General features: G+C 37.1%; 2 protein-coding genes across 2 annotated transcripts; one reads left to right on the top strand and one right to left on the bottom strand.

Annotated features, from left to right (window-relative positions):
- Positions 1-9,504: 9,504 nt before the first annotated feature.
- On the bottom strand, positions 9,505-25,736 carry LOC149799048 (uncharacterized). Its single transcript, XM_089958022.1, has 5 exons — positions 25,633-25,736; positions 24,936-25,047; positions 21,725-21,792; positions 20,275-20,391; positions 9,505-9,571 (listed from the first exon to the last, which is right to left on the bottom strand). Exons 1-5 carry the CDS (start codon positions 25,633-25,635, stop codon positions 9,551-9,553), a joined length of 321 nt encoding a protein of 106 aa, XP_089814148.1. The 5' UTR covers positions 25,636-25,736; the 3' UTR covers positions 9,505-9,550.
- Positions 25,727-84,918, top strand: LOC149799049 (acetyl-CoA acetyltransferase, cytosolic-like). The gene is made up of 9 exons (XM_089958021.1): positions 25,727-25,830; positions 28,964-29,098; positions 29,834-30,015; positions 60,806-60,923; positions 65,722-65,865; positions 66,978-67,100; positions 70,627-70,781; positions 75,996-76,106; positions 83,774-84,918. The coding sequence occupies exons 1-9, from the start codon at positions 25,785-25,787 to the stop codon at positions 83,942-83,944; spliced, it is 1,185 nt and encodes a 394-aa protein (XP_089814147.1). The 5' UTR covers positions 25,727-25,784; the 3' UTR covers positions 83,945-84,918.
- Positions 84,919-134,874: the final 49,956 nt, after the last annotated feature.

The raw sequence follows: 134,874 nt of genomic DNA on the forward strand, positions 1-134,874 counted from the left end.
GAACGCACTAGAAGTTATTTTAAGATGCTTCATCGAGTTGTCAACTGTTGCTGACCAATTACATAACTGACCATGAAACATTTCGCTTGTTAATGCTACAGTTACTGAAGACATCAATGATTTATACGCCGAACACACCGATCTGAAGCATTTTCTATTGAAACACTTTCTTTTTTATACAAAATAAATGTCGCGATGCAAGGTGTTGCTGTAAATACAGCACCGGGCGATACCTCTATAACACCATAATTTTATGTAACGTTTTCTACGCCAATCACTGTGGGGGAATCACAAACACTCGAAAGCACATTGGCATGGTTGCGAGTTTATTACAGTTGACCTAATATCCGATCAATACCTTTTTGTGGTCTTTCCGCAAATACCTCACGGGTGTTTTTGGCAGTCAGTTGCGCCATCTGGAATAATAATGAAATTTCCGTGGGCGCTAAATATGCGAAATCGATCGATGAAGAGACCAGACGACAATGTCGTTGGTGACCGGCAAAGACTAATTTTTTTCGAGAACATTAGCCCACGATCAACTCTATTTTCTCGATCGAATCTCACAGTACGAGGCAGACATTATACGGTCGTCAATAACAAGAATTTAAGAACAAATTTAGATTCGCTCGAAGATATGGATGAAATCCTTGTGACAAACGATTCTCCGCGTGGGATACCACATCGCGACAGACATTGCTAGGATTATTTCAACAAGTCAAATCAATTAACATTTGATGCCATCATTGACAGTTACAAAGCTTCAGCCACGGAAACGCAAGCGTCGCAGGGTTATATGCTGTTTGGGTTTTCACCAATTGTGGAGCCGGGTGATTTGATATCAAATATTCCTGCTGAACCTGTGTATCTTCCATGACACAACCCCCGTTAACGCATAATTGTTTTACTCCTGTGGACCAGGACGGGTACAAGTTGTTCGACATGTACATGTCGACATAATATTTAATATAATAACAATAGTTGGAATCTTCGCTTCTTGTGGTGTGCGGATGGGTTGAATAATTATGGATTTCGAGAGGTTCAGTCGATTTGAGATCTATTACGATAACTGGTGACTCTAGCACCATCAAAAGCAGTTGAACCATAAGTAGTTGTACTTCTATCGACATTGACAATGCCCGCACCGGCCAGTAAAATCACGAGTGAAGTCGCTCAACAACCTCTAGCTGATTCAATGCCTGCAAATGTGATAATGGGAAGCGGACTAGAAGTGGGAGGTAAAGCCAAAACAAACTCATAATAAAGGTATTAGAGGAAATTGATAATATATAACTGAAAACTAATAGTTTTATAAAGACGGGACATGAAGAAGTATCCGATGCAACGTTTGAGATGGACTGCCTTTAATGATAGATCAAAGATTGTCAGTATCAATCATACTCAGCTAAGGAAAGTAATCAACGTAGTCGAATATAATTGCAGGTGCATGACACGTCTCGATATCTTCTTTCGTGTAAAGCTTTCTTAAACGGATGGAAAACTTTGACAAAATGACGTCGCCGGTATTAATTGATATTTAACAAGGACACAAACGATAATGCCGACCATATCGAGTACTTCCGGCATCAACTTACACAGGCTTCTTTGGCGGACCCATAACCCGCTGGTATGCTTGACAGACTTTGTGTTGGCGTCGTCGCTGTACAAAGTAGAAACTTATTCTATAATCTTGGATTCGCACCGCATCGACGGCAACATAAGGGACATTCACTGTCATGTTCGTGTGTGATTCCTCTCATATATTTGTGTTTTGCAGAAATACTCGCAAGGATATTTTTGGAGCCAAAACACAGTCGTATTATACTGAGAGCCTGGCTGAGAGTAATGATGAAATTCGGCGAGCTGATGGTATTGATGATGGTAAATCTGTGTTGTCGAAATTGACAGTGTATATGCATGTGATAATCACTTCTATAGCTGTAAAAACGCGTTTGTTATCGTGTACGAGTTCTGGAGGCACGCCAGCTTCATTTCACCATATATACTCGATAAATAGCAATGTTGATCAGTTTCCATGGTGTTACGTGTTTAGGCTCGAATAAACAGCAACACGAGAAAGAGTGAAAACAACAAGCTTGGAAAAAAATTTAACAAATAATTAATTTCCCTGGAAAAATACTGCATAAATTAAAAAAATAAGAACTTACGGTTTTAAGAATCAAATCCAAAAATAATCCACGAATAAAATTTTAGAAGTCCTAATAGGTGGCGCTATACAGTTTCGCATTTTGCATAGGTTAGGATTTTAAAGAAAAAGAATTTCCCCGGCTTTCCTCACTGGTTATACTGGCTATTTAAAAAAGACCATGTATATCTTAGGTATAATGCAAAGAACCTTTAATTCCCTTTATTTTGGTGTATGATTGATGGGTGTACTATGGGTTATAGAGTATACAGCTTGGCCTTACTTCAAATGTGAACCTTTCAAAAAAGTGCTAGCTCTACTTGGTCATTTGCACTTCCTGAACTTCAGAGGTAAATTGTATAAAAAAGAGCCGATAACTTTTTTTACATTTTATATATTTGGTAATTCATTCATTGCACTTTCAGAAACTGGTATTGTCTAGTCTGGCAAAATTCATTTTCCCTGTTTTAATAGCTGTCATGCATAGTGTACTTTAGACTAATTCAGACTGATTTTTTAACACAAGGGAGCAGTCATTTTAGTTAGCAGTGTGCTTAAACCATGTAAAATTTCCAAAAGTACAATATCCAAAAGAAATATCATCCACATTACATTTATGTAGCATAGAGGTATGCAAACATTCTCTCCAATGTGTATGTTTTAAATGCAAACTACTTCACCTTACATACGTCACTCTCTCAAAAGTACATGCTATCTGGTGAGCGCCACCATATTGAAATGTTCTAATGATTTCAAGTTCGAGGCCCGACGAAGAATCCAAGATGGAAGGTGATGACGTATGCTTATCATGTACTGTGTTGAAGTTTACAGTTCCTTGTAGAAACACAAAAAAATAACACTCCGGTTTTGGAAATCCGAGTACAATTTTAAGAAGTGTCTTTGTTCAAGAATTCTGCATGGGCACTACAAAAATTTCCATAGAAACGAATTAATCTTTTTGAATCCAAGTATTTCGAATAAACATTAAAATGTAATTCCCAAAATGACACAATAAAATAAACACCTTTACATCCCAGTGTTTAGAAGCCAAATGAAATCTCTCTATATAAGCCACGATTTAAAACTTGAATAAGGGTCACGTGAACATGTTTACATCACGTACTCTCAACATGGCTCTGACAAGAACCAATCATTTTACTCAAAACATAAAATAAAAAAATAAAAAAAGTTGTTTACTTCACTATAATCTATTTACAAGTCGAGGATCACGTATCCAACACAGCCTCGATCTCAACTTTATTATTCCCACAATAAAAATAAATATAAAAATACTTGTTGACGTGACTGTTACTAATTTTGAATTAAGGTCGGGAACCAGGTCAGTCTCAAGTGTTTACAAAAATGAACAGTCAAGGTCAAACTATTTTCTGGGAAAAGTATCGAGTTCCTAGAAAACAGAACTACATTATTTTGACATATAAAGAAATTAAAAAATAAAAATTTAAATCTTACAAACAATTAAATCAGATATAAATTAAATCAAATATACATAACAATGATAAATAAATACCCAACAAAAGCATCAGGACTAATAACATTTGAAGCTTCGAGGCGTGTAAATGGTGGGCAACTACGTAAAAGAATTATATTTGACAATTTAGGAGTATCTGACCAAATCTCTGCGGTCATCAGAATTTACCCACAGAAGAAATCGTGCGTGACTTCGAAAACAATCATGTTGCATGTGCATACGGCATGCTGTTATCCAAGGACGTCATTTCAACTTTTTTCGGGGATGGGGGCAAAACTTGATTCGAGAAATAGTAATAGCAGGGACGTCAATTCAATTTGGGGGGGGGGGGCAAAACTTGACGGGCTTGTTAATTTTTGTATATAGGCTACAGCAATTTTGCAGCACATGTTAATTGTCAACCACAACAATTCAAGTTGAGGCTACGACATCGTAGCTAGTGTGTCTACTGATAATGTACGTAGGCATAGGAAACGGGGGTGGGTGAAACCTCGATAATAATTTGTCTAATACGTAACCTGTTCGACTGGATTCGGTCGGCATTTGAATTTTAGCGGACACTAGACAAACATTTTAAAGTTACGCAGCTTATTTCTTTGATGCAGCCAGACATTCAACGTCGGTGAGCTATCTGTTTTATTAAACACGTTAATATTATTAATCCTCGATCGTTTCTGCGTGGATTAAATATAGGCCGTTCTATAGAATTCTGGGTGGGTGGGGTGGGAGTGCGTCAAACTTACGTACGCAGGTGGGGGTGGGTGAAAAAAGTACGCATGTGTACAGGGAGGGGTCAGGCTTTGCTGGAATTTTGCGTACGTACTAAATGGATGGCCCTTATCCTGACATGTTTTCAACAAAGGCCGCTGATCCACCGTCAGCCATGACCACCATTACTAAAGTAAAAAATAAAAAATATACATAACTGGCTTCTACACACACACACACACACACACACACACAATTTTACTAAATTTGATAACATAGATGGCTCTAAATTTTATACAGATGATGCCAATCTACATTCAAATATGGGCAGTTGCTAAAAATTTAAAAAGCATTCAAGTGAATTAAGAAAACCTAATAAGCAGAAATTGTCCAAACTTAATAGTCAGTATTCTGGAAAAAAGAGCTTCAAATTTTAACAAATTTTACTGATTCACTAGTATTACAAGTGATAATCCTTCTAAAACAAACCACTCCGTAGAATTTGACCAAATTGTACAGTATGCATTCTGGCATGAAGGGTTTCTAAGTTTGAACAAATTAAGCCAATCTGTCATCGAATGATCCCGTTGTTACTAAAAAAAATGTAAACAAAACATTAAAAAGATCTACACAAAATCGTTAGGTAGTTCGATCAAATTTGACACTAAGTGTCCTGGCTTGAATGCCTTTTAGATTGATAAAATATATGCTGATGTATGGCTGTCATTATTCAAGTAGAAAAAAAGTTTACACTGCATTTTCTATATAAAAAAGACCATCTGAATACAATTTGGCCAGCTCTGACACAGAACGTTTTGGCATAGTAACCTTTAAGTACTGGACAAAATATTCTGCTGTGCAATCAAATATGATTAAAAAAAAAAAAAAAAGCTAAAGAATCCCCGAAACAATTGTCTCATAACATGGCGTAAACAGCATTAAGACATTTCGACAGAAAGCATCCTACTGAGTCAGATTTCTTGGCCAACTGTCAGGCATGCAAATGATCTTGGACCCACTTGGGCTTCTTGTTTAATATTGTGAACATTGTTCATTAATAAAATATTTGTCATCAAACTTTTTGCTGTTATGGTTTCCTCAGATTTGTAAGTTGTATAATCATATAATTTACTGACCCAAGGTTTTTACGTCACATGATAACATTTTGGTTGACACACGAAGACAGCAACGCTTGCCGAATTGGGGATTTGTTAAGAAAAAGAATACTACACATTGCATGAATCTTGCTTATGAGATAACTTTTTAAAACTTAATTTTGGTGCAGCTGTATGCATGTTCACGTCATCATTACACGTATCATGTATATACAATAATACAAGAGGCCCAAGTAGGCCTGATATTGCTTAACTTCCTACTTAACTTGACTATTTCACTAAGCATGCCCAAGTATTTAAAAAACGTTACCTTTAAATCACGTGAGTGTGACCTATTTACTATAGTCTAAAGATGGCTCCAAAGATACAAGCATAACTAATATGTAGCTCTCTTAAATAATCGAGCAATATACACTTATTTTTACCATGTTTTATTGAAAACTGAATGAGAAATATAGTCTCTAGAGAGGTAACAATTTCAGTTAATCAGATGCTAGATCTCCTAATTAACATCTATAGATATCACTCGCTAAGGAAACTAAAAATATGATAATATTAGCCTATATATCAAGTTTAATCAAAATCCAATATATAAAAAATACAGCTTCTATAGCAATACAAACTCAGCCAATTGAAGGCACTATCACCCTTGAGCGGTACAAACTTAAACAATCAAATGCCCTATCACTCATAAGTCCCACTCATAAAAACGAAAGAATTCAAGATCTTGATAATCTTAGTCTATTTGCAAGATTCGTCAAAATCAGGTAGAACACTCAGTCTCGAGAGTGGCAATATACACAGCCAATCAGAAGCAAGGACACGTCATAAAAGGGAAGATTAAGCTATGGTATATTATATGTACTCAGTCGAAATAATTCATTTTATTTATGTTGTTGTTGTTGGGTTTAACGCCATTTTTCAGTACACAATAGGCTATACATGGCAGCCAGTATTAAAGGTGGAGGAAGAACCCGGGAAAACTCCGGAAAGAACCACCGACCTACGAGAAGCTACTGGCAAGCTTTCTCACATACCCACATTGGCCGAATCTGAGACTCGAACCCACGCAGACAGAGGTGAGATGGAAGTGACCTGTAATGGAAAGCGCTTTAGACCACTCAGCGCCCCTCATTTTATTTATTATATCTGTAACATGTAACCAATATAGGCTTTACAGTTCAGGAGAAACCTGCCTTTAATTTCTCTATTTTCTGACATACAAGGTTTGGCAGTAGAGGACTGTGCATTTGCGATGTGTAAACGGCACTTTTGGTTAATACTGTATTGGTTCAGTCAGATCTATTGAACTCAAACTGATCATCATGTGTGTATATGCGTCTGTGTGTGCGCGTGCAGGCGACAAAGTAAGATAAGGTTTATACTAGTATTGCATGTGCGAGTAATCGAGTTCGCTACATTTTCAGTCGCAAGTGATCAAATAAGTGGTTTTTATATACAATGACAAACAAGTTGCAAAGAATGAACAACTGTTATCTCACGTTTCATGCAATTTATAATGCCTACAGTCAATAAAAACTAATGCTGTCATTTGCTGTGAAGGACGTACGAGATAAGCTAATTCTGAACAAGCTGCTTACAAGGTTTGTGAAATGCAATTCAACCATTTTAGTCTGTATGCCAACTCATTCGCGACATTAATAATGTTTATATATGTTTTCATTTATAAAATAACTGGTGTATTTCCATTTTATTTATTAAATCAGGATTTCAGTCAGAGAAAGTGCATATTGCATGGACTTTGCATAGGTAATATGTGGAGAATTCTTTTGCAGGTTGTTTTGTTTAATATTGATCTTAGTAAATACAAAAATGCAATCTGAAGAATGGAGACTCATACAGAAGTATGTAAATCCCAACCATTATTGCCAGCCAGATGTTTCAGTGTGACATCACCCAAAAAGCTGAGGAGTTAATTCAGTTTGTCTCGGAGTACCTGGATTGAACTTTGGTATTATAGCTTATATCTGAATGATTAATAGAGCGATACAAGCTGGATTTTCAAATTTAATATGTTTACATCTCGCTCAAATAAAACTTATCGGGCACAACAAAACTGTGTACCCAATTTAATTAGGATCATATTAAACATGGTCTCTACACAGGTAACAAAAATCACCCATTTAGATGCACGTAAACCTCATTAATATTCATTAACCTTATATAATCAAACTGAACCGATTCAAAAACTAATATCGGCATTCTAAATTTTATCAAAGTCGGACCAGAAATGTGTCCTTGGGAGATGATACAAGCTTAGCCAATCGTAATCCTTGCGAGATGTTACAAGCTCAGCCAATCACATACAAGATTTCATCACTAATATAAATGGATCCGATTCATCCATGCCATAATCTCTATAAGCTATTATTCCAAACCTAACCAAAAGCGGACAAGAAAAATAGCCTCCTGTGTGATAACAAATTCAGTGAATCAGATGCAATATTGCCTAATATATCTGGGTCTCACTCTTTATCAAACTTAATGTCATGACCAAATATTCCAAACTTGACTCCAATCCAGCAATTAAGACACAAAATCGCCTCATCAGTATACATGGATCTCACTTGTCATTATGTACGTTTGAGATTTTTTTAAGTTTTACCAAAATTGGATGAAAAATGTCGTCCAGCATAGTAAAGAGCTAAGCCAGTCACATGCAAGGTTACCCTTTTAATATGGGTGCTTCTCGCTCAGTATCAAACTCATCTGAGATTCGGATACAGTAGTATCAGTATAATTATACTGTACGTTTGATACACATCTGAGATCTTGACACAGTATTATCAGTATAATTATACTGTACGTCTGATACACATCTGAGATCTTGACGCAGTATTATCAGTATAATTATACTGTACGTTTGATACACATCTGATAAGAAATCTGCTCCTCTGAGTGGTTGCAAACTCAGTATATGTAGCAACGGTGGCCATATTTGATATACGATCAATGTAAATTAGGTCTCACAAACTTTAAAGCTCGCCATGCCTGTGTGCTGTTAAGCTCCGTTTTAAAATACCCCAAACATTTTAAAAGTTTTTTGTGTGATTGTGGCCATATTTAATTGCAGATCAGTATCATTTGTACCAATTATAAAGCTCCTTACACTCGAGTGCTTTCTGTCCAATTTGACATAAGTATGATGGCATCGGGCTTTCTAGTTGTGTATACATTATGCAGATTCACCAGCAACTAGACAGCAATAATATATGTTACGTATATTTAATGTATTTTGCTTGACCATTGGCCATGATTTAAGGTAGAATTTTAACCTATTTGACTCATGCCATTTTTAATAAGTTTTTTTGGACTTGTGATGGAACATTCAGGATTATCTGGGAATTATTTGCAATACTAGAAGCTCCTTTTAGATTTACACTTTGCATTCTATGGTAACAATTGTTGAATTATACAAAACTTGTTGCTTTTGCTTATATCTGTTAGTTTAAGACAATAGAGTCATGACAGTTACAAAAAATAAAATTCAAAATGACTTCTCAAAAAATAAACACTAAAGAATTTCATAAAAATTGCCTTGGCATAATGGACTTTCAAATTTGTAAACTATCTGCCTTCAAATTTGGCAAGCAGCCTAAAAATAAATTCTCATTTCATGTTTTACAACTGGAAGGTTTTATCTTCCAAAAGTTGTGTGCATTTCTTCATTGTTACATTATTAGAATCTTGCCTTTTACTAACACCATCGTCACAATTGTGCTGACGTGTTTTTAAAGCCCAATACATATGTACATATCTCAGAAACTGTTCAAAACTGGACTAAGCCTTCTAGCTTGAAGGCCATTCAAATTTCCAGAACTATCAACTATAAAGATATAAAAACTACAGCAATGCAATGGAAATTTCTTATTCTAATCACTGGAAGGTAACACTTTCATAATGGATAATCCCTATGAAGATTAAACCTTCCACTGCTACAACTGCCTCTCAATCAAGTTTGTCAAAAATAAAACCTATGTCCCCACATTAATGATGGTTGAGATGTAACACAAGTGCACATGTACTCTTGTTTTTCTTTATTTACAGCCAATGGTTTGACAAGAGACTTTAGAACATGATCATCTGGCCCTGAAAAAAAAGATGAAGAAAACAGTTAAGCATGGAAAAATCTGTCTTGTATACTTAAACAACAGTTACAGCAAGAAAAGATAATTTTGTTTTGGTGTTACAAACAAAAGCAGACATTGTGATCAGAATCCGATAATTATGGTCAACAAAATACACAAATTTAGACGAAATGATCAACAAGAATGTTACACCAAAAAGCAACCCATGATATCACGAGGCACAAGTCATAACCATGTAGCCACATCAGAGGGAGCAATCTTACCAGAAAAAAAATGAAATACATGTAAAATCCTATGACTAGGCCTCCAACCATGTCCTATCCAGATTACAGAATGGCAGATATGCAGAAAGGTCTAGTTATCTTCATACAACACTAAAGAAAAACCAGACTTTTGGAATCTAAACTCCTAGAAGCATTTAAATATGGCTGTTTAGAAATCCAGACATCAGAGGTTGGAAGATCCCTTCTTAAATACCCCTATTACTTGTAGCAGAAAATGCCAACATTTGAAACTATTTTATAAATAACCCATCCAATTCCTTTCCAGAATGTTCTTCTGGAATATCCTCAAGTACTAATGATAAGAAAGGCAAGGGACTGCAAGGAGGAAAGATATAGCTTAATATTTTAGATGGAAAACAGTGTATATTGTACATGGAGATATCATATTGAATCAAAAGACTGCAACTACAATTTCCTTAATGCTAAGACATTTAAAGCAAGTAAACCATATTAAACAGGATTTTGACGACTTGGGATATTTACAAGACAAGTCATTTATATATGCAAGCTGTATATATAAATCAGGCAGAAAGTTTTTGATTATCCATTCAGGCAGAGTAGCAATTAGATCTTCAAGATGGTCATGATAGCAGCCATAAATGATGCAACACCATTTGCATTTAAGACCAACAAGATAGCTATGAAACCTTTTGGTGAAATGATCAACCATACAGGAAAAGCAGCAACTAGATTTTCAAGATGGCCACCATGGTTGTCACAGGGGATGTCAGATGCATCGTTTTCATTCATGACCAACCAGACTTCACATCAAGTCTTCTGGCCAAAACCTTGTGTTGATATGACTTTCCCTTTAATTGTAGCGATAACAAGATTTTCAAGAATGGCTATAATGGCAGCCATATTGGATATCAAATCAACAGAACTGTCATTCAAGACATCACATCTTTTAGTAAAAACCTTATATCAGTATGACTATCCATCCAGATGAAAATGCAATAGCAAACATTTCAAAATATGACTGCCTTGGTGGCCCACAAAGAAAGCTAGATTGGTAACCATTTCATTTTAGACCCACAAATCTCCTTCCCTTGCACTACAGGATGTGGAGTGGGGTGGAATTTTGTCAAATAAAAACCGAAAATACACCAGATATTTGCACCAGTCATTTGACTTGGGTCATTAAATTGCCATGACATTTAACATAAGTGAAGAAAAACTGCCAACTGGACGCAGTGGTTTAAAAGATTTTACTAGAAGAAGAAGCACTGTAGCAGTGATAGTTTACAACAAAAACAGGAAGACTGGAAAATAAATTTCTGAATGAAGTTTCTCAACATTAACAGATTAGTGAATGCACAGGTCTGCGATGGCTACATTGCTTTGCACATTCATCAGCATCTCTAAAACACATCCAGTCTTTAATGGCCAAGAAGCGTCGACTCCCTAGATGGACTGGGCCACTGGATGTTGAAAACTTAATTTAATATTTTGCATTAGCTACGTATCCATTTAAAGTGAACATAGTGCAAACACACTACATCATTTAACACATCATTACCTCATATTGTTGTTGTTGTTGTGGGGTTTAATGCCATTTTTCAGCACACGATAGGCTATATATGGCGGCCAGTATTAATGGTGGAGGAAGAACCCGGGAAAACCCCAGAAAGAACCACCGACCCACGAGAAGCTACTGGCATGCTTTCTCACATACCTACATCGGCTGAATCTGAGACTCGAACTGGCGCAGACAGAGGTGAGATGGCAGTGATCCGTAACGGAGAACGCTTTAGACCACTCGGGGCCCCCCATTACCTCATATAGTCAACTTCCTACTTTGACTCTATGATGTGAAAGAGTTAGCTTCTATCATGATAAATAGCCACGGTTCAACAACGATCTCTAACACGTGTCATTATGTAAGAGAGGATATGGGAAAATAGTGTTATAAAGATTTTACTAACAACTCCTCCAATGTTGATAATTTATAACAGAATTGGACAGCCATGAAATTTGAGATAAACAGAAACAGCTCAATGTATACTGCCTTAATTTTACATTAAGTTGAACATTTATTTTATGAAACTTGAAAGCAGTTTAGAGGCATATTCTTTTTCTAATTTTCCTAGTGCATAAATCAACTGTGATTCTCTGAATGAAATGGGTTGGGTTGCTGTGCACACAAATCAGTATCTCTGCAACATACATTATTTTTAATTAGGAAGAATAAATGTAGACTCCCTAGATGGACTGGATCATCGGACATTAGGAAAGAGATCCCACCTCAGCCCTGACGTAGGAGTATGCAATTTAATCTCCTTCCCTTGCACAACCAACACTGTCCCTGTCTGGGCCCCAGCTACCGACCTGCAACCAGGGCCAATCCAGACTACAGAGTGGCACAGATGTGCAGGAAGGTTATTATGAAAATTAACAGTATCTAACTTTTCAGAAATGTAAACTGCCACATGGTACAAGTTTTCATTAAATGTACTAATGTATGATGAAACGTTAAGAAGTTCTATTTAATGTAGTCAACAAAATGCCACCACAACATATACTCCAATCTTTATCAAAATCAAGTGTAATACAAAAGTTGTGATGAACAAATGAACATGACATGATGGACCTGGTCAACCCTATATTCCTGCATGTGGGGTGGGGTAGGAATTTGTAAAATAAAAACTGATAATACACCAAAAATTTCCACCAGTCATTTGATTGGGTTATTAAATTGCCATAAATGACATTTAACGTTAAGTGAAGAAAAACTGCCAACTGGATGCAGTGGTTTAAAAGATGTTACTAGAAGAAGATGCAATGTAGCAGTGATAGCTTACAACAAAAACAGGAGAACTGGAAAATAAATTTCTGAATGAACTTTCTCAACATTAACAGATCAGTGAATGTACAGGTCTGCAAAGGCTTTTATCTCCTTCCCTTGCACAACCAACATTGTCCCTGTCTGAGCCCCAGCTATCGAACTGCATCCAGGGCCTATCCAGGTTAGTGAGTGGCACAGATGTGCAGGAAGGTTTAACTGATCACAAAGTCATAAAATCCTCAACTTAATTTACTATTTTGCATCAGCTACATACCCATTTAAAGTGAACATAGTGCAAATGCACTGCATCACTGAATGCATCATTAGAAAATCATATAGCCAACTTCCTAATTTGACTCTATGAAGAGAAAGAGTTAGCTCCTATCATGACAAATAGCTACAGTTCAACGATGATCTCTAACACCAATGCTCATAATTTATAACAGAATAGGAGAGCCAAGAAATTTGAGATATACAGAAACAGCTCAATGTATACTGCCTTAATTTTACATGAACATTTATTTTATGAAACTTGTAAGCAGTTTAGAGGCATACTTTTACAAATTTTCCTAGTTCATAAATCAACTGTGATTCTCTGAATGAAAAGGGTTCGGTTGCTGTGCACACAAATCGGTATCTCTACAACATACATTATTTTTAACTAGGAAGAATAAAATGTAGACTCCCTAGATGGACTGGATCATTGGACATTAGGAAAGAGGTCCCACCTCAGCTCTGACGTAGGAGTATGCAATTTAATCTCCTTCCCTTGCACAACCAACACTGTCCCTGTCTGGGCCCCAGCTACCGACCTGCAACCAGGGCCAATCCAGACTACAGAGTGGCACAGATGTGCAGGAAGGTTATGAAAATTAACAGTATCCAACTTTTCAGAAATGTAAAATGCCACATGGTGTAAGTTTTCATTCTTATTTCATGTAGTCAACAAAATGCCACCACAACATATACTCCAATCTTTTTCAAAATTAAGTGGAATACAAAAGTTGTCACAGACAAATGAACACGACATAATGGACCTGGTCAACCCTATATTCCAGGATGTGGGGTGGGGTAGGATTTTGTAAAATAAAAACTGACAATACACCAAATATCTGTACCAGTCATTTGACTTGGGTCATTCAATTGCCATGACATTTAACATAAGTAAAGAAAAACTGCCAACTGGATGCAGTGGTTTAAAAGATTTTACTAGAAGAAGAAGCACCGTAGCAGTGATAGTTTACAACAAAAACAGGAAGACTGGAAAATAAATTTCTGAATGAAGTTTCTCAACATTAACAGATTAGTGAATGCACAGGTCTGCGATGGCTACATTGCTTTGCACATTCATCAGCGTCTCTAAAACACATCCAGTCTTTAATGGCCAAGAAGCGTTGACTCCCTAGAAGGACTGGGCCACTGGACGTTGAGAACTTAATTTACTATTTTGCATCAGCTACATATCCAATTAATGTGAACATAGTGCAAACACACTACATCACTTAACACATCATTACCTCATATAGCCAACTTCTACTTTGACTATGATGTGAAAGAGTTAGCTTCTGTCATGGATGAGAAACAGTTAGCTTCTATCATGGATGAGAAACAGCTTTTATCATGATAAATCACTACAGTTCAACCACGATCTCTAACATTTGTCATTATGTAAGAGAGGATATTGGACAATAGTGTTATACATTTTACTAACAACTCCAATGTCGATAATTTTATAACAGAATTGGACAGCCATGAAATTTGAGATATACAGAAACAGCTCAGTGTATACTGCCTTAATTTTACACAAACATTTATTTTATGAAACCTGTAAGCAGTTTAGAGGCATATTGTTTCTAATTTTCCTAGTTCATAAATCAACTGTGATTCTCTGAATGAAAAGGGTTGGGTTGCTGTGCACACAAATCAGTATCTCTACAACATACATTATTTTTAATCAGGAAGAATAAATGTAGACTCCCTAGATGGACTGGATCATTGGACATTAGGAAAGAGGTCCCACCTCAGCCCTGATGTAGGAGTATGCAATTTAATCTCCTTCCCTTGCACAACCAACACTGTCCCTGTCTGGGCCCCAGCTACCGACCTGCAACCAGGGCCAATCCAGACTACAGAGTGGCACAGATGTGCAGGAAGGTTATTATGAAAATTAACAGTATCAAACTTTTCAGAAATGTATGCTGCCACATGGTATTAAGTTTTCATTCTTATTTAATGTAGTCAACACAATGCGGCCACAACATATATTCCGATCTTTTTCAAAATTAAGTGTAATACAAAAGTTGTGATGAACAAATGAACACGACATGATGGACCTGGTCAACCCTATATTCCAGGATGTGGGGTGGGGTAGGATTTTGTCAAATAAAAACTGACAATACACCAAATATCTGCACCAGTCAAGTGAAAAAAAAATGCCAACTGGATGCAGTGGCACAGATGTGCAGGAAGGTTTAACTGATCACAAGGTCATAAAATCCTCAACTTAATTTACTCTTCTGCATCAGCTACATATCCAATTAAAGTGAACATAGTGCAAACACACTGCACCGCTGAATGCATCATTACCTCATATAGCCAACTTCCTAATTTGACTTTATGACAAAAAAGAGTTGCTATCATGATAAATAGCTACAGTTCAACCACGATCTCTAACACGTGTTGTCATGTAAGAAAGGATATTGGACAATAGTGTTATAAAGATTTTACTAACAACTCTTCCAATGTTGATAATTTATAACAGAATTGGAGAGCCATGAAATTTGAGATATACAGAAACAGCTCAATGTATGCTGCCTTAATTTTACATGAACATTTATTTTATGAAACTTGTAAGCAGTTTAGAGGCATACTTTTACAAATTTTCCTAGTTCATAAATCAACTGTGATTCTCTGAATGAAAAGGGTTGGGTTGCTGTGCACACAAATCGGTATCTCTACAACATACATTATTTTTAATCAGGAAGAATAAAATGTAGACTCCCTAGATGGACTGGATCATTGGACATTAGGAAAGAGGTCCCACCTCAGCCCTGACGTAGGAGTATGCAATTTAATCTCCTTCCCTTGCACAACCAACACTGTCCCTGTCTGGGCCCCAGCTACCCACCTGCAACCAGGGCCAATCCAGACTACAGAGTGGCACAGATGTGCAGGAAGGTTATTATGAAAATTAACAGGATCCAGCTTTTCAGAAATGTAAACTGCCACATGGTACTAGTTTTCATTAAATGTACTAAAGTATGGAGAAACTTTAAGACATTTTTTACAATGTGGTATTCTTCAAAGTTCTCATTTAATGTAGTCAACAAAATGCCACCACAACATATACTCCAATCTTTATCAAAATCAAGTGTAATACAAAAGATGGACAAATGAACACGACATGATGGACCTGGTCAACCCTATATTCCAGGATGTGGGGTTGGGTAGGATTTTGTAAATTAAAAAATGACAATACACCAAAAATTTCCACCAGTCATTTGATTGGGTCATTAAATTGTCATAAATGACATTTAACATAAGTGAAGAAAAACTGCCAACTGGATGCAGTGGTTTAAAAGACGTTACTTGAAGAAGATGCAGTGATAGTTTACAACAAAAACAGGAGGACTGGAAAATAAATTTCAGAATGAAGTTTCTCAACATTAACAGATCAGTGAATGTACAGGACTGCAAAGGCTATGCTGCTATGCACATTCATCAGCGTCTTTAAAACACATCCAGTCTTTAATGGCTAAGAAGTGTCGACTCACTAGATGGAATGGGCCACTGGAAATTGAAAAAGAGGTCATACCTCAGCCCTAATTAAGGAAGTTTCAACTTTTTATTTCCTTCCCTTGCACAATCAACACTCTCCCTGTGTGAGTTCCAGCTAGCGACCTGCAACCAGGGCCTATCCAGACTACAGAGTGGCACAGATGTGCAGGAAGGTTTAACTGATCACAAGGTCATAAAATCCTCAACTTAATTTGCTATTCTGCATCAGCTACATATCCATTTAAAGCAAACAGTACAAGCACACTGCACCAATGAATGGATCATTACCTCATATAGCCAAGTTCCCACTTTGGCTTTATGACGATAAAGAGTTAGCTCCTATCTAATCATAAATCGCTACAGTTCAACCATGATCACTAACATGTGTCATTATGTAAGAGAGGATATTAAACAATAGTGTTATAAAGATTTTACTAACAACTCCAATGTTGATAATTCATAACAGAATTGGACAGCCAAGAAATCAGAAACTGCTCAGTGTATACTAACTTATATTTACATGAACATTTATGAAACTTGTAAGCAGATTAGACGTATATTTTTGTCTAATTTTCCTAGAACACAAATCAACTGTGATTCTCTTAATGAAAAGGGTTGGGTTGCTGTGCACACAAATCAGTATCTCTACAACATACATTATTTTTAACTAGGAAGAATAAATGTAGACTCCCTAGATGGACTGGATCATTGGACATTTGGAAAGAGGTCCCACCTCAGCCCTGACGTAGGAGTATGCAATTTAATCTCCTTCCCTTGCACAACCAACACTGTCCATGTCTGGGCCCCAGCTACCGACCTGCAACCAAGGCCAATCCAGACTACAGAGTGGCACAGATGTGCAGGAAGGTTATGAAAATTAACAGTATCCAACTTTTCAGAAATGTAAAATGCCACATGGTATAAGTTTTCATTCTTTTTTAATGTAGTCAATAAAATGCCACCACAACATGTACTCCAATCTTTTTCAAAATTAAGTGGAATACAAAAGTTATCACAGACAAAAGAACACGACATAATGGACCTGGTCAACCCTATATTCCAGGATGTGGAGTGGGGTGGTATTTTGTAAAATAAAAACTGAAATACACCAAATATCTGCACCAGTCATTTGACTTGGGTTATTAAATTGCCATGACATTTAACATAAGTGAAGAAAAACTGCCAACTGGATGCAGTGGTTTAAAAGATTTTACTAGAAGAAGCACTGTAGCAGTGACAGTTTACAACAAAAACAGAGGACTGGAAAATAAATTTCTGAATGAAGTTTCTCAACATTAACAGATTAGTGAATGCACAGATCTGCGACGGCTACGCTGCTATGCACATTCATCAGCATCTCTAAAACACATCCAGTCTTTAATGGCCAAGAAGTGTAGACTCCCTAGATGGACTGGGCGACTGGACATTGAGAAAGAGGTCCTACCTCAGTCCCAATTAAGGAAGTCTCAACTTTTATCTCCTTCCCTTGCACAACCAACATTGTCCCTGTCTGAGCCCCAGCAGCCAACTTTGAACTTTGGCTTTATGACGAGAAAGAGTTAGTTCCTATCTCATCATAAATTGCTACAGTTCAACCAAGATCTCTAACATGTGTCATTATGTAAGAGAGGATATTGGAAAATAGTGTTATAAAGATTTTACTAACAACTCTTCCAATGTTGATAATTCATAACAGAATTGGAGAGCCATGAAATCTGAGATATACAGAAACAGCTCAATGTATACTGCCTTAATTTTACATGAACATTTATTTTATGAAACTTGTAAGCAGTTTAGAGGCATATTTTTTTCAAATTTTCCAAGTTCATAAATCAACTGTGATTCTCTGAATGAAAAGGGTTGGGTTGCTGTGCACACAAATCAGTATCTCTACAACATACATTATTTTTAACTAGGAAGAATAAATGTAGACTCCCTAGATGGACTGGATCATTGGACATTAGGAAAGAGGTCCCACCTCAGCCCCGACGTAGGAGTATGCAATTTAATCTCCTTCCCTTGCACAACCAACACTGTCCCTGTCTGGGCCCCAGCTACCGACCTGCAACCAGGGCCAATCCAGACTACAGAGTGGCACAGATGTGCAGGAAGGTTATTATGAAAATGAACAGAATCCAACTTTTCAGAAATGTAAATGCCCCATTCCAGATTTTATAAGTTTTCATTAAAAGTTACAGATTAATGCATGATGAAACTGCAAGGCACTTCATACATGTTATTCTTGAAAAAATTTATTTAGTGTAGCAAAAAATGCCACAACAATACATACTCCGATCTTTTTTAATATTATGCACAATATATTTGGCTTTAATCCAAGAAAACCAGTAAAATTTATTCAGTTGAAACCATGGGTATGATGAACAAATGAAAATGACATGATGGACATAGCCAACCCCATGTTCCAGGGGGGTGGAGTGGGGTTTAAAAACATAACTGACAACACACACAATATTTGCACCAGCCATCTGACTCGGGTCATTAAACTGCCTTAAATTTCATATGTGGAGAAAAACTATCACTTGGGTGCAATGATTTAAAAGATTTTATTAGAAGACACTTTTTTTTAGCAGTGATAGTTTCCAACAAAAACAGAAGGACTGGAAAATAAATTTGTGTGCGTCTCAGCATTAACACATCAGTGAATGCAAAGTCTGCAATGGTTATGCTGCTATGCATTTATCAGCATCTCTAAAACATGTGCCGTCATTAATAGCTAAGAATTGTTGACTTCCTAGACGGACTGGGCCACTGGACATTGAGAAAGAGCTCCTACCTCAGCCCTAAGTGAGGAAGTCTCAACTTTTATCTCCTTCCCTTGCACAACAAACACTGTCCCTGTCTGGGCCCCAGCTACCAACCTGCAACCAGGCCAATCCAGACTACAGAGTGGCACAGATGTGCAGGAAGGTTTAACTGAATACTCTTCTTGTTCACAGGATCATGCAATTTTTAAATGAAATTGCCATTCTGTGTCAGCTACATATCCATTTAAAAGTGCCTATTTTTTTTCTCTCTCCTCAAGTCACAGAAAGAATGAATGAAAAGGAAACCTGCCAACATAAACAATTCAAAAGAAAGCAATTTAAAAATCAAAAAGATATTTCTTACAGATGACTTAACTAAATGTAAATGTTTGGTGAGTGATGTGTTGTGATGTGATGTGATTTGGACTTTTAACGTAGCTTTAACAATTTTTCAGTCATATTGCTACGATGTCTGCAATGTGGCAGTTTATAGTGATGTCTAGCACTGGGGCATCATACCACAGCCATGTAGCATGATGTCCCCCACAGTCACATTATCCTGACACCGGGCCGTCCAGTCCTAACACTAACCTCTTAATGCTGAACGCCAAGCGAGGCAGCTGTTAGTACCATTTTTGTAAGTCTTTGTTATGACTCGGCCAAGGATCGAACCCATGACCTCCCGCATCTGAGGCGGATGCTCTTACCAATAGGCCATTGGAGTGGTCTAAACGTTTGGTGAGAGGGTCCAACTAAAATTGTACATTTGTGAAGATATGGATATTTGATACCTGGAATTATTATAAAGACCATCATAACATATAGCAAATGAATACTTTGCAGACAAATTCTATAAATGCAAGAATGTTCCATGTCTACAGTTTGTTTGGTAGTTAAAGCAAGGTCTATCCATGGGAGTGAAGCTTGACTGGTCAAAAAGAATTTCCAGGAATCCAAGATAACTAGATTTCTCCTATTTAGCTGCACATTATCAAAACAATATCATATTCACAAGACACTGTATGTGCAGTAAATGATTCTTTATTGTGGTCTTGATCCTGAAAAAGACAGACAAAATGACTTTAATACAAACCTTCCTCTTCTTGTCACCACCCAGCTCAAAGTGCTTGCACCTCTTTATAGCCAACTGTTTCCTGTATTTGCATACCGAACATTCCATACGCAGCACAATCTTCCTTGTTGTTTTAGCCTGTATGTAAAATGTAAATCAAAACTACAGCAACTGCAATGGCTTGTCATCACAAATTGAAACATTTCTATTGTATATTCCATCCAACCCCCCAACTGCATAGTGACCTAAATGTCCTGATGCAGGATCTGTCATGTATACAGCCCCGACATATATACGACTCCATAATACACTTGAAATACATTTCAAATGCACTTGTTTTGCAACAGCATTACAATTCATCAACCGATCCAGTTTAAATTGTGAAGTCTGCCTTGAAAATGCATTTGCAAACCTTTTAGAGGCCTTACAATGGAATGATCTCCATCACAATAGTATATTTTCATTAAAACAAATTCTAACCAATTTATACCTGAGTGATACAAAATATCACTTTAAACATCAAGTTAACACATTTTGAGGGATTATTTTTTTTTATCCTTCAAATTTTGGTGACATACAACTGACTTTAATAAATGATACAATAATTTTTTCAGTTTGATTTAACAAGTAACAGACTTCCACAAAAAAATGATTATTAGAAAAATGGAAAACTGAAGTACAATATTTAGTCACAACAAATAATTTCTTAGACTTCAGTTCAGGAGGGCTTTCAAAGGTTAAAATACAAAAGGGTAGGGTTGCATTTAGGAATCAGAAAATCTGGGCAGTCTCCCTTAAAGCTGAAAAGGAGGACATCAATCTGGTCATAGTTTGGGTCTCAAAAGAAAATTAAAAAAAAGTAAATAAAACTGAATGCAGAACAGGAGTATTATAACGTAACCTTTTTTTAAAATGTGTTAAAATATGAAAATGAAGATCCAGATTCTCTCCTTAGCTAGTGTTTTAAAGTTAGTTTTTTCAACACTTGCCAGTAAAAAATTTCTGCCAACTGTGATTCTCATACTTAGAAACAACAATTTCCACATTACTTATTTGTTTTCAGCCTCGGATTGAACCCATGACCTCCCGCATCTGAGGCGGATGCTCTAACCACTAGGTCACTGCAGCAGTGTCAGTTTAGATAACTAGCTCTCGACCTGGAAGTCAGAAAAATTTTCAGGCCCTGACAAACTTATATAATAATCTCAAATGGCTCCAGAGTTATACAGCAGAATCGTACAAGTGATAGAATACTGAGCTGTGACCTTGACAATGAAGAAAGGAATGCCAATGTGCTACATAACACATCTTCCAACGATGATATACAAATACACCAAGCTTTATCCCTTAATCTCAAATCACTTTAAGAATTCAAAGTTATAGAGCTGAAGGGAAAGTGTGATGAAAACTATAAATACAGAGTAATGGCCTTCACCTTGAAGACTGGATTCTTAATTGGGATTAAAATTACCTTCTTGTGAAATATAGGTTTTGTCTGCCCACCATATCCACACTGTTTTCTGTCGTAACGTCTCTTACCTGAAATGAGTAGTTTTGGAAATATTTGCAAAAATCAGTAACAGATGAATTTTTTACATGCACATCTTTTTCTAAAAGGAGTTTGTATGTAAAGATTAACTGTTCAAGTATATTGAAATTTGCACACACAAAAGAAAAACCAATAAAAGAGTTCCTTGAACAGAATGACACCCTACTGGGAGAATTTCCAGGAATTCAATACAAGACCATTTCTTTTTAATCGGGTGTTCATACACGATATGCTTAGTTAATAGCAAAACATTCAAATCAGCTGCTGTGGAGGACATATTTGATGTCAGAGTAGTACCATTTTATAAGGTGAAAATACCATTAGGATATGACCATTTACACCTTCCTCGATAAAATCAGGGTAAAAAAAACATAGACCACATTATTATGCGAGGGCCTGAGTTAATGAGGGGCCTCCAAATAATCCGCTATACATCCAGAGAACTGCAGGGTCTGGGGGAGGGGAGAACTGGGCTGTTTAATGACTGAATCCTCGTTTTATAATTGCATCAAGAATAATTGTCAATAAAGCACTTTCTCCGAATGAAGTTAGTCATGATTCTGTATAAATCATATTTATTTTCAAAATGTCCAACATCTGAATGATCAAAAACATGATTGCAACTGGTTTCAACAACCAATACTGTACATGAAAACATTTGTGTATTAAGTCATAGCTTTTGTTTTGTCGATTAGTCTGGTTCCTGGAGTGGTGTATATAGTATTTTGCGAAACAAGGAGTCAGTGAAGCAGGGAACCAGACTAACTGCTCATACACTACCAAACAAGATTTCTTTATGTATGAAAAACCACTACATTTCATGAGACAATTGTCGTCGAAACTAAATTTTTGAATTGTTCAATTAGTGAAATATTGATGCTGTGATTTAAGTGCAAGTAACAGTGAACTTATCATCCTCTAGGATATCTCTATGTGTGAATTCAGAAATTCTCTTAAACTAGTTTCCCCCACAATGGTCGGGATCTGTGAAACAAAAGTCTTTATTTTATAAAGTACTTCTACTCATCCAAAGTTCCTTTAACTCCATTCCCGCCCTTTAAACGACTACACAACTTTGGCACTCGGAGTGCAGCCTAGAGTTTCCAACTTCCGTATGTCATGCTCTCATCAATGTCCAAACATGCACCGATTCTTTCACAATGAATGTAACAGAATAATGTCTGGCTGCGTGAAAAACCTGCCCCAGAATTTGACTATCTTAGTTCTGATTGGATACCGGTGGTCTCTTTGAAAACTGTCAGGATCGTAGCACTGACATGTTATAATGTCGACTTTCCGACCTAAACCGACTGGTGACATCACTGCTGATTGCAAAAAAAAAAGTTTCTCATCACCGTGGCAAGGTTCTATTTCAAGTAACCACGAATTTGACTGCAACACAATGGCTAAGGTACGGACAGGAAAATTTGTTTCAGAATCGGTCTAAAGTCGTAATATTATATAACATGTATTGACATTACCCAAAGTACTTTGAATTATGAATTCTATCAGAAGACACATATAATATGAAGGAGGAATTGCTAGCAAATTTTCTCACACACTGTCTCATTGCAGTCTTCAAAGTAGTTCAGGAGAAGTAACAAACTTGTGCTAATGGAAAGACAGATGGACTACAGACAGACAAAAGATCATAAGTTCTTCTCGTTAAGACCAGCAGAGCTAAAAATTGAAAATGAAAAATTAATGCATTGAGATTGTTCATGAAGATAATCATTTAAAACAAAAAGTCTGGAAAGATCTTGTCCTAGATGTAAGACCTCAACGCTGATATTTATGTTTTGGGTGTCTAGGTCTTACTGCCCAAAAAACAGCGATGTGTAGTGTGTTTTGATGTCGACCAACATCGTAATGAAATTCAAAATTTTACAAAATATATCATACAACTAGCAGCCAATAATGATGTGATGTGATGTGATTTTTGATTTTTAACATAGCTTTAACAATTTTTCAGTCATATCGCTACGATGTCTGCAATGTGGCAGTTTATAGTGATGTCTAGCACTGGGGCATCATGCCGCAGACATGTAGCATGATGTCCCACCCAGTCACATTATCCTGACACCAGGCCGACCAGTCCTAACACTAACCTCTTAATGCTGAGCGCCAAGCGAGGCAGCTGTTAGTACCATTTTTTAAGTCTCTGGTATGACTCGGCCGGGGATCGAACCCACGACCTCCCGCATCCGAGGCGGACGCTCTAACCACTAGGCCACCGGAGCGGTCGCCAATAATGATGCTTTTCTACAAAGTAAAGTCATGTTTTAGTTGGACTTTACTTACTCTTAAGTCTTGTCTAATAGTTCAAATTCTCACAAAAGAAATGGACCCATTTTCAAGTTTTGCTGGCCTACATTTCAGTTGGCTGGAATGCAATGGAAGCCAGGAATGCCAAAATCGGGTTAAGTTGAAGTATACTTCTTTAATGAAACGAATAAATATGAATAAATACATTAAAACTGAAGAAAGTATTTAGCTTTGTTTCGTTCAAGATTCTTAACAGATTTCGGTATTCCCTGCTTCCATCACATTCCAGCCATTGGAACTTGAAAACATGCCCATCTGCTTGTGTGGGAATTTGGAGAAAAAATACTCAGAGTAAGTCAAGTCTGACTAGAACATTATAACTTTAATTTGTAGAAAAGTGCCAATATGGGCTGCCAAATGTGTGAGATATTCCTGAAAATTTTACTTGTTGTTCCGATGTTAAATGACATCAGAACACGCTATACAGTGCCATTATTTGTACAGTAAGACCAGGAAAGTTCATGCAGACTATCAAAGTATTTCTATTCTTCTCAACAGAAATTGGCATTGAGTTGATTCCTAATTAAAGAATAGATGGTGAAATTAATCTTTCTGATAACAATGGCTCTTATATCTGGAATATAAGAGCCATTGTTATCAGAAAGATTAAATTCACCATCTATTCTTTTGATGGTGAATTTAATCCTATTATATCTGGAAACATTCTCAACTGATGCTAGCTTTAAGCATAATCAGCTATTTCAAATGTATCACCACTTTTCACCTATTCACTGCATCTCTTGCCTTCCTGATGCCTAATCTGGATCTTCCAAACATCTTAAATCTCAAACCACCGATTTATTCTTACCTTGGGCATAAAGCGAGGCCTTTCCTGCCTTGTACTGAGTTACTTTGTGCATAGTGTGCTTTTTGCAATTTTTGCCTTTGCAAAAGGTCTTCCTTTGTTTTGGTATGTTCACCTGAAGTTGAAAATAAAAATCTATATAAAAGTGCAAAAACAAAATTGATTATGACTGTCAGTAGTTGGAAATTACGACAGAGTAGCAGGATTTTAACTTCCAAGGGGCATGGACTCACGTCTTCCCTTGTATTATACTGTTACAAGTTGGATCCCTAGTCCTCAATTAAATGACAGATACTCCTAATTTTATTTGTAACGAGCCCTTTTGGTCATTCCTGGGACTTATTTAGGTCAACATACTTGAACTTTCAAAAAGAGGTAACTCCGGAGAGTAGGGTGTATCTGTAAAGGGATTTAATGACCTAAAAAGGAGGACGTGTGGGATAAAGATGACGTTTGTCATCCCTACATCTATTATCAGCCCCAGAAACTTAATTCGTATCTATAGGAATTCTCAACAGACAATAAATACTGCTAGGGGACCCAGTTAGTACTATATTATTTCAAATAAACAATGACTTTTTTCATTAAATCTATTTCTCCTTATAAACAAACAAAACTGAGTTATTATTTAGATCGATCAAAATGATTCTTATATCATTTAAAGAGTAGATGATAAACGATATTTATTTAGCATTACTACCATGTTAGAGATTTTTCCGGAAAAGGAAGTACAATAGTATGTAGATCGGTTTGCAATTATTTGACTTCTCTCTGATAGAAACTGATTACAGCAGGATCAAAACCAGTCCATTCAAGCGGTTTTGATCGAAGTCGACCAAACGATTGATCATAATGGCTGAAGAAGTGGTTGTTGTCTCTGCCGTCCGAACTGCAGTTGGTGTGTTGCTTATTTACTATCTAAAATCACTTTAATAATAGTTATCTGAAACTATTTAAATAGATACCAATTAAACTTTAATGCACTGTCTGACTAAATATATATTTGATGCCTATAATACTGCATCATGCAGTGCATGGAAAGCAGCAGACGAATTTCACCCTTTTCTTTCTTTTTCTCTTTCTTGCTCTCTTGTAGCATAAAAACTAGCCTTTGATAACCGGAGATTATTAGGAATGTGGATAATTATCATTTGAAACAAAGATAAAAGTAATGTATCTACATAAAAAAGTTGTGAACTAAATTTTCAGGTAGTTCCGTACCAGACACAGTCCTTTCAAGGATTTCAATTAGTCCTACATTGTAGGCTACAATTTAAGACGCCTCCCACGATATTTGTCCTTTTAGGTCGCCGTCTTACTGCCTAAATAACTGCATTGTGTAGCATGTTCCTAGGTCGACTAACATTGGAGCGAGAAGTAAAATTTTCAGGAATATCTCACACTTGGCGGCCCATATTGATGCTGTTTTAGTCTCATTTCACTTAATCCGATGTATTTTTTCTAATAAATTCAAATTCTGACAGAAGCCCAAAAAATGAAGAATGTTTTCAAGTTCCGTTAGCCTACAGCTCAGTTGTATGGAATGTGTTTGAAGCTGGGAATGCCAAAATCAGTTAAAGGGATGATATGTATCTTAAACTAGATTAACCTATAGAACACAGTATTCTGTATTAGTTTATTTTTATTCATCTCATTAAAGAAACATTCTTCAGCATAATTTAATTTCCTGGCAACAAAATTATACACATTAAGATTTATAACAAATGATTTTATTTAAATTATTTATTTTAAATTATAAAATAGCAATAGAACAAAGAAACGCCCACAGTTGGTAAAATATTAATAATATAAATTATAATTATATTTATCAGACTAGTTTATGAATTATAGATAATTAGAAACTTTACTAAGGAATTAGGCATTGTGGGAATTTATTAATGTTTAAGTATAACCCCATTTCTGAACAACTTATAAACATCTCCAATGCACATCAGTTATTTGTTTTAGATATAAGAATTGACATACTTAATTATGTGCAAGAAAAATATTTTTCTTTAAGAAGAACATTTTCTTGTGAAAACCACATTCAGGCTTATACATTTATTTGGAGAAACTAAACACTGACCACAGTTACAATTGCTGATTATTTTTAACCAAGTTTGATATTTTTGGTTAAATAAAGTTTCATAGTTTCTAATATGGACACATTAAAATGCCAGAAACATTTGTCATTTATGTTATCACATCTTGTTTTCAGGCACTGTATATATACAGTGACATTACTCAAAATTTATTTTAAATAGAAATTTAGTATTTTTAACTTTTAATAATTGAAACAAAATATGTGTTCTGCCTGAACACTTCCAAATTTAATTACTAATTTCCTTTTAAAAAACCCAAACCACTTGACAAATTCAGTCATTGATCCAGTCTGATCAGAAGGTGGGAATCAAACCTCTAGCATTCTGGTCACAAGTCCAACACCTTAACTACTAAGTTATTGCAGCTTCCTTGTCTGGGGATGTTAGTGGTTTCCAGGTTAAGATTCCATGGGGTTAAGGATATACCCATGAATCCACTATGACTGCATAGATTAACTCCCCTTATAATGCCAAGTAAATATGTACTCTTTAAAGGCTAAACAGTTTATAAGTTATAAATCATAGTGTCAAGCAGCTTTGACCAAGAATAGCTCATGGTATGCTTGGTTATACGGTTCTGTTTAATAAATGTTCTAACTATGACTGAGAATACTCATTCAACATGCACAACACATCCAGAACTGATCGCATCACATAATTTTTATTTATTGAATGTGCCTTAATTAAATATTGACTATCCTTTAAGCAGGATAAATATGCTGATGAAATTGGATTAAATGCTTAAAATTAAACTTTTTTGTAAACTTTATATTTTTAAAAATTCTTTTTCATTTTGGCATAAAATATGCAGATACTCTTTATTAAAAGCTTTGATTTTCCAAAATAAATAGATCAGTGGGAGGAACCTTTTCTCAAGAGTAAATTGCTAAACATTGGAAGTCAGCCTCACTTGGACATATTTTCATTGGAGCTGTGGCCCCATTATTATTACACAAAGACTCCATGCCCAAAAACAACCCCTGTGCACATCCATCAAGAGACAATGATTAGACACTGATTTTGTGCAGAAAATCAGTTATGTGGATAATTATTTTTTACCAACTGGCAATTTAAATTTAATTACTGACATGGTCAGTGTCCTTACATGTAAACACACCATATAATCATAGCTCAAGTGGGTGTTGTGCTACATTTTACCTGTCTCCAGAAATTTAAGTCTGATTCAAAAAGATTGGTGAAGGTTCTGTGACTATGGAACAATTTAAATTAATGGTTTGAAAATCTGTAAGCTTTGGAAGAATAAATCACTTTGACTCAGTTTTTTCTGCCTTCCATACTGAACACATTATATGAAAACCAGTTGATTCAGTGAAAGAGGCTAAAGTTTACTGGATGAATAATACAGTTATGCATTGAAGTTTCTATTTAAACAGCTGTTAAAGTATTGCAATAATAATAAATATATTTTATCTTTATTTTGAAGAGAAGTTATTGGGTCTGAATGCTCTCCACCCCTTATAAAAATAAATCCCTTTATGTTATCATAAAGACATGCACTTGATTGAGCAGGTAGAGTTGGCAGGTGCCCTTCTATATATCAGCATTGCAATGTCCCTAATCAGGAACTGTAATTGGTCTAACCATAATTGTCTAATTTCGTCATCACTGGCATTGGAGATATCCGTAAGAAATTTCATTTTGATTATTCAATAAGATTCTTCTTGAGTCTGATTGGTTTAAACCAAATGTTTCCATTTACAAGATAGCAACTGTGTTATAAGTATTTCTCTCATCTGTATTTAAAATTCATGGAATTTGAATGACTTGATTAGTTATATGTGACTTTTTCATAAACAAAAATACTTTATTATTAGTCATTAATATCTCTGTATGATTTAAATAAATGAAGAGAACAGCATTTTATAAAAAAAATTACTAAATAATTCTTGTGACTGATTTTTGTTACAGGTAACCTAAATGGGTCTTTGTCAAGTTTTCCAGCTCATGATTTGGGCTCAACATGTATTAAAGAAGCACTAAACAGATCAAAAGTGAGACCAGATATGGTGTCTGAGGTTATTTTAGGTCAAGTTCTAACAGCAGGTAATTACCAGCTTGAAATTTGATTAGCTAGTGAGTATGGTTAAATATTACATGATTGTGTTCTTGAAAGTTTCATGTTTAGCCAAAGCTTATTATTCCCATTTACTTTTTGATTTCGTCTTATATATTATGTTTCACATTGAGACTTGCAATAATAATAATAATGATGACAATGATAATAAATGCTTCACATATAAGTAATTTTTTCCATGAAATACATAATACATGTAGTAAATGCTTTATACAAAGCAAAAGGATCTTTTGAAGGGTTAAAACATTAACTAAGTGTAATCCACACATTTTCACCTGTGCAGTGTTTTCTTATTTCCATTACAGCTCTGTACACATATTCTTTATTTCCACTAATTTGTTTGTGTCACTTGTTTTCTAGACTGTACATATCTTATCTTGTGTTCATTTTCTTGAAAACAGTACAGGGGTAAATGGGAACGACACCTTATGTGCATAGTTTTTTTTGTGTGTGCACTCAAGCTGTTATATATAAATAGCAGTTTTAGGTTTTCAAAGCTTAAGAAAATAATAGAGAAATAAACATTTTATCACTAAAGGAAATGCTTTAGATATTGGCTGTAAATAGTTGGTGTTGTAGTTCTTTGCATTGACTTCTGAATACTTGATTCAGTTTTAGCATCAGTGGCCTTTTTTTATCTTACTGGTTAGATCTGCAGATTTTTTTACCATTTATTTGCTTTAGCTGAAGACATTTTATTTCAGGTGAAGGTCAGAATCCAGCCCGACAGGCCAGTATCAATGCAGGTATCCCCATCACAGTTCCAGCCGCTAGTGTTAACATGTTGTGTGGGTCAGGCCTGAGAGCTGTGGCTATGGGGTACCAAGCAATCAAGTCTGGGGACTCAAGAATTGTAGTTGCTGGTGGCCAGGAGAGCATGAGCAGGGTAGATCAGTTCTCAGGTTGCATGATTATATCATTGCATTAATCAGTTTCTCCCTATCCTGATACAAAAGAATGTAGCATTCTCCTATCATGAAACACACCACTTCCTAAATTACATCCTATCCTGACAATTCTGAAATGTTTGCTGCTTGTGCTGATAATACCTTCATGTTTACGCCATCAGTTTAATAAAAAATTGTGCTTGTTTGAATAATTGCACATAATTACATATGCTGAAGATGTTTGGTTATGGCTTTCTCATCTCATATGTACTGCCTTGGCTTAGATGCATGTTGGTGCAGTAATTTACAGAAATACTATTAATTTTCCTCACTGGAAATTTCTCCTTTGAATATGTTCCCCAATCACATTATGTTAGGAATATTAGCCTGTTACCTTGCAAATACAGCCCTACTAAAAGACAAAAATCATCTTTTTGTGTCGCTTTAAACAAAGGGCAATAACTCTTATCTGTTTTCTTTCCTTGGCTCTGCTAGGTGTCTGTAGTTTTCAGCTTCGCTGCTGTACTAGATAACATTGTACTGTTTATCCTCAGAAAATCCAACCCATTTTTGTGTTCTAACTGACTCGTGGAATTTTCCTTTTGGATTTATTGTGTGGATTACTCCTTCTGCTGCAGGTTGTATTCATTATTTTTTTTTTTACAATTTCAGCCAGATTTGAGTGATTTTGTCACCTTTATGTACTTTTTCCTTTTAGGATGTCTTACCACGCTATTGTTGACCTCTGCAAGGTCATAACAAGTTAGCATAACCTTGACTTTTTTGCTTGATCCATTTGTAACAGAGTTGATTTTAGCAAGCTTTTTACACGCTGCATTTTTAATTTATGCTTTGTTTTGCTCTTATGTAGTTTCAGTAGAATGGTTAATTAAATGCTATATATGCAGCTTTCCAGCATGAAAGTCTACCATGACTGTTTTACTAAGTATACACCATCTGTGATATGCAGTGTCTGCAATAAGTGGTCAGAGGAAGTCTTGGCTACCACATAGCTGCCAACCCTCACGAATTTGGTGTGAATTTCACGACTTTTTCAGCGATTCACAGATTCACGCCGTAAGACAAAAATTCATGAACTTTCCGATCCTCAATTATTTTAAATCTTTAATAAAATAACTGATTTCCCGTTAAGCGCTAGTCGTGATATTCGCAGTTGCCGAAACGGTCCGGTACTGCTGGTCACGATATTAGTAGATCTACAGCAGATTAGTACAGTTGGCCCGGTCGCAAGCATTTTAGCCTATTTTAATCTATATGTATAAGAGTAGTTTTACAAATGCTTTTGAGAGAAACTGGGGCCTAACCAGATATTTGCTCCGCGCATGCGTCAAAACACTGATTCGAGTTACCGTTCAGCATCGCATGTAAGATTTTGAAAATGTCTTCACCACCAAGGAAAAAGAAATGTATTACTCAAAAAGTGAAGTTTAATTTGGAATATATCAAAAATGGCCATGCATTCTGCCATTAAACATTGATATTCATTCATGCTTTTTGCACTCAGTGTGCCATCGCAGAGACGATGTGAGGAAGAATGTCGGTTGCAAAAAACACATAGAAGTTGGGAAAATTAAGAATTTGCAGGTTTCAGCTCTGGAATATTTTAAACCATTGGCGGAAGACCCACAGGCTACCAACATTAAGCATTATTTGTGAGTTTTCTTGTGTTGAATACAATATACCTTTATCAGCTGGAGACCATGCTAAACATTTGTTCTGACATATGTTCCCGGACTAGAAAATCGCTTCCAAATTTTCCTGTGGAAGAACCAAAAATGCTGCAGCTCCTGTGCATTCATCACAGCAACAGTGACAGCGAAAGAGTATTTTCTTTAGTGAGGAAAAATAAGACAGACTTTAGGGCATCCTTAGCTGCAGAAAATTTGTCAGCAATTTTAGTCCCCAAGATCAACCAGCAGGCAAGAAGTCGGAACTGTTTAGAAAACAAATTTACAATCAAGCAGTTGAGGAAGTTCAAGTCTGCCACAGTATCATGTCTTGATAAATAAATATTTCTGCATATATGTAGTGTTTTATATTTATTTTGCGAACTTGATATAACGTAGTATTGACGGTCGGAGTAGTCAGAGTGGATGGAGTTATCGTCATGGTATTTTTCACGAATTCATGTCCAAATTCACGACTTTTTATCCCTATTTTCACTAATTGTGAGCCTGGAAGGTTGGCAGCTATGCTACCATATTATCTAGTTAGTCATACATTGATTTGCTAGTGTATGCTTTTAGCTAGTTAGTCACATGCTGATTTGCTAATCTGCTTTGTTTTCTCTTCTTGTGTCCTTTCAGGAGAAATGCTGACTCAATGCACGAAGTGCATGTTCAAAGCAATAGTCTATTTGACATTGAAGGAAAGGAAAGACAGAATAAGTCAAGGAAGACAGTAGTAAAGGGGGTCGGATTAGCGACAATGGGAATTAGCATTAAAAACACCCTTGGGTCCGATTAGCGACAAGGGAAATTTAACATGGAGAAAAATCGTGGGTCCGATTAGTGACAAGGGAAATTAACATGGAGAAAAATATCAAGGGTCTGTCTAGCGACAAGGGAAATTTAACATGGAGAAAAAAAAAAATCGTGGGTCCGATTAGCGACAAGGGAAATTAACATGGAGAAAAAATCTTGGGTCTGATTAGCGTCAAGGGAAATTAACATGGGATTTTTTTTTTTTTTTTTTAAAAAAGGGGTAGGCAATGGAAAGGCTATCTCTTTTCGAGATATATGGCTGGCCCTGAAAAGGGCCTTTGGGTTTTTCTTCTTTTAACTTCTTAACTTCTTCCACCATCCTCTTATTTTGTCCATCATTCCTTTCTTCTTTTTCTTTTCTGTTTCCGGCAGCCAGTCCGGGTGGCCCATGGCCCGGAACTTCTCTTGGATTTTCATCCAGTTTGTGTTCAGTTTTTCGAATTCATCCCTTTTTTTTCTATTTTCTTCTTCTTTTCTTTCATTGGACCACTTTTCTTTGATCTTCTTGACCTCTTTGGTCAGCACATTCCTCATTAGTTCTTCAGCTTTCTTAAGTTTTTCTAACCCCCACTTCGCGAAACACCAATCTGTCCATTCTACAATGTCTTCTAGAAAGAACCTTGCACTCGTCACATGATCTATCGCTTCTTTTAACTTACCCACTTTGACATACGGTGGGTTAATTAAACCTCTGATTCTCTTCTCCTCATCCTCTATCATTTCTTTTACAATATTTACGGATAAGTGGAGGCTGGTTACTTGTCTTGAGACGAAGTCTTTTGTCACTGCATACCTCCATTCCTGTTCAACCCTTTCTACTACACTCAATCCATCCACCATCCAATACCAACTTCCCATAAGATCGTTGTATAAAGCTGAAGCTGCTGGCATCTTCTTGTTTGCTTATTCCGTAGAATGGGTTCCAATGGCCAACACTGTTAGTTTTATACTGAAAGCGCGTACGTGATGGAAAACATCCCCTAAAAACATAATATTGATCTTACCTAGATCATGACCTAACAACGCGCGGACGTGAAGGAAAACATCCCCCTACTTTTTCATTTCATATAATATAACCCCAACTATACTCTTCACATACGCTAAGAAACCCATAATCTACTATTCACACAAACATACCTGAGCTCTTACAAACACAAACACACAATCACACAAACACATACCCTCACATTTTTTAAAAAAAGAGTTAGTGTTTATATTCACACTACTCTACCTACACACATTGGCAAATTAATAGTTATTTCTTTTCTAGAGCATTGGGTAGCCCTGAAAAGGGCTGTTTTTTTGAACTCCTGATGCACCTATCTAATGGTTGCACCTTCCTGGCCTGGCGCCACACACGCATCTTCTTCCCCAATCTTCTTTCACCTTTCTTCTGGGGAGCGCAGAGGGAGGATGATTCGCTTCAACACCCCAATCCTCTGTCTCGGGAATATTGAACGACATCCTCTCTTCTCTTTTCTTTTCCTCTTCTTCCCTCTCTCTTCTCTCCTCCTCTTCCTTCTTTACTCTTGCTTCTTCTACTATAGCCTCCGCTGATAGTTCGTTTACTATGCGCCTGGCATATTCCAGGTGCATCTGGAGTTCTAACAGTTTCGCTATTCTGCTATTCATTCTTCTGGCTGTGTTGATCAATCAACAAGGGTAGCTAGACTGCCCAGCGAGTTTCAATTTATAGTGAAAGCGCGGACGTGATGGAAAACATCCCCCTAATAACATAAAATTGATCTTACCTAGATCATGACCAAAAAACAACAACGCGGACCTAAAAGAAACACTCACTCACTTTTTATGCTACCCATCACTATTGTAAAATTTTTTATAAATCACTTCAATAGACTATCCACATAAGCAAAGCAATCCAATCTGACCCCAAATATACACCTCAAACACCAAAAAGACATAATTTTAATTTACTATCCACACCAACCTACTTTATCACTTACAAACACACAAACACACAATCCTATACACAAACACATACCCTCACATTTTTTGAAAAAGAGTTAGTGTTTATTTTCACACTACTCTACCTAAACACATTGGCAAATTGATGGTTATTTCTTTTCTAGAGTATTGGGTAGCCCTGAAAAGGGCTGTTTTTTTTGTTTGCTATGGCATTCTTTTTTTAGTTTCTAAGAATGCGATGTCCTCTGAGGATAGACTTTCTGGCGATAGGTCTGCTTCTTCGGAAAGAGAAGAAGAACTCTTTGGTGTCGATACGACAATCGACAAAGCCTCTGTCAGCTTCAGGTTGTTGCTGCTGCTGTTGCTGTTGTTGCTGTTGCTGCTGTCTCTGAAGTCTGTACTTCTCTGTCCATTCTTCTTTTTCCCTGTTCATTTCTTCTCTGAAGAGCTCTTCTATCAGGTCTTCAGTGATTTTTAACATTCTCACATTCTCTATTTCTTCTGGCTTCGGTGTCAGACTGTGTCTGACCCTATGCAAATTCACGTAGGCTTCGTTGAGCTTAGCTAGTTTGGAGCACATCTTCGTAGGAGGATGAGTCGACAATGGATGGTTAGACTGGAAACAACCCCGGTTCTTAAAATCAAAGCGCGGACGTGAAGGAAAACATCCCCCACACGGTTTTCGAGTCGCAACGTTCAGTGAGTGTCATGAGAGGGATAGTAAGAAATGACAGTGCATCAATCCAACATTCTTATAGCTAAACAAACCACAAAGGCATTTTTTTTCAAAACACAACATTTTTTATTCAAAAATCACTTAACACTTAACAACAACAACTCTAACATTTTTAACAATAATCCAACACTATAACATCAAACAATTTTTTTTCAAATCACAAACATTTTTTCTCAATGGATAATCTGTTTTAAACAGGGCTGACAACGTTGTGAATGAAATTGTGATTTCCACTGTTGGAAATCATTAGGCCATTGATGGACACTACGTTTCCTAGCTTGAGACAAAAGATAAGCATAATGGTCACAAAACCATCGATCTACTTTCACATCGTTTCTAGCAGAAGAACGAGGATCAAAATGAGTCACTAAATGTTCTAAGGAATAGCCCAGGCTGCGATGATGCAGAAAATACACACAGTACTGTCCACACACCAAGGAATCTGTGCCTTGTAATTTCACATTATTGAATCGGGTGGTTTGAGCATTTCTTCTCATAAAGTCGATGATATCATCTTCCAAAGGGGGCAATCCGTACGAATCGAAATATTCCACACATCCTTCTTGAGGAAAGTAGACGGCTACCCAATGGGTTCCTGGGAGATGACTGTCGTCCGTGTTGATCACGTAAGCTTGATGGTCTTGAGGTTTGCGATGAGGGAGTTCATCTTTAGCACAGACGACAGGATTCCAAGAAGCTGTATACGAACTGTGGTTCAAAAGGTAATAAAGTTCCCAGGTATCCATGTTTTTTTCTTCTTCACAGGTAATAATAAGTCGTCAATTCGATCCTGACTTTTTGCTTGAAAATGTCTGACGAATAAACGGTTATTCGTTCTGTTTCCTCACTCTGATTCAGGAGAGCTTCGATACGATGGATCTCTTGAGTGGTTAATGGTGGACAAGAATGTTCACGCAAGTCTTTATACCACTGGTGCAACACGTCTTTGTTTGAGATGAGACTCCAAGCTTCGTCCAGATACTCGTCCAATTTTTCTTCTTGACTCAGCATCAGGCATTTATCGTGTTGAATTTGACTGGGATGATCGTTTTGACATCCATAACAATTTTTCTTGATCAATTCCGTCATTTTGTCGACCAAGTGTTTGGCAAAACAGGAGACTAAATGGGCTTCTTGTTCTGGCCATCTCGACTTCATCATGACAACTTCTTCGTCTTTGTCTTGAGATTCTTCTCCTTCCACGGTCTCCTCACATTCCATGTCCAAAGTTTCTCCACAAGGTAAAGAGGGATAACAGTCTTCCATGGCTTCTAATAATCTAGAATGACTTCTCTCAAACTGTTGATTTCTATGGTATTATCGAATTCGGCATACAGGATGACGTTCACTGTCGCTGGTAGTTCTTTTGCAAACTGAAGTTCCACATGAATCTGGCCAGATTTTATAGGGTGGAAATGTCCCTCGTCGCTGCCTTGGTCTGGAGTGAAATCGAAAGCCCACAAAGCATAGCCTCCGTCATAATCGTCGTACTCAATGCCGTGACTGGTGTTGGTTGCTAACTGGCCGGTGGCTTCGTACAGGGACAAGTACGATCTCAAGTAATTTTTGTTGGCAAAGTCAGGTTCGAAAGGTCGGGTACACAAGGTCTTGCCATCGCGACTGACTTCGATTTTCTTCACGTCGAAGTGTTGAAAGTTGAAAGGATTTTCTTTGAAGACTCCGTTGAAGGCTGAATTCAGGACCATACCAAGGATTAAACGCTTGGGTAGCTGTCCTTGAAACAGATGATCTTCGATCATAGAATGCTGTCCCTTGGGAATGGTGAACGTTTTCACTTCCACACGTCGTATGGGATACTTGGCGGTCGTTCTGCTCAACGTTTGACTGATGTCGTTACCCACTTTGGGTAACACTTCCACTCGTCGTACGTAGAGTTTGGCCTCATGGATTATGCTTTTAGGACCCTTAGTAAAATCAGCAGCCTGCAAATGGAAAGCGGCACTGCTGCGATTCAGTCTCAAGCGGACATTGACCCCGTTCAGCAAATATTTCTCTTGCAACCACATGTCCAAATGCAAACGATCCATCAGTTCTAAACTCTTTTTACCTAGGATTTTCTCTTCTCTTGCCTCAAAGCCGGAATTGCTTGGATCTATTTCGTCGAACTTGGTCGCTGTGTCAGGTTCCCACAGCACACAGGCATTGAGATGACTATCCTTGGCATCTGTTCCGTACGTCAAGAGATTTTCCAGGTAGGCACGGTAAGAGTAAGTATCCATGCTGCTGCTGACCAGTTTGTTATTCAAGTACAAATCCACTGAGCTGAACAAGGAATGCATGAAATTGTTGACGGGAGCTATATTATCATCGTCTTCTACTCCTTTATCATCTTTTTTTAGAACTTGGACTTTCAAGTACAAGTAACTGCTATTCAGATCGATGTAATCTTCGGGCTGTCCTTTGATTTCAAACTCGATGGGAGCGGAATCGGTCAATGAGGAGATGGGGTTAAATTCCACCCATTGGGATTCTTGCATCGTCATCATGGTGGGGGGCATGGCAAACAGATCCAGTTCTGTCTTGGAACAAGCGCAAGACTCTCGGTGCATCATTTTTTTTCTCTTTCTCAATAATCGAAAACGTCTAAGTCTCGAACGGTTCTTTTTTTCTTGGCCTTTCTGGCTTGAAGTCTGGTGAAAGGGTGTTTTCTTCTTCGTCGTCTCTTTCTGCCTTGTCCTTGCTGAATGCCTGACTCGGTAGTGTGCAGGGCATTTATAGGTATGTCTCGTCGGCCTAAAATGTCTTTGCCCGTTTGTAACAAGACATTTTTGCCTGCCCTCATGAAGGCTTCTTTAGGGTTTTGTTTGTCGATGATGACATTTTGGAGAAATTCTTTGCCTTGCGTCAGTGCCGCATCTTTCAAGGCGTGCAATCCGCGTGTCACCATCGGTTTCAACACCGGGGCCACCGAACGAAAGGCCGATTTTTAACATGTCTCCTAAACCGTGTCCTCACTGTCGTGCAACCCCTCGGTACACTGGATACATGACTTACTTACTTACGAGTCGTAAGAGAACCGTTTTCGAAAATGGAGTTTCACCGTGACTTTTCCTTTGGTGAATGGAATATCTTGTCCCAAATCTCCTTTTATAGTAATGTTGACCGTGTCCAAATACGACTTGCTGACGGGCAAATAGTGAGGATGGACAAATTCGCGGTGGACGTGGTAAGTGTTTCCACCTTCTTCGTCAGCGTTCGTGGCAGAATCCACTTTGAAAGGAATGACACGCAGTAACGGCACGGAGGTGTGTCCCACTACGTTGTATTCCACTACATCGGAGTACACAAAGATCAAATTCAGTCCTTGGTTCAGATCTACCGGGGTACGAAAATACTTGACAAAAGAATCGTTGTCGAAAATGCCTGATGATTCGGGTGGTGTTTTTTGTTCTACTTGCTTCCTCATCTCCATGTCACCGCCCAACATGTCAAACAATCCAGGACAAAATACAATGGTTACGATTTTAGGCCGTTCAAATTTCATCAAGAAGCGACGAGCTACTTTGTGGTACTCCATGGTGACACTTTTATTCTTGACATTGACATTGGAACTCTTAAAAGCTTCCCCAAACACACCATTAAACTTGGTAGCTATGGTGTTGACCAAATGTTGACCACTGAAATAATAGCCTGCGGGAATCACCACGTTGTAGGTCCACGTTTTAGTTTTCTCATTATAGGTTTTATTGGTATATGTGCTACTAGTCTTATCCAACTCTTGTTGCAAATGTGAGTCATGAACTTCCACCGTAAAATAATTTTGATGGGTAAGGACATTGAGGACTTGGGTCGGGTGAATCATTTCTACCAAAGCCACTTCCCAATGGGCTTCGTGATCTAAGGGGATGGCTTGAGGTAATTTGGCCGTGTAACAGCACAACGTGTTGTTGGGAAACACCTCCATGGAACTGTCACTGGGTAAGGTTAAGTAAAATTGGTTTTGGTGACTCATAATTCCAGAGTTCTGTGGTTGTCCGAGGGGTTATTACTGGACGTCAGAGGCGTGTCTCCGCCCGAAATGGGGTTCTGATTGTTGTTGGAGTGGTAACTGGCACTGGCACTGGACACAAGGTTCCTGTTCGAGGAGAATTTCAGGGAGGGATTGGGAAGCAGGTAACCGATGCAACTGCTCAATAAAATGGTCCACAATTGTTTGTCTCCTTGTTGCAAACTCAAATTGGCAATGGCTGCCCCGATGACACAATACACCACGAAGATTTGGCAGAAAAAGACGATTTGCGTTTTAGGCACACATTCTCCACACCACACCCACAAGGGTTGTTTTTGTAAATCTTGCACAGAAGAACTAGGGGAAGAAGGACTGGTCGACGTAGCTGCGTCTGCTGTGTGAAAGGGCATGATGGTCACTTCTTCTTTTTATAGTCGATGACTTGCGAAGCGTCGATCCAAGAATCGAAACTGGGTGGATATCCTTTCCAACGTACTTTGACTTATTTGACACGTCGTTTGCCCACTTTACGGGTTCTGCGTTCGAGAATGCTTTCGATGTCGTACACGTCATCTTCTTTTTTGGTGACACGTTGTAACTCGGGCAAATAAAACGTTCCTTTGAGCACTTCTCCGTTCATGTCTTCCAATTTATAGACGGCAGGATGACGGCCATGCACTCGTCCAGTGACGCGAAACAATTTGGTCGTCCAGTTAGGTAAGTAACCTTTGTCGAAAGTGCGTTTGGTTTTGCCAATGCGCACCCAATCTCCTACGGCCAACTCTCCACTTTTCTTGGGGACAGCCCTCGTCGGGGACGTACCGAACAGGCGCTCGAACACCAGCACTTCGTTGTCGGGAGTCACGTCTTGCGGGGCACGTCCAATGCTTCGATGGTAAGATTGGTTGTATGCTTGCACCAGGTGCGGTAAGATGTCGATGTACTTCAGAGTGTGATGATGCGTAAAATATTTCCACATGCGTTCTTTCAAAGTGCGTTGAAAACGTTCCACGATGCTGGCTTTGGTTTCGGGATTCTCGGTGGTAAAAAAATGAATGTCACATTTCCTTAATTCTTTTTGGAAAGCTTGGTTCAGAAATTCGGTGCCTTTGTCCGTTTGCCATCGAAGAGGGTGACGACCGCTTTGTTTCAACACTCGTTGCAGGGCTCGCACTAACTCACTGCTCGATTTGGAAGTCAAGGGTACGACCCAGGCAAATTTGGAAAAGACGTCGATGACACAAAACAAATATTTGTAGCCACGATTGTAGCTGGCCAAATGAGAGACATCGGCTAAATCGGCTTGCCATTGATGATCGATGCCTTCCACTCGGGTGCGACTTCTGGCAAACTTGTGTCGAATGGGTTTGTGTAAAGTGTAGGTAGCTTGTTCTTGTAACCATCGTTGTACTTGAGGTAAACGGAGACTTTTCAGTCGCGTTTTGGCAGCATGATACAATTTTTGAACTCCTGCGTAACCTGCAGGATGGGAGGGATCGTAGTAAATGCTGGCTAAGACTTTTTCCATTTTTTTGTGTTGGTTGGTGTCTTAATAAGACACCCACTCTTGGAAGAGGCTACTCTTTTTCTCTTGGGGTATTTTCTTGGATTGCAAGGCTTTGCATGTGCGACCGGCAATAGGTGTCGAAGAGGAGGAGGAGGATGTCTGAGCAGGGGATATCGGTTCTTGTTTCACTTCTGTCTTCACTTCTGTCTTCACTTTCTTTTTCTCTTGTGAGGAAGAAGGGGTGGCCATCATCTTTTTAATCCATCCAATTCTGGAGGTAGGTGGTGTTGTTAACTTGCGTACTTTTTCTGGTGGAGTTTGAAACCCTTCCTCTTCTCCTTTTTCTGTCTTGGTCACGGGTACTGGTGGTACTGGTACTGGTACTGGTGATGGTGCTGGACTTTTCATCAAGGTCTTAAAATCTTTCAAAGTGGGTAGAGCTGTTTCGTCTCAAGCTTTCTGGTGAAAGAGTTGCAGTCGTTGCAAGAGTTGATCGTACTTTTGCGATTTTTCTGTTTCGGACAAATCTTGGCGATCCATCAAGGACTGCAATTCGTGTTGTAACTGGGACATCTCACTCAAATTGGGAGGTAAATGCGGGGTGTGTTGTTCTTGCCACCGATGGTATTCGATCCATCGTTTGTAAGGCACTAAAGCTAGTTTTCGTCCTTCCGTGGTGTTGTCAGGGGTCGATTCTGAGATCTTGGAACTTCCGAAGGCCTTTTTATCTTGCTCCCACCAGTCCTCCCAACATGGTTCCCAAGACTCCTTTCAGTATGGGGCCTAACAAGAGAGGTAAAATGCCTCCACGTTGGACCAACATCTTCTTTTTTTGACGAATGGGAATTTTCTTTTGAACCATTTTCCGAAGAACGTGACGATGTTTGCCTAAGCATTGTTTCTGGTGTTTGGACAAAGGGATCGTGCCTTTCAAAACATTCAAACAACATTTGCACACGGTATCGATGACCTCTTTTTTCGTAGGGGTGGAGAAGCTTTGGACAGGACAGATAACAGGTCCCCATGTTTGGCTAAACGTGGTGGCAGTCCTTTCCTTTTCTTTCCTTGGGGTTTTCTGGAGGGTGACATCTTTGAGTCTTTAGGAGCACCTAAAAAACACTGATACCCTACTCGGTCACAGGCCTTTTTTATACTGGAACGCGTCGCCATTGATTGTCTTTACGTCGTATTAGTTTGAGGACAGGCATGACACGTCGTGCAGGGGTACGTAACGGACTAAATCGAGCCAGTTCTTGCTTGGACAAATCCAGTAAACTTTGTAACATGCCCGATCTTTCATGGACTTTGATTTTGGGAGAAGGTACTTTGTGAGCAGCAGCCACTGCCGCTAAATTGGAGGGTCCTGCCACTGGGGAAGTTCTTTTTGGGGGTCATCAACGGAGAAGTTCTTGGTGTGATCAACGTCTCCAAGTACTCTTCAGTTCCTGGTGACATCAACAGAGAAGTGGATAAACGTGAGGCTGCCGGAGACGCAGTCACCGCTGTGGCAGGTCGTGGTTTGTGAGTGTAAGGTTGCGTCCTGGCCGCAGTGCCTCTCTTGCGACTAGTTTTCTTCTGTAGACTTTTCTTTTTCTTGGGGCTTCTTTTCTTTCTCCGGGGTGGTGTCTGGTAAGAGGAGGGTCCTGCCACTGGAGAAGTTCTCCTCTTTGGGGACTTGGTCTTTTTCTTTTTCTTCTTGGGGCTTCGTTGGACTTTTTTCTTGGGGAGAAGTTTGGGGGCATTAGGATCCCATCTTAAGAGTGAGCGAATGATGACCCCTCCTAGAGTACCGCTCCCTCCAGGTTTCAAAATGATTTGTTTTTTGGTTTGAGTGTCGATGCGGGGATCGGCCAGTTGGACCAAAGCGACTTTGTTTCGATCAAAAAAGCGTTTGGTTTGATGAGGAATCTGAATGATTCCTTGGAGTAATTGACGTGCCGTCACCGTGAACCATCGTAAGACTTCTTTGAGACTAGCTTCTAAGACACGAGCTCGTATTTGTGGATTTTTTTCTCGACTGATGCTATACAAGGCACGAATCAATTTGACGGGAAGATGCGACTGAAGGGACGTCATGTTGACGCTGTGTGAGACAGACGAAAAGTGTCTGAGGTTTTTATAGATTTTTTTTTTGTGGAGTGAAATTAAGTCGAGGACGGAGACGTGTACAGGACAGGCCCTCCATCCTGGCACTAGTGGTGAAACAAGTGGGTACGGAATCGCAAATCATCGGGGGTCGTAGGTTTCGAATCGACGAGTAAATTGGCGTGTGGAGTTTGAGTGGCATCGTCGTACGCCTGAGTCAGCCAAGGCGTTCCTAACTGTTTGGCTAAGACTTGCACTTGCGATTTATCTCGAGGGCTTTTAAAGAAGACCACGTAATGCGCATTGAGACTGATGGTGCCATGGGCTTTACTTTGTTGAAACAAATTTTGGGTGATGTAAACGACACTGGCATGACGGTGATGCCCTTTGCGCGTGAACCACAATTTAATTTCTTCTTCGTCTTCTCCTAACATGTCGTCGAAAATGACCAAATGGGTTTAACGGGAGTCAGAGACGATGCCGTCGTCTTCTTTAGGAATGCCTTCCACAAACACGATGGAATCGCCTTGACTTTCTTGCAAGAGGCTGTACGCCGATTGCCACTCTTTGTAACACCACACGATCCGTTGAGGGGGTCGATCGATCAAATGATGTTTATGTTCGATCAAACGTTTGACGAATTCGGTTTTGCCTGAACCGCTAGGTCCAGCAATGAGCATGTTAAAGGGATGGCGAAGATACAAAGCCTCCCAACTGGCACGATCTAAGTGTTCGTCGATGACTTTGACAGTAGAGGAAGAGGGAGCAGAGACAGCAGAGGTAGCCATGGTGTGAGAAATGTCACTTGTGACACGAAAAACAAACAAGATAAGAGTTTATGTACTTTTTTCAGAACACGTTTATTGAATGTTTTTTTTCAAACATGAATACGAAAGACAAAAATACATAAAAACCAAAGACTTAAGTACAAGGATAAAAGGCACATGATAACTATGAACGTGGAATAAACACAAGTGTCTGTACAACATGTTTTGGGTAATGTTCTAACCAGTTCTATAGTAGGGGGTAAGGTCACACAAGTGTCCTCCCGAAAGGGTCTTTCAGGTCTGTCCACGACAGTCCTGTCCTGGGTGACGGGTTCTTCTGGCACGGGTTGAAAAGTAACTTTTTTCCTTGAACAACTCTCGTGCATACTGGGCCACTTCTTGGGTCCAAGCCTCAAAACCCCATTCTTTCCAGGTACGGACATCTGTCCAATGGGGATGTAAGTCACAAGCTACACACACATCATCATACACGTCTTGGGTAGCTAAAAGTAGACGAATCTTTTTTTCCTGTTGAGGTCGAGAAGTATCCAGATGAAAACGCAAGGCTTTGAGCAAAAGGAGTTTTTCGTGACCATTTAAGGCCATTGAGGTGGTAAGTACTGATCGTAAAGAGTCCACGAAGAATCGGCTGGTAAACGAAATCCCAGAAAACAAGTCACTAAGACACACACCACTTGTCGTCCCAAATTGAATGGATACAGTTCTTGTAATAATCGATGGTAATGATCCACAGTTTGAATATGGTCATTGAGTTCCTTCCACGGAATCTGTTGGATGACATACGACATAAGTCGTGGCATAGCAGCCTGTTTTTATAGTCTCTTTGTTTCGAAAAGAATACACATACTTTCTAGCCAGAGATCTTCGTTCTCCAGTTGGGAATGTAAATCTTGCATACTGTAACCGAAACGTCAGAGTTTGATTAGAAGTTTCCTCTTCCGCTAAGTAGATTCCACGTAACAAATGTTGGTAATCCTTTACCTTGTCTTCCTCAATGGGTTGCTCTAGGTGAATCTCGAAGTAACCAAAATGATCAACACGTGAATCATCGGGGGCTTGGAAGTATTGAACAAGGTCTGACCACTGAAACAATTTCTGACGAATCAGTTCTCTTATACCATTCAGGTACCAGTGGTTAAAGATCTGGTGACGTAACGGATGCAGTTGTTCTTTACGTTTCACTTGTATTTTCACCAGCTCTCGGTAAATGCGTTCTCTCAACTCCACAGGCAAAGCACGAATGTTCTCTAGCAAAGTATCCATGAATAGGTCATACTAAATCCTCTTTGGTCTGACACAAGAAATGTACTCTTTGCACAAACATGGTTTCACTTCAGTGTCGAATTTAAATCGTTGAGTCACTAATCTACACATTACAATTCGTTCAGAAGTTTCCTCTTTCACTAAGTTGACATTGTGTTCAAGATGTTGGTAATTCGTTAACTCTTCCTCTGGAATTCGATGCAGTACGTTTACAATGATGTAGGTAGAATCGTCCATACCAAACCAATCCTTTTTAAAACTAGAGGATCGTTGATCAATGTCTGTCCGATGGAACACTTTCAATTGAATCAATCCTTGTATAGCCTTCAGGTACCAGTGGTTCAAACACCGGTGACGTAACGGATGCAATTGTTCTTTACGTTTCACTTGTATTTTGACCAGCTCTCGGTAAATGCGTTCTCTCAACTCCACAGGCAAAGCACGAATGTTCTCTTGTAAAGTATCCATGAACAGATTATTATGGTAAGAAGTTACTTCAATGTCTCGGTCCCACTAAGGGTAAGTAATGACAATTCAGTGACCATCGAGCATGTTCTACGTAGGCCGAATCTTGCGGTTCCCAGTGGTGAAGTGACACACCGCAACTGAAGCACTTGACTTTATCTCCTTCGCCCAAGTAGAAAAATCCGGCTCTGGCTAATTCTTCGGGGGTCGGTCCTCCCAGATATTTTGGCCATTTTCCTTTGAACGATTGAAGACGATTTTCAAAGTCGCAGTATTCCGACAAACGCACAGGGAACAAATATTCGTCTTTCACAGGTTCGTTACGATGAGGGTTGAGTGACATGGGCAGGAGTTTGCTCAGGGCTGGATGACATCCGTAGGGGGGTAGACGTGAAGGTGAAAATTCCCCTTTAAAACGAAACCCAGTAAAATGTCCAAGAGGACGAGCGGCATCACTTTCGCATCCCACAGGTTTGACACACACAGCATCCCTTTCCATGATAGGGGTAGGGACACTAAAGTTCCCATGATGCTTTACGGCATCGCTCAGATCACAACGTACAGCATCGTACCCATCGCAAGGCTCACAAACGCATTCCACTTCCGAAGCCTCACACTTGAATTGTGCCCTTCTAAACAACTTGTTCTGTGTTTCTCTTAAAGTACTCATCTTGTTCGTTCGGTCTTGGTAGTCACAATGAACTATCGATCTTGACCATAGTCCCCTTTTTATACTAGTCGCAATGCAGTCTCCAGCTTGTACATCTTTCCTTTTTTACGTTTTTTATGTCCTGTTCTAGAAGGTACCGTCTCTAAGGTACCGTCAACATTGTACCGTAGTGTGATGGGTGGAAAGGCCATAGAAAGGTAAGGGCAGTGCGGAGACCATCGAGTATGTTCCAGAATAGCTGAATCTTTTTAGATACATAGATCCATTCGTAACTTCAGTCCGCAAGCGAAACACTGTACCTCGTATCCCAATCCTGACTCAGGTCCCAAGTAGACAAATCCTGTTCTAGCTAAAACATGCGAAGAAGGTAATCCTTCCCTATCCGTAGGCCATTTCTGAAACATATCCAATCGACGGGCACAATCACAATAGTCAGGTAAGAAGACTGGAAAATGGTAGGGTTTGAACTTGGAGTTCTCATCGGGTTTCTCACTCGATTCTTGCTGTGGCGAAGTCATCTTTCTGGTGGGTGACTATCCTCTTACAACCAATGTTTTATACCAACATGTCCATACGGTAAGGTAAAATGATTGGGAAGTCGAACTCGCTTCTGGTACACGATTTGATAAACTTTTTCCAAAGGTCGACTGACGATGTGGTGAGTGGGTAAACGTACAATCTTGTTCGGTTGGTGAGTGGTCACTTTAAAGTTTCCATCCTCTCCCGATTGCAAGGCTTCTTTCAATACGTCAAAGTTGACCACACAACTGGTACGATGATTCAAAGTCAGTCCTTTCACTTTGCACGTCGTGTGCACTTCTCCTTGTTTGTCCCGGTATTCGTAGCCGTAATTTTTGGGACCGCCACTGACGAAACTTAGAATCTTGTCGTCGGGATGCTCGTCTGTCCAGGCTCCTAAACGGTCTCCTTCGATGTCAGGGTGATGTTGAATCGGGTGATGGATGTAAATGCAACTGTCCGTGTCAAAGTACAGGACGCGTTCCCCTAACAGTTCTAAAGCTTCGTACAATTTTAAGCGAGCATGAGCTGTCACGTAAGCTGCAATGATGACATTTCCAAAAGGGTCGTCTTGTACAAAGTCCAGATCTTCTTCGTAATTGACCAAGATTAAATTCTCTCGAACGACGTCCACGTGTTTGATGTATTTGGTTTTGTCGTGAATCATCTGGAAGTAGCGGGAAGGTTCTGTCAAATATTCCGTCTTGGGTAAACACGGTCGTTGTGCCATTTTACCCCACAAGCAGTTTAACATCACTTTGGCAAACGATCGCCTGCCTTCGTTTTTCTCGATGTGGTCTAAAGTGATGCCTTCTTGTTCCCGGTATTTCTCTTTGAATTGTATTTGGTCTTCGGGAGTGTGACACCAGGAAGGATAGCCGCTGGCTTCTTGTTTCAGTTTCAAAAAGGCATCCACGTAGTCGGCGAAAATGCCTTTCTGAGTAGGGTCACTTTTGCGGTATTGTTGTGTCTTGGGAAAGTGGCAAATTTCGTACACTTCTAACAGTTGGTATCCCATGTCCAGAGCTTTGAACAATTCTACGCTGACCCAGGTTCCCGTCAAGGCCCGTTCTTCCTGGCTGTGATGGCAAGGTTGGTCCTGGTTGCACGTTTCGGCACAAGTACGGCACAAGGGAAACATCAGTTTGCCTTGACAATGGTGAGGTAAGACGGGATGGTATAGGTTCGTGGGAGGCAAAACTTTGCACTTGATCAAGCCTACGTATTGTCGAATGTTTTTCAGGTCGATGTGTTCCGTCAGCAATTGCGGGTGCCCTACAGGAAAGCGACAATATTTGCACACGTAGGGATACAGCGAACACACGTCCAAGTATTTGATTTCTTCTCCTTTCTCTTCGTCGGCTTGGTACAGCAAACAGGTGGCATTGGTCCTTCCTCCATACAAACTATCCCTCGGGTTTAGGGGGTCCATCAGCTTGTAACTTTCCACGGCACGTTTAAACTTGGGATCGGTTTTCATGCGGTGATCATATTCGTGTTCCCACATTTCCACCACTTGGTATCCTTGCTGTTCTAACTTCAAGCGTCGTTGACAAGTGTCCTGGTACAAGTCTTCCATGGTCCGTTGTAAAAACTGATTTTTAGTGTCACGGTCAGGGTAACAGACGGGACATCCGTGAAATAAGCAACCGTTAAACTCGTACACGATCTTGGGGTTTTCTAAGTCCCAGCCATCGACCGAATACATTCCGATGGTCTTTTCGCCCCCTCCGTTGCGGGCATGCTGAATCCACTTGTCTTCCTTGTCGCACAAGTAATGTAACCAACATAGGGCTTTGACCGAGTATTGACGTTTGACATAGTGAGTCGTTTGAGGACTGATGACAGCCACGGTCTTTTCAGGCATGAATCGTTGGCGGTACACTAAGGAACACGCTTTGGCAATGGTGCAAGCTTCTTTCAAAGGATCGACCCCTCCGTGTTCCATGAACAGTTCTCGAAATTTTCCACAGCAATGCCGTAAAATGTCCACGTCGGAACGACAATACTTTAGCATTTCTTCCTGAAAGTCGAAGGGGTCAGAGGCGTGAGCCTGGTACCAAGCGTAGAAAGCTTCTCGTTGTTCGGTACGCATGTTGTCGGGGTCGTAATAGTGAGCCTCTGGTAAATGGGGTAGAACGGCATGTTGGTTGGCTTCCGTATTGAAAAAGTGTGGAAAGTACCCTTTAGCCATTTCTGTCATTCCAAACGTTTTAGGCATTCGACTCAAAGGCATGGCCAAGTAACTCATCGAATCTTTAAACTGTACTTGTCCCACTTGCATGAAAATGATTTTGGCTCCGTTCAAAGTCACTTTAGGACGCTTGGTGCCTTGTTCCGTATAGTACCTCAAAAGAAACTGTCCATCGTATCCGGAGAAATTGTGAGCCATCACCGTGGCATGACGATGACAATCTCCGTAACGTTCGATGTCCTCTTGGCTCCACGTCTTGTCGATGGGGTCTAAGACCCATCGAGCGAAATCAGCTAGCGTGTTCGGTCCCCGAAAGATTTTTTCACGTCCTCCAGGAATCTTGCTGCAGTGAGGGCAATGACTGAAGATAGGTTCTTGAATGCACTTCTCGCACGCTTGATGAGCCACACAGAAATTAGGAATGTGAATGCCAGTCTCTTGCATGCATTCGAAATCGAAAAAGATGAAATTGCCTTTTTTATTCTTGTGACCGTCCTCTTTCTCTGGTGGGGGTTGGTATTTTTGCATGTAACATTGGTGTTCCAAGTCCACGATGTGGTGACAAATGTGACATTTTTTCTTTCCTGAACATATGTGTGCCTTGGTATTATTGGTACATATGACTTGTTCACACGTAGGGCACAATCTCAGGAGTTGACAAGCACATTTCTGCTGTGAACCTTGCGTTTTCAGATGTTGTTGGTAACAGGTAGGGCTGACAAACGTGCGCAGACAAGTTGAACAAGGCACTGGTTCTTCGCTCAGACAGGGTGAAGAGGCCAAACATCCTGAGCATTTCGATCCACAATGTTTGTGTTGCTCTCGATTATTATAACCATAGTCACATTTCTCACAATAATAAACATATCCCAGGAATCCAGTGATACTGGTAATGGTATCGAAATGTTCATCGTGATAATAGACATGAATGTATTTTCCATCCTTAAAGTCTTGGCCTCGAAACAACAGAGGTCCGCGCATTTCTTGAGGGTGCACTTTCAAGGTGTAGCGTGGAGCTAGGACATCTTGCAATTTTTGCATCTCAGGAATGCCACAGGGTGTGTCTTTGGACAGTCCGGCTTGTTGTAACAGGAGTTCTGCTTTGTTTCGTTGCTTGGCTCAATCGGATCGTTGAATAGTTTTCCAGGTTCTTTTCCATTCTACCGTGTCGTTCTTGTTGGCATAGGTTCGTCCCACCACGATGGCACGGGCTAAACACATCTGGTCATGAGGGTTGTGAATTTGGACGAGGCTCTTTTTGGTACTTTGAAGTTCGTTCACCAATAACACCTTATTGCGTTGTCCAGTCCCTTGAGGAAGAGAGACGTGAGCCATTTTCAGTGTGGCTTTACCATCGGTGATGTCAAACTGATCATTAGATTGTTGTACGTGTTGAATCTTGTCCATGATTTTGGAAGGGGTTAGTTCTGCGGGTCTGCTAAACTCGATCCAAACAGGGGATTTCAAACCATCGTGATCTATGGATAGTGTCAAGCGATCGTCTTCTTTGGGTTGACATTGTCGCTTGAGTGAAGTGAGCAAAGAATCCCACATCTCGGTGATGAACCCTTCTGCTTTCTCCAATGGTACATCGGACTTGAAATCTTTAAACTTCACCGTGTAGGTGTAAGCCGTGGTTCTAAATTTTCTAGAGGAGCGCTTTTCCGTCTCTCAAATGGAATAGTATTTTTCAGGGTTAAGTAAGGGTGACGAACTTGGTTTAGAGGGTTCGGATTCTGGTTCACTCATGTCCTCTTCAAAATCACTGGCATGAATTTGTGCCAAGATTTCAGCCCTGGTACGAGGCGATAGATCACGTTTCTGCCTCTTACTTTCTTTTTCTTTCCTCTCAAATGAATGGGATCGTTTCATCTTGAGTGAAAAACGTCAAATGACTCAAGTTCAAACACCATAGACTAATTTATAGTCATGGCAGACCAGCGTATATAAAAGGGTGTGTGTCTTGTTCTTTCACTATTCATTTCACTCAAGTTCAAACACCATAGACTAATTTATAGTCATGGCAGACCAGCGTATATAAAAGGGTGTGTGTCTTGTTCTTTCACTATTCATTTCACTCTCAAGCTGAGCACAACGATGGAAGAGACTAACCAAATCGAACGTTTCGTCAGAGCTTTGCGAGGGGTCATTAGAAAATTCTCTTCAGACCAGCCTACGGACTACTCTCCTTCCTTTCGAGATAAAAGTCAGGATACTTGCTATATCTGTCAGAAGAAAGGGCATTGGTCTTCAGAATGTCCAAACCGTCAAAAAAGAAAAAAAACAGGGGATAAAAAAGACAAAAGTCAAGATACCTGTTATTATTGTAAAGAAAAAGGACATTGGTCTCCAGATTGCCCAAAAAAGAAACAAGAGGAGTCAGAAGAAAAGAGCAATTCTTCAGAAGAAGAGAAGGATTCTTCAAAGGAAGAGAGGGATTCTTCTGAGGAAGAAAGAAGACAGGTGAAGAAAAAGAAACAGGAGAAAAAAAGAAGAAGGGAAGAAAGCGAGGAGGAGGAAGAAGAGGAAAAGAGTGTGACGGTGAAAAAATTCAAAAAACAGAGAGGCTAAACAAGGGGAAAAGAAGAAGACAATGAACTTTTAATTAAAGTGTTGTGTTATGAATTGTGAATTGAATTGTAACAATGGAGAAAAGAATAAATGAATGATACAAGGTAAGTGTCTTTGAGTTTTGATTTTAAAATAAGAACGTACACTCACGCACTCATACACAAACACGTACTATAAGGGTAAAATGGGCTGTTGAATATTTTTTTGAGTTATTGGCAATTTGAAATTGTATATCTTTTCGAGAAATGTGGCTGGCCCTGAAAAGGGCCTTTTATTATTTTGGTGCAGGGGTGAGTTTAACCAATCAACTTTAACTGCCTTATGCCTTTGCCACGGCCAAGGCCTACTTCTGAACTGCGTAATGTTGATGATTGGGTTGAAATCACTAAGGGTGGTACGGTAGGCTTAGTCACAGGGTTAACGTGTTTAGCTCGGGAAGGTCGTATTCTCTTCGGTCGTGATAAAGAAGTCTGATACATTTGTTTCAGACTTCTTAGCTCCGCTAAAATGTCCAACAGTACCGTGACCGTTTGATTTTCACCCTCTTGTTTCTTTGTTGCTACTTCTTCTTGCTGTTGCTGCTGTTGTTTTTTTCTTACCTCTTCTTCTTGCTGCTGTTGCTGTAGGAGAAAAACTTGTTCGGCTTCCTTTTGTCGTTGTATAAATTTCTCCAATTCTTCTTTCTGTCTCTGTCTAAAATTTTCCACTTGCGGTAATGAAGAAGGTAACACAGGTTCCGGAACAAATTCTTGCGAGGAGAGAAAATCCACAAAATCCCAATTCACCTCTTCTGAAAGTAAGTCCGGGTTCCCTTGGGCGGTCTCCCCTGCTGGTGCACCCCATTGGATCGTTTTCTGAGTTTCCGTCATGTTGAATCACTGTCGCATAGATTGACTGCACACAAGCGCTAGCGAATCTGTATTGACTACGTGATGTCACAGACTGCTCTCTTCAGATTGGATGCGGGCTGACTGAATTCTGTAACGCGTGTTCGGATTGGTGAATGAACTCAATCCGTTTCAATCCTTTCTGTCCCTTTAAATAAGCGCAGTTCACTGCATTGATTCACCTATTCTCGGAGCCTCAACATGTGGACCGACGTTGAATCTTCAACCCTTGTGTCAACAATGATGTTCAGGACGGACATGCTCATGTATGTCCGATCCAAGTGGACCGTTGTCCACAGGACCAGCAGCAGCCTGTGGATAAGAAGAGTCTATATAGAGAGACAAGGTTGCCTCAAGAGGACTCTGATGTATGGCCCTGCTGTAAGACGAAGTTTGAGGACAAGAAGATGTTGCAAATGCCCTTTATGTTAAGGGCATATTAACATAAACCAAAGGCCCTTTTCAGGGCCAGCCATATATCTCGAAAAGAGATAGCCTTTCCATTGCCTACCCCTTTTTTTAAAAAAAAAAAAAAAAATCCCATGTTAATTTCCCTTGACGCTAATCAGACCCAAGATTTTTTCTCCATGTTAATTTCCCTTGTCGCTAATCGGACCCACGATTTTTTTTTTTCTCCATGTTAAATTTCCCTTGTCGCTAGACAGACCCACGATATTTTTCTCCATGTTAATTTCCCTTGTCGCTAATCGGACCCACGATTTTTTTCCATGTTAAATTTCCCTTGTCGCTAATCGGACCCAAGGGTGTTTTTAATGCTAATTCCCATTGTCGCTAATCCGACCCCCTTTACTACTGAAGACAACCTATGTTTTGTTGGCAGTACTGACTCATTGGGCAGTATTCCCCAAATTTAGATAGTCCAGTGAGTAAGTCCCATGACATGTTCGAGCATGGCCTTTAGGCCTGCAAATCAGGGCACATGAGGTTCGTATTGGATCAAGTGCATCCACCTCTTCATACTACTGTACAATTACCGGCCATCTAGCCTTCACCATCCATCCAGACGGGAGACATGAGAAGACGGCCAAGCAACTAGTTCATTGCTTGCATTTTAGTGGGCATAAGGCCCCCTGCATGACTGAGCTTGGTCTCCAGGCCTATAAATCAGGATGCATGGTGTTTGTACTGGATCGATTAGATCAAATGCATAATAAAACTGCACCATTTTCACTGGCCATCCAGCCATTCTAACATGGGGACCTATTTATTGAATCAGTCCAGCCATCTATGATTTATGAGGATTTTAGTGACAGATCCTTCTGTCTAATCATGCCATTGGCAATAACTGCTTGCTATGGCAGAAATTTCAGTGAGAAATCTATCCTGTCCAGCCAGGCCCTTGGTGCAGCTAGTACTGGTGATAGTATGTATTCCAAGCTGCCATAGCTGACCAGGTCAATGGACTGCCAGCCGGGCAAAAGTCAAAATTGTGCACATTTCGAACAAGAAATTTTATGTCATCACTGTTCATAAAATCACTAAATATATGCATTTGTCACATTTGTCTTCTATCATTTTATGCATAAATCTTTGTGTTTTTCTTTTCTTTTCATATTTAAAAATGTTTGAGGTATGTACAGGGCATAATTTGTGCAGCGGCAGCTCATCCGAACATCAAAATTTTACATGTTTATTGTAAGGCTTGGGATTATGGGTGGTATTTCCCATGTAACTTTATTTAGCACGATTGTAAAGCAGAGAGAATGACCTACATTTTGATATCTTAACTGTGTAAATTGGTTTTGTTCTTGCTTCAAATTTTACACAATGAAAACTTAAAATTGACAATTTTTCAGCAAAATCTCAATTTTAAAATACAAATTTGATATCATTATAAAGTGTGTTCATTGTTCTTTTTTCTGTATAAACAGCGGAATTTTCCATGACATCAAGCAAGATCACCATGCTTTTTAAAGTATGCTGTGAATAAGCCATAAGCAATGGCTGGCCAAACACTTATGCAACATGACTCGATGTAAATCCAAGACATATTATGGCCTCCGATATTCCATCCATTGATTTTTTTATTGCTAGTTTAGTAAGTAAAATGGTTCGTTTTTAATGTTTATCTTTATTTTTGCCTTTATATCTGTATTTTGAGTACTTGAAGTCATTAATTGGAGGTCCTATTCTTTGGTTCAAGAAAAACCTTTTGAGTCCAATTTCCTCAGCTATGTCATTTTTACACTTGAAATAATCATGCAAAAATGGCCTCAGATGAAGCTTGGCATGTTATTTTATGTATTTAAAGTAAATTTGTTGACATAATTTTTTTTTCTTCTTGTATGTGACAGAGCAAGTAATAATTAATCCATTGAATTGGATAGCGATAAAATTGTGACCTTTGACCTTTCTGTTTGTAAACACGATCCACCAAAAGGAAAATGGGCTCTGTTACCCTTCTTTATTTCTTTCACTTTGTTTCTTTTGGTTTTTAATTTTGAGCAAGGTCCAAAATTTAGGGTAAGTGTTTATTAACAATGAAAGGGCATTGCAAACCTAGCCAGCTATAGACTGGCATTTTAGTATGTTAAAACTATGAGACCAATCCCCAGTTTCCAAGTTTTATATACAGTGCAACCCTGCCGTAATTTGCCTCATGATAATGTGAATTCGGATATAATGTGGTCATATTGTGGCTCCCAAAATTTTGTATATTCATTCGCACATAAAAAAATATTTTTTTGTTCAAAGTATGTGAAATAGTGTATAATGAATATATTATAATTTTGGCGAAGAGATCACATATGAATTCAAATATAATACAAATTTAACAATTTCACCAGGTTCTTGAAGTGTTATGCCAAAATAAACATTATTGGAAATGTTACTTATTACTGATCCATGAGTAAAGCCAGTAAGTCGTCTTTGTGATTGTCTTCAATTAATTCTGTATACAATCGTTGCTCAGTCAATAGCCAACATGTGTTTCTTCTTTAACTGCATATACAGCCAATCAGCAGACAGTGCGGTGGTTGATAAAAGATTCTCACAATTTAATAAACATAAAAGAAAAGCTGCCAACATGTTTGCTGAGCTTGGTGGTGTTATTAGACACAATCAGGTAATCAGTTGACCAGTAAATAATGTCTGCTTTATTAGCTGGAAATTGAAAGGGTATGATATTGTACATGTGTTCAGCTTAAATTATTTTATAAAAGTGATTTGTGACTATTGCAGTCCTACTGCACTTAGTTCTCGGGTTTTACATGTCTGTGGTAGTTTGCTTATCAACTCATTATTAATTTCCTATTCTTTATAAAAAGTATTTTACCATTATGGAAAAGCAAGTTTTATAAACGCAAGTCATTCTCTGCACTTTGCGCAATGATTAGTATAGTAGTTTTCACACGTTTCTTTTGATATTCCCAAAATCTGAAGTAAAAGTTATATGCACTGCTGAAAGCTTGTGTTGATTGTTAATTATTCTTCTTATAGTCATTCAAACGAATAGGTGTACAAGCGTAAATTATTGGAAACTTACAATGGATAAATGTACACGGAAACGCATATGAGATAATTTTAGCAGTATGAAATTTGAACAGACACAGTTCATAAACACTAGAACAAAATGAACTGTACACATGCTTTGTCTTTCTTAACCTAAATTTGCTGTTAATTTTTCCCATTTAATTCAGGCACATAATTATCTCTGACAAAATTATTGTTGTTGTTGTTGTTGTGGGGTTTAACGCCATTTTTCAGCACACAATAGGCTATACATGGCGGCCAGTATTAATGGTGGAGGAAGAACCCGGAAAACTCCGGAAAGAACCACCGACCCACGAGAAGCTACTGGCAGGCTTTCTCACATGCCCACATTGGCTGAATCTTAGACTCGAACCACCGCAGACAGAGGTGAGATGGCAGTGATCCGTAACGAAGAGCGCTTTAGACCACTCGGCCACTCGGGGCCCCTGACAAAATTATTGATCAGTTTATATATGTATGCAATTTTTTCAATGGTATTGCATGTATTAGGGATTAATTGCATGCCCCGATGGTACTTTGTCAAACAGCAAGTAAACGGTGTTAATACTTTGTTCATGCTATATATTAGACGTTGAATTCAGACAATGATCTGGGACAAAATTATTGAATATTTTAAATCTGTGTGCAGTTTTTCAATGGAATTACATGCATTATGGATGAACTGCATGCCACGATGGCACGATAGTAAACGGTGTTGATACCCTATTCATCATGTACATTAGCATGAATACACATATATGTGCCAGTGAGTTGTTCTCTGAAAAAGTAAAATACTGTAAAACCCCACATTAATGCGACCCCTCTGTTAATGCGATCCAATTGTTTGGACCCCATTTATCATGTTATAGCGGGGTTCCACTGTATCTACATGGCATTTCTAATTTTCCCAGCAGTCTGTAACAACTTGGTAAATTTTCAAGTCATCATTATTAAATGTAGCTAAAAGTACCTAATTCGTTTTAAATACTTCGTGTGAAATGAATTAATTTGGCCTCATTTAGGAAATCAAAGAGCAAGGAGTGGTCGACAACTACAAAACAGGACCAATTTTAAAAACAAAAAATTTGTTTGGGCTGAACAAATTATCTACACAAATTTATTTAAATTCTTTCACTTCTTAATATTTTTTCTTTTGCTTTGTTGCATTCATCAGTTCAGATATATTTGTCTTAACTTTTTCTAACCTTACACATTTCGGGTTTATGAGTGGATTAAGAAACTGTCCTGAGACATCCTATCCTCACACTGCTTCATGTAGGTAGTTGTATATTACGATGACCAATATTACTTTGGACAAGTGTTGGAAGTACACTAACCTGATCAGGCACTCATACGGTTTTTATGCTAGATGAAAACCAAAACCGATTGTTTCAAATGGCCAGCCATTGATGACATTGCCGAGGTTAAGTTGTGTTTTGTGTTTGATTGGAACTTTAATGTACAACCAGTTTCAAGTGATGGCGGAACTTGGAATGTTGAAAATATTGGACACATTGACCAGACAAATCCAGCAGAATAAAATTCTCAAGCTAGAACTTTGTTAAAGCTGTTACTTTTCTGATTATTTTAAACAAAGCAGTCCTTTATGACATTTACAATTGTATCTACAGTCTGAAGTGTACATTATCTTCAAAACATTAGTTGTAGTGAAAGATTTTGATACTTTGTCAGTGGTTCTTGCTTTGTAACATATCAGTGCTTAATCATAATTATATTTGCTTTATTAGTATGTAAGGCTAAAATTTGCTCCATTTTGGTGCAAAAGCTATCAAAATCATTTACTAATTGATGAATTTGTAAACTTTTGAAAATTGCTGTTTTTGCCATTTTTGCTTAGTTTCAGATATTGCTTTTGGTTTAAAACCTACCTTCACACTGAAGTTGACACTCTTTGTATATTGCATGAATTCTTCATACAATACCCTGCATTTTGGTACAAGAAGTATTAAAATCTGTTAATAAATAAAAATGTTGTGACCATTTGAAAATTGTTCTTTTTGCATTTTTTGGGACATTCAGATTTGTGCTCTTTTTCCCGATTTCTATGATCTGGCATGGCAAAAGTTTCATACCCATTGGCCCAGAAAAAATTGGGCTTTGTTTTCAGAAGGTTTTCTCACAGGAACATACTTTAATTTGCATTTAAATGTCATAGTCTTGATATAGCAAGTTTGCAAAGTCATGGAAAAGCACAATTTCTGGCTTTTCAGTAAGGCCACCCTCAGTAGTTTTACTCTTTTAGAGTGAACCTAATAAAAAGGATTCTTTTTGTATGATTGTAGTGTTTGCATGTCTTGAATAACAAGGAGCTTGTCTAGCTTTGCAGTAAATGCCACTGTTGTATAGCTTAAAATTATTGTTTTTACTCATCCGAAGTTGATAGTAATTGCATTAACTTTGAAAGGTCATATCTTCACAAGTATTTAACTGATTTACCTGATTTTTTCCCACATTTTATGTTCATATTAAGTTCTTAAGGGTAGTAACAACAGCTTAGTGTTTTTTATTGTATTTGCTGATATCCTAAAAATGCTTGGAATACCTAGTGATAGCCAGACCGTTTTCTATATTGCCAGTGTCCAGGCTAGCCATTTGCTGGGTAAACCAGCCAGCAGTTCAGGACATCCGTATGTTCACTGCTTGTCCACAAGGGAGAGCTAGTGAATCGACTGTCCTTCACACCATTCTCAGATCTGACCATGGAATGGAATGAAATTTAGCTGTCTAATGACTGTTTAGAACATTTATAACGTGTTGGCTACTTCAGAATGCCCTCCACCCTCTACGAGAATTGGTAGATCTCGATGAGGAGGAAGAGGCTTCAGGTTTTGTTCATCAACAATCCCTACCCCCTCCTCTCCACTCTTCATGGATGCACGATCAGACCAAGAGAAGGATGCGTTTCTACAACAGGAGATACAGTTGCTCATCCAAAAAAGGAAAATACTTTTAAGCTTGTGCAAAGGCCACAATCCATGGGGTTTTATGCAAGGGTGTTTCTCTTTCAGAAAGCAAACAGAAAATTGAGACCCATCATCGACAGTGAGTTAAATCTGACTCCTGTTTGATGTGACGAGTATGCAGTCTTGATCAGACCAACGCATATTTTCATATCCCTATCCACCCAATGTCCTGAACATTTGCACCGTTTTGCATACCACAACACATTTTATCAGTTGAAAGTTTTCCCTTTTACCTCAACATTGGCCCTTGAGCTTTTACCAAGATTATGGATTATATCATCACCCTGTTCCGATTGACGTCATCTACAACAATGGCAGTGTACCTAGACAACATTCTCCAAAAAATATGGTAAGTTCTATTCTGACCCAAGGCAGGAACAATCTCCTCTCTATTTTAGATCATCCAGGCTTTCTAGTGAACTGGGAAAAGTAAGACCTCCATCCATCCCAGAACTTTTTCCATCTGGACAATCATGGAATTTTACCAACTGGAATCTGGTGCAACTTCCTACTGTTCGTGTAATCAAATTCATCAAGCTTGTCGAGTCCATTTCCAAAAGGACTTAAATGTCAGTTCTTGTATCTCATCGGTTTACTCAATGGGACTACCCTTTTTATGCAGACATTACAAGCACCATTCAAATGCCCATGATGAAACAGTCAAGATATAACCCAAGGTTCGATCACTTTTGCATCAGTGGTTCAACCCAGGTTGGCTGACCATGGGAATCCCACTGGAGAAGCCCCAAGTGGAAATAACGGGTAGGTACCAATGCCTGTGTGCACAGTTGTGGTGCCCAACTGTTGCTGGCCTTTATTACTGTCAGTGACATGTGGGAGCCAGGGGAACGGCCTTTGCACATCCACATCCTAGAAATGAAGTCTGTCATCTTCTTTCACTTCTGAAAAGATTGACTCGGATGAATAAATGGTCCTCATAAGGTGTGACAACTCTTTGGTGGTGACCTATCTACTCAAAAAGGGAGGCACCAAATCACCTGACCTGCGTGTTCTGATTTGGCAGTTTATGTTTGTGCGACAAACTCCATATCAGTGTACAGATCAGACACTTTCCCAGCAGACTCGATGTTTTGGCTGTCACTTACCCAGAAGAGGTCAAGTCCTTCACACGGAATGGTCTCTCCATCAATCGGTCTTCACTTGAATTTACACACTTAGAAGCACATTTCCAGTTTTACAGCTGTTTTCATTATAATTACTGTATAAAATGTTAGTATTCTGAATTATGCAAGAATGTTGATTAAAACTGCTGTCCAAAGACTGTTACTCATATACAACTCTCTTCTGCATGGGTTCTAAATAAACTCAGATCGATGGGTATAGTTTCATTATTTAACAAATGAACTGCCTGAATCATATGGCAGTTACATATAAATGTATATGTTACCCAGCAGTTACATGTGTATGTGCATGTGTGGTTTTGTATTTTTTTTCTTGAGTGTTCCAAGTGGCTTGTAATAAATGTATGCAAAATCAGAAATTATACCTATGGCTGAGATTCCTTAGTTTGAATGTGTTCTCCACAGGAACTATGACCTCTGTGAGGTCATACCATTATGTGGCCTTTTGACCTTCTAACATCAGTCAGAAGTGACCTATCAAAAGTGGCATTTTTTGTGACTTATTTGCAGCATCTTGACTCACACTTCAGCCAAACAGTTTTATTATCTTATTGATTCATTAGCCTGTTTGTCTGTTCTAAATATACCTTGCCGAAAACTTGAATGTATTTTAAAAAGTTTGGCAGCAGAATTTGTTTATTTTGTCATTAAAGCAGTGAACACAAGCAATCAGAAAACAATAACTAAAGAACAACCTATAGCTTTGTGATTATCATGTTGATTTTTTTGTGTCATATTTTTTATGGAATTTAGTTTCAAGACTGAAGAATGTAAATGAAATTCATTTGTGTATATAATAATGTTTTGTCAAATTATTTCAACAGAATTATGGAAAATTTTCTCAGCATATAGATCTTGACATTCTTCAGCATAAAGCAGATTTGGGTGGCAAGATAGTGTCCATGACAAAGATTGTGGAACAGACAACTTAGGAAGTCAGCAGTAATAGGGAAAAGGAATGAATACTTAATGAAAGATTTCATGATCAAACAAGCAGGTGGTTTATGTATCACCTTGATACAATAAAATTTTACAAGTTTTGTCGTCAATGATGAATGGTTGGCAAATCTTTTCTGTCCTTTTCAGGCACCTCATTCTGTTCACATGAGAGCAGGTGTCAAGTTTGGAGACTCCACATTGAAGGACACAATGATGAAAGATGGTTTGATTGATGCTTTCAATAACTACCACATGGGAATTACAGGTATGATTTTCTTTCACAAATCCAAACTCAGTAACATAATGACGTGATGTGTGTTTGAAGGATGCAGTGGGTGAACCCATTGTGCTAATTTGCATAGGTAGGATCAGGAAGTGGAACAACCCATTATAGGTAAATCAGAGCTGCTAGATGTGTGTACAAGAACAAATATTACATGTTATTGCTTTGAATGAGAATGTTTAAGTCATATATTTATTATATTTTTGACAAGGTTGTGAACAGCAACATTTCTTTGAAGTCTGATTTTACTGCATATACAGAATGCAAAACATGATCATTTATCGGAATAGTTTTCTAGTGTAATTCATTTATGAAGCTGATTTAGGAAGCAATTACTCTCAGAAAAGCCCAACAAAGATAAATATCAGAACTCTTGGTTGATGGAGTTTTACTTTGTGAAGCACACCAGCCAAAAAAAAGATAAGGGAGGGGTACTATTAATTCTTTGCACATAATGCAAACAAAAAACTGATATACATCAACTCGGTTCTGACCAGGATTTACTTAGAGAATCCATCACAGAAGTTTGAACACCAAGATCATTCAGTCCCCAGTGAGTTTAGTGATGAACACTAATGACACTTGCATTACCTTCAGACGCCTTTGAACCCTATTGAATTTATATTCAAATTGTAGCTATAGCAATGTTGTGTGACAGTATTAAAAAAGGAAATTTTGGGCATGTGGAAATTAGAGTCAGAGCTTGTGGAATTTTTCAGTCATGGCTTGCAAGTTAATTTAAGTCAGTGGTCCTGGGCCAGTGTCTAAAAATATTTTTCTTTGAGCACTGAATTAAAAAATGTCTAGTCATTAGAAGAGAAAGATTAAAATTTATATTAATCAGGGAATCACTCTTATGAATGTAAATTTCAAAACAGATTATTTTGGCCAATAAGATTTTAAAAGTAGTATGTAAAGATTTGGAAAATTGAAAAGAAAAAGCTTATAGAAAACATCGAGGCATGATCCAGATAATTAGAATGCCTGAAAAAGATCAAAACTGGAAAAAAATCTCTGTTTAGGGTTAAGAAGTGCACCAAAGATACAAATTTAATTTGACTTTCAGTTTAAATAGATACACAGAAATACTGTAACAAGTTTTAAAAATAATAATTTCATTGATGATAATACAGGTACTTTTTTTAAACAAGAATTCAAAAGTATGGAACACTTATAAAGATTTGTGTAAATCCTGTATTGTGTGGGTTAGAAATTATGTACCAAATATTATGATTTCCAAAAGTGATGTCTTTCTTGGAAATCATAAGTTGATATAATTAATTCTTCATTCTGATCACAAAATAACAAATTTATAGATCACTCTCAGCTTACCCTCACCCATTTTACAAGTTACAAAAGCTGTTTTATCCTACAATGAAATGGAAAAATATTTAGCAAAGTTGTTTCATAAAACGTTTACCTTCTATAAATAAGTGGATCTTTTGCTAAATGTGAACATCTTGTCTCATACTTCAGTTAAACATGTATCTACTGTTGAGTAAGTAATTTTATGTATCACTTCCCAGTCTGAGTAACACCTTAGTTTTCTTTATGCATGTTAAGACTTGTGTATATTCTTCAAATGTGTTGGACTGTTTGAATGTGTGAGAGAGTCTGAGTTTGTACAAAGGTTTTATTTGTATTTATATACTTATATTTATTAATATAGAATGTTTGAATGAAGAGTAAGGACTGCTCAGTAATTATGCATAACTCCTTTAACACTTTGTCTGATGGTTTAAAAGGAAATAGTAAAATCTTGACAGTCAAGTGTCAATAACAACAAAATATTAAAAACTTTAAAAAAAATATAAAATGTTTAAAAATGTAGGGTTGAAATATGCTCTGTAAACTTTATTCTCTCAATGTGTCCAAGATCTTCATGGATGTACAAAATCAGAACTGACATCATAGGTATAGGGAAATACTAGTCTATGGATGTATAAATTCATAGAACTGACATCGTATGTATTGGGAAATACTAGTCCATAGATGTACAAAATCATAGAACTGACATCATAGGTATAGGGAAATACTAGTCCATAGATGTACAAAATCATAGAACTGACATCGTAGGTACAGGGAATACTAGTCCATTGATGTACAAAATCATAGAACTGACATCATAGGTATAGGGCAGTACTAGTCCATGGATGAACAAAATCATAGAACAGACATCGTAGGTATAGAGAAATACTAGTCCATAGATGTACAAAATCATAGAACTGACATCATAGGTATAGGGCAGTACTAGTCCATTGATGTACAAAATCATAGAACTGACATCATAGGTATAGGGAAATACTAGTCTATGGATGTATAAATTCATAGAACTGACATCGTAGGTATTGGGAAATACTAGTCCATAGATGTACAAAATCATAGAACTGACATCATAGGTACAGGGAATACTAGTCCATTGATGTACAAAATTATAGAACTGACATCATAGGTATAGGGCAGTACTAGTCCATGGATGTTACAAAATAATAGAACTGACATCATAGGTATAGGGCAGTACTAGTCCATGGATGTACAAAATCATAGAACTCACATCATAGGTATATGGCAGTACTAGTCCATGGGATCCATGACTGTGAATAATGTATTACATCTTGCTTGAGTATGCATTCTGTATTTAATGAGATATCAGTCTTGATGTGAAAATTGTATGCTATTTTCCAATGTTAATTCAAACCCAGGACCCAAAATGAACCAAATCTCTAATATGTATTTGCAGTCCACTGTGTCACTCATTCAGGAATTGTGTTCAGTTTGCAATTTACCTATACAAATACAATATATTGTAATTGATGTGTTTTTTTTTCTTTCACAAACAGTTCCAAAATAACCAGTGCCTTGACAGTACTGACTGGCACAAACAGTGCCTAAATAACCAATACCTTTATACCTTAACAGCACTGACTGTACAAACAATCCCTAAATAACTTGTACCTTGCTAGCAATGATTGACATAAACAATGCCTAAATAGTACCTTGACAGCACTGACTGATACAAATAGTGCCTAAATAATTAGTACCTTAACAGAAATGACTGACACAAACAATGCCTAAATAATTAATACTTTAACAGTAATAATTGACACAGCGCCTAAATAACTAGTACCTTGATAGCAATAATTGACACAAACAGTACCTAAATAATTAGTACCTTGACATCAATGACTGACACAATACCTAAATAACTAGTACCTTGACAGCACTGACACAAAGAATACCGAAATAACTAGTACCTTGACAGCACTGACTGTACAACCATTGTGTAAATAATTAGTACCTTGCCAGCAATGATTGACATAAACAATGAATAAATAGTACCTAGACAGCACTGAGTGACACAAATAGTGCCTAAATAATTAGTACCTTGATTGAAATGTCTGACACAGACAATGCCTAAATAATTAATACTTTGACAGTAATAATTGACACAAACAGTGCCAAAATAACTAGTAACCTGACAGCAATGATTGACACAAACAGTACCTAAATAACTAGTACCTTGACATCAATGACTGACACAATACCTAAATAACTAGTACCTTGACAGCACTGACTGACAAACAATACCTAAATAACTAGTACCTTGACAGCAGTGACTGACAAACAATACCTAAATAACTAGCACCTTGACAGCACTGACTGACACAAATAACACATAAATAACTAGTACCTTGACAGCACTGACAAAACAGTACCTAAATAACTAGTACCTTGACAGCAATGAATCACTAATTAACAAGTGGTTTTGTGATACTTGTGTTAATAAAACCACAGTAACCTGCATTCAGCAATTTTTCATTTTACTGCTTATCAATGTCTTCGCTTGGGAATCAGACCCTACTGATACGTTTATATCTGCAGATGACACAGCTGCTTAAGCTATTGAGTGTTAATGCTTTATGAAATTGAAACTAAGCTAAATTCTGACATGTTAAGCCTCTCAACTTTGCATAGCAACCAGGGTATGTGCATAAGTTATCCAGAATCCAAGGTTTTATAAATTAGCAATTTTCAGAAGAAAAGGAGAAAGAATACACAGGATCTTTCGGTATACTGCAGAGATGACAACCTTGAATGTGCCACTCATGAAGAACATTTATGAGACTCAGTTGATGACAATCTATCAAGGAATAAAAAATCAACTCTGCATGTAGTATAACATCCTTCAAATTATTTGATTTGAAAAGAATTCATAATTTTTAATGACAATGAAGAATTACTTTTTACAGTTGCCTTTTTTGATACAGTTTTCAGGTTTATTATGATAATGAGACATAAGATTGCAACATAGCAAAGTATGAAATCCATTTACTACTTGTGTCTCCCTCATGTCATGCACGTTGGGTTAGAAATAAAACATTGTACTAAAAATGAACCTCATTACAGCTTATGTAATGATTTATGTATCACAACATTTTTATACCCACACTTTTTGACGAAAAGTTGCGAATTATGTTATTCTGTCTGCTCAGATGCAAGTGAATGAATGAATGAGTTCATGCAAATCCCAAACTATTTATGACAATGACATTATGTTTTAGGATATGATTGGGATGGTCTGTAGATGTGTACAACAATTACATATTTTGACCCATCCCTTTGCAGGAAACCTTGGGAGCTTGGAGTGTAAAGATAAGTCTTCATTTATAATCAGTGGCCGAGATGAGTGGACGGGTATAAAAACTGAAGAAAAAAGCATAAGGATGATGCTCTTTTACTGCTGCTTTCATGCTTTATATCACATGTCATGTCTTTTCAGCTGAAAATGTAGCTAAGCAGTGGAATGTCTCACGTGAAGACCAGGATCAGTTTGCCATGAAATCACAACTTAAATGTGCTGCAGCCCTTCAAGCAGGTCACTTCAGTAGTGAAATTGTCCCGGTTGTAGTACAGACCAGAGCAGGTAACTTGATAATGATGGCAGTAGGGAAATTACCCCAGTTCTAATACAGTCCTTAGCAGGTAACTCGATAAAGATGGCAGTGTAGAAATTACCCCTGTTTTAATACAGACCAGAGCAGGTAGGCTATATTGTTAGCAGTGAGGAAGTTTATTTAGCTCTAGTACAAACCAGGAGAGGTAGCTTGATAATAATGGCGGTGGGGAAATTATCCCTATTTTAATACACAGAAGAATAGATAACTTGATATTGAAGATGGTGATATAGTCAAATCTGTCACTAGCAGCTAGTCATGGGAAAAGGCAAAACTGGCTGTTGCACACAGGTTCATATTTTTAATTTTTTTATTTTAAACAAATACTATGCACTGATTGTTCTCATCATTATTATAGTTCATATTTTTATTTTTATGACTTTGTCAAGATAATTTTATGTGCACTGTACAGTAAAATCATCATTATTGGTAAATGTTGTTCTCTTCCATATTTAGGGGTCCCAGGTGGCTGAGTGGCTTAAAGTGCTTGCCTTAACCAATCACTGTCATTTCAGTGCACTGCATACAAATAAATATATATATATACAGCATATTCCACTGTCCTTTCTTTGTACCATCTATTACTCATCCACACCAAAAGACAGTGACCCAGGTGTTATAATGCATAATTCTTCTCATATATTGGTATGAAACAGCTTCCTACTGTGACTTCATATGTAAAATTTGATGAAACGGAGTTCAAAAGTCATTGTAATTGAAATAATTGTGCATCTGTTTTTTTGACTCACTCCCAGAAGTCAAGGTGACACTGATCTTGTAATGGATTACTCCAAGGGCACCATGACAAAGTCAGTGAACAGTTCAGGATGACATGTGGTAGTGGACAGATGGATAGACAAGGTATCACAGTATCCCCAGATAAAGTGGAGACAACAAGAACAAGAACAACAATACTACTACTACTACTAATAATAATACTTTTTTATCATCTCTGCCTTAGAAGGATGTATGATTCATTAACTTCTAAAGTTGTTTAGTGGTTTAAAAGCAACATATCAAGAATTCTGCACACTTCAAAATATTTTCTTTATAAATTAATTATTTGTCTGGATTTTCAAAGGCAAACAAGAAGTCAGACAAGACGAGTTTCCACGACCTGATTCAACAATTGAAGGTTTGCGAAAACTTCAGCCGGCATTTATCAAGGATGGATCAGGAACTGTGACAGCTGGAAATGCATCAGGTAGTGCAACACAGTTAAACACATATAAACATTAAAATAAGTGATTTTTGTTTCATTTCATGTTTGTATAAGCTTTCCACAAGTTGGAGGATATTTATGATGATGTTATCCATCTGTTGCCAATTTCATTTCTGCACAATAACTTGAATTCTCCATCTAAAGTTACCAATCGATGTACTTAGAGTAAAGAAGAACCCTTATATTTTAAGGTCATGAGGTCAAATATCAGGGTCATCAATTGAATGAGGAAAATAGTTTCCATGTTATTAATTGAGTTTTCCATAATCTACAGTTATGAGACTTTGTAGATGGCTTGCACTTGAAGTAATGAAGAAGCTTATTGATTTGGAGTTGATGGATAAAGTCGCTGTGACAGAAAGAAGAAAAATAGATTTTGCACAGTAGCTCAAGTTCTCCACCATACGCAGTTACCAAGTTTGTGAATGACTTGCAGTTGGAGTAAGAATAAATACTATTGATTTTGGGGTCAAATGTCTAGGTAATTGGAAAATGCATTCTACATAAAAACTCCAGTTCTGCACAATGTACAGTTAACAAATTTTATGGATGGCTTGCTCATAGGTTAATAAAGAAGCTTATTGATTTTGGGATCAAAAGGTCAGAGGTAAAGGCCACTGACTGAAAGAAGAAAAGTAGTTTTTTTATGCATTCTTTGCCATATACAGTTACCAAACTTGCGAATAGCTTGAACTTGGGATAAAGATTTCAGGGTCAAAATGATTAAGGTCATGGTCACTGTTGCTAAAAGAAGCAATTTATTTCCATACAGTACCAATATTCTTCACATATACAGTTACCAATCTTTGTGTACAGTTTGAACGTGCAGTAAGGAAGAACAAATGGTCCAAGGTCAGTTCACTGACTGAAAGGAGAAAATGGTTTCCACACAATAATTCAGTTGCTTCACAATCTACAGTTACCAAACATAATGGATAACTTGTACATGGTATTAGAAAGAAGCATGTAGTTATTGCAGTCAAAGGGGTCAGGATCAAGGTCACTGATTAAAAGAAGATACATGGTTTCTGCTTCCAATAGATCTATATCACACTCCTGGATAAAACATTGTGGATAACTTGCATGGGGGAGGGGGCAGGGAAGAGACCATTTGATTGAGGAGGGGGTCAAACAGTCACATGTTAAGGATATTGTAGCTAAAAGAAAAATTAGTCTTGCTGAATAACTTTTGTTCTCAAGTAACTAATTTTGTGGATTATTTGCACTTAGGGTAATAAAACAGTCTATCCTGGGACCTATAGGTCAGAGGTTACAGTCATGGTAAGTCTGATTAGAAAATAATGGTTTCAGCGCATTCAATTTAGTTCTAGACTGCATACCTTGACCAGAAGTTGTGGTCATAGAAACCTATTGATCAGGCACCAGAGAGACATATTCACTACATGTGCCTACATATAGGACTATCAAACATGGGACAAGCACATAATGAATCCTTAATGTGCCCTTCAAGTTACTTTTTTTAAGAAATGTTTTCACAGTTATAAAGAATGATTGTTTAAAAAAAAAAAGAGAAGATAAAAATATTGTCATCCACACACAGCTTCATGGGCTAGTAGCTCACTTTCTTATTTGAAGCTATGCCAAATTTTGATTTTGAACATTTTAGGAACAAAATTTCTTTAAAAGCAAGATATTTGCCATTTTGTATACATGAGCCCAGTTCAAAATTTAATTCAGTTTAACTGTATCTTTCATTTTCTCCAAATCTCTTCCAACTTATGGATTAATGTTGACTATCTGTCTGTCTTTCCACTCATCTGTCTGGCATCAACACTCAGGTTATGTTTTGTTGGCTTGTGTTTAGGTCATTTTCTCTGACACTGGCACTTGTAAACTCATATGTTCTTGTTTATATGTATCACATAGAGTACTGGACCATTCATTGAAATGTATGTCACTGAGCTATATTTTATCATCAATTGATTTGGGTAACCTCTGGCATATAGCTTATATTTTCAAACATCATTTACAATCTGGACATACCACCTTTGGCCATTTTTGGGGGTATACAATTTGACAGTTTTGAATCTTTTATGGATATTGGTGAACAAAATTTTTATTTTTCTTTTCCTTCATTTTACTTTGACCAGGATCACCTCACATGTGAAATTTTTACACATACATTATGTTTTTTTTTTTTTATACAGCATATATGATAATTGTTTGTACTTATATAAAAAGCTTATCTTTATACTATGTCGTCTCTGAAAAACTGCAAACCACTTTCATTTTTGTTGAATTGCTTTCAAATGTTAATGATTTTTCTTATTGTAGTTCTTTTTTATGGTAATTTTTTGTTTATCTAATAAATAGGCAGCATAGTATTTTAAAGCCATTTGCCCATTGGGCAAATGGGATACAGACTTGCCTAAATGCAAGTTGTCATTGACAGTCATGCAACTTGTAGCATCCAACCATGAGATAAGAAACTTTTAAAATCCAGTATTCACTGGTAGATTATTACAGTCTGTAGAATTGTACCATTCTGACAGACTGAGAAAGCATATTTGCACAATGTATATTGTATTACATATAATCAATGTGTTGTGCAATAAAAACTAAATTCAGGGTTAGGAGGTTGGATGTGATTGAGATGAGTTTATCACAGGCCCCATTATCTTGACAAACTGTTGCTGAGAGGAGTCAGATACAGACCCTGTTCAAGAAGCATTCACAGTATTCCGATGGACTTTGGTAAAAAACATTGTTGCTTATATCTAACTGTGCATTTTATTGGTTTTGTTTCACTTGCACCATTTTAGAGTTCTAGTTCTTATCGATCATCTTAATTTCTTTTCATGGAATGTTGCATGTAATCAGGATAGTTGTAGAACCATTTAATGCGTTCTGTTGGATTTTGATGTGAAAATTCTTTCTTTGACCTAAATGTGCCTTTTTGGGGTTTTTGTTTTGACTACTCCAATTTGGTCAAAATTATGGACCTTTTTGATCAGCTTCTTATCTTAACACTGGCAATTACTTATGTTGATGATACCTTAAAAGAGCTGGATTCAAGTATTCTACATTATTATTTAGAGGAATCACAGCTTCTGAATGCCTATTTTCTAAAAAATTTGGTTTTCCTTGATTTATTCTTTTCTTTATGGCCCTAGTGAGCCAGTTGTTGTGAATAGATCATATGGAATGCACCCATGGCTAAGAACTCTAGTTTATCAACCTTGTCACCTTTAAAAAATATTATGCAAGTATTCCCATTACAGAAATGATTCAGCACAGTTTACATTTGATACATTCATTCTTAAAATGAATTGTTATGTCATGAATATGGGTACTGTACTTGATTTGTGAAAATTTAATTGTGCAATAAAATTATGATTTAAAAAAGTGTCTTAAATTATCAACTGATGTTACTTTTTCGGTTTTTGCCCATACAGTGATATAAAATTAAACATAATCTGCCTTTTGTATTTCATTCTTCCTATTATATAGTCCGTACCAAATTTTGCCACCCCTTTTCTCTCCCTAGGGATAAATGATGGTGCAGCAGTGGTGGTGTTGATGAGCAGAGATGATGCAGAACAAAATGGGATCACTCCCTTAGCCAGAATTGTTTCCTGGGCCCAGGCAGGAGTTGACCCATCAGTCATGGGGACAGGGCCAATACCTGCTACTAAAAGAGCTGTAAGAATCTTGTCTTACATTCATACTTTGAAGTATGAAATTGAGAAATTGGTCAAAACACTAGCATGAAATATCTCCAACAACCAATGATAATTGGATGAAATGTTAAGGTCTAGATACTATTCTCCTATAGAATAGTCCTGAAAAAATTGAAAGTTTTTGCTTGCATGGAGTTAGGATTTCTAACTTTTGAGTTTTGAGTAAAATTCTGAGTCTTTTAATTGAAAAATATATGGAATCCCATGATTCTAATATTTTATGCATATAGGTTAATGTCTACTTTGTCTACTGATGGTTGTTGTACATGGAGTATATGTATATTGTTGAAATTTCTTATCATGATGAAGGAGCCAAAGTTAAAAGAATCCTGACTGTTCAAGTCAAAGTTACAGAAGATACAAAAGTTTTGGATGTTTAGCTTAAGATTTATTTTTGTTTGCTCAAAATGTTTTGAATATACTGGGCCAGAACTTTGCATGGTTTGTTTTATGACCAAGAATGTATGACTCCCTCCTGGATTGATGACAGAAACCAGTTCATTGTAAGTTCACCCATAATAAAGCACCTCAGTATACTGCTGCCCTTCTTATAACATAGTTAATAGATTTCATTAAATTGGTTAAATTCCTTTCTTTTTAATGTCATTGTAGCAAAGAGTGGTGACTAATAAAGCTCTTCAATTTGTTTTAATATCAGAAAATATAATTTAAAATAACCGATAGTTTGAAAAGTTGGAGTAATTGAAATTTTATATATCAAGTATGACAAAAATTGATCCAACCTGCAGTATGAAATGACATACCATGTTATCTGGCTACATTAAAAATAGCACATGAAAATATGAACTATTAGCAAAAGTTAACCAGCATCATTGGTCTCTAAGTTACAGATGAAATTCTTTCCTTTCATTTAATTTTAGTCTTATCTCTTCCCCAGAAACCAAAATTGCCCAGATTTGATGAAATGCAGAATTATAGTTTTGGCATTATTCCTGATTAGAGTCACTATATATCTTACATTTTAGTCGTTTTTATAGGATTCTTAATCACATGTTGTCCACATTAGGTAACATTTACATAACTAACTCAGTTGATAGTCCTGCATTGACTTTAGGTAATTATATAAAGGATAAGGAGATCAGAAGTAAGGTTGGATGACTTGTCAGAAAGGTCTTTTGTTGACCAAACAGGTTCAGTGTGACACTAATCTTATAATGAGTATCATAAATATGGTAGTGTATTGGAGGCTTAGCACCTCTGGTGGGGGAACATTTGTGCCCCTTCAGGGGTAGCCTATCCACTTTTGGTCTCCACATGTACCCAGTTCTCACATGTGGCTCCAAGAAGCTGTAACATGCAAAGTGGCCACACCCTGATAAACAGCTTTGACTGGTGGACTAAACCAGGTGAGGGTAGCCGATGAGACTTAAAACCCTCGCTTAGTTAGGGCTTGTCTACCCAAGCATGTGATGACTGGATTTGGCGGACTATGCAGAGGAAACTGAGGGCTTGTTCAGTGGGCAGGAAGGCAGTTCCCAGCAATGCTTTGTGAAGCGCATAGAGCATGACAAGGCATATAAGTAGTCTTGGGTCATCTGCGACATCCGATTCCATCTCAAGCCATCTTGACCTTATCTTGCCACTGGATCCACATGGTCTTGGATGAAAGAGAGTGAGGTTGATGACAAGCAAAGTCATTGTGGAAGTCACTTTCGTCATCCTTCTCCTCAAAGTCTTGTGGCAACAATTAAGCAATGTGGGTACACTGGCAGCTGTAGCCGCAAACTGCACACAGGTGGCTCTAGGCCATATGGTCATTCTTCACTGGCACTTAGCAGCAGTAGAGTTTAGTAGCTCCCTGAGTAACTGAGCAGCCCTTTTTAGTATTTGCACTGCTCACCTATGTGGCATGAGGAAGGGGCTAGACAAGATGCCAATAAAATTGCCTGCTCCATATTTCCCGAGGCAGCTAACATTAGCAGTAAAAACACAACAAAAAAGAAAAGATGAATATCATTCCTCTTACCCTCAACACATGGAACGTCTGCACACTTTTGGACAGAAATGATGTTGACAGATCTAAGAGGAGAACTGCCCTGATTGGCAGAGAGCTAGCCAGATACAACATTGACATTGCAGCCTTGAGTGAAACCTGCCTTGTGGGAGAGGGTGAACTTTGTGAAGGGGTGCTGGCTACATCTTCTTCTGGAGTGGAAGAGGAAGTGAGGAGCAACATGAGGCTGGAGTCGGCTTTGCAGTGAAGTTAGCAAGCTATCTGGACTTCCAAAGGGTGTAAATGACAGCTTATGACCATGAAACTCCCCCAGTTGAATGGAACGTGTGCACACTTTTGGACAGAAATGATGCTGACAGACCTCAGAGGAGAACTGTCCTGATTGGCAGAGAGTTACCCAGATACAACATTGACATTGCAGCCTTGAGTGAAACCTGCCTTGTGGGAGAGGGTGAACTTTGTGAAATTGGTTCTGGAGTGGATGAGGAATTGAGGAGCCACATGAGCCTCGAGTTGGCTTTGCCATGAAGTTAGTGTTTGTTAGCAAGCTAGCTGGACTCCCAAAGACTGTGGACAAGAGGCTTATGATCATGAAATATCTCCCTGTTGAATGGAAGAAGGCATATCGTGATTGTCAGTGCATACTCTCCAATCAGGATCAGTCCAGAAAAAGTAAAGGACAAATTTTATGAAGAACTACACTCTATCATAATCTCTGTACAAGCTTATCATCCTTGGTGACCTGATCCCAAGAGTTGGCTCTGACAACATCTCTTGGGAAGGGGTCTTTGGAAAGTATGGCATTGGCTACTAAAACAGCAATGGTCTTCTATTTCTTCAGACTTGCACAAAGCAAGAGCTGCTCAACGTCCACACTGTCTTTCACCACCCAACCCACAACAGGACAACATGGATGCATCACCAATCTAAGCAGTGGCATCTCATCAACTATGTGATAGTTAGGAAGAGGGACAGGCCAGATGGATGGGTGACTAATTCCATGTGTGGTGCAGAAAGTTGGACTGACCACTGCCTTGTAGTCTCCAAGCTAAAAATTCATATCTGTCCTTAGAGACACCCACATGGCAAGAAAATTCCAGAATGGCTGAACATTGTCAAGCTGAAGAACTCCCAACTCCAAAACAACCTTTCTCAGCACTCTAAAAAACTGTCTTTAATCCCCTCCTCTGGATATCCAGAATGTTTAAGCAGACTGGTTGACCATTAGAGAGCTGGTCTACAACAGCACTACAGAGATCTAAGGGCCCTTCTCCAGAAAAAAAAGGACTGGTTTCATGAGAATTGCGATAACATCAACCAGTTCTTGGCTGAAAAACATCACCTCCACAATGCATACCTAAATGATCCAATACAGGGTGCCCATCATTGTAACTGCTCTTTTAAACATGATTGAAGCAAGATCATATCAGCTATGAAATCGTTGCTAAGTAAAATTAAAATGTTATTAGATCTAGTGGAAAATGGTCAAAACCAGATGGGCTTCAAAAATCTATGTATCTTTGGTGAGTTGCAAGAGAGGTAATTTTGGTCATGGTGTTAATTATATGCAACTTTGTTGACTAAATAACATTGTCCATGTTATATAGGTGTCCACTATGTAAAGGCAGATTACACTGTAGTGTAGGTAACTCAATTCTTTTATAATAGTTTTCAGAGGAATGAAGTGCCATAAAACAACACATACACATACATGTAACCTATGTTGGAGGAAATAATGTACTACAGAGAGATCATGATTTAGAATTGATAGAAGATTTATATGTAGTCAGATTAGTATCAGATGATTCAGTTAACATTATGAAATAGCTTAAGTATTTCAGACAAAAAGAGAAATAAAAAAATAACTGTAACATGAATGGGAAAGGTTTTGTCAAATTAAATGTAACACAGGTAGAGTTTAACACCTGAGGTATTGACATAGCAGATTAGTTCACATAAACTTGCAGTGATATTGACCATGGGCAGCTGCAGATCCTTGCAGACACCAGAAGCCATGATTGATCATAGGAATGGAAATTGAAATACACCTAAAATTAAGAGAGACAGTATGGTTTATTTCACGTCTACATAACAAAATTTGTATTTATGTGGATGAAAAATTTGTACCTGTTAAATTTGGATATAAATGACCAAAATGCCAGAAACTAAGATGTTTATTTAAAGTGCACACTATAGACGGCAAGGTAATGAGCCTGAGGTTCACATCAAATGGATGGATCTCATCCCTCTTTATGGCAGAGTTATTGCCCTTTTCAATCAACTTTTATGTCATAACATTAAAAGTTGCATGTTAGGACCTGGTCATGATCCATAACAGTACCTATGTTATATGAGGGATGGTGATATACTGTTTTTCTAAATTATTTGTGAAACAGGACCACTGTGTGAATTTGTGCTCTGATTTCCTTTCTCTTCATGTACTCCATCTTCGTTTACATTTTGCTTCTAAGCGGAGCCATTGATCACCCTGTCACTTTGTTTTAGTACTTGTTTGAGTTTGGATTTATATTCCAAACCTTAGATGCAGATAAAAATTTTAACAAGATGCTTACTGCATAATCTGTTCTATGATAAGTTACTTTTGCATATGGAATAGAACATACACACATACATACATACATACATACATACATACTGTTGAAAGAAACCCTCCCTACCTCCTCTAATTTTAAACACATTTTTTTTCTGCCTTAACTGTAACAATTTTGCTTTACTGTTGAATTTCCCCATTATTCTTTACTATTACAACTCTTGATGATAGAGTTTAAATCCAAATACACACTAATCCCCCTCCACCTTTCATGCTTGTAACCATGAGGTTTTACATTATCTTGCTGATCTGTTTTCTATATTTGGGGTTTTGTTATCTGTAGCGATGGAATGGAGGATGGCTTACATAAGGGGTGGCCACAAAAGATTTTAACCTTAATGCATACATTGTTTGTTATAAATATTACCATAATGGGCATATTGTGCAGTATAAATCATGTCATTATGTATACATGGTACAATATAAATTGTAATAGATATATATATATATATATATATATATATATATATATATATATATATATATATATATATATATATAAAACAGTATAAATCTTAAATGATAAGAAATGTAGTCAAATATAAAAATTTTTTTATATCTTTGCCGTCATATTTTTATTGCTGTTTCAGTTGGAGAAAGCAGGCTGGAGTATCAGTGATGTGGATCTATTTGAAATAAATGAAGCTTTTGCTGCTCAGTCTGTGGCAGTCATTCGTGAACTGGGGTTGGATCCTTCCAAGGTAGTACGTCGTGTAATTTTAAATTCATACATCATCTCAATTTGACATTGTCCCCAAATAAATTTTTTTAACTTCCATGAAATAAGAGACAGAAATGTAAATTTGAAAGTTTATGCCCTGATGCTGCCTGTTCAAAAGCAGAGGTTTAATTCAAGATTGCATTAATTCTTTTGAAATGCTGAGTTTTGAAAAGTTAAGTCGAGTGTAAACTCATTTCGTTTATTGAAAGCATGATCAGGCCCAGTATTCTCAAAATGCTTTGAGCACCAAACTTAAACTCAGAATTTGACAGTTATTCAAAATAAAGATTGTTTATTATTTATTTAATAGTGAGATACTGCAATATACCAGAGGGAGGCAAATTATGTTGCAGTGGCAATGCCACTTTTATTGACACAGTTGTGATATCACTTTTTTAACTACTTTCTTTTTCCATTTAAGTATATCTGCCCATCTTTGTTATTCAGACCCATGTTGCCATATTTTAGCCTCTTTAATTTTTCTTCTTCTGTACCTTCTCTCTTACTCACCTTCCCTTCCTCTCTAACTCCCTCCTCTCCAACTCCCTACATATCTTAGAATGTGTCAATTGTAGGCTTGTGTACATTTATGCAATATATGAGGTGCTGTCAAGAAATGCCTGAAAATGAGCTCCAGCTAGCAAAAAGTAGACTTCAAATATTCACTTTCAGTATCAAATATATTACCCAAGAATTCCTTCTGATACCTCCAGAATCCAGCCCACCCATGAACTTGAAAATTGAAAAGTATCTCTGCCTTATTTTGTGGAGACAAAAGGAAATAAGTTACAGATTACCTCCCCTTACCTACTAGTGGTGCTTTATATACTGGCTTTTGTCAGTTTTAATTTTGCTTCAGGCCATATAGAGTCTTCCTTGGATTTTTATTTTTTTAATAACCATCCAACAATCTTTGGTGGGACAGTAAGTCTGTCATGTTATGTGGTGTGTACTACATTTTTTGTTGCGGTGGGATGAAATTTTAGATATTTTGTGCAAATTAGTTTCCACTTCATATGTCATGTGTTTAAACTGGTATTGCAATATTGCAGCTAAGTAGTATCACAGCTCAGCTGTTCTTGCTCGTATGTTTGCCTGGATGCACATGTTATCTCATTCTAATATATTTATAATATATTATCAGTATATATTTCATTATCATTGTATTGTATTCTTGCAAATTCAATTGGTAACTGTTTTCTTTTTCCATTTGCATACTGTTGTTGATTTAGTATGTCCAACAGAAATATACATTCATTTTTAATAGTTGATAGCCATAGAAATTTATTTTATCCTACCCTCTATGGAATGACTCCCACCAACAGTTACAAATACAACATACAAAGTTAAGGCTTTGGTTGATAGGGACGAAGACGAAGTACATCAGTCCTTCAGAGTTCTACCCCAGTCTTTAAAGATTGCAGAAACAGCAAGTCACGTATAAGAAAAAAAATCAGCAATCCTTATATATAATGTGACCTTTTTCCAGCAAGTCAACTTTTGAAGAAAAAAAAGAGAAAAAAAAGAACTAACAAAAAAAAAGCAAGAAACACCAGGCAAATGCAACAAGAAACCAGCGATGTGAAGCAACCAGGACCATTCCCGAGCTCTCCTTCCCATTAATGACAGCCAGCCATTCAAGTGTAAGGGACGTTGATGGACCCACAGATTGAGGCCAAACTATCAGGGTTCCTTGAACCCATAAAAGCCTGGGGAAGGTGGCACCATCCCCTTCCCCAGGAACAACTAGCAGGCTGCGGTGCAGTCAGAAAAAAGTGGTACATGAACAATTGTGCACACGCCACTATAATTAAACTCAACAACAACAACCTTTTCTCTGTATTGGTACAGGTTGCACAGTAACACCTATCATATGGATGTGCCTTGTCTTGACAAAGATTTCACTGCCATAAATATGTTGTGCCTTCTGTATCACGAGGTGTACAGACAAGTTTTCAATACCACTTCAAAACTTGTACAGAATGTAGTTTCTATTTCCTTTCTGTTGGATTTGGCCTCTTTCACAGTGTACCACTTGGCAGAGAAGACTGCAAACAATCATGCTTGAGATGCAGTCAGTGGCATCTCCAAAGTCAGTAATAGGGTGGCCCATCATGCTATGGCCAGGGCCTTAAAAGCTTCCTCTAACCTAGATCTAATATGAAGGGATGCTAGAGTAGAGTGCACTCTTCATCACTAAAATACCATGCCATCGAGCAACTTTGTACTCTCTTCCTTTTGGGTCCCCGCTCGTGTTGGTGGAACATATAGAGGAAATTAAAAAAGTCAGCACAAGAGTTGCCTCTTCATTTGCCTATACAGATCCGTTCTTGGCTTGCTCTTGTCATGAGTAGCCTCAGATGGATGACAGGTGTAAGAGATCTGATAAAGGTTATACTTAGACATGACATCCTTATAGAGGCAGAGCAAGCAATAGGGAATCATCTCACCCTAGCTCTTGCAGACAGGCAGGAAGGAGAGAGGAAACGCCCAACTTAACTTATTTTCTCTACCACCCTCTGTCAACCATCCGGTGGGTGCCGAGCTCCTTGTTCAATGGTTCATGGAATAATTTATTCCCTCACAATGACTGGTTGATACAATTGGTTTTGGAGGTGCTCAGCATCTTGTTCAGCCACCCCTCTTGTCAGCCCACTTCATGATTGAGACTCTGACTGACACCATGAAGGCTGACATATTTCAGAAGGAGATAAAGACATTGGTTGACAAAAGGGCAGTAGAGATCATTCTTAAAATGGCATGCCCAGTCTGTTCTTGGTATAGAAAGCCAACTGGAAATTTTGCCTCATTATATATTTAAACATTCTCAATGTGTGCATAAAAGCCTCAAGTTTAAAATAGAATTAACAAGGTCTGCCTGTTTGTCCATATAACCTAATGAATAAACAACAAGTGTAGACCCATCCAATGCTTACTTCCATGAAACATCAAGAAAATACGTGCATTTCTCCTACAGGGGAGCATTGTACAACTTTTGTGCCCTACCTTTTGGCATCAACTACAGACCTTGGGCTCTTACTCGTTCATTGAACTCTGTCATCACCCCTTTCTGCAATACATCCTCATCCAGGATGTCAGCATGCCTACAGAAACACTTAATAACTTGATTCAGCATTTTTTCCTTTCCAACATTTCATTCATGTGGGTTAGTTCCTCATCCATGTGAACCTTGTCCATCTTCCTCTTAAACACATCAACTTTATTGTCCTGCATCAGAAATTGCCTATTCCAAGAACTTTATCATGGCAAGAGATTTATTTATCTCCTCTGCCTCTTCATTGCAGCAATGGATCTCATAAATATCATATGCCACTACATGCACCCTTTGCAGCTAGCCATCCTCTCTCAGTGGCATCCAATTTCCTGTCTGTTAGACCAGCAGATAAAGATCTCAACAGAAATCAGGCATTTTCTGATTCAATGGTCGAACAGAGAATGGCTTGCATCAGGAATTCCATTGGAAGCCATATAATCACAGATGTACACTTGTCAGGTTGGGTGGCCCATTGCTACCAGACATCAGGATGGTCAATGGCAAGTGGACACAATAGGAGAGAACCCTTCATAATCCCCAAAGCATCCTGTGCTTAGCAGGGCTGTCTTGATTCAGAAAAGTCCGAATAATGTTGGACAATTAGTGGTGAAATACCTTATAAAAAAGGGTTGAATGAAGTCACCACTACTTTTCAATTTGATATTGGACTAAATTCGTTGGTGGTTCCCACTTTAAATAAGCATGACACCTTCTGGGCAGGCTCTATGTTCTATCAAGGAGGGGACAGCTACTGCACACAGAGTGGTCCCTCCATTCATCTATCTTCTATTGAGTTTGCACTTGTAGGGTCAACCGATGGTAGACCTGTTTGCAACAAGGTGGAACAACAAGCTGCTCACCTTCATCTCCCCATTCCTGAATGGATGGGCAGTCAGTGCCCTTTCAGTCAGCTGGGAGAGAAACTTGGCCTCATCCCTCCAGCAGTTATAATTCCTAAATTAATCCAGAAAATGAGGGTCACAGATTGCAAAATAATCATGATTGCCCCTAAACCTTTGTTCACTGTCCTTTTGAAAAAACTATAATACAAGATGTGCTTCCCGAAAGCTTTGGCTTTGGCATCAAGAGTGTGTTCCATGTTCTGTCCATGGATCCAAACTGCCTACATTTTCATTCTGATGGTTCATTTGTTTTAATGACAGGGCCAGGTTTCATCTCTAAGAGCAGGTTTCTACTGGTAACTAGAAAATTATTTTACTGCAGTTCTTGTCGATCAATCCTTAAAGAGATGCACGGTTATAGTACCTGATACATGTTCTATGATTTTTTTGGAAATGCATGATGTCCATCTGGTCTGGATGACAGGCTTACCTAAATGGGACATAACCCCACAAGCATTATCATACCGGCGAAAGGAATACAGCTAGTCAGATACTCAGATCTGTCACAGGAACAGGCATGTCTGATGAGTATTTTGGCTCAAAAAATACAGGCTATTTCTATGAGCCTTGCCTTTCAACACTATGTCTCAATTCAAGATCAGGCTGTTGTCATGCCCAGTCCACTTTGTCCTCATTCTGTTTGTATGACATGGCTTCACAGCACACAGAGTTGAATCCAATTGGTCCTATGGTTGCTGCCCAGACAGTCATCAGACCATGCCACTCATGACTCAACTGCATTCTTGGGTAGTACCTATCAACTTTCATTGGATTTGACTGAGATAATCCATTTTTTTTAATTAATTATCAAGTGAGGGATTCCATAGGGTAGTCCCATGCACATGTATGTACACTTATGTTCAGATACGTCAACTGTGGTTAGGAGAGGCTTATCCTTTAAAAATAGAGAGATCTTTTTACCCTACGGGGTGCTTTGAGGTAGAGGCTGGATGCTCGGCATTTCCTCCTCCTCTTACCTATTATTATAACATTAATGTGATTGGGTAAAGTTATGCATTTTATGGAGAAAGGAAGTTTTATAGTAAACTGTTTCTCTGAAAATAGTTATCCAACCACATTACTATAAATCCTTCCTACCCTTCAGTGCCAACATCCTGTCTCAGACAGTGCTCCAGTTGAAACAAATGATATGTGGTGTACAGAGTGCCACATAAGGGAGGTAATCTGTAAGGGTACTTCCCTTGTCTATAGAAAGTATAGATGGAGAAACGTTTATGTTAGGGTTGCATTCTGGAGTTAGCAGAAGTAATCCACAATGTTATAGTAAATATCACAGGGGTCATTAAGTGCATTTACTGATATAAATGTAAAAATTAATTTTGGTTTTAAAATTTAGTCATAAATTAGTTCTAACTTAGTTCATTCAGTCATTATTTTTGAGTGATCTGCACAGTAATTGTCATAACAAAATTTCCAGATGAAAATTGATCACTATGGACTATTATAGTAGCAGTTCAGCATTAGACTGGGTCAAGAAAGTTTATACTGGATGCAACTATTATTTGTGCAGGGGGAATCAATGTACAGTCATGTGAACAAGCAGTTTCATCCATTTTCATTTATCTCCCATGTTCAACTATGAATGGGGTAGAGCTATGACATACTGTTATGTATTTCTAATTTAATTTATATTTGAATTAATCTAATTCTTTGTTTTTAAGTTTTCAATTTTTTTTATTCCATTATATGTTATTGTAATGTAATTTTATTTACTGGATTTGGCATTGTCCAGAAATTTAATTCAGTTATAAACAACTTGTTAGAGACATTGTATCTAATGCTGACCCAGTTCCTGACCTTGATTCAGAACCAGTAAGAGTTGTAGTAAACAACTTTTTTATAAAAAAAAAAGTTATTTCTTTCTCAGAGTAAGATTCTTAAAGTCTAATCAAGGCCATATCTGGTCTATGTGTCAAAAAACAGGTATCAATTACGTTTTTCCAGAGGATAGACCCACATCCAGGCATCTGTTTTGCGTTGTAGCTAGATTTATTATTGAGGTTTTGAGAACTATAGCCATTAGTGCCTTAACATTTGAGAAGATAAAAAATGTTTTATGTTGTGACCAGTTTTGGGCTATTTATTTTGTTTTCTTCAATTTATTTGGATTTCAATTTTGTTTTTCCTGGAAATACTAGTGCTCTAAATTAATTCTTGGACAAAGAAATTTATCGAAATTTACACAGAATTCAAAAACTGGAATATTATTTTCTGTGATTCAACAAATGAACTGTTGACACATCAGTATGATACTGACCACAGCATATGACATCACATTCCATTTTGGATTTCAGTGGGGTTCAAACTTAATTTTCATTTGGACTTTTTATTACTAGGACTTTTATTTTTTAATTCTTGGATTATTTTTGGAATTGATTCGTAAAACCATAAGTTCTTTTTCTCATTTTTACCTTGTTTTTCTAGGGAAATAAATTATTTGTTAAATTTTATAAGGCTTGTTGTCTTCACTTTTTACTTGTTATGTTTTGTAAGAGCCTAAACATGTAATAATACATTTTTATGACATTTCTTCAAAATTATATTTTAGCATCATTCAAAATGTAACTAAAATAAATCCGAGTGGACAGTTGTGTTTCTGCTGTCTTTTACGTTTATGAAGAAGATATTTATATGGGAAATATAGGTATTATTTTATATGAATTGAAATATGAGACATGACTTACCATAGATAGGAAATATTTGAAGTTACATAATTGCTCTAGTTTATTGGACTTGTTTGTCTCTTTTTTTTTTCTGCCTGTCTTTTCCCAGGTTTTGTTCATAAATGATGCCATTGTTTTGTCTCTCTTTGTTTGTAGTACAACTTCATCCTAATAGCAGGTGCTTTCCCTGTTATGTCATAGCACATGACAGAAACTGGTTTAAATGGTATCACCCCGCTTGAGTGACTGTGTCTTAAAATGTTGACATATCTTATCTGTTAAGTCTTTCTCAGGGAATTTATTCAGTAATATTGAGTGGAATTTTCATGGACACGGAGCAAAATAAGTGAATTAATGCCATTTAAAGGTATGTGTAATCAAATTTTTCAAAATGGCACCTGTAGTTGCAGAAATGACTCAGAGCACATGCATGACCTATGTGAGTTGTACTTTAATGTATTTGGGTAAGTATTTTCAGAGAAACATAATTTACTATAAAATTTATATTTTTATAATTAGTTTTCTATATGAATCATTGAAACCGAGTGACTGAACTCGCATGGCCTGATGCTGTATGTCACCCATACAGTATTGTATACCTGTAATACTCTACAACAAGTGATATGTAAAGTTTGAAAAGAATTAAAACTCTTGAATAAATTTAGTAATAGTTTTAAATAGCAATTTTAACTTGTATCATAAATGTGTTTGAAAATGATGATAAATCAGGCATTCATAGTAAACTGAATGAAGTGACAACCAAAAATTGGGTAAAACATCTGCTTCCAAGCTTAACAAGCCTACACAAAAGTTTATGTTTAAATGTAGAAACAAACAAAATGAAGAATGAAGATCCATAAAGGTAAACTCTGCAATGTTTCTAGTTACCCCATCCCAATAGTATCAATCTGCACATGTGCTAACAAAAATAAAAATGTCTTTATTTTTGTATGATTAGTCATTATATTGACATATATTATTGAATGTTTCTTCCACACATTTTTAGGTGAATATTTCTGGAGGTGCAATTGCTCTTGGACATCCAATTGGAGCCTCAGGTGCCAGGATCTTGGTCACTTTGCTTCATGCTTTAGGGAGGAATGGAGGAAAAAGAGGCGTGGCAGCTCTCTGTATTGGGGGTGGTATGGGGATAGCCATGTGTGTAGAGAAACTATGATGATGATACAATGTGTAGCAGAAACTTTGTAGTCATTCCACTAAATTTTTCCATGGACTGCTTTTTGCAACTTTGTGAACATCAGAAAATGTTTGATTTACATGTTATTTTATGACAAGAAGAAAGTTTAAAAAGGTCAAGGTTGTGCCGTAGAGTCTTTAGTATTTTGCCATTTATATATTATTTTTCATAGACAAAGAGATATTGATTTTTCACAAACAGGGAGATACAGGTGACAAGTCTTTTATGGTTGATGTCATTTATTTTATAATTTGTTACTATACAAAATGTGGCAATATTTTGAACTCCTTTTGAAAGTAAAAGTTTCTATCACATTTATAAATTCTCTTCCTTACAATGATTGGTCAAGTCAGAAAATAATTCCTCAGTAATACTGGAACATGATGACTATGTAAAATAAGCAATCTCAACTTTTTCCAGATTTTACAATTAAACCTTAATTGCAATGATTTTTTGCCAGTTATTACTTTTTTTATAGCACAGACTGATTAACTAGTCTTCTACCGAGTTAACGATAGTCTTAGTGCATTCTTTAATCATGGTCATAACTTTTTGAAGTCTCAGTTTTGTGCCAGTTCATGTACGCTTTAGTGAATCTCCTTGAATATTGATATTTCTTTCTTTGTATATTGATATTTATGATGTAATGGTTGCATAATTTTATTATAAATCTTTAAATATGTCAGATACATCCACAGATAAATTACCTTTGAATGCGACAGTCTGAAGATGTGGTGTATCAGTTATTCTTGTGCGAGGATTTAGTTTAAGAAATAAATTAGTTAAAGATTGCTTCCTTAAACATTTTGTAATTTCATTAAACTTGGGAAGATATATTTTTTAAAATCTGTTTAATTCCTTGTCAATAACATTTTGTACATATTTTATCCAGGTATTTTGCATATGAAAGTTTTTAGTGATAGGAGCTTACTGGGAATAAAATATGAATCAGATTAATGAATTTTATGTTTCTTTGTGTTGATAAATTATAGCAAAGGTCATACAAGTCAGGTATATGCCTTTACTCATCTTACGTAAATATAAATTGTTGTTTCAAAAATGTAATACTAATTTTGTTTAACCTTAGTTTTTTGAATCCTGATTATTGAATGCTCTGCACCTTAACTGCCATGAAGAAACTTCCATACAAATATTATCAAACACTATGGATTTTTACAGTGGTGGACAGGTACTAAACTGGGTCAAGAAAAAAGCATGTCAGGTCTAATTGTCTCGATAATACAGGATAGTATGAATTTATTTATCAACATGTGTAGCCCGTTATGATCACTGCCATCTCTCCTCTGTCTGCGTGGGTTCAAGTCTCGGAATTGGCTAACTTGGTTATGTGAGCTTGCCAGTAGCTTCTCAGTGGTTCTTTCCGGGGTTTTCCCGGTTTCTTCTTCCACCATGTATAGCCTATTTTGTGCTGAAAAATGGTGTTAAACCCTACATCAACAACAACAGCAAATCAACATGTGTAGCTTTCATCGTGATATCATAGCACCTGATATTAAATCCAGATTGTAATTAATCACACCTTTAGGTTGGTCATGTCCAAAAGTGTCCACATCATGTTAACGTCGATTTAGACAGAGGTAGTTCTCTGGGCATGCAAATAATGAACTTCCAAAAGAACATGGATGTATGAGGATCCAAATAAAGTGAATAACTGCTCTTTAAAGGTATGCAGAATCTGATTATAAAACAATGACCTCCATTACTGAAATAATTGATATTAAATACATACATGACCTGTGTGACTTCTACTACAGTCAGTATCAGAAGTAAAAGTGGAAGCCTAGTTTACTTACAGCAGTCCATAAATATCATGTATTCATGTTAATTTGGACAAAACATTAACAACAAGAGTCCTGTTTAAGACACCGATGACACTGTACTGTTCAAAGAGACTTTCCAAAAACTCAAGACCATTTTTTTTATTTTAACTGCTGAGCATTGCAACCATCTCCGATTGTCTCAGATTAGTCACTGTGGCAGCCATAATGGACCATTTTTGTTTTGGGCAAACTTCACACAGAAAACTTTTCAGTGAAAAACCTTTGCCAATATGATCATCCATTCAATGTCAGTGGGGTACCATTTTCATTCAGGGCAAAATAGATATAAGAACTCTTGTGGTGAAAACAGGGTTTAACCCCACATCATTATCAACATCACTAAAAATAGTAGGATATTGAAGATCACCACCATGGTGGCCATATTGGATGTCAGTATCATTTTTATCCAGGAACAACCAGACACTATCAGATATTTTCTCATGAGAACCCCATGCTGATATGGCTTTCCAGTTAGAAGGTGTAGTAATGAGTTTCAAGATGGCTGCAACGGAAGCTGTATTTGAGATCAACTCAGCACAATTTTCTTTCAAGAGTAACTAGATATCATAAATATTCTGGTGAAAACCCTGTTTTTTATCCGACTTTCCATTTAAGGGCTTTAATAATGAGATTTTCAATATGGCTGCCACGGTGGCCATACTGAACATTGTATCGGAACCATTTTCATCTAGTTCCAACTAGATATCATAAAAAGTCTTCTGGTTAAAGTCCAATGTTGAAAAAGACTTGCCATCTAGAAGTAGCAGTGGCATTTTCAAGATCACCACTATGGATGCCAATTGGATATCTGAATTGTACAGTTTTTATTTAAGACCATCTAGACACCCTAACAAGTCTTCCTGTGAAAACCGACTCCTGATACAACTTTCTGTTTAGTACAAGTAGCAACATTAAGATGTCTGAGCAGCATTATGTACACTTCAAATATATTACCTGATCATTAAACCTTATTAGAACTACTACTATCTTGCAAATCCAGTTCTCCGAGGCTAAAACGTTTTTTTTAGATAAAAGACTAAAAGTTATCTGCTCACCTAGGTGTTATTTAGAGTTATATTCCCTTGACACAGAGATTGGTGCAAAATCTCTTGAATACTTATGTTACTACTTCTGCTTGTGCCAAGTTGCACACTCTTGACAGGAGAGAGGCTTCACAGTCCATTACCAGTTTTCCGGGTGTTCTACCATTAAGCAATTTGGAGGTGTCTTCACTTCTAAGGGATGTATACTCCATCTAATATTTCCAACACTTCTTACTTTCTTTGGCAACAAAGTTCTGTCTTTGCAGTATTGTCATTTTGCCATCAGTAAATACCTGCATGGGTCATCTATATGCCCTCTCACATTGTTATAGCTGTAATTAAATATATGTACAGATCTGGTGTGTGATACAGAAAACACATAATTTTCAAGTATAATTTCTGCTGGAATCGGATACATATAGCAGACCTGTTTATCCCTTTGGTAACCCGTTTACCCCTTTATGGATGAAGACGTAAAAATGCCCTCTACAGATCATTTATGCAAGACTGGAAAAGAGCCAGATTGGCAAAATATTACATCTTAATGCTTCATTCCACTTCTAAAATTTCTTTTTGTTAAATATAGCATTTTATCAATGTCAGCAAAGTACTTATTCAAGGGTTCACATGCAAACTGGTAAACTATTTGAAGGCATCAAAGAGAGTAATCGGCAGTAGGTTTTTAAAATAGCAGACTAGTGTAAAACAAAAATTGGAAAAAGTAAAAAAGTTGTGCTAACCACAAGTTTCTCAAGATTTATACAGATAGTTGGCTATCTATAAAACAGTCTAACAAAGGAGCTCATAAAGTTCACTGGTGTGTGCGAATCAAATTTTCCTATCACACATTGTGGTAGAAGTAATGTAAGAAGACATGTGAATGCAATTCCCACAAGGAATGGCCCAAAATAAAAGTCACAAATTTGCCTCTGTCCTCATTCTGTAAAGCACCAGTCTTGGACAAGGAGAAAATGCACATTATCCATGCTTAAGTAATTATGAGTGAGTGTTTGGCAAATTTAAACTTGCCATTGAAACAAGCTAAATCATTAAGCTGGAATTTAAAGAAAAATGTTTCTGGAAAGCAGAATCGCAGCAGGGATGAAATGTTCGAGAGATTCATGCATTAGGAGTTTTATAGTAATGTAGTGAAGTACTTTCAGCCAGCACGTGACTCCGTAAAAATCAATGCCGTTGTACGAGTCAGTCTTCATGCATGCTGTAATCATGAATGTTCAACTGCCTTCTGAAGTAAAAAGCGTGGATCTTGGCCTACTTCTTCTATAGATCTGTGCTTAATCAGTGCAGGTGTGTCCAAAGAGAGTCTGAGTAATTGCATCCTACCAAAAACACAATGTGTTTAGGTGTATAAGGGACAGGATGGATGAAACATGGATGAAAGTTGGAAAACTGAAAGATGAAGAAATAAATTTGTTACTTGCTGAAATTGGTCAAGGCAATGTTGTGATTCTCACAGTACCACACAGTAGTGCTCATTGTGAAAGAGTGTTCTCTACAGTTAGAAAGAACATAACCAACCAAAGAAGTTGCTTTAAGGATGAAACATTGGAGGAGTTACTCGTGCTGAAATCTAAACATGGACATCCAGCAGGCAGACAGTGTCTGAAGTAACACTTAATTTAGGTCTAATCAACATTAATTTTTATCATGCACATACAAGTTTTCCATAACATTTAATGACCATCCAAAATATACGAAGATTTAGTACTTATTAGATACAATAGTCATGAAATTGAAAGAAATGTTAGTTTGAAATTATTAATGCTATAAAATTATTAGAGTATATAACCATGTTTTTACATTAGAAGGTATATGAGTTTAGAAAACATTACTTTTAATGACAATCTTGGTGAATTTATACAAGTAGTATTTTAAGAATATGTAGAGTGAAGCAGCAGGGAGGGTGTACAGACCAGGTGGCTCAGATAAATTTAAGCCTCTCACCAAACATTTCTCCGTAGAAGCCTCAGATTTCAAAAATAAAGCCTCCTACGAAAATTAATCCGCAAAATTTCACCCCAAGATGCATTTTTAGGCATAAAAAAAAACAGCATTTTTTGGGGGGGGGTATTGTAAAATTTATTTGTGATTGCAAATTCCGACTGCGGATACTAATTTTATTTCACAATAAAACAATATAGTTGAAAATAAGATGAGTCGAAAAGTTAGCACAGTTGGAGAACCTCATTCTGCCAGATTATCGCGAGAGCAATTAGCGGTATTAAAGAAGTTCATTCCGACAAAACGATTATTTAAGAGAAATGTTCGTGATTACGAAGATATGCAACATGGAATTTCAGAAACTTCGGCAAAATGGTTGAAGCCAGTGACCGGAACAATTGAACAGGTTGTATATGGCGACGAAAAAGATCCAGATGCTAGAAAACGTGGAATCTTTCCTATGTTGAAAGGTATTGAGGATCAATCACGAACATTACCCGAGCGATTAGCAATAGCAGCAGCGGCGCAACAACTTGCAATTGCTGATGGAGGAAAACCTGGAGGTGGAAAACCGGGAGGAAGAAAAATCGCAATGATAAAAGGGAAGTTTAATATCGATAATTTAAGAGAAAATTTCACCGATGAGGGATGGGAAATAATATCGCAGCCCCTCTCGACATTGTATAATATAGATGAGGTTGGCCAATTTGCGGAGGAATATTTTAGTGGTCGAACTGAATATTTGACTGCAGTGGGAAAAAAAAGATATGCAACTCGCGATAGTTGGTATGATATGGTATATAAAATTTACACACAAACAACATCAATAAGGAAGACAGCGGATCCGCGTTACAGAAGATTTTTAGAAACAGCAAGAGATACACAAAGATATAATAAGCAAGAGGCGGAAGAAAGAAAACAACTGGAGAAAGAAAGAAAACAACAGGAAAAAGAAGAAAGAAAACAACTGGAAAAAGAAAGAAAACAACAGGAGAAGAAGGAAAAAACTAAAACACGAGGAAGAAAAGCAGCACCACAGGAAGATATTCAACCACAGGAGCCAATATTTCAACCAGAGGAATTAGGAGCTAGACCAAAGGAAGATATTCCACCACAGAAAAAAGAAAGAAAATCAAGAAGGAAAAAAGATCAGAGTGATGAACCGATAATTGTACCTAAATATAAATCATCACCGGCTAGTAGTGTGTTTAAAATTGATCCTAGTGTAACAGCGGATAATTATTTGAATACAAACATGTTGCATTTAACTCGCAACTATGATTCAGTAGTTCAAATGGCTGCGGATGATTCTACGGAAAATAAAAGATTATTTTTGCGAAAAGAATTTGATGCTGATAAAGTTAACACAATTGATTGGTATGCGATGATGTATTTTGGTAGTTTAGGAAAACCAGTAAGATATTCCGATGAAGATTTTGAGAAATTTACAGAAGATGTTCATAAACAGAGAGTAAAGTTATCACAAGGAAAAACAAGAACATCAATTTCAGCAACACCTAAAAAAGATAGTCCTAAAAAATATTATAATCCAACAGGGGAACTTATTTCTAAATTAATATACCCCAAACTCGAACCATCACCTACAGATGTTTCTACTTTATTACAACCTCTTCCTCCTCGTCCCACTCTCCTTTCATTACCTACAGGTAAGGAAATTTTGCCACCTAAAAGTTCGCCACCTGAAAGTAGTGGTACTCCTGAAAAGGCTTATATTAGTAATCTTCTTACTATAAGGGAAAAATATCCTAAACAAGATAGTCCTGCAGGGGATTTGCCACCGAGGTCATCGTCGTCAGGGTTATCTTCAACGCCGTCAGATGAAGTATTTTACGTAACGCCATTGGAATCTCCAGAAACAAAAAAAACAGGAAGTGGATATTCAGTTTGTCCCGATAGTGTTGTCAACGATGTATCTCGCCTCGAAGTATTAATTGGAGGAAAGCGAGCTGGAAATAACTCCCGTGAGATAGTCAACGAAGCATCAGATATTTGTCAGCGATTATTCCGTGGTGGTATCATCGATTCTCACATTTACAAGGAGTTTGTCGATGAACTCATCGATTAAATCAACACAATTGAAATAATATGATTATTCATAAACATCAACGCAGACCTAATCAGGTTCGCATAGTAAACTCTCGATTGCCAGTATACAAATATATTCACGGTAATGGATTCGGCGATATCATTGGAAGTCTTGTCACGCGAGTAATACCTAAAATTGGACCAATGGTAAAACAACTAGGATTGAAAGCGATAGGAAAGATAGGTGAGACTGCTGTTTCTGGTATCGGTAATTTGGCCAGTAAAGGCTTCAACGCTATCAAAGATAAAATATTAAGTTTAGTACGTAAAAAGCAACCCGTCAAATTACCCATTACCAGCGAAATGCCACCCGAAGTCAGTAAGGCCATAAATGATGCGGCAAATAAAAAAATAAATGATCTAGCACAGGAAGCTGCTATAACAAATCTAGCACAGGAAGTTGCTAAGACAAATCTAGCGCAGGATGTTGCTAGGACAAATCTAGCAAATACAAGTTTTGTTTCAGGCGATGGTCTTCGTTTTAGACGATATTATTAATAATAAATGTTCTCACAAGTGTCAAATGAAGTATTTGACATGGATGAACCAGTAGGTAGGGATACATCAGTGCGAGATTTCCAGTATTTCTCGTACGACACAGTTACACCAAATACTGATAATCGCCTGGAAATTCAAGTTCACGATACAACAAGATATTTTCTTCCATCTGAGGCATATATCGAAGTTACCGGTGAAATTACTAGAGACGACGGTGTTACTCTCTATGGAGCAGATTTTAGAGTCGGATTTGTTAATAACGGTATTATGGCATTATTCAAGAGCGCCACTTACATGATTGATGGAAAAGAGATTGAGTCAATTACCAATGATGTTGATTTAGCAACAACGATAATAGGTCTAGCGAGATACTCGGATGATTTTACCAGATCAGCTGGTCCGGGTATGATGTTTGCCAAAGATAATTCTGATCGTCCCGATAGTAGACAGCTTGATATTAGACAACCCAACGATCGCGCCGCTCCCAATCCAGGTCTCGCAGCTATTCAGGATCTTCCCCTCGGCACTAATCCTGATTATAATCTTGGATTTGCCACGAGAAAATCCATGTTGTGGGATCTACGTAGAAAATTCTCTTGTGCTATTCCGTTATCTCATATATTTGGATTTTGCAGGCATTTTAGAAAAGTTATTTACGGAGCAAAGCATACCGTAACATTTATTAGAAAAGCAGATAGTAATGATGCTATTTGGCGAGAAGGTGATATCAATTACCAAACGAACGTGGTAGGTGCAAATGATACCACGAATCATGGAGGTAGGGTAAGATTACTAAAATTTACCTTGTGGATGCCAGCGATGACTCCATCATTAATCGTGGAAGAAAAATTATTATCATTTATGAATCAAGGTGGTAAATCTATCATGTCATGGCTAACAACAACAACAGATTCCACAACTACTGATATTGATGGTGATTTTACTTGGCGCATTGCATCGCAGCAAGGTACCTCTGCGCCACGTCATATCTTTGTCGCTTTTTTGCATACACGAAGATATCATCAATTATATAGCCACATGATATTCGATAATATTCACGCAACAAACGTGTCACTGAGAGTAAATGGCCAACAGGAGCCATCCGAGGAAATATCCATCAATTTTGAAAATTATTCGACAGCTCGCGCATATCATCGATTGTTAAGTTTCATGGGTCGCGATCAAAATATCGATACTGGATTGCAAATATCACAACTAGATTTTAATAAACTTTATCCTATTTATTACTTTTCCTTGGAACATCTCGATTTGATAAAGCAATCTGTCGTCGATATTCATTTCAAAGCTAGAATTCGAACAGGAAATAATTTATATAAGGTATTCGCAGTAATTCTCAGTGATAGAACAATGTTCCTGGAAGGCATCAGCGGTAGAATGAGAGTTATTGACGCGCCCGTAGAGAACATGTAATAAATTCTAAATTTAGATAAAAGTGATTATTAATATGCCATACGATCACGTTAGTGTAACTCTGACCCCCGGTCAGGTGAAAAAACTTCATGCAGCAACAACAGCACGACGAGGTTTAAGTTTAACTTTGAAAAGTAATCAACTTCACGGTGGACCTAACAAACTATCGTTAACTAAAAATCAACACGGACATTTCACCAGAGCCAGATCAGCAAATACTGGTATTCGTCTGAATCTCTCGATAGGTGCAATCAGAGATATGATCAAAGTAGGTGGTATTTTTCCTTTATTCGCCGCTATTCCAGGATTAATAGCTGCGGCGGCCCCCATGATTGCAAAAACAATAGGATTAGGTGCACTTGGTGGGATGGGTACCGTATTAGGAAAGAAGATCGTCGGAGGAAGATATCGCAAAAAAAAGGGAGGGATATTCCCTCTTCTCCCTCTTCTCGCAAAATTGATGCAGCCGCAACAAGGATCCGGCCTTTACCTAAGACGACCCCCGTACGGATCCGGTCTAAGTCGAGCCTACCAGCCTCAAATTTAGATTTAATCAGTGAAGCAAAAAAAAAGAAAATAAAATTTTTCAGAGGCGTATTTATGCGAGATCAACTACCAGATAAACCAAATCTCACCGAGACAGGAATAATAAACCTTGATAAAAATTCCGGCCCTGGCACTCACTGGGTTGCGTATGCGATTAATCCTCGCGAAGTTATTTACTTCGACTCATACGGATTAGCACCACCAAATGAATTTATCAAATACGTGTCAAAATTAAAACTTCCGGTTTGGTATTCAACACTTCCAACACAAACACTAGTAGATCCACCAATATGCGGCCGGGAGACAATTAACGTCCTTGATGCAATTTCAAAATCATCTCGTCCTTTTCGCAAAATTTTATTTGAATATACCGTAGATAAATATCATGGTTGACATTTACGGTAGGTCTCTCTTTAGGAAAGAAAAAAAAGATGCAGTCGACATCGATACATCAAAGTTTGCAACCAAGAGCGATATTAACAATCTTTTATCGTTGTCAGAAGTTGATCCTGGTGAAGTTGCTGTATTTCAAAATACAGAAGGGCGATTACAAACTAGCAACGTTAAAATAACTGACATAATCAAGCGAGACGAATACCGCGATCACATTAGTCAATTTACTCGCCAATCGGAGATGGTATTAAAATCTATTGCTGATATCGCCGATATTATAGCAAAGTTACCCCTGAAGGCCGATAAAGCATTACACGACGATCTTCAGGATAGAATGACAAAAAGACTTAATAGGCTAAATAATGACCTTAAAAAACTTGAGGATGTTTTAGCTAAATTTAGCAAAAAATTTGACGAGGATATAAAAACATCCAGCGATTCTTCCTCCGCATCAAATAAGAAAGCCGATCAAGCATCACATGACGATCTTAGCGAGAAAATAAAAAAAATCAACGAGGAAATTACTAATATTCTTGCCGAAATTAACGAAGTAAATATCTCGATTGGTCAGAAACCATCGATCGACGATCTCAACAAAAAAATCAACGAGGAAATTATTAAACTCGGCAATGTTGTTGTTCCTGAATTTACCAGGGGGATTAACGCGATGCAAGTACAAATAAAATCCATCAACGATGAAATTAACGTGGTACGTGAATTAGCGCGTCAAAAGTTAGATACATCAACGTACGACGAAAAAATTCAAGATTTAAACACGAAACTTCTCGCTACAATAGCAAAGATTGACCAATCCGTCGATAAAACTGGTCACGCCACTGACGTAAAGCAATTAGGTAAAGAAATTGACGATATCAACACAAAAATATCGTCAATGAACCTTGGAAGATTATCGCGAATTTCGATACCAACGGAGGTAGAAACAAAAAATATTGTCTGCAATGTGCCATTTGTGTTTAAGACATACAATTATAATTGGGACCCTAAAAAAGGTATTATCGGATTTTATTTCACCGTACCAATTACCGGCGTATATCGAGTATATGTTATTTCCAAGATAAAGTTTAAAATAAAATCGAATAGTGAAATTCATGAATTCTACCCCGGATTTTTTATTATTTCTATAGAAAAAAATACCGGCGTAGTCTGCGATCTAGAACCGCCAGATAGAACCACCACAGGACCGGTGGATTATTTTGTAATTTTCGAATATTTATCGGGATTGAAAACAGTTGGTATTCCAGGATAAACATGATAATCCCGTAATTGTTATCGTAAGATACTAATAATGACCGCATCTGATTACCGTTACAATCAGGCGCGATCATGGCAGGATTCGTTGCGAAAACAACTTGACGATTATCAGATAAAAATAAATAAATACCAGCGCAAATTAGTTATCATTGATGTTGCAGTGTACGCGGTATCTGCTGTGGTCGCTGGTGCAGGAATAATTCTATCCGCGGTAACAATGATAGCGCCAATCGTTGCAACAATAATAATCTCGTCAACAACAGCAATCGCGGGTGTTCTTAATATCATCGCGAAAAAAATATCATCGTGCACAAGTGAAAAGTTATCTTCGTACAAAAGTAAACTAACTAAGATCAATGACGCGTACTCGAAGTTATCATTGTTACTTTCTGAAAGTCTCAACGATGGTATTATATCCGATCTAGAATTTTCTTCAATGATTAGTATTTACTCGGAGATTGAACAAATGAATATTAATAATGTCCGAGTTAGCCCAGATCGTGACAAACACGACGCCGCCGACAACAACGTTAATATCGCTAAGTTCAAAGAAACCCGAGTTTAGTATTAATTTCTCAACACCAATTAACGTTAACGAGATTGCATTAACACAGTTGCGTGTCTACAACAGCTGGCCTAATGTTAGATCAAAATCATTCGGTAATTTGATGCCAAATAATTCACTTGTTTTTGCAAATAAAAATAAACCCGATGGAACACCCGATTGGATCGTCGTTGGTATACCAACCGGTAGTTACGAAATTGATCAGCTGAATAATGAGTTTACCACTAGAATATCAAATTTAACCGGCGATGCTAAACCGGGCATAAAGATATCTGCGCACGAACCAACATTGTCATCGATCATCGAAGTAAAATCGCCGTATATTGTTGATATTTACCAATCGTCGATTAGAACCGTATTAGGTTGGCCCGAGGTCGCACCTCTGATAAAACCAAAGAAATCGGATGTTATTATTCCAGGTTGGTATGAGGAGGCAATTCCAGAAATACCGGAACCAAAAAAGGAAGATTTTACAACCGACGAAGGATGGTATGGAGATATCAAACACAAACCTCTGATCCACAGCGCCATCAATCTCATGAATAACCACAAAATTAACCTAGTAATATTCGCTTTCACTTTTATTAACGAAAGAATTCTCTCGTGGTTACCTCTTCCTAAAATCCCCCCAGATGTGAAAATCTTCGACGCTACCCACATTAACAGGATAATAGCCCCCATAGACGGTATCTTGGTAAGAAGAACATTAGACGAGTTTATTCAAGAACACGAATTACAATTAAATTTATTGCGCGGATCATTTCATGAATGCATCCTAAATAAATCTGGTTCATGTAGCGAAATTATAAAGCACGTGAAAATTTTAAATCAACTTGCAAATGATATTGAATATTATCATGATATGTTTATTCGGGCGATAGTCGACGATATATCAATTGCCGACTATGTTCTTCCTATTAGCAAATTCGAGTTGATCAAGAACTCGGGTGAGAAACAAAAATTCATGAGAGTATTTGAATTAACCGAGGAAACACTGCCAAATTTCAAATTTCCCAATTCTGATTTTGATGCGATGAGAAAATCCGTCACTGATACCATCGATGATTTATTTCCGAAATTACATGCCTCATGGACCAAAAAAATACATTCAGAATTGATTCTTAAACACAATAATGATCCTTCCAAACTTGGACGACATATCTCGCCGGGTATCGTTAATATAACGGAAGTTATCGCGATTTATCTTCACGCGGACGTTGTCGAGGGTAGTTATAATACTGATGCGTCAGAGTCAAATCAAGCTCATCAGGGTTTTATATTGTATTCATTTTCACCTAGCGCATCTCCTGGTTACTTGATAATAAAAGAACCAATGAATCCGTTTTACCTGCGATGTCATAATCGATTATTGACAAGAATAAATTTCAAACTAACGGATCAGAAAGGAAATTTACTTGATATACGAGGAGAAACTGTAAGTATCAATCTTTTGGTGAAATCGTGAGAATCTCTGATTTTTAAATCGCAAGTGAGATTTTCCAAATCTGTATCCCAGAAATATTTCTGGGGGAAAAATGGGCGAAAAAAATAAATAAAACCCAGGAGAATTTTCAAAAAATTAATCTTTTTTTTTGTTTTGCGGAGATATTCAATTATTCTTCATCGATTTCCGAATCAAATATTATTCGAGTATAGGAAAATTTAATCCACGAATCAGCATCATAAGAAAATGTTGCGTTATATTTTCCTTCTGCAACACTTCGTACCGAATTTGGGTCAATAACGAAATGTTTTGCTGCTGCATTCATCGATGTAAACGCGATTTCCTCACCTGTTGTTTGATTCACTGATTTAACAGCCCTCGAATACTTAGGATATTTGCCGGTGTTACCAAACCTCGAATTTTGACTCATAGTTACAACCCGAAGATTGATAAGTTTATTATTAAGTTTATTTCCGTCAATGTGGTCGATGACAAATCCAATTTCTATTGGTCCGTAATAACATTCGTACACAAATCTATGATTGAGATAACATTTTGTTCTTTCTCCTTTTTTACCAAATGTAAATTTGAAATATCCCGTATTACCAATACATCCAACTTGATTTTTTGTTTTAATGTTTCTAACGTTACCATCTTTAGATGCCTCGTATCCCTCGATGGTAGGATGTGATCTATATTCGTTCGTGATTTTCATTGCAGGAATCGTCAATTTCAGTTCCATATATGATATTCTGTTTGTTTAAATCGTAATTTGCTTTGAATCGATTAATATAATCTTCCTCACATTTTATCACTGACGAGGATCTTTTTTCATAATATCTCCGTAACTCACGATATTTTTTCCCTCCACAAGAGAAACACAATCTTGTCTTTCCTCGAATGCCAACTTGACAAACTAAACATCGCTGTGGTCCTTTGTTACCTCGTCGAATTTCGTATATATGAGCGCCACAATATTCACCTCTGCAGGATTTGTTACATGATTTTGTTGATCCAACTGTTATCCACGCGCATTGCTTCATTATATTTAGATATTTGTCTAAAATATAATAATGGATTTATTTGATCTCGATGAGGCAGAATATATCATTCCTGAAGTTGATAGTGCGAAGAAGGAATTTTTTGATGATGGAGCGATTCATACCTGGTCAACTTGGAAAACTAATTTTGTTGATGCTACGATGAATCTGGAGCGAGCGAAGAATATAATCGAACACATAAAATCTGAACACAAAGATGAGCGATTTATATTTGGAATAAAATTTATTGCACAAATGCAGGACGATACTTGGATTATTCGTGATAAACGAGATCCAGTACGTGGCGGTAAGAAAAATGTTGTTCTTGATAAAAATTCGAAACCAGGATTGCTACTAGGGATTGATGGTCCTTATTATGCTAGGGCGTATCCTTCTAGCGCTGTTGTTTATGGAATTTATCGGCTGAATAATAATCCTGATGTGAAAAATCTACCTGCGATGAGGGAATCTCCGATAATAAATTGTGTAGCTGAGCGAGTTATCGAGCACATGAAAAATGCTCGTCGCGGATCTGGTCTAACTCAATTGAGATTGGATAAAATTAATTCATGGGCAAAGACAGTTACTGATGGCGCATCAATCGATGATGTTGCTGCGTTAAGTAAGAAACTTAAATTTCCTATTACGGTTAAAACACTATCGGGTGAAATATTATATTCATCGCCGTATAATTCTCGAGGAACACCAATCGAAATTGTTGATCATAATTCACATGCGTGGAGTCAGTCGGTAATGATATTCCCGCGAGATCGTGTTGTTAAGTTTTATCCCGTGGAATCCAAAGATAGTTCCGATGCAATGTTTAGATATATCAAACTATTAGCCAAGTCCGATCCAATATCGATTTGGTTATTTTCTAGCGAAGAAAGATACGATCAATTTATCTTACCACGCGGAGATATTTACCGAGATGAAATATTACATGAATCGATGAAAAATATCGCGGAGAAGTATTCGTCAAATCCAGATCAGTTACTGACAAATTGCTTTACTGTTCCGTCTGTTGCTGCTCACGCTGCTAGAGAAAGAAATTCGTGGAAACCTACAAGAAATGAATTTCTTAATGATATTCAACTTAGCTGTATCGAATACGGCCATGGAGGATTATGGAATACCAAATATTATTTCGAGGATATGATTTCCGTTGATATGAGCGCATGCTATCCTGGAAGTTTCCTTGGATATGGTGATTGTGCAGATTACTTTGCTAAATTTGGCCATCCCACCAGCGAGATGACAAGGGTAGCAATTAACGGACCATTACCTGATTTTGTAATGACAGGATTCGCTCATGTTACTTCATTCGAACTTGCTGAAAATTTGCATAAAATTTGTTATATTTGGTTTGGTCGGCATTTATCTCAGCGAAGATGGGTCCCTACGGTATTGTTGAGATATATGCTGGATTCGTCGATGTTGATATCATTGACGGTAAGTGAAGCGATTATATCGTATAGAAAGCAGACCGAGGTGTGGTTGCCGACAGATTGTGAGAACGCGAAAGATATTGGAAGAAAAATAATTGGTAAATTTACTCAAGGAGGATCAGTTGATCATAAACATCGCCACGCTAGGTTATTTATCAATGATGCGGAGATGGATTTTATTATTGCCGATACGGTATCGCGTGGAATATTTTGCAACAGAGAAAATATTATTATTGATGGAGAAAAATTGGGTACAGTGATCACTTATCTCGATGGAGAATCCGCGCAGTATACTCATTTAAGATCATCGATGCTCGCTTATGTGAGTATTAATTTGCTGTCGATGATAAATAAATTTTCTGATATCGCGGTAAGGGTTGCAACGGATTCATTTTATATCAATAAGAAATTTCAATGTAGATTGGAAAATTTAATCACCGATGGTTCCTGGGGAACTTGGAGAATAAAAAACGAGGATATTCTAGATTATTGTGAGGACGCGGATGTAGAAGATTGCGATAAGTTTCATAAAGACCAATGCGATGAAGTATCAACAGCAACATCCGCATTTGATCCGATTTCACGAAACAAATTCGTTTACCTAAATGGTCCTGGCGGTAGCGGTAAAACAACAAGAGCAATAAACTTATTTTCAAATTCTGATATGATAGTGTTGACTCCAACTCATAGATTAGCGCGAGAAATAAAACAACGTGGCGTTAATTCTTGTACTTATCACAGTTATTTCAAGTACAGCGGTGGATTGTGGGATTCAGCTCGAATGGGAAACAAATATATCAACAAGATTATAATATTTGATGAAATTTGCACGGTAAATTTAGTTATACTAAAATCATTCCTAAGTTGGTTGGAAGAAAAAAATACTGCAGTAATAATGTGCGGAGATCACGGCCAACCTGATCCTATTGATGGTGAATCTCCTCACAGGTGGCTTAGAAATTTTGTAGATTATTATGAAGAAATTAACGCTGATTATAGATCTAATGATAATTTACTGACCGAGTTTAAAAAAATGATTCGATTGCAACCTAATAAATTTCAATGTGATGTGATGAGAAAAATAATTGACGAAACTTCGATGGATAATTTTCTAAATTTGTGGCGTCCTGATCATTTGATCGTTGCTAGCAGAAAAATTATTCGCGATGCTATTCAGGAAATACTATTTAAGCTTCACTGTGAGAAATTTCCAACGTTGAAGGTTCCGTTATGCTACAGGCCAGCTGATACTAGGAAACAAAATATTAATGTTACTTTGCCATGTGGAGAAGAAAAAATAATGGTTTTAAATGATATTATTTTCGTTGATATTAATCTTGTCAATGATGCGATAAATGCCGAAAAATCACCATGGAAACTCGGATACGCAGCAACGATACATTCATCACAGGGATTAACAGTAGATGGCCAGGTCTGGATCGTCGATGATAGAATTTCCTGGTCAAATTTAGTTTATCTAGCAGTTTCTCGAGTAAGAAAATTATCTCAGTTAGGTAGGATTAAATTTCACATTAACGAAGATGGTGGTAATTGAGTATCCTTTGGTATTATTTGTAATTCCTCCTTGGTAAATCCGCGTTGTGGCTCTAGTGAATCTAGAAAATAAATCGCTGGCCTTCCTGATGATCTTGTTACAGCTGATATTTTATGTGTCGTAACACTCCAGTTTGGATCAGTTGCTCTTTTTCTGCCACCCTCGGCTTCTCCCTCCTTATATAAATATCTGACCGTGACGCTACCTAGCACAGGTGGAATAGTAGAATCTCGCTTTAGTGGTATTTTTGTCTTTGTAATTGCAGTTGCGGGTTTCATTGATATTGTTCGTGTTACTTCGTTATTTAGCGCATTAATCACGTGAGGTAATCTTGTTACCCAATCGTGAGATCGTTTATCTTGGATAAATTCTCTCGCGTACTGATATCCGAATAATCGTTCTGCAAGAGTTTTATTGAATCTCTCAACGATAGCTTGATTGTGATGAACACCTACAATACCGCGACGGATTTTAACATTATTCTTTTTCATCAGTGAAGTAACCGCGCCAAGAAATTCTCGACCTGGATCAACCTGGAGAAGCTTCGGCCATGTTAATGGAGATCGTGAATAAATTTCGCTAAACGCCTTAGCAATATCTGTTGCTGTTTTATTCGATAACGGTTCCGCTTCCTTGTATCTGCTAGCGATATCAACAACCGTCAACACGTATTTGTATGTAACTCCGTCAACGGTATCGTAAGGAAGAAACATAAGATCAGCCTGATGGACTTCATTAGGTACGCTGACAGAGAAACTCGCATATGATATTTTCTTAGGCGGAGGAAGATAAATTTGCCAGACTGCTTGCCTCGATAACCACGATTCAGCGACAGATTGCTTTACTTTTGCTGCCTTAGCAAGTTTGGCTATTGCTGATTTTCCTCGCCAAAATCCTCGCGGAGAATAATATATTTGCTCCATTATAAATTACCAGCACCTAGTACTAATTTACCTTTCATTGCTCCTTTTATCAACCAAGTTGCCAATTTCTCTTTGAAATTTTTATCAGGAATAGCATCTATTGCGTGAATTAATTTAATATCAGCGAGATGTCTTTGTTGTAAATCTCCGCTGCGATATGCAAGATCGTGATAGTAGCATGCGTTATCGATAGCGTTTACTGGATCCTCGCCAGGATTTGGTTGATTATTATCGTTAAGTCTTATATCTAGCCTTGTACCAGGTCCGCAGTAATTATATCCTGGTAAATGTTTCTCTCCGGGATATTTCGCCCAGGGAGTTCCAGGTAGATTTGTTAAGGAAGTTGCGATGTCTCCTCCGGTTCTACTTTTTTTTTTACAAATCTAAACTTAATTGTCTTACAAACTTCACATTCTCCCTTAATTGCATTCCTGTTGTTGCGTGTAACGACTTCGATTGGATTTATCGTAGCAGTTCGAGTGCGACACTTAACACAATATGAATCCATAATATTCTAATAACATGAATGTAATTGATTTTTCAGCCACAAAAAAACGCGAGCAAGTAAAACATATCGAGGCATTACCAAATTCGATTAGAATGATAATCATTGGACCATCTGGTTCTGGAAAAACGCAATTGTTGCTAAATTTGATTATGCGATGGTTAAAATGGGACAAATTGTATTTGGTTGCGCCGTCTGTTGATGATCAGCGATGTTATCAGGTATTAAAAGAATTTAGCGATAAAACTGAGGATGGCACAATAGAATTTATAACGGATATCAATGAAACTCCATCAGTGGAAAATTTAGATGGTGATGCTAATAATCTTGTTGTTTTCGATGATGTGATGCTAGACAAGCAAACTAACCCAGCTAGGATATTCTCGCGTGGCCGACATAAGAACACCGATGTGATTTACGTGACGCAGCGATATACGCAAATTCCAAAGGTGATTAGAGATAATTGTAATATTTTATCGGTATTTAATGGCGTTGATACTCACACGCTGAGGAATATTCATCAAACTTGGTGCAATGGCGATATGGACATAAATAAGTTTAAAAATTTCTTTAGTCACGCTCAGGCAACACCGCACGGTTTTGTCACAATTAATCTTCATGATCCGCGTAGTAGATATCGAGTCGGTCTTGATCAGATTTACTCATAAAATTGCAACCCAAATTCAATTACGGCAAATAAATTTTACAATACCCCCCCCCAAAAAATGCTGTTTTTTTTTATGCCTAAAAATGCATCTTGGGGTGAAATTTTGCGGATTAATTTTCGTAGGAGGCTTTATTTTTGAAATCTGAGGCTTCTACGGAGAAATGTTTGGTGAGAGGCTTAAATTTATCTGAGCCACCTGGTCTGTACACCCTCCCTGCTGCTAGAGTGATAATGGTTTTAGGAAAAGATATTTCTTTTCTTCGTTAAAGAAACAGATAATTTTGTATTTTGAAGATAATAAATGTATTTCTGGATGAAGTTTTTATTATTGTTGAACTGTTACCTAAACTATATACCTTTGATAGAGGTTTAAAACTACTGACAGACTGCTTTTGGGCTAATAATGAGCAGGGAAAGGGTCAACAGGTCTGATATAGGCAAGTTTTCTATATTTATCTTAGCATTCTATAAGCCAAACTTCACTGAAACGACCTGTATAGGCCATCATTGGGCTTTGTAATTATCAATAATGACACTTAAGTGCATACACTACATCAGCAGCCACAAGCACTATTTTACAGGTAAATATGTTTGTGTAGGGTTCAGCTCTGTATGGCCACAAGTTCATAAAACAGGACAAGTGCAGGGCTACACGTTTATATTTTCTGCTCTATTTGTTTTACAGATTAGACGATGGGCAAGACTAAATGTAAGACCTCTAAACATTGCAAAGATGTGACTGAAAACCATCCTACACATTTAGTTTGCCCCAGTTGCCAAACTAGCAACACATCAGTTCTGCTCAGTGTGAATGAAGGTTAACGGGCAACAGTTTTTGAGACACCTAAGAGGAAGGTGCAGAAGAGCACACTGAGGGACAAAGACACATAAGTATCCATGCAGATGTGGCTTCTGTGTAGGATTTATTTTCTGAGGGATATAACACTACATATCATTCATAAGCCACAAAGTATCATAAGCCATTACGCTCAGAGACAGTTCTGATTTTTCCTTCACTGCCACAGCAGGATAAACCGTTTTTAGCAGTACAAGTGGGCTATTCATCACATGGGTTTAACGCCTTATCACCTGCTTGGTAGCGAGATTGAGCGCAAAACAAACAGTGCAATCTCTCATATCAGAACTGAACATCATGCCTACTGGCCCTGTTCTGTCACGAACTGACTTGCCATATATCTCTGATCACAATAGGTCATGACCACAGTTGATCATACAATATCAGCCACCAAAAGAGTGATCATTGTCCATTTCGAGGAATTGAGTTTTTTAAAGGCACTGTAGCAGGAGGAAGGGAATTCTCATTCTCTCTGGCAACACCACTGTGGTGATTATCTCAGGCTGCAATGTGCAACCGGGTCCCCAGACCTTTGCATTCTTGTTTGGAATTTTCTAAAGTTGTGTCTTTAACTACAAATCAGTGTCCAAACTTGTCATATTCCAAGCTGAGTAAATGTATTAGCAGACTTGTTGTCCCAGAAGAATCGACTAATACTAACAGAATGATCTCTTCATGGCGTGGTTTTTATTCAGATATGTGCCTGATGGGATCATCCATTGGACCTATCTGCAACAAGGTGGAATGCCAATGTCCAGAATGCTTACCTGCAACACCTCTGATTCCAACCATGATAGAATTGGAGTGTTGTCTCATCCTGATTGCCCCTCCTCTTTAAAAGCGTATTAAGGCAAATGGAAAATCTTCACACAATGGTGTGGCCAGAAACTCATTTATCACTGTAAGCATCACTACTTCAAAAATCTAACTTGCTGCTGTGACACTTCAACGATAAACATATAGAACCATTACAATCAAAGGCTACTGTTCCATGATTGCTGACATGCGTCATCATGGAAGAGAGAATATTGGACAAAACAAAAGACTTACCTGGTCTTCTGTCCAATTTTGATTTTACAAGTCCAAAAACGTGGAATCTATCATGGGTACTAACTTGACTGAACAAGGCACAAATTGAACTACTCGCAAGGGCCTCATTAGTTCACTTCTTGCACAAGAACTGCTTCCTCACTACATTAGTGTGAGGGTTGTTATGGTTGGGGTGGGGTGCTCCCACTATTTTATTTAAACTATTATAGAAATCCCACCCAGGCTCAATTTTGGTTGGAAGTTAAATTAGTGAAAGATAGATGAAAAGCTCTGAGCCCCCAGTCAGCAATACTGACGGTTAGATGATTAAATATACAAAAATGTTGAAGTTCAATGAATAACAATTTAATAACAATTCAAAAATCAAATGATTCAAATTCCCAATTACACTCCTTCCACTTGACCCTTTAATAGCCTGTTGCATCACTTGATTAGCAGTGTGAGATTGCTTTCCACCTGTCCTAGTATTTAGTCATCTGTGGTATTTTTCTCTCCCCAATTTCTCCAAATTCCTACTTCCTCCTCCTCGACTTCTCTATACTCCACCTCCTCCTCCACTTTCTCCTCCACACCCCTTTTCCTCCTCGTCTACCTCCTCTCCACTGACTAGACTTCCACTGACTTAAACTGTTTCAACTAGTCTCTCTTCCGTCTCCAACTCTTGAAGACTCGGGACTCAACTGAACCCGAAATTCTGTGTCCCATAAAAAGCTTCCTTTGAAAACACAAAGATGGTACAATATTTTCCTAAGCCCTCTCATCTCACACTATACCCGGCCTATCATCAGATAACGGCTATTAAATTTCTTTGGTCACACATTTATTCACATTGATTTACTCATACGTTCTAATATAGTAAAACATCATAATAAAAGCATGGTATCAATTACTTTTCATACATACATCAATAAATTGTGTCACATCAGTACATATTCCTAATCCCATTATACTAAACAATATCACAGCAATCTGACACATTTCTTTATATTACAACTCGTATACAAAGTACACAAACATTCAAATATCCTTGCTCTGATACATGCATACATCCATGGTAACTAATCTTACATACTTCACCCATTTTCCAAATTCACAATTCAAGCATGTGTAAATTCTAACATAATGCATTAATAAATGCACTAGTTTACTATGAAGTAACCTAATAGTGAATTGCAAAATTAATTCTGACCACAAGCTAACAATCTACATAAATCTGCCTCGCATTTAATAACTCTACACATAGGCTCAAGCCCATTTCTCAAATATGCATGTAAATGAAACATTATAAAGCTAATTCTACATACTAAACGATGCTAATAATTAAGTATACATACTACAGAAAATTATGATGCCGTAATATTCGGCAAAAATTGAGCAAATAACTTACTGACCTTTTCGAGGCTTTGTATTTCCTTAGAATCTACCTCTAGGTTTAGCCTCCAAATTATGAGTGGCTCTCTTGGAGTGACCCAATTGCTTAGCAATCTTCCCAGGCGAATACTAAATTTTCTCTTAAGAATTATTAAAGTTATCATTCAGATTGGAATTGTAATCACACCCTCTATCTCAATTCTGATTGGATATCGCTGTGAACCGATCCAATCAAATTTAGTGGACAATGTCCCTCTCGCTGTCTGTCAATGTGTGTACAGATAAGAACACACCTCGTTCACCCCGCAGGCTTCCCTCTTATCTTAGGACTAAGCTGTTAACGCATAGGTGTGATATGGCAAGCCTTTGTCAAATGATGCGAGCGGTCACATTTGTCAGCTTCCGGTCTCTGGCGAGGCACAGTAACATTGTGTAAGAGTTTAACACTAGCCTGCAGCAGTCTTTAGACATTAAATACATGGCCGCAGTAATATTTCTAAGACATTTGATTATAGCTTATACATGACTTTATAGCTGGGCTTAGCAAACGTGACAATTAGTGACAGCAATACATACTCTAGAAGTGGATCCAAACTACCTGCAGTTCTGACAAGATGGGCCAGTATCACTTGTGAAGGCCCCAGCTCTCATTGCCATGAATAGGCTCCTGTTCCCAGTGAATATAACTTTTATATTGAGAACCCTGTCTACTCTGGACAAGGTTGTCTTCAGGACCCAGTGTGAGCTCTGAAGTGGTACTTGTGAAGGACCAAGCCATTGCATCAAAAGAGATAATACCTCTTCTTACCCTAGAAAGGGGTAAAGGATGATATCTCAGAGATCTTTCATCCCAAAAGGCTCAAAGGGACCTTTAGCTGTGGCACAACAGGTTACCTTCTCGTGTTGCTCGACAGCTTCATAAGGATGCAGCTTCATGACTTTTGCAAGATTTGTGTGAAGGAACATTTTCCATTCAAAGCCACTCCCTGACACATGTAGTCTGTTCTCCAGTCAGGTTATCTAGGAGCAGTCTCAAATACTTTAAGGGACAGGATATGTCCTCTTTGGGGTAACGGTATGCATCTCTCTCCACCACTTATCTCTCATGATAAGGTCTTATGATCAAATATTTGAATAAGAAACCATTTTTTTCCTGGTAAATTGTTTCTTCAAAAATACCTGCTGAATCATATTACACATATAACCTCCCAGCCTCCCCCTCCCCCAGTTACATCAATATAGAAAGTGTGCTTCTGCCTCAGTAGTAACTGAAGTAATCATGGGATGGAACCAACTGTAACAAGGGGAGATCACTCCTTTCCACCCAAGTGGACAGGTAATGTTTACCTAAAATGTTTTAGCCTGTTAGGGCTAGTAATAATAATTCTATGAAGGTGTTATGATCAGGTAAGTATTATCAAAGAAACATTCTACTAGAAAATATTGGTTCTCTTTACAACCATTAAGATAATGGGACAAGTTTTTGCACAAAGTTTCATGGAAATCTTCCAAATAGCTTAGGAGGACTAGTGATAACAAATTTATGCAGATGATTTGGATTTGTGAGTCTTATGTCATTTTTCAGCATGATAGGTTATACATGGCAACCAGTATATTTGGTGGAGGAAGAACATAGGAAGAATTAACCCACTGAAAGCTACTAGCAATCTTTTCACACACACACACGTTTATGGAATCAAGATTCTAACCCACACAAACATGGGTGAGATGAATGATCTGTGAATGCTAGAGTCTTAAACTACTCCGTTAGCTGGGGTCCCCTTTGTGTTCATGGACCGATGGACAAAATAGGTCACCAGACAAACTGTTGTGGTCTTGGACTTTTAGAGCTCAACAAAGATCCTCACAGGGACTGATGGTCTACTGTCTAAAAAGAATTTCCAGGAAATTAAGATAAGACTGAGTGTTGAAAAATCTATTTTAATCTAAAGCAGCAAAATTATCAAATTAGCTAGTGTGTCAGACATTTTTGAAAGTAAGATCAGCACCCTTTAGAACTAGACACAATTACAAATCTTTTGGTGAAAACCCCATGTTGTAATGAAAACTAGTGACAAAATTTTCAAATGATTTAAGCAATCTTCCAGAGAAGCCCCATGTTAATACAACTTTGTATTTTGGAAGAGTTGCAGCAAGACTTTTAAGATGGGTACCATGGAGGCCAAACTGGATGTCAAATTGATGCCATTTCATTTAGTACCAGCTAGAAATTTTAAGAAGTCTTCTGGTGAACCCCAATCTCATATGACTTTTTGTTCACAAGAGTCATGATTGCAAGATTTTCAAGATAGCTGCCATGGCATCCATATATTTTTTTCTGTCTGTCAATATTTTTTTAATTTTTATTGACACTGATATAAATACTACATGCTTGTAATACATATATCTTTGTACATTATTTAAACCAGAACACAAGCAAGAGGAAGATTAAAGAGGGTTGGGTAATAAGAGAGAAACTATTGAATAGAAAAAGAAATAGTTTATATTAATAATTTCAAGATAACATATTGATATATATGAAAATATTAGTAATTTTTAAAATAATAGAGATGAGAGCATGCATATACACTCCTACTTACGTACAAAAACATCCAGATATGCATATATACACACTTATCTATAGCCACATATGCATATATGTGCATCCCTGCTTGCATACACAATACGAGAAAGGGGGTGAGAGAAAAGGAGTAATATTCAGTAGAATCAACATTTCATTCAGCTATTATAGCCATTACTCTATTTCCCAATAAAATGTTTTCACACGATTCCTTTTAGTATTGTAAATAACCTTTGAACTTTTGGATCTTCCAGGTCAGACTTATTAGCTTCAAATTTAAAATGAAATATCAAATCAAAGTAGAGATCTTGCAGGTTAGTTTTTCGTTTTGATATTTTGATCTGAACATATTTTGCTACTAATAATATCAGATTTACAAAATCTGATTGGCAAGATTCATTTAAATCTCCAAATAAAATTAGATTTTCAAAAAATCTTGAAATGTACAACCCGACCACAAAAATGTTTCACAACAACACATATGCAAAATAAATGTTTCATTGCTTCTTCTTCACTATTACAGAAAGAACACCTTTTATCAGCTATGAAACCAAATAGAAAACTGTAGTCAATATGTTATGGCTAATTCTAAACTGGAGCCACAATAATTTTGTATCCAAATTAATTTTATATGTAATCAAATATACCCTATTCCTCCAATTTTTGTCTCTTGGAATGTTGAGTTTTGTGACCATGTCATAATGACTTTATTAGACTATTATGTATCTCTCTGCATCCTTTACGATTCTTGAGTAGAACTTCAATATTCATTGTGGAGAAAAGGACGAAGATTTTTTTCTCATGTTGCAAACTTATTCTTTCTAAATATAGTCTGATTGCACTTATATTACTGTCATATTGTGTAATCTGGGGTGAAAATCATATGGATCGTAAAATCCTTCATTACATAAGTATATACCTCGTTCATCCAAGAAATTATGCATAAATAGTGCCTCCTTTGACAGCCACAATTGATACAAAACAGGTCTGTTGTTAATTGTATTATTTTAATTTTTTCAGACATCCTCCTGTGAAATTTCTTTTTCTATTGTCAAAAATTCTGCCCATGCTAGAAGAACATCCATCCAAAACAATTTTTTAAAATATTTTGGATAATCTTGATATTTACAAATCATTTAATTGAAAAAATATGTAATAGAACAATTTGTATTTATCAAGAAAATAGAATGATTAGTCAGCAAATGCTTACCAAAGATTTTTTTTTATAAAGATTTGATAAAAATGCTAGATGTTTCATGCACAATCCACCGTCTTTTAGCTCAGACTGCTCTGGTGGCCTAGTGGTTAGAACATCTGCCTTGGATGCAGCAGGTCGTGGGTTCGAACACCAGCCAAGTCATACCAAAAATTAAAAAAATGGTACAAGTAGCTGCCTCACTTGACGCTCAGCATTAAAAGGTTAGTGTTAGGACTGGTTGACCTGGTGTCAGGATAATATGGGACATCGTGCAACATGAACAATTTTTTGATTCTCTATAGAACATTTGCTGTTGGATTTGGTAACATTAAGAATAAATGTCAGTTTAGATAAAAGTTTTAGAACAACAACTATCCCATATATTGTTAAATTTTTTCTTCAATTCCATACCTCTAACAGTTTTTGTACAGCTTGAACTTCGTTTTCAAAATTCATGTCTACAATGTCTAATGTATTTATGGACAACTCGGCTCCTAATAAGAAATTTTAAACCCAATCAAATTCTAAATCTGTACAAATCTGTCAGTGAATTCCTTAATATCCCTATTTTTATAAATTCACCTCAAGTCCCAACATTGATGCAAATGCGTCTAATGTTTCTGACCACCTCTCACATATATCTACCTTTCATAAAGCCTTTTTGACTTTCATGTATTAAGCTTGGCAAATATTTTTTTATTCTGCTAGCTATGACTGATAAGGCTATTTTGTAGGAATTATTTAACAAGCAATAGGTCTCTAATTTTTCAAATATTCTCTCCATTTATTTTCCTTTGGCAATAACGTGATAATTTCCCCCCCCCAGGTGTTACAGATTGAATACCTTTTTTAAATCCATGTGTCGAGTTTATCAAAAACTGTCCTAAATCTTTCCAGAATAATTTACATTCAATAGTGAATCCATCAATTCCTAGACTTTTGCCATTACTCATGTTCTTTAGGCATTTTTAAGCTCCGAAAGTTATTTCACCCTCCGTTTTGATTCATCGTTTGTTAATTTATGTACCTCATATCCTCACTGTATACCATCGAGTTTATTTGATTTTATTATTATTACCTTATTTACTAAATAATGTATGATAGAATTGTTTCACTTCATTTAACATTTTAAACTGATCAATTATTTGACCCGACTCATCTATCACTTTGGTTATTGTTTTGTTCTTATAATGTCTTGTTTCCAAGCTACAAAAATATTTTTTTTCCTCCTTCTATCCATTTATTTTTTGATAGGACTATCATCCCCATTACTTCTTTTCTTCAAGCTGAATTTTCAAATGATCACTTCCAAACTCAATATATTAAAATTCTTTTTTTAATACATTTTCCAAATGTTTGATCTCCTTCAGCAATTATTTTTCTTTCCCCTTTTTTATACAAGATGAACGTTTTAATGCGTGGAAATAGAGTTAAGAAAGCTTATTATTACAAGAGGACTTACCGTCAAAGCTTGTGAAGTCTATACTTCACTCTTGGTAAAACAGAGTGCTTGATTATGTTGTTGTTGAGGAATGTATGTTATTACGAGTTGGTACTTGAGGCATATCAACATAGGTTTAGAAATTGCAGAAAAGAAACCAACATCGCCATAATGAACTATTTGATAGCTGGTACTCGATCAAGAAGGTTGATGAAGACTGATAACCTCAGTCAGCTTATATTATTCCAAGAATTAAAAAAAATTGTTTTGATAGTTATGTCAAGACCTACTTCAACAGGCAGAAGGTGAAAACTTTGGACAATGCTGCTCATACAGCTGATGATTATTCCTTGGCTTACAAAGTTTCACTTTTCAAAATGACTAGTAAAAAAATTCATCCATCTCATACAAGTACTTTCAAATCTCGATCTGGCACAATGTTTAGGAATCAAACTGCTGACAAGACTTATCTGAAATCCTCATTTCTTCCTTATGCAAGAAAGTGCATGTTATTTCTTATTGCTGTGGACTAAAAAATAAGCAAAAGAATAATGGCAGCTATTCCAAATGCTCTTATTTCCAGGAGTCCAAGATCAGTCTTGTATTAAAAGCAACACATCTGTCCTGTCCAACAAACCCACCTCTAATTTTATTATAGAGAATTATGAACCCCTCATGTCAAAGGTTCTATATCACACATTTTTCGAAGCTAATCCCTATTAAAATATTAATTATTCTACTCAGGGTAAGAAAAGACAATCACTTGTCAAACAGGAACAAGATAACGAGTTCCGTTTGTTATAGAAAATGGAAACCATCTGTGGTACCAGCTGGTGACGAGTGGTCAGTGAGCCATCCGAAGTCGTATCAATTGGAAATTCTTAGTCTAGCCCATGAACCAGCCTTGGCTGGACATTTTGGTCATTTTTGAGTCGACAAGACCTATCACAAGATTTACAATTATTTTTATTGTCGAAAATTAATAATCAATAGGTTTTAGTCCTTTTAAACTAGGTTTTGGACCTCTGTAGACTATTTAAAATTATTTAAAGACAAACTTCCTTCAAGATTCAGACATTAATCTTCTCAACTACGTCTCCAATTTCAAATACAAGTTGTCCAAAGCTTCTTAAGTTTAAAGAACTAAACTTCACTCTACTCTGTCAAACATGAAATTAAGGTACAACATAAATAAGAATAAAGTGGTCTGCCTGTTGATAGTTTTGATTCTCTTCCCCATACCCGAGAAACCTCTTCATTATGATCCTTATTGAAAAGAACGTTAACAGACTTAAATTATATCAGTAACTCTTGGGTGGGGATAACACAAACAACTTTGACATACATGTTAATGGAACACGTTGACTGAAATAGTCTGCAAGTCATTCAATCTAGTTGTACCTGTCCCACAGTGAGGATTTAAATGGAATGCAATCTGCTTAGTGACCTTGGTTTAACCAACCTTCACAATTCAAAAATATTAAACAATCTGGACCAGAAACTTTCATCTCTACAAGAGTGAAAAACAGCTGTTACATGACTATGAGCACTTGTTTCTAGATGATCCAACATGAATAAATAAAATGTCAATCATGACGCTGAAATTGTAGATTCTACACCTGTGAAACAGCATCTTTACAGGACAATTCCACAGCTGTGCTTGAAAAAAGAAATTCATTTGCTATCGAATTATTTAATAGAACCAAGTAGGAGTTCACTGTATTTTTGTGCCAAAACCAAATAATACTTTTCATATGTGTATGGACTCTATGAAAGTGAAATATGTCACCAAAACCTCTGTTTCCATTACCAAGAATCCACGATTGCATTGTGGAAATGTAAAAATGTGATCAAATTTTACCTTTTGAAAGAATTATAACAAATTCCACTCATAGAAAGTTTAAAAGAAATTTTGGCTTTTGCAACTCTAGCTGGACTTGACCTATATAAATGATGTTTGGTATGAAAAATTCTTCCAGAACATTCAAGCATTTAATGAACATGACAACATCTGGTCTATATAGAAAGATCTTTAGGTAAACAATTTTTAGTACATAAAGTAGGACATGGTAAAGTTAAACCTATACAAGGTCAAGGCTATCTCAGAATTCCCTGTGCCTATCAGTAGAAAGCAGCCATTTTTTGGTATGGCTGAATATTATCAAAAACATTGCCCAAATTTTTCAGTAATTGCCGAATCCAACAAATTTGTCAAGAAAACCATCTCACTGGTCAGATTAATGTCATAAATTAAATGTAATAAGATTGTACCCGTTGCTTCAGCTACAGTTTCCAATCAGTTAATGCATCAAGTGATTTTGGGGTTTGTGGAGTATTGATTCAGTTGGACAAAATATGGTACTGTTCATCCAGTGTGCCATTTCTGTTAAACAAGATCAGAGAAATTATTCCTCAATCCAGAAGGAATTATTGGCTTTGCAACATTTTAACTGTATATTAGAGCAACTTGTCAAATTATTGTATTCAGCAGTCACATCTCCTTGCTTTCAATAGCAAAATTGTAGAGGTTGATTAGGAATACAACACATGGACATTAGGTGCATCAAGAGAAAAGATAATCAAATGCATTCACACGTATGGAAATACTATATTCCTTCATGAATATTTTATTATTTACAAGACATCTTCCAAAGTAATTTTACTTGCACGCAATTAATATGTAAAATAAAGCTTTATTTTTTAATGATTTTTTTCTTTTTGATAGTAGGTGTTATGTATCTATATTGCATTTATCTGTTCTCCATGACTGTAGATTGTGATCATTAATCAATATTCTACATAGCAACATGCTGACTTGGATTTGAGTTTAGGACATTGAATTGGGATGTAGTTCACAGTTTTACTTTGTTTTCTAGAGAAATATATTTGTTAAATTCTAAATTTGCTGGTTTTGTTTTTATTTTAAGACCACAGAGGCATGACAATAAATTAACCTTGGGTTAATTTCTGTTTTAGCCAATATAATCAATAAAACTTTTTTCTTCTCTATAAATTAAAGATTTGTTTTCAAGCTATAAGATGGCCAGAAGGTATTAAAGGCCACCCAACCAATGTGAGAATGAAATGATCGAACCATAAAGTAACCATCATTTCCAACACAAAAACTGAAATTTCAATAAGTTTTGTAAGCACTGAATTACCACTGCACCTAATGAAATGGCATGAATTAACGTCACTACATGGATAAGCTCTTTCATCAGGTATTAAAAATTTAGATTTTAAAAAAAAAAAACCACCATCACAAAAGGCGACTTGTTTCTACTTCAGCTAGGACTTTCCTACCATCCAGCCAACAAATTAGTTCAACCCAATCTCTACATTACTTTTGATTTTGACACACCACCTTCAAGTTAAATCAACAGTGCGACTTGAGTATGGAGTGTACACAGGACCGTTGTAAGGGGTGAGCATTACTGGCAACAGGTGGGGGTGCCATTTCATCCTGCACAAATATGCAACAGCACTGGTCATACAAGAAAGATAAAAACAAACCCACCTTTCATATGGTATTCCTCAATTAAATAATTTCTTCCTCATCAGAGCAAAGTTTAATTTTTATACATAGAGCAGTCACTGTTGATATGATTCAGTGACTGCTTGAAGCAGAAACTATTACAGGGTTCAGAAACACCTCAGTGCTGACCTTTGAAGGCAGGTGACTACCATGTACAAAACTTTTTTGTGGGCAATTTTGCTGGGGAAAATCAGAATTGTAGCGAGGTGATGGTGATATAAAAGTGACCAGCTTTAAGGGCCTCCATTGTTTCCAACAGACCAAATAGTTTGGACCAACTTTGTACATGTAATACCTAAACAGGATGTCTTTTACAGATATACAACTAATTTATTCCTTATTACTTAAATACACATTCCTGTTCTCCTGCCTGGGTGTTATTTTGTTGACTAGGTTGCTCCATATACAGGATTTCAAAGTACCTGTATTGATGTTACAGACGACAGTAATAGGACAAATGAAAGAAATACCAGCGTTTCCAGTGAAGATGAATAGGTAGAAAATAAAGGAATATCAGGTGGAGACAAAAAGATAGCCCCATATAAACTACTAGGTTTATTTCCATTAAAATTGTATCATGTATAACATCAATTAAAGAAAAAAATATGTACGGTGGTTACATTATAAACTCAAAATTTATGATTTGTTACTAGTTTCTTTTTTTTATATAAAAAAAAAAACACAAATCAAATATTATGTCATGCAGGACTCTTTAAAGAAGATATGCCACCACAGTATACCTCTCAACCTCTGTATGCCTCACTCGGGTACTGTATATCTGTCACAGTCATTGTTATAATGCCTCACTCAACCACTATACATCTTGGTCACTGACACTTTATTCCTCAGCGTTACTCTATGTCCACTGAAGGCCTCCAAGCTACTGTACGTCTGTCAGTGTCACTGTATGACTCAATTTCTGCACATCTCAGTCACTGTATGCCTTACTCAGGTACTATATGTCTCACACTGTCACTATATGCCTCACTCAACCAGTTTGTCTTGGTCACTGTCACTGTATACCTCAATCAATGTATGCCTCAATTAACTACTGTACATTTCATCCACTCTGTGCAGGTTTCACTCAACCATTGTACATCTCGGTCACTCCATCACTGCACAGCTCTCAAACAACTGTAACTTTCAAAAATTATATCAATGCCTCCAGATATTACTACATCAGGATAATGGACATAATGACTAGAATTATCTTTTAAAAATCTGTTGTACCATTCAAAGTGACCAATGCTGCCCGAGTGTTGTTGGATATTTCTGATCTTTTCTTCATTCACCACTTGCCCAATACATTTCGGTATCTGCGGTGTTGAACACTCCAATAATCAAATATTGTCCACATCACTGCCAGCCTTTCACAACTTTGATATTGTGATCAATCGATTGGCTTACCTTTAAGATACATACCTGCAAACAGAAAGGAAAATACAGTAAAACAAAATATTCTCAAAAACTTGATATTATTGGTCCAGAGGGATTTGAATCTCTCCATGTATGTGGTATTATGTATACTATTTTATCAACTATTTAAGGATTTTACATGCATTATCCTCATCTTTCATTTAACACAACATCTTTAAAACAAATTAACATCATTACCTTTAATATTATACAAAGAATGTCATGGTTAAATTTATTTGGAAGGATTAATCTACCTTAAGTTTTCATGCTATTCATTTTTCAAATTTTATATTTACTTGGCACCATATAGCCACTACATACATACTTCTTTACCAAACTACAGTTTGTATTACTAACAATAGCAGCTTAATGATATTGTAAAAATTAGTTGTAAAGTTTCATCACACCAATTTTATGTCAAGCAAGGCGTCTCCAATTTTTATAGACATATGAATGTATTGGTTCAAAAAGGGCAATACCCCCCCGTATCTCCTATGATTATACCCAACAGTAATCTCCCTTGGATAAAAAAAATGGCCTATGAATAGCGACATATCAGGCTGTGTGGGTGTCATGTTCTTCCATCTGATTTTGTTGTGTACATCTGCACTTCAGTGTTACAAGGTACTAATTTTCTGGAAAAGTCAAATTGTCTGGATGTATCGGAGCAATTTTTGAGTTTCTCCTTAGCAGTAAGTTTTTACTGTTAACAATTGGTACCAACACGAATTAAACTTAGCTAAATTTAGTGATATCACTGTTTTCACAAACACATGTACTGAAAGTAGTAGAGGACACTAAAATGAAGAAATACGCATCTCAAAATGTTCTACAAGTGTACAGAAGCACCCAACAGCACACAAAATGAACACTTTTGTTCCTTTCTATTTTATTTTGACATCCTGGTTACTACTTTAAGCATTTCAGTAAAACTGTTCCAAAGTATTTCAATAATAATGTTGTTTACAAAATATAGTGTTCTCTCCTGAGAAGTAAACATTGGCATCTATTTTAAGCAGTGTTGAATTAAAACTGAGGAAGTCAGCCAGTGACCAAGTTTGGTATGCATCACATCATCACCATCCAAAGATGTAACCTCCATACAAGTTTGTTGTGAAAATGTGTAAGAGTACTACAATAAGACTTCAAAAACCAAACCATTGTGGTTACAGTGGGTAGTGTTCCTTCATTCATCAGGTGAAACGGCTGCATTGATGCATATAAATTTAAAAATAAAAGAACATCCTTTGCAACATTTAGAGTAAACCACCGGACATGAAGCTATATATAAATCACTCATTTGGCACTTTGATGCAATTTCACTCAATTTGTTAAATTTTGAGCTTTGCCCTTCACTGCACCTGTATCTATTGCCAGCAGTCATAGTGACCTCATCTAGGTTGGTAAAGAAAGCATTCATTTGCTAAGAAATTAGATTTAGAAAACAGTACTGACCTTGACAGATGACAACTTCTAGAATGTTATTTGTCTGGTCCAAGCACAGCAATTATTAACAAAAACAAATTCAAGCTGATCTTTACCCTTTTTCCAAAACCATACATAAAGGAGTATTCCATCAGGATGTGACCCAAGCGTTTACAAGACATAATTTTGATCACTGAACTGTATACAAAACTTGCTCTTGGAAAAATTATGGTTGTGAAGCAAATATATGCAGGTGATGGTGTGTGCCAGCTCTACTGTTTGTTCATTTTTAGTGATCAGTATAAATAAAACAGAGTTCAATTACACTCTACATTACTGGTTGGAGTTTGGGTCACCAACTGCCCATCCATTCAAAAATTTATTTCAGCACAACTTTATTAATGAATATTTTAAACATGTACATATGAAAGATAAATTGGGGGAAAATTTAGATGTAGCATCCTAGTCAATTAACTAGTACTTCAATGACCCATCATCGTTGAATGTGGTTACGACACTGATTGCCCCTTGTTTTGAAATTCCATTACAAGTTATAAACATGTCGTATATTGACATGATCTCTCACAAGATTATTAGGATTCAGTGGTGGATTTATGGCCATCCACTATCCGAACTTTAGTTTCTGCAGCAGAACAATTGGGCATAATTTTTTTATTTCCAGCAGATCTAGCGTTTAACTTTTTCCTGACAAGCTTCTGTACAAGCCTGAAGCCTTACATACATGTTATATATATTTGTTAGTGTCCAGAAGATACTTGGCCAAATAACATCTACCGCAAATTAATGGAGCAAAGAATAACCTGTCAGTGGTGTCAGAAGAACTGACCCAGCTGCAAAACCCACCATATTACTGGAACATAAAGACGTGTGCCTGACCCTACTTTAGTCTAAATAGATCAGTACTCTTCCAGTTGCAATCTGTTATTAAGAAAGCATGGAATCTTGATTCACTAGAGCATGAAATAATGGTCAAAGTACGTCAAGTTGTATACAGTGCAAACAATTTGTATGCAACACTTTAAATTCCTCATAGCAATGTAGAAAATGAGCTGTATGCAAAGTATAGTGCCTATGCCAGAGAACAAGTGGAGGGAAAGCCATTATAAATCCAGAGTTATTTCAGAAACTATTATTGTGAATACAATCTCATTACATTTTTTCTTCTGGATTTGACATGTTCAAAGTCTGCAGCCTTCCTATTTAAGAAATTGTGTGCGTGTGTGTGTGTGTATATATATATATACTATATTTGATTTTGATAGATTACCCCTGGAATGTTCAGCTGGGGTAATAATTTCCTTCAACGTAAGCCTGAATTTGTCATAGCATTCCAAAATTCACATGCCAATCTTGGCAGTTCTGAAGCAGTTTAGAACCTACAGAAAGTTTAAGATCACAAATTTTTTAAAAAGGTTTTCTTACAAAAGCAGACTTTTATTTACTTGTTAACACATTAACCCCTATATTAATTTAGTCTAGAACAAAAGTTGTTCTGCATAATCTACTATCTTTTGTGCCACAATGACCCCAAAATTGGCAAGCAGTTTCCGTAACTCCACTTGAATCAAGCTACTGAAATTATTATGCACACCCATTTTTCTTTCAAAAAGTAACCTTATTCTAGTCTATATTCAGTTAAGTCCATAAATTCCATTTGATTGAAGTCCACTTGTACTTGTTTACATTACAATGTTTACATGCTTTTGTAGTTCACACCCAGTATCATCACCATTGCTCTGAACAATGTTGGAAAGCCATGACCATCAAACTTTTCCGAGATTGCATTAAAAAGCAACTGCATAAAAAAAGGTTTGGTCAAGATTTGCTATTTATCTGAGTTAATCTTTCAAGACACTGACCATGTGCCAATTGTTATGAATTTTAATAATATTGTTTCCATGTCAGAAGAACAGTAACTGATTTTCAATCAATATTACATCTAGCAGGTTACCCATTTAAGATGTACTCACAAATCAAGTTCCGTCTGTAATTATTTAAGTGTTTTGTAGAAAAAATGGCTGTAGTGCAAGTACTTAAATTGTAAACAATGATCTGAACAAGGTCAATGCGAGTTTGTTGTCCAACACATTTTACACATTATCAAAACTCCTTGCAAATTTTATCGTAGTAGAATTGAAATCAATAACTTTATAACAATAAACAATTTAAAGATGCACAACCATGAACATTTTATCAAGATCTATCAAGTCATTTAAGTATTAAGTATTTTCAGGGGGGACAACTATCAAGCACTTGTAAACTTTTTCCTGATTTTGATAATGTCAAAAAGGAATACTAAAATGAATTTTCTTGAATAGTACTCAAGATCCTTTCTTTTTATTAAAGAAATATAAAGTAAAAATTAACACCCATCTCAACATCAATATATTTATACTCAAGAAGGATAAACATTACTGAAGAAATTAAACTTTAATTTTTCAAGTTCAATTTTTTTAAATATTTTTTTTAGATGTCCAGAATAATAAACACAAACACAAGTCCCTCAAAGCGACTGATGCTCTACTGTCCCCCAAAAATGTCCAGGTATTCAAAACAGGACAATTTCTTCTCATCAACTGCCAAGTGTAGAAACCATCTCTTGTATATTCTTGGGCAATGCTATTTTCAAACAGGATGCAAGATCAAAATAATTTTCACCAAGGACAAACTAATCATCATCATAAGACTTAGAGTGAAAACCCCATGCCAGTATGGCCATCCATTCATACGAGTTGAGCAACAATAGTAAGATTTTCAATATTTGTACTCAACAGACATGTTGGAGGTACTGGCACTTTCCAAAATGAATTTACAGGACTTGAAAACGCCATATAATGCTTAAAGATCGTTGAAATACTAAGAGTTTCAAATTAACAACACTGGCAGCCATATTGGATACAAGATCTACACCATTTTCCTTTAGTATCAACTGGATACCACAAGTAGCATTAGCTGTCCAGGTGGCACTATTTTGATTTACAACCTACTAGGCCTTGGAATGAATGTGCTTAAAGTTTTAATGCAATGGAGAGTAGTTTAATTGTTGTTGTTGTAGAGTTTAACGCCATTTTTCAGCACACGATAGGCTATACATGGTGGCCAGTATTAATGGTGGAGGAAGAACCCGGGAAAACCACAGAAAGAACCACCGACCCACGAGAAGCTACTGGCAAGCTTTCTCACATACCCACGCTGGCTGAATTCGAGACTCAAACCGACGCAGATAGAGGTGAGATGGAAGTGATCCGTAACGGAGAGCGCTTTAGACCACTCGGGGCCCCCTAGAGAGTAGTTTAAGAGTACCAACTAAAAACTTGTGCAAATGAATGGATGGGTATAGACAATGGGCTATCCCATATGCTTTTCTTGCCTATGACCCATAGAGCTAATAGATGTCCCATGAAGGTGCTTACACTCTTCTGTTTGAAACAAATTCAGGGACTGAAGACACTACCATGTGTTCCTTTTAACTGCCAAGTGTTGAAATCACCGATATTCATGAGAAACCAAATTTCCATATCAGCTGCTGCTGCAGCCATCTTGAATAAAAGATGCTCCAATTTCATTCAGTGCAAGCTAGCTACCATTAGAAGACTTTGTGTGAAAATCCAATGTTGATATGACACTTTCAATAGCTAGATTATGGAAGCCAGCCATATTCGAGGTCAGAACAGCATGATTTTCATTCATGACTAACTAGATAAAAGAAAGAAAAAAATTCTAGTGAAGACATGTAGCGATACTTTTCATTTAGTAGTAGCAAGAACAAGATTTTCAAGTTAGCTACCATGCTGAACACATTGGGTGTCATATCTGCACTATTCTCATTCATCAGTATCAACAAGTTTATATTTTGGATTCGTGGGGACTTCAGATCCACCAACTAAGTATCACAAGTCTTCTAGTGAAGCGCCCATGTTGATTATGACCATGCATTCAGCAATATTAATAAGAATATTTTCAAGACTGCTGCCATGGTGGCCATATTAGATGTCAAAGTAGTGTCAATTTAGTTAGAACCAACTAGACAGTATATGAAACGTTTTATTGAAAATCTCATGTTGATACGAATATCCATTCCAAGGAAGTAGATATAACATTTCAAGATGTCTGCTATGGTGGTCTGAGCAACACCCTTTTCAATTACGATCAATTAGTCATCTAGTAAATATTAAATTTACCCAGTTATCTCTCCTTGAATTCAAGATTTAAAAAGTGGAGTTCTTGTCAGATTTTGATGGAACTTTCATGGCTGTGTATGTCAAAATGTTCTCATTTATTTTGCTTAAATCTCAAGTTTTGTTGTAAAATTGTAACTGTCAATATGTATAGAAATGGCCAGCTTAAGTCATTATGGAAGGCCACTGTATATTCTGTTAAGCTTAGTTCTCCAGGAATTACAGCACAATAAACCCCCAAACAACTAGGCTGAGTGTGGGTGTAGACAGCCGAGGGAAGGCAGAGGGAGCTGTAAAATTGTCAACTCATCTGGAACTGACCAAGGAAACCTAGTCCTGATTATCAAACTTTCTCGAGATGTGGTATCTACTTGCAGTTTATATAGGTTTACAATATAAATCCATCCCTGTTTTCACAAACTGTATTGCAAAGAAAAATGTTATTCCTTACATCTGACCCTTCCTTCTGGGTATGTACAGATTGAACATATTAGCCACATGATTTAAGGAACTGCCAACATATCAAGTCTGATCAAAGTTCATTTATATTTGTTCAAGTTTTTCTTTTCACGTATTGATGTGCCAATGGAAACATCATGGACGACACATCAGCACAAGGTGCAAGTCCAAGTAACAGATTTATTAAAATACAACTAGTTTACTTTATAACCTGGAATTGCTACCAGGCAATTTTGTACTTGAGCAGTGCAATGAACAGCAAATTTAACTATGCCCAGTTTAGAACCTTAATGAAGAGTCTCTCAATGGGACAGAACCTCTACTGGCTGTGCAAGTAGCACTATTTTCAGTTGGGGGAAAACCAGATGTGTGAGTGTGACTTTTGATTTTTAATGTAGCTTTAACATTTCTTCAGTTTCATTGCTACAGTGCAAAAGTTTATAGTGATGTCTAGCACTGGGGCATCATGTCCCACAAAGTCGTATTGTCCTGTCAACAGGCTGACCAGTCAAAACACTAACCTCTTAATGATTAGTGACAACAGAGGTGGCTAACAGCACCATTTTTATAAGCATTTTTTTAAATTATGAATGAACCAGGGTTTGAACCCGTGACCTTCTGCATCCAAGGCAGATACTCTAACCACTTAGGCCACTGGAGCAGTTTGAAACCAGATATTGCAAGTCTTCTGGTGAAAACTTTTGTGTCAATTGACTTTCCCTTCATTATAAGTAGCCGTTAACATCACTTCATGATGACTGCTGTGGTAGCCATGCTAGATATCCACTATTTTCATTTATGACCAGTAAATATCTTATGAAATCTTTCCGTGAAAACCAAATATTGATTTAACCATCCATTCAGAAGCAGCGACACAATTTTCAAGATTGCCGATGTAGCTGCCATAATAGATGTCCAGTCGACTTTTTTCATTCAGAACAAACAAATCCATGGCATAAATGTGTCAAATTTTATTGCAATTCTTGAAGAATTTTATATTTTGGTTTTGTGTGGGTTTTAGCATTATTTTCAGCCCAATATAGGCTATGCTGCCTCTATTAATGGGAGGAGAGTTATTGACCTGCAGGTAGCCGATGACAAACTTTCTCACATATCCAAGTTTGTTGAGCAAATATTTGAACTTGCACAGAGGTGAGAAGTACAAGTCATCTGTAAATGCAGGTGCCTTGGACCACTTCGCCATATGCGGCCCAAACTAGTTTAGCGTTCACAAACTTGTGCTAACAAATGACCAGACTAAAGACTACCATCCTAAAAGCCCTTCTGTACAAGAGATATATATATTTTACATTTTTCTTTTGACTTCATACACTGCATCTTCTTTTTTTTTAAACAAACATTTTCCTGAACTAGAAAAGATAATGTCAATTTTTGCGATGTAGGTTTATTTGTACTTGATGTATTTGGACATATATTTTTCTTATATTAGTATAGAAATAATTTTTTTGCATAATTTTGTTTTCCCTACATATAAATTACACGTGTAATAAATATTTTCAAAATCCTTTTGGGAACAGTTATTTTTTTTCCATATATTCATATGATAAAGTACAGCTTTATACTCGTGACATAATCTTTAAAGTAATCTTTGAATGTTAAGTTTTATTTAAAAAACCATAGTCACCACAATGACCTGACTCAACGATGATTACATCTTCTTTTTAACTATTTTTTTATGTTTGCATGGTGGTTTGTAAAACAAATGTTGTCCATATTATTTTAAACTGTTCTAAAAGTGGCATTTCTTAATGTTCAGTAGGTAGTAAAACTGAAAGAGCGAACTAGTCCCATTCATTTTATTTAAGGGACAGTACTTTTGTGTGGGTGTCATTAGGATTTTTAACGTAGCTTAACAGTTTTTCAGTCTTTTCACTACAATGTTGGCAGTGTGGCAGTTTATAGTGATGTCTAGCACTGAGGCATCATGCTGCAGACATGTAGCATGATGTCCCACCCAATCAAATTATCCTCACACCAGGCCGACCAGTCCCAACACTAACCTCTTAATGCTGAGCACCTAGCAAGGCAGCTGTTAGTACCATTTTTGCAAGTCTTTGGTACGACTCAGCCTGGGTTCGAACCCATGACCTCCCGCTCCAAGGCAGACACTAACCACTGATCACAGAAGCAGTCGACAGTAATTTTGTTGAGGATGGGGAATGTTAATCATGATCATGTTTTAAGTAAATCTGAATCACATGATATGAAGTTACTACTAAAACATTCTTGAAATCGAATAAGTCCTTATGTGCAAATGTGGGTAAGGGTCTGACGACCAAGGGCCACAACTTTACTAAATGATGCAGAATGCAGAAAATCACCCTCTGCTAAAGTGACACGAAGATTGCTAGCAAATAAACTTGGCAGTTATCAAAATTATCTTCCAAATTCAGTTGAAATAAAAAAATAATTAAGAAATTATGCAATAAAAATGTGATTATGTCCAACAACCCACAGATAATAGTATGCTAAACAACAGCAAAAAATACAGGTGATTATACAAAGTTGATGTTTAGTCTAGATTAAAAGATGAAAAACTTGTCTTGAGGTGAAGGAACATGATGAGACCCTTGAAGGGACTGCTTTAATACCATCATCGAAGAACTTTAAGGAAAGAGAAAAAGATTTCTTTTTCATCCACAGTGTTGAAACCATCTCCAACATTTTCTACATTCAAGACGGTCAAATTAGCCACAGTTGCAGTAACAGTGAATGTAAAATTGGCACCATTTTCATTGAGGACAAATTAGACACCATTTGAAAAGTTTTTGGTAAAAACATGTTGATGAGACCATCATTTCAGGAAAATTTATGCCAAAATCTTCAATAGGTCTATTGTGGCAGCCATGTTTGATACCTGTTGACACCATTTTCATTTTGGACCGAATATACACCACTTGGTCTTCAGGTGAAAACAACACACCAATATATATAACTTTCTATTTAGGAAAAGTAGCACAATTTTCAAGATACCTGCCTTGCTGGCCACACTGGATCTCAGATGAGGACCAAGTACACATTATAAAAAGTGTTCTGTTGAAAAAAATCAATGTTCAAATGACTTATCTTGGAGGAGGAGTGGCATTTTCATTTCAGACCAACAGTCTGCTGGTGAAAACTACTATGCTGATAAATCCCTCCCTTTAGAGAGCAGAGATAACAATACAGCAGTGGTGGCCATAATCAGATCAGTACCAATTTATTTTGAACTGGACATAATGGAAGTCTTCTGCTGAAAACCCCCATGTTTAATGAACTGTTTCATTACAGTTGAGATTTTTCAGATGGCTTCCATATTAGATGCGAGATTCTTGTTTTCACTGAGCAGAAACAAGATGTCAAAACTGTTTTAGTATATTTAAAAAAAAAACATTGATGCAATAATGCATGTAGAAGTTGCAATAGCAAATTTTTAAGATGGCCATACTGGACATCAGAAAGGAACTATTTTTATTTACAGGCAATGCTTGATGTATGCCACAGAAATGTTCAGAGGTTATGGCACAAATCAAAATTGGTGAAAAGTTTGAAGAAATCCTTCCCAGAAGATACTTGTAAATTAAGAAAGTTCCTAATACGTGTGCATATGCACAAATGCAAGCTGCATTTGAGTCACAGCACAAGGTGCCAGCAAGGGCATAAACATGAGCAGTTGCATAAATTGAACACTATTAATTATAAATGGTGTCAAAATGAAAGCACACATCAAATTAGCATATAGTGGGCATAACATGTACGGCAAACCAGACATCATAAAGTCTCTTACTGAAAACCCATCTTTACATTTAAGAGTGGTAGCAATAATAATGTTTAAGATGGATGCCATATTCAACACTAGAATGACAGCCTTTTCTAATTAAGACTAAGAAGACATCAGAAGAAGTCGAATGAAACCCCATCTTTTTAAGACCATCTATGTTCAAGATCACTACCTTGATGGCTATACTAGATGTCAGACTGTCATCCTTCTTATTTAGGACCAACTAGACATCTCAAGAACTCTTTCAGATAAAACCCCAAGTGAATATGATCATCCTTCCAGGAGGAGTAGAGACATGATGGCACTGTGGAAGCCAGACTATGTCAGATCATTACCAATCTTATTCAGCACCAACTAGACATCACAAGTATTTTTGTCGAAACCCCAAGCTGGTACGACCATCCATTCAGGAGTAATATTGGTATCTCGTTTTTTAAGATGACTACCATGGTGTATTGGCACCATTGGCATATAAAAAACACTAAGGCTTTCATTTCTCTTATAATATGCCGATCTTGTCCAGATTCAATAATCGGAACACAAATGTACACTTCACATTGAACCTCAAGAAACTAGATTAGCTACTGATTCGAGTGTACAGTAACTAGTTGTAGGTCACAAGGATGAAACAGAATGCCATATATGTAATCCATCAATGATCACGCCAGTAATCCATTTGTAACCTGCTACTGCAGAACATATCAATTTTAATGGTCAAGCGCGCACAACTTGAGGACAATAAAAACGGCGTCATCTTTGATTTAAACAACTACTTCATACCTCTTCGCACCTTTCAGATCTTGTGTTGCATAAGATGGAAGAAACCATAAAGTGGGACTTGTTCAAGATGTCATAGATTACATAGCGCATTTCATGGAACCTTCTAATAGCCTCCAGCAGTAATTGTAAACATTCTCACAGAGAAAATAAATTCTGAATCAAGAGAACTTGACAGCAATATATTGTCCATTTTTATAAATGTTGTTTACAACACATTTTAAAAATATATTTTAACTTTTTTAACTTGAATTGTCTTCGGCACTATATAGCCAGGAATGTGCAGACAGTCAAGCACCACCACTCCGGAAAAAGAAAAGTAATACTTTCCACAAAATTATAATGAGTTGATAAAAACAACAGATAATCTTGTGTAATTCTGCAAAAAGACATTGTTCTTTAATCTGCTTCACAATCTAATATTATCCATTGCCAGTATGCCAAATTTTACCGTGTGAAAGTCGAAGGCTTTGTGTAACTGGATTAATAGCCAGCAGTACAAGCCCATTTTTAGCATTAGTAATACCGGATTAGCACCTAAAACTCACACCACGCAGTCCACTCTCATTCCTATACTCGTTGAGAGAAATGGTAAGCTGTGTAGGTTAGTGTGTGTGTGTATATATATAATGGATGAATCAGTGGTTACCAGCTAGAAAACTACAAAATGTGGTCACTGTGACACCTGGTCCTAAGGGTGCAGTGTTAACAATATATCCAATTATCAAGTTGCACTCCAGAATTAACTTTAATACAGGAGTCCCTTGAAACGTCCGACGCTGGGCAAGAGCAAGACAATTTTAGCAATTCAAGACCATTCAGGGCTCTCAAAATTTTTTCCCCAAGCACTGAGAGTTTGGAAAAGCAAATTGCACAAGTTACCTGTTGTACTTGACATTTTACACCTCACTACACAGATTACACTTTTATAAATGAACCATAGGTGCCCACCTGATGCAAGCTAGATGCTAAAATTAGATAAATATATAATAGATATTCCAAACTTGAGAAACTGATTGCAACTGCATTCAAGATTCTAACTTAGCAGCATTCACCTTTATTCTGAAACTTTCAATAATATAGGTAATTTCAACAAACTATGCCATGCCTTTATACCATGGTTATAAATTTTGCACTACACGGTCCATTTTAGTCCAACCTTCATACTAATCGGTTACCAAGTGGTTCTGATTGGCTAATATGGCACTAGATTTTGACCAAAAGCTGTCATCTTGACATTAACTGCTTAGAGTACAACAGCATGCAGTGTAGGAAAGTTGGTGGGAATTGGCTTAGACATAAACTTTCGAAATGGCAACAGGTTTTGTTACAATTACACTTACAGCAATATTTGCTTGATCTAAAATTTGTCATGAAAATGCACCAACGAAACTTGTGTCTTGAAAAAAAACAGTTAACTGGAGCAAATGTAACATTGCCGCATCAGATGAAAAATTGCAAAGATGTTGGGAATCTTCATTTCTTAACTTCTCAGAAGCCTGCCCTGTACACTTATGCTCATGACAATTTGATGAAAGAGAAACTTTCGCCACAGCAAAATGCTGAAATTACTGTAAAATGCAATCACCATCAAGAAACTAAGGACCAAGTATGAAACTGCAACATGTTCATAATATTTATCAATTTTCAAGCTTAAATCAGGTACCTATATAAAACTAAACAGTTGTTTATGACATGTTCTATACTGACAAGTATAAACCAGGCAAAGTTTATTTATAATTAATGCATGCTATCTGTTAAGCAAGGATGAACTTCAGTGCCCCACCCCCTTTCCAATTTATTCCCAACGTGAGGATCTGCATTTATTGGGCCCAAGGACAAGTACATGGTTAAGTTTTACTTGTCCCAACAGAATCAGCTATTTTCCTCACGCACAGATTTTTCTTCCTAGCAACTGCCCAGTGCTGAAAGCATGCCTGATCAACTGTCATAGCAGCCAACTCGGTATATAAAGTCAACAGGTAAAATCCCATGATGTCAGAGCCAACTATATGTGAAGAGTAGAATATTAACAAGTCAGTCATAGTGGCCATTTTTATAGTTTACATTATCATTATATTTTGGTCCACTTGCCAGCTAAAACCACAAAAACTATTAGGATCAAAACTAATCAGAATCATTATCCGTTTAAGAGTATCTTTAAAAATATTTCCACGATAACCAGTCATATCTGAGGTCAGATCAGCACCATTTGAATTTATGACCAAAAAGACTTAAGAGGGCTCCTCGTGAAAATCCCATGTTCATACAACTTTCTCTTTAGCAGTAACACTAAAAACAATTTCATGATGGCTCCTATACTGGATATCGATTTGCACCATTTCCATTGAGACCAACTAGACAGCACAAGAAACCTTCTGGTGAAAGCAGTGTCAATATCATCAGCCATCAACAGAAGTTGTGCCAAGAGTTTCAAGATGGCAGTCCTAACGGTCAAAAGGTCAGGTAAGTACCAATTCATTTAGTCCAACTAGACATAACACAAATCTTTCAGTAAAACCCCAATGTTGACAGAACATCCTTTCAGGTGGAGTAGCCATAAAGATTATCAATATGGCCACCAATATATTTGTGGAGGAAGAACCAACAAACCAAGGGTAGCAAATGACAATTTTTCTCTCACACCCATTATAGTGAGTCGGGACTAGCTGTACAAACCAAGGCGAGATGTGCGAGTGATCTGTAATGGACTAGCACCTTGAATGACTTGGTCACTCTGGGCCACTTGTCTCAATAGGACCAAACTTACATGAGAAGTCTCAAGTGAAAAGCCCATGTTGATGTAACAATCCATTCTGGAAGAGTGCGAGTAGGTTAGATTTTTAAACTTGGCTTCAATCTTTTTTTCTCATTTCACTACAACATCTACAGTGTGGCAGTTTAGTCTAGCACTGGAGCATGATGCTGCAAACATTATCCTGACACCAGGCTGACCAGTCCCAACTCTAACCTCTTAATGCTGAATGCCAAGCGAGGCAGCCACTTGTACCCTTTTTGCAAGCTTTTGGTACGACACAGCTGGGGTTTGAACCCACAACCTCCTGTACTTGAAGGTGGATGCTCCAACCATTTAAGCTACCAAAGTGGTCCATTCTGGAGAGTAGCCATTACAAGATCTTCAAGATGGCTGCTATTGTGTGCCTCAGATAAGAACCCTTTTCATATTGGACCAACTAGACATCACAGAAGTCCTTTATTGAAAACCTTATGTTAAGTAAGACCACCCATGCAGAGTCGTGAAAAATGGTCAAGTCCACCGTGACAGCTGTATTGGATGTCGAAACAGCACTCTTAGATTAGGTCCAACTTGATGAGATGAATGGGTGTAAAGCTTCATGGCAATCCTAGTTCACAACAACAAACTCGTCCTAGTAGACAGTGACTAGAAAGCATCCCATAAACTTGCTAATTTATGACCAGCAGAGCTCAAATATAAATAAAAAAAGGGACAAGGGCCCAAGAATGTTCACCTGGCAGATATCTGCCCAATAGTCAGAAGCCGGAACTAGTTGGCCAGTATGATGCTTTCTTAAAATCAGGACTAAAAACCTTACAGCTTGTTTAAAGTTTTTCATTGTTTCACTCCATCAATATTGAATGGCACATAATTTGTCTGATATACTGGGAATAAAAATGCTGACCAAACTTGTACTGTTAAATAGTGACCAACTTCAGGTGTTGCAAAGCAATTTTTTTTTTTTTGTTTTTTACACCAAACACATGCTTTTTATTATTACTTGTCCCATTCAACTGATGTATCTTGTATTTTACGAATATTTTGGGACAGGTTTCAAACTTTTTTCTTCAATGGAAAGAAATCCACAAAAGCACAAAATGGTCATTACAGGTTACTTCCCTTGCTTTCCTCTAACTGGAAATCTGATCCAGTTGGAAGCATTTCATTATTCCTTCCAATGCTGTTCAATACCGGTTATGAAAACAAATATTTAAAGGTTACTTAAGTGTTTGTCTTTTCCTTTGTATCGGATGGTAAATTGCAGCCTATATATATATACACGTTTAAGGCATTCAAGCTCAGACACTTTCCATTTCTTTCAAGTGGTGTTTAGAAAGTTAAGGATTTTCAACGTTTTTAAAAGCAGCCATATTTAATCACAGATTGGCAATGTCTAACTTGAAAACCCTTCATGCCAGACTGCCTCGTTAAATTTGTTCAATTTCTGCCAAGCCTTCACTTCCCTGCTACAAATAGTACCTGCAGTTGTATTTGACAATTTTTTTAAAAATTTTTTGTAAAAATTCTGAAAGCCCTTTACACCAAGATACCATTGTCAAATTAGTAGTCATTTTCAGGTTTTTCCTCGGAATACAACAATGCTGGAAAAACAAGATCTCAACATATTAAAAACTGCGCCACCTACCACCGAGAGCCCTTCTAAAGGTAAGAAAGTCATCAAATTTATGTGTATTCCAATGTATCATACAGTATCTTGGATCCTATTGAGACAGCTTCATTGTTCACCTCACACAACGACCACCAGACCTAGCCAGAAATGCACATTATGTAATTTGGAGGTACAGAAAATCAGTTTGTGAATTAACAATTCATTTTTGAGGGGAGTTCCAAGTGGGCATTAAACCGTTCACCTGGCTGATATGCCCAACTGCCAAATGCAAGAACAGTTGGCCAAAACTTCTGGGCCAATACAGCACTTTTTGTTTAATCTTCTTCCACTGCTATTCATCATTTTGAAAACATTTGTCACGAGGTTTTCATGCTTGTGCATCTTCAGCGAGATCTAATGAGACAGTGATGCTTTTTATATTTACATCAAGTGTCCATGACCATGATCAAGACCAAATACTCCAAACCTCACAGCATCTGCCCAACAGTAAGGGCACTTGGTAGATTCACAATTCGTTACCGAATTGTGTACAATTCTACAAATACTTTTCAATATTCTTCACTGCAAGGTTCAAAATGTCAGCTCATGTCATGGAATAGAATGATGATAACGTTTGTAATCATCTCGGACTTTTAATCTAAAATGGGAGAGATTAATAGTAGGGGATATTAAATTTGACCAGTCCGTCTGTGCCCCATTCATTTAAACACAATCCATCTAAACTGCTATTGGACTTCAATACAATTTCTCCTCATTTTGACAAATATAAATAAACTCTTAGCGGTCTTTGACTCGGCATTCTGCATTGTTTAGTCAAGTTCATAGTCCAGCCCTTTTTTTTCTGCGTGCCTACCCCATCAATCATCAGATTTCAAAGAAATTGGTTATGCAGCTTGATAACACTTTTGCAAATTAACAAACTTGCTATCCTTCCATACAAGAAATCCATCTTTAATTACTAGAGTTCAACTCAATTTGGTGTACTGCTCGACACTGACGAGGCCTCGACAGAGTTCAATTTCCGAGAACATAGGCTGAATTCAGTTGACACGTTAAATTTCCTTGTTCGGCAAAGTTAGTCCCTTTTTCACGTTCATGTCCATGCCACTTCTTTATCACTTTCAACCTAATTTGGCATGCAGCTTGATTTTATTCCAACTTTAAGAGTTTCATTCGTCAGTATTCTGCAACATTTGGAGTTATAGCCCTTGATTAACACGACACAATCTATGAATGTATCAGCACATCAAACCAGAACATTTGCTGACAACTACAGCATATCAACCAATCCACCTTTTAACAAAGGCGCTGACCACAAGACATACTCAAGTTTCATAAGAATTATGGCCATGTTCATGATCTAGCCAACTACAAGCATATATCGTGAACAGATTCATACGTCTTAAAATAATTTTTCTGGAAATTTTAAATGAACACAAATCTAGCTAACTTACTTTATAATGTGCCATTCTAAAACGTTTCGAGGTTATATCAACTCGGTGTGATAGACAATTCAAATTCATTTAAAATACTTTAATATACTATGTCATCAACACATTATTCATATTTTTCAACATACATTCGGCAGCATTTATAAATGTAGTAGCCCTCAATTGTTTCCGTATATTTTCCTTAATTTCGACACAACTTTTATATGGTACTCTATCAGCTTAAGGGTCACTGGGCGCTATATATATAACTGGCCAATGCTGGAAACAGATTTACATTAAAAGACCTAGACAATCACAAATTGTTCTACACATCCTCTGGACTACTCTTCTATCTCTAACAATAAGGAGTGGACACCAATTCCTGGAATTTGCCGATTTGCAAAGACAACAATTTGCAAGTGAATTCCCTTTTTTGTGGGGTACCAATTTTCAGGACTTTCTTGCCTAAAACTACAGATTAAAGGCCCCAATAACAACTGTGTATCAAGACCAACCCCTTTTACAAATTCCACAACAGGTAAACAATTTTTCAAAATCAACAATTTAAAGCAATGCATATTAAAACAACCATCACGAGACAGCAACTTGTACATGCCAAATGACAAATCTTTACCATCAAAATTATTTCAAACCATTTAAAATGACAAAGTGATATTCATTCTTTGTTCACAACTCCTAGTTTTATCATTTTTATCACGTTAGCAACAACCAAACAGATATCAATTCTTGGGTGTAGTATTATGACAAGTCATTTCTGGAGGAATGCAATTAGAACCAGATTTGGTCTTGAAATACCTTTTTGCTTACATTTGTTTGGATTTAGTCATTTGCATTCAACAAAGGTGCACTGCTATCTCACACATGATGATTATTTGCAAGGACATGCACTGCATGGTTTACTTATGTTGGTTGCATCTACCTTTTGAACATTTCGACTTGCTTCATATGCATGTTACATGTATGTATAAGTATGCATGCATGTTCAGTCGTATTTAAACTTCACCATACTCTACCTGTTTTAGAGATCCGGGGTGACTAGTACAGCATCATCTCCCTTGTTGATCCCCATTGTGCAGGCTGGCTGCCAGGACGTCTCCGGGACCTGTATGTTGCGGACTTTTTAACCGCCAACATTCAGTTCCAAATTGGAGGCCAAAACATTTTTTAAAAATCTTTCAAATTAAGTTTTTTTTTTCTTTTTTAAAAACTTGAAATTTCCAACCCTGCTCAATTTGAGCAAAAAGTGAAGCCATTTACATAGAAATTTTTAGAACATGTACACCATTCTATTTTAGCCAATATCGTCTGCTTTTATACATGACCCAAATCATCTAAAAAGTAATTTTGCAAATACAAGTTATATCCTTATGCTTTAATTCAACTTGTATGTTCGGTTCAATGGTGTTCGATGAAATATCAGCTTGAAGCTCAACTTTTTCTTCTATGATGGAATAAATTTTGATGTTGGCTTGCGGTGGGAAAGGAAAGAAAAAGATAAAAAAAGATATATTAATATCATGGAAAAACTGCAACAATAAACAACAAAATCACAAGATAATAAATGCCTACAAAACTCTTTCAGCACACACACCCATACACACACACACCCCATCCCTCAAAACGACCAACACTCCACTGGCTGAATAGAATCTCTATTCGAGACCAATTTTTTTTAATTGTAAAAGTGTCCAAACCTTCTCCAAGATTCTAAATTAACCACTGTGTCAACCACAATCAATGCA

The sequence above is a fragment of the Sinohyriopsis cumingii genome, chromosome 5 (assembly GCF_028554795.1).
Source record: "Sinohyriopsis cumingii isolate HCF-2022 chromosome 5, ASM2855479v2, whole genome shotgun sequence".
Taxonomy (NCBI): Eukaryota; Metazoa; Mollusca; class Bivalvia; order Unionida; family Unionidae; genus Sinohyriopsis; species Sinohyriopsis cumingii.

Excerpts from the sequence above, each read along its gene's own strand:
- LOC149799048 (XM_089958022.1), bottom strand. Across the intron at positions 20,392-21,724 it reads AACCTATATTTCACAAGAAG|GCTAAAACAACAAGGAAGAT; the intron begins GTAATTTTAATC and ends TTTTACATACAG. Across the intron at positions 9,572-20,274 it reads GTGGTGACAAGAAGAGGAAG|GGCCAGATGATCATGTTCTA; the intron begins GTTTGTATTAAA and ends CTTTTTTTTCAG.
- LOC149799049 (XM_089958021.1), top strand. The coding sequence starts at position 25,785 with ATGGCTGAAGAAGTGGTTGTTGTCTCTGCCGTCCGAACTGCAGTTG. Across the intron at positions 65,866-66,977 it reads TGTAGTACAGACCAGAGCAG|GCAAACAAGAAGTCAGACAA; the intron begins GTAACTTGATAA and ends GGATTTTCAAAG. Across the intron at positions 76,107-83,773 it reads TGGGGTTGGATCCTTCCAAG|GTGAATATTTCTGGAGGTGC; the intron begins GTAGTACGTCGT and ends ACACATTTTTAG.